This window comes from Symphodus melops, assembly GCF_947650265.1.
Source record: "Symphodus melops genome assembly, chromosome: 12".
NCBI classification, from domain to species: domain Eukaryota; kingdom Metazoa; phylum Chordata; class Actinopteri; order Labriformes; family Labridae; genus Symphodus; species Symphodus melops.
In genome coordinates, this window is record NC_136702.1 from 9,027,137 (window position 1) to 9,170,966 (window position 143,830).

Sequence of the window (143,830 nt, forward strand, 5' to 3'; positions counted from 1 at the left end):
CAATGCCCCATTGAATAGCTTCCTGAGCGCTTGGACATATTCATCACCTCGCTGGGTTTAGTTCATGTGGCTTTGATTGATGTAATCTGAGCTTCAATCTGGCTATATTGTTTGAACTTTTCATGTTTCCTTGTATTGTTTTTAAGGGATTGCTACTCTTTTTGTTTTTCATTCAAAGTGCACTTAAATCAAATTGAACCGACAAAGAAAATTAACCCTAGTTAAGGAAGGGTAAAGATCATTTATTGACTGATCTGTGAAAAAAACAACATCTGATTAATTTATTGATCATCAGTATTGTTTTTAAAAAAGACATGTTTGATTATCATGAGATTGATTAGTGAAGTTTTTTTTTTTAATCTTAGAAATCAGAGGGAACAGTTCAAAGTAGTTCCAGTAGTGTACCCAAGTGACACTGAGGCCATACACTCAAAGATAATATCTTAAAACAGTACTGTATGATTCATCCAAACCCGCTGATTATGAAACATCATGACGGGTTATCACAGCAAAGTACTTGGAATGCGTGAGCGCGGCAAAAAGCGTTGATTTGATGACGTCACTCATTGACTAAGATAAATGGTGGGAACCCGGCTTACCCCCGTATCAGATAGGAAGTAAGTTTCCACGACCCTATCGTTACACAAGAGGAATGTCTGAACTAAATGGGAAGGTAAACATGACTATGTAATTGTCTGCCAATCATCAGTTGCCATGCTCACAAACAAATCAACCGAATACAGTGCACTCAATTTGCTTGACAATCAAATTGAAGCAGTGCGGTGGGCTTTTGTAAATAGATATACTTTACATGTCGGTGACACATTTAGGTTTAATCAAAGGCTGTTCACACATCTGGACTGCTTCTTTGTACAGGCAGGTTTGTACTGTACTCATCGTACTGTGTTTGTACGTGAAACTACTATGCTACTGCTGCACACTCCCCATTGTTATTTAAATGCAGAGGAGCCACTTTAGTGAGTCTTAACCTAATTATGAGCTACTGAGCCTCTTTAAGACATCATTCATCTGATTGGCTTGACTACAGTGGATCAAAGCTTTTTTAATCTCCAGCATGAAAACGCTCTGAGGTTGAGGATTTCAAACAGAATCATTTGCCCCGTCATTAGCGCGGCTCTCAAAACTTCATAACGGCTCTTCACTGGGCAAAGTTTACTGATAGAGTATTGATTGATGTGTTCAGGAAAGGCTTATTCAGACGTTAGCGGTGCATGCGTCTAAATGATGCGCAAGCTCATGCAACCTATTGCATTGAGAGGGGACAGAATAAAGACGAACTATTTGGCATTGCAGGTGTGACTGGTTGTGACCTCAGAACGTGACAGCAGTGGTAGATGTGGTTAGTGAATATTTGTGTGTGTGTGTGTGTGTGTGTGTCCTCAGGGTGACTTCACCTGGAACAGCGTGTCGGGACGCAGCGTTGGCCTGAAGCCCGTCCCCCTGCAAAGCCTTTCAGAGTTGGAGAGGGTCCGCCTTCAGGAAGTGGCCTTCAGGCGATTGCTTCGCGATCGCGTTCTGGGCTGCCACATCAGCATCCCTAAATGTATTAAAACACACACACACACACACACACACACACACACACACACACACGCACGCAGACGCACAAAGTCAATGCCTCTACCTTCCTTTAAACTCAGTTGATATTCAGTTAAAGGCAAACACTTAACACAACTTGTCTTATAACACACAGGCAGAAAAACACTTTTTGAAAATGTGTAAAATTCATTAGTCAGTGATTACAATCAACATTGCTGCTCAATGGATTTCATGTCGAGAGCTAATCTGCCTTAAACAAACTATAATTAGTTTTGTAATCCCTGATTTGCGTACTCAATTAAAGGAGTTCTTTTTCCTGTTTTGTAGTCATTGCATATAAACTAGAGTTCTTTAATAAACCTCTCCTTTTCAGACGGCCACAAGCACAAGAAGTCACTGAGGAGGAAGTTGGATTCATTATCCAAGGAAAAGAGTAAAGACAAAGGTAATGTTCAATTTACTGTTTCAGGTTTTGCCAATTTTCTTGCACTTGAGAAGCTGTTGGACATCTGTATAGACTCAGTGAAGCATCCATTCTCAGCTGTTTCTACCCGTGGAGCGCTGATCTTAATCTGCAGCGCAAAGGACAGAAGTCTCAGAGGGAGCCGTGATCTTCCACTGCTGCCTGCAAAAAACAATCTGGCAGGAAAGTGATGTTCTCTGTCAGAGAGGCAGTCGAGGGAAATAACAAAAACAATCTTAAGTGGAGGCTCATTCATTACAGCCTGTCCTCCGGCGTGGCCAGCCCTCTCTTTCCTCTTTTCTGTCTGTCTGTTTACAGAAGCACTTCAGAAAGTATGTGTTCCCTGACTCTGAATATTGAGCGAGAGCTGCAGAGTGCTGTGCACACTCAATATTGGCATTTATTTTAAAGTTCAAGTTTGAATGGAGAGAATGAATTTGAGACAATATCAGGAGGGCAGAATATATAACTCGACATACAAATCTTATTCAATATCTCCCATTTGACTTGGAGCCAACACGATGAACTTTAAGTCTCCCTGTCTCACCCTTCCCCCCCCCCCTCCCCTCATACAGAGCCTTCGCCCCGGGCGTTTGGCATACCGCTGTCTCAGGTCATATCCAACGACCGCACACACAAGCGGAGGCACGACCCCCCACGGGAGGAGCACAGCGACCCTACCGAATTGATGCTATCCTTCCTCCAACTCACCTCCAGCTTAAGACGAGCCAACAAGGAGCTCTCCAGCAGCAACTCCTCCCTCAGCTCCACTTCTGAGACTCCTAATGAATCACCTCTGCCCAGGACGCCAGACACAGCCCCGCGGACACGCAGGAGGGTAGGCACATCTGTCGATAAACCTTACATGCTGTAAAGCGACGGGAAATTTCTGATTACAATACCACACTAGATTTCTCTGGGAGTCTGTGACCTTTTTGGATATTAACTCAGTGGGTGGATGGCGCAGCCATTAAAGGACTTTACAGCCTTTCATAACCAACAACACTCACCGCACAGTTGTCGCACATCTGCTTGACAGGGAGGAGTATCGGTGGATTGCATCACAGACCTTGATGATAACCAGTCTCGCCTGTTGGAGGCCCTCCAGCTCTCCTTGCCAGCAGAGGCGACCGACACTAGAAAGAAGCGCCATGAGAAAAAGCTCAGCCTTAACCCTATTTACAAACAGGTGCCCAGGGTGGTGGATCTCTGCTGCCAACATCTGGAAAAGCATGGTACACATCATCTCAGCTCAAATATAACAACTAGAAAACATAGCATCTTGTGATTCAGTTACAGTTTAGTTTTAACCACATGACTCGTCCAATTTAAATATCTCTAAGGATGAACATATGATGCGATGTTTGAACTAAGAGACCATCTTCCTCATTTCTCAGCTCTACAAACGGTTGGAATTTTCCGTGTCGGGAGCTCAAAGAAGAGAGTACGACAGGTACAGTGTCTGCTGCTTAGATAATCAAAGCTTTAATACTTTGAACTATAAGCAACATCTTGTGATTTTAATCATCTTTTTTTTTTTTTTTCACCCAGCTCCGTGAGGAGTTTGACCAGGGATGGGAGGTAGAGTTGGGCGTGGAGCACAGTGTCCACGATGTGGCCGCATTGCTAAAAGTATTCCTCCGAGACATGCCTGACCCCCTGCTAACAAGAGACCTGTACACGGCCTTCATCAACACATTGTGTAAGTTCCCGATACACATACATACACACAAGTAAAACAACACGTCTTCATGAGTTGGTAAAGTTGTTTGTTGTTGTTGTTTATTGACATCAATGGGGGGGGTGGCCTTTGTCCTACAGTGCTGGATGATTCAGACCAAGAGAGCGCCATCCAGCTGCTGATATTTCTGCTTCCTCCCTGTAACAGCGACACGCTGCAGCGCCTCTTCTGCTTGTTGTCCACTGTGGCTGCACATGCCGAAGACAGCCTGAACCATAAGGGACATGAGGTAAAGAAACGGTACATCCCCTGTTTTTGTAGCCTGAGATGAGATGAGAACCATACAGAAATACAATTAGCAAAAAAAAGGAAAAAAAAGTGTAAATATTCTGGTTGAAAAAGAAGTCTGTCACTCTGTCGTTCTGTCCGCAAGTACGATCAATATGCCGAAGGAATGAGCAACTGTCAACGAGTTATGCTCAAATAAACTGTTTGCAGTTTAAATGAGATTGTGATTAAGCCTGATAGTCATCAGAGGGCAGTAAGACAGATGTGTGCGACATCTGCAGCGTTTAATTTGTGGAACGGTGCTCGGCCAAAGTGCAGCACGTTAGGCATGATGACCCTTTGTGGACATCTTGATTAAATATGCAAATTCACCTCAAATCACCCAGCTGCACAGTTACCACACAAAACAGCGTGCCGCTACATATCACGTGTCCTGTTGTACATTGATTTAGTTTGCCGTGGACAACAAAGAGTAAATGAAAAGTGCCACATCAGTGCATACAGGACATCCACAGACAGAGGCAACAGAACACCGGCCATTTTGGATGGGAATGTGTGGACGTTTAAATTTCTGATCAATCATCACCACCTTCTCTTAAAGCAAAGCTTCTCTAAGCACATGCTTTATAAAGTCTGTGTGACCTTGATCCTATCCCAAGTTTTTGAAATGTTCTAACATAAATCTGAACTGCCTTTTGTTGTACTCTTAATCTTTTAGTGTGGAATTGACTTATGACTACTAATCCAGTGATGGAGATGACCTGTTTCTCACAGATGTAAATCCAATTTATTCTTGGCTTCTGTCCATAGTATACATAATGTAAGGGTGAACAAGAGGTCTGCTTATAGGTATAGGTTTGAAAACTTTGTATTTTAATGCAGAGGTAGAATTTGTGTAGTTTTGCTATCATCGTACTTGTGTTGCATGGCATACATGGTACGTGAAGTGGAAGAACTGTTCACTTTAACGTTGTCTACACTGACATGTTTATGTTCAATAGACTCTCCAGATAAGTAAACTCTTTGTTTTTGTTTAGATCACGGGAAACAAGATGACATCACTCAATTTAGCAACCATCTTCGGACCCAACCTTTTACACAAACAGAAAAATGCAGACAAAGAGTTTGCGGTCCAGAGTTTTGCCCGTGCAGAGGAGAGCTCGGCCATCATCAGCGTGGTCCAAAGAATGATCAGTTCATATGATACACTGTTTATGGTAAGAAAGCTATAGTTTGTCAAAAGAAGAAGACATTTAAAGAGTTTCTCTTTGGAGGAAACTTCTTAATCTTCGCATAGTAGAGCCGGCTAATAAAATGTAAAACATTAATTCCTGTTGCTCTCTCTTGAACTTTGTGAAATGAAGCTTCATGAGTACTTTAAGTAGTGCTTGGCAAATGAGAATCCAAATTTAAGAGGTTATTATGTCATTCCAGCTTTTTTATAGACACAGTGATTAAGAGTAAGGGTAAGATTGTGATCTACATTATGGTTTTGGCTTTTCAACAAAAACTCAAGTGTCGATGTTTTTCATTATTTGAAAATAATCCGTTAAAGAAACCACAGGGCAAAAGAGAGAAAAAAAACTGCCAGACATTTTGACCTGCATCATCAATCCTGCTTTTCTACGCTGCGGTTTATTATTCTGGCGCTTCATGAGACAGCGACCTGCTGATCCATTTGTATAATGCAATGTAAATGAAAAGCCTTGTAGTAAAGGAGTGATTCACCCATTAAAAGGGACATTCACCAATTGAAATGGAGAAGCTAATGTGTTTAGTGAGTATTTGGTAAAAACAAACAATTCATTTTGAACACTTGTTTGGATTGGACCCAGGTGCCTACTGACCTGCAGAATGAGGTGCTGATGAGTTTGCTGGAAACGGATCCTGATGTTGTGGATTATTTACTGAGGAAGAGGACCTCCCACAACTTGTGAGTTTCCAGCCTTCTTAACAAAGCCAAATGTATTACACCTAATGATACCACCCTGGATGTATTTAATGCATTTGAGAGGAATCATAAAGCCGTCTTGTTTCTGCAGAGGGCAAGACCTGCTCAGAGCAGAAGAATCCTTCACACTGTCTGACAGATGCTCATCCCGCGACTCCGTCAAAGCATCGAGTGGAGAGGTGTCTCCCTATGACAACAACTCCCCTGTGCTGTCAGATCGACTGCCTGGTAAACACCTGGAGGAGAGCAGTCCACGCTCACAGAGAATCGACAGACATTCAGCGCAGTTCAAACTCAGCGGCCGCTCTCAAGACGGCTCTGGCAGCATCTCTCCTACACTTTCAACAGACAAAGGTAATAATATACTGAAGTATTGTAAAATGGGAGTCAAAGGAATAGGTTAAATCTGAAGGTTGAATTATGCTTATTTCACGTTCTTTATGACCTTTAGAGAGAGAGATTGAAGCCATTGTCACATCCGTATGATAATGCAGGAGCCAGCAGCCTGTTAGCTTGGCTAAGCATGAACAATTGAAATCGGCAGTTAGCCTGACTCTGTCCAAGGGGCAACAACAATTTTATATTGCATATCTTTCATACACATATGGTTATATATTTGCACAATACACATACATTTAAAAAAAAAAAAGTTGGAATTTTATATACTTTATTAATCCACGAGGGGCAAATTGTGGTTCGCATGCTGTGATGCTGCTCACACACACAGGCCTGAATCACACACATGCACAAAGGCTATGCATTGACGGAGAGATGTCAGAGCGCAGCGGACCCACTGGAAGCACCCCCTTAGCTGTTGGGGGGTTTGGTGCCTTTGCTGAAGGGCACCTCGGCAGTGCTTGAGAAGTGATCTGGCACCTCTCCAGCCACCAGACCAACTTCCATTTTTTGGTGAACCGGCAGTGGCTCAGTCCATAGTTAGTGGCTGCTGGCTATAGCTTTATATTGAGTGTTCAAACATGAGCGTGGGATTGATCTTTTCATCAACCTCCCAGCAAGATCAAGCGAATTCCCCCAAAAATGTTTTTCATGGATTTGTGTCAGAAATGTTGTCAAAGATGTGAAAAACGTTGTTCGCTTTCGCAAACAGCTCTTTCAGCTTAACTGTTAAAACACATGAAGAAGCTTTCTGAAAGGATTATGTCGGATGTTTCATTGACAGAATGATCAATTCAACCAAAGCAAGTAATCCTCTTCATCTTTTGTTTCCTTTTAGAGGCTTCATCTGAGAATTTCTGGGACACCTGGCATGAGCTGTTCAGCAAAGAGTTTAGCGGCCGTCACATGACTGGTAATAGATTTCTCTGAACATGTTGGTACAGATGGTCCTGAGATATGTAATGAGTGCTGGATGTTAATGAATGGTTTCTCCCAGGCTCCCTTGGAGACATGTCGGAATGTGAGTCGTACGGTTCATCAGAGGGGCCGAGCTGTCACCAGGGTAACAACAAGCCTGACAGACCACCACAAACCTCATTGGGCCTGCTGGAAGGGAGGCCACACCTCCCAGTGACTCACAGCAGCAGTGGTCTTCATGACAAGAGAGGACAGGGACAACAGCAATCATCATTACATCAGGGTTTGAGTGGCCAATCAGCGGCCATCGGCTCAGACAGTTTAGCAGAAAGGACAGGACACCCTGAATGCCCGTTGTTAAAGGGGAGGAAGGATGCTTTGACTGCTTTTCACTGCATGGGACAGCTGAGGGAGACCCATATTTTTCACTCCACGCCCTGCCTTTTCACGTGTAAGCAAGATCCCCAACCCCGACAGGAGTCCAGGCAAAGCCAGGCCCTAAAGAGCGACACAGAAAATGGCCCCAGTGCATCAAATGGCCCAACAGATAGGTGGCATATATGGCAGATACTATCAAAAGAAAACGCAGAAGCTCTGCCTGAGACGTTGGTGTGAGGCACACTTTGACTGTGTCTAACTACGACTAAGAAAACCTCTTGAACTCTGTTGTCTCTGTTAATAGGCTTTCTCTCGGACTGAATTGAACAACTAAAGGCCAACTGTTGTGTTGTTTTGTCTTTAACTTTCTATCAAATATATACATAAGGATGGTTTGATGAAATATAAGAACATTTTTAATGTGCTGTAGTCATGAATGATACAAAAACACACACTTCAATATAGCATTGAATGAAGTATACTTTGGATTAATGCATGTTTTTGATGCTGAATGTTAAATGTAGACTCCCTTTTCCGTGTAGTGACTTTATTGTAAAAGCAGCTAAAATATTAATAAATACTCCAATTCCTGTATTATTTTCCTAATGCAGCCATCTCTGTGAATACTGCCACGCGTGTGTTTTCCAGATGATAGGACTCGAGGACATGCTCTGATTACTATATATACAGTATAGTCATTCATTGAAGAAGGCTGGTTTTAGGTGAATGAACTGTTTGAACAGTCATATTAAAAACCTATTTTCCTGCCAATACACACCTGGATTATTTGTGTTTAACACATAAGAATGATGTTTAAAGAGTCTTAATTAAAGTGTTATTCTGTACATTTTTAAATATAATCTGAAAAAAGGCAACTGCACCAAAATGACAGTAGGAAGCCCCCTCAGTGGCCCCATCTGTCAGCACTTACTCATATATGATTGAACAATGCTTGTCTAGAGCCCTTAATATGGGGTAAAGACCTTTTTTCAACATAACTGCAAACATTTTTTTTGATGGTGGTGTCAGGTTATATATACAGTATCATAATGGGAATGAACGCTGTTTGGAGAGGCCTCCTGTAAATATTGGCATAGGGCCCCAACAGACTCCAGAATCACCAAAGCAGGGGTCAAAAGCACTTATTCTCTTTGCTTTGCCGTCTGGTTTTAAGAGGCTAAATGGACCAACAACTAATTTACAGCAAAGATAGGAACTGTGATATGTTTATTACCAAAAATCAATCAAGCATCAGATGCTTATCTTCTGTATCTCCTTATTCTCTATTGGTTAAAATTCCATACAAATTCATTTAGATTTTTTTTTACATTTTCACATAATTTATTGTGTGTAATTCTTGCACACATAACATTGTTGGTTGAAATATACTATATCTTCGATTTATATCTTTTTTATTAATTTCCCACAGCTTAAAAAAAAAAAAAGTAACGGAAAATTCAGTACAAGAATTAACATTTTCTGGGTCCAGGTTACAATTTTAACTTAACTGCTTCCTGTTCATCATGGACAGCATGGAATCATAATCCAAGTGTTACCTAATAATGGAGGGCAACACAGAATTTACTGACTTACATTACTTAGAAAGTCGTTTTAGTACTCTGATTCTTTAATACAACTAAACAGTTACCTGAACTGACCACAAGAGGGAAGCATAAGACCAGGGAAGATGTTTCTGCTTCCCCTCTTCCTCAAAACAGACCTGTATGCTGTGGACCAAGAGTGACTTCAAACATCTCATTACTCAAAGAACAGCTATTAGCCATGCTTCGTTTCTTTCTTTATGTTCTTAATGGTCTGATTTTACACTCAATTGATTGCCAACGCTTGAAGAGTACGAGTTCTTTTATCAGCAGTTGCCTAATTTTACTTTAAGTGAAAAAAAGACATTTAGGCTTACATTGACCACTAAATAAAGGGAAATAATGTCATTACAAAATGTTATAACAGTATATGCCAGATATCTCTACTGTTTAAATGAGTGAAACTCATTACATGTAGTTGATACAAATATTGGAAAGTATTTTTGAGGATAAGAAACAATGATTTGTTACCTTCAGGGAAATAGTTCAAATTTGTCTTGTATTGATTACAGTTCAACTCCTCTTCATGGTAATAAGCTCCTCCCTTGTTAATAAAATTCAGTGGATCTGCTCAACTGAGATTTTGTGGCCAAACTGTCTGACTATATCTTCCTCCACAGCTGTGAGAGCCAAGCTGCCTTTGGCCGTCATGCATTCCCATTCTGACCAGACCAGAGAGACAGAACAGGATGTCTGGGTGTGTTTTTCAGAGAATTACCTTTGTCCATGCTTTTGTGTCTGCAGTCTGCCTTAAAACAATCCTAATCTACTTTCTAAACACTAACAGGCCGTGCATTGGAGGGAAAAAAACATATTTTTCTTTGTAGGTAACCATCTGCCTAAAGCAGGCAGTCGAGATCAAATATTTAATTTCACATCTTATCTCTGCAGCACTGATGGATGTAAGTTGATCCTCTGGCTGAGAGCTGCAACTGTTCCCAGCAGGGGGTCCATCCTGTCTGAGTCTGTACGCTCACTGGCATCAGGAGCAGCTGCGGGGAGGACAGAGGAAGGTCACTCCCAAAATGAGTCTGAGTGTCCAGAAATCAGAGAGCCCCAGTCCTGGTGTCTCAAGGTCGAGATTGATATAGGAATCCCTGCAGAGGAAGAAATAGAGCTCAGTGGAGCTCATTAAGGTGTCCATTATGGCACCAAATACAATGCTAGAAAGCCCTTAGTTCATTTTCTGCCATTTAGAACACCATCTGTGGACTACTTAATGTGTCGCTGTATAGACTGCTATCACCTTAAGGATGTACTCCTCTTGAGTGTTTTGCTATTCTGTTTAATTTCAAGTTAGAAATTTGACATACCTTTAAGTCAAATACTGCACAATTTTCACGTCAATTTTTAGAGGATGCATTTACGTCAAGCAAAAGCTGAAGGATGATGCTACTTGATGTTCCAATTTACCACACCACTTTTCCTCAGTTGTTTATGAAAAGGCTTTTGGTAAGAAGGCAGAGTAAAGCATTAATATTTCATGACAATACTGAATAACACAATGGACATCATTTCAATAAGGGAAAATGTGTAATGAAATAGTCAGCATCCCGCAAATGAATCCAAGATGAACACAAAACCAAATCTTTCAATCAGAGTAATTTATAGGAATCACAGATGTGACGGGCTAAATTTATTTTAAGAATTAGTTTATTTTTTTCCACGAGTCATTGCCCCTGCCCTCCCTTCAAAGCAGGGAGGTTTGTGATGCTGAGCTGTCTTGTTTTATTTCTTTAATTTTTCATGAAAGAACAAGCCTTCGTGTACTTACGCCTGTTTGGTTAGATTACAAGTATACTGAGAGACACTTTCCCCACTCTGCTTTTGGAAGAACAGCAGAGTCCTAAACATCTGCTCTGCCTTCTGCCCCATTTGGAATAAACTTCACAAATATTTCTCCTTTTGAAACAACGCCCATGTTACTTCCAGGAAAGGGTTAATAAAACGTGGAAAATGCATTCATTTTGATGTCCATATGTAAATAACACACGGTACACGTATGTGCTTTGAATCCACTTTGTTAGTGGGCACTTGTGGTTATGCCGTCACAACCACCATGTTTTCCTCTTCTTCCTCTTTGATCCCACATGATACAGCACAGCAGTTCGTTTGGGATGCAGGCTGTGTATCAGGTGGGGTGTGGGGATCAAGTTGGGTCAACCTTAGTGTGTCAGTTTTTTGGCAGGCCAGGCGAGGCAGTAAAGGATTTTCTGTTTAAACTGTGTCAGCAGCACACTTCAAGACGACCACCAGAAGGCAGTTTGCAACAGGCTGGTGTGTTCAGGTTTCAATCTTGCGCAACAAACAGAGAATTATGTGGCTGAAACAATGATGACTCTCATGTATTTCAAGATTAGAGGATCCAGATGTTTTCCTCAAAAGGGCGATTGTAACAGTAATGTTTTATGGGACAGCTATGAACCAACATTGTGTGTGACTGAACTGTATGTTTTGTTTGCCTTTTTTATGAACTGATCTACAGAAAGCTACCAATTAATTTAACAAGTTAATCAGTCGTCACTTTTCGGGGTTTTCTTTTTTTCTGTAGTCTCAAAGCATGAGGATGCCATTCTAAAATATTTCCATGTTTCAACTGATACAACACAGCACTTTTATGTGAAAATAGTTGAATAGTGAGATAAAAGGGTGGTGGCTAATAACACCAATGCCTGAGCAGCTCTCTGTTGCATTATGTTGATAGATTTTGTAGCAAAAAATAAGTTATCTTCACCAGAAAATATTCACGTTGTTCCGGTTCTTGGAGGGAAATTGACAGTTCTCGGCACGCTGCGGGCTAAATTCCATGTAATTCCCACATGTGCTCTGATTGCAAGAGAGGCTGCTGCTTGGAAACTGTAAAGACACATAGCGTTAAATCAAACCTCAAACATATAATCAGCCTTTTTTTCAGTATCAAACACAGTGCCAGCAGTTGATAATTAAGCAGAGGCTCGACCTGGGTAATTATGAAGCAGTGACTTCAAAAATGAGCAAAAGTGGAGAGGTTACAAACCACAAACATGGCTGAGTTTCCATGTGAGAAGGAAGATTTCTCGTAGCTCTTTTCGTGTCACACAAAGGTGTTGAGATGCAGTAGAGATTATCTATGAACAACTCCCCCATGTGTCCTCCAATGCCCTGTTTGCAGATTTCTCCTCCAAGCTATCTTAGTTTTGTATTCTTTTCCCCCCTTATTTCTCTAGATAAAATTTAAGAAAGGAGGTCTCATGTATTCTTTGTTCTCCTGGGTTTTTTTTTTTTATCCCTTTGCTTACCCAATACAATGTATAAAACAGACATACAGTGCACTGATATGATGTTTGCTTGATAATGTATTTTTGCAACTTCCCCAAGCATCCCAGCAACCACAAAGTGCTATATCAAATATAAACCCCAGCAACAACGGAGCAAAGCTTCCAACAACTGAGGAACACACAGAAACCAAGCAACAACCAGTCAAAAACCGCAGTTCCTGGAGTGGCCACTTGAGGCAGGCTTAAAAAGGGAGTCAGTCTCCATTAGTCCCTCCATTAACAAGCCAACCTTTAGAGAAATACATTTCATTACATCCCGATACTGTGCATATAAGAGGGTTTTGGGAGGCCCTGGTTTAATGGGATTCTATTACTAGTTTAAATTGAATGATTAAAACCATTATTTAATTTTAAGCACTAAATTAGTTTTCATCTGAGTGTGAATTTTGAAGTGTTGTGACCTTCTCAGATGTGTCTGAAGATTGCTTTTTTGTCTTTTTGTTCCCTCAAGGCAAAAGAACCGTTGTGTCTTTTGTGTCATCCCAGCAGCTCATTTGATGTGATCTTCGAAGCCTAAAATGTTCCATTGTTTTGTCACTCTATCCAGGGACAGCTTCAGTTTTGATCAAATCATATGTCATGTACAAAGTAAAGATGCAACAAAGCTGTTTGTGTCTGCCTTGATCACTCTCAAGGATGGTTAATATTGTTTCCTTTGAAAAGAAATACTTGTCTCAAATGTTTTGAGACTTGGGCCCATTTGGAAGATAATATAATGCCGTAGATAAATGTGTCAAAAACACTACATTCATCCTTGCTGATTAGAAGTCTGCTAAGCTTGATGTTTGGGGTTTGCTTTGTTGGACATTTTGCTGCAGTCATCAAACTCCATATTCTTAAATGAATCATGCGCTGAAGGTGTAATCATCCCACTTTTCCAGGTGTGCAAAAAGTCCCTCTAATTCACAACCATTTCCCCCTCCTCCTGTTCTATAGGCAGAGTGGAGCATCTCAAAAGCTGAAAAAAATCCAGAATGCAGCCTGTGGGTAGATGCCTCGATCTATACCTTGAATATTTTAAACCATATGAGGGCTCAAGCTGCAACCTAATCTACCCCTAATTTAGAATAATTGGACAGAGCATTTCAATCAATGCTGCTCTATCTTAATAGACACGTTCATTGTTATTCTTGGGGCTTGACCACCTTGACAGGCAGTCAATTTAGGTTTCCCTTCAGTCTTTCAAGCCAGACCAGGCCAACTCTAGTGATAGACTGAACTCAATATAAAAGATGTTGGTATGCAGCGCCAACTACTTTTCCTCAACCTCAATCTTCAGAAAAATTCAATCCAATTTGTCTCAAGCGTAAAAGAGTTTGAACTCAAGGTGTGAATTTTAACCCAGCAAACTCTCATATTTTCCACTTTCAAACAGGAAGGTTGGAAATTAAGAGTGAAGTTGCAATTCAGGAGAAGGCAGCAAGTCACACCTAAGTCAACTTTGGAGGCTCTCAGTGAATACATTAAGTGGTAAATATATCAACCCCATCAGCTCTTCTAGCTCATGCTTTCGGTCAGATACATCGTCTCAATGAGGACTTTTCTTTCAGAACTCAGATGCTGTCTATCATCATCAAAACCCTTAATCATTTTACCTTTATCTATTCTCGAGAAATCATTGAGGGCAAGCCCTCATTGATCTTGAGAGTACAATAAAAAAACAAACACGAAAGACAAAATAACAAAGCATATACATAGAATAGAAAAGATATATCAAATCCCCATCATCATTCCCATTGTCATCTTTTTCAACCTGATCATCATCGTCATCACCATTATCACGATCATCATTATTGTCATAATCAAATAAAGCATCATAATCACCATTGTTATTGTCATCATCATCTTCATCAGCGTCATTGACATCTTCATCATCATTATTTTTGTAATCATCAGCATCAACAAATAATCATCGTCATCTCATTAACTGTTCTCTTCATGAAGTTTCTTGTTCTTTAGGTGATGGTTGCTGTAAACCTATCCTGCTGGTTTCTAAGCTCACCTGTGCACCTCGAGCAGCTTTCTCATGGATCAGATGACATAACCTAAGACTTCAGATAGTGTCAGGCATGTCGGAAAATGAACACCAGAAAAAGCATGTGGTAGCAGTTGAGGTTTGTTTGAAGTGTTTCTTGATGTTTGTGAATATAAGGTATGTCTAATTTAAGGGGACAGGGGTCCTGTGGTGGGGGGCTACAGCAGGTGTTTATTCAGTTTTATTGGTAAAATCAGGATGTATGAGTTTTCTCAAGACACTCCGCACATGAAGCAGAAGATAATTATGCACATCCGTCACTGCTCTATTTTTTGTGTTTGTGTCAGAGAAGCTTTAACTTGAGCTCCTGTATGAGTTGTAATTATTCTATCCCTAATCCAGGAAGTATTGTAAAGTCCTGGGTTTCTGGTTCTGCCCCCCCCCCCCTTGAGTGGTTTTGATTTCAAAATCCCTTCAGCCAACTTTTTCAGCTCTGTGTTTAGTGTGTGCCTGAAAACCTAAAATGCTGAAGAATCAAATGAAGGTGTGAATGATCGCATTCTGTTATGACTCATGCAATTTTGTCTAAAGCAGTGACTATCACAGACTTGCATCACCTTTTCTGACACCTAAACATTAAGGAATGTAAATGTTCAGTTATTGTATAATTAGGTTGTTGAAATGATGAAATTCTTAAAGTATGTTTTTCTGGTATCCTTGACATTTTTTTTTCACTTGGGAATGATGTTCCCTTCGATTCCTCAAATATGATCTCATTATTGCAAGTGTGGAATTGTGTTGTCAGACTGACTCATCTATCTCACAGGATGAATTCTCATTAGGGTGGAGGAAACCATTTCTCGCTTGCTTAATAGCACGTATTCTTTTTTTATTATTATTTGCTTCTCCCTCTGCTTGCTGCTTGGGCCTAATTGTTTTTCTTTTGATAACTCAACACAGCTGCCTGTTGTCGTGAAAATGATGAATTATCTGATGCTGACTTTCAACATATCAGATTTTTTTTCTCCTCACCTGTACCAAACACAACAAGCTAGAAAGTAGTTATTAATGGTTGTACATGAAAAGTGAGATTCCCCAACTGCTTGACTGTTTTTTTTTTTCTGGAAACGAATGTACACAATGAGAATCTTCTTCATTTATTAAATTTAATACCAGCTTGCGCAAGGGTTATGTACTCTTCTTAGGCGCTTTCCATGCTCCTGTGTGAACCTGCAGGCCAAATGAGAAGCAGAGTTTATGTCAGAGAAGTATGTGTTCATACATACACACCCGACTAAGGGGAGTGTACGTGCAGACAGAAACACCTTCCACCTCCTGTCTCCTGTCTGTTTTACCTCAGGGGAAGTACCAGCCGCCTAACAGTCAAACTCTGTATTAGCCTGGTGTTTATTCACAGAGAGGAGACAGATACCAGCCGCAGCCATGGGGAAGCAGGTAAGATCTGAAAAAGAAACATTTAGTTGAATTACGTTCAGGGAGTTTCATTAATGCACAGTACTAAATGTGTTTTTTGTTGCACAAAACTCGAATCTTTAGAAACTTTGGAAAAATGTTTATTTTGAATCAGTGAAAGCAAAAGGCCGACGTTCTGCGTATATTAGCTCTCTCTCGTAAAAAAATTCACACCTTTGAGGGTTATCTGTAATGATTGGATCAACAAAGTGCAGCCTGCAGTCATTATCAGAGACACGCATGAATGCACAACCAGAGTTGCACAAGGCGAAGACATGCATTTCATACGCAAAAGAGGGTGTTGGATGCGTTGTCTAGCAACAAGTTCCTTCTTGTTTGCACACGAATCACATCTGCTGACAGTTGAAAACACTGATATCATGAAACAACAGCTGGAAGATTATTGAACTGGCTAAAACATTTCCTGTGCATGGGAACGTGGTTTTCCTACTTTTTTTTTTGTTGTACCAGATTTTCTGTTTTGTATTTATATATTTTACAAGAAAGCTTGTAAGCTTTTTAACTGCCTTTTTCTCCTCCACCTTGCTTATGTTTTGGTGAGAACAAACAAAACCAATGCTGTGTCGTTCTGAGAGAGAACAGTCTGAGAGAGAACAGGGCGTGTACTGTGCCAAGTATTTGTGGATTGGGAGCTCTGGTGAATTGATTTTGGTTTTCAGTTCTGTCCTTTATTCCAGCATCTGGTTCTGTTAATTCCTCTAACCCACCACATACAGTATTAAGACTAAAAGTATTTCTTTCTTCTTGGTATATAATCTTCCCTGTTTTGGTATTGATTTACATGAATTAAAACATCCATTGTATAGTGGAGGTGAGTTAGTGTCAATGTGTTTCCTTGATTTCAATTTGTGGGGAAATGTCCCATCTATATTTAAAAGTCATTCTCTCTGTTTTTACATACAGACTCTTTTCCTCTGAATGATAAACACAACTGTCTCCATCAGGAGAGCAGTGCCAGCTCCATCAGCAGCTGTGAGTTCTCTGGGCCCGCTTGTTGTGACAGGGCGAGAGCTGATGCTGCTTCACTCTCACTGTCACAGTCAATAACTACGGATTGAAATTGGGTGCTTGCATGACTCTGTGTGTGTGTGTGTGTGTGTGTGTGTGTGTGTGTGTGTGTGTGTGTGTGTGTGTGTGTTTCTTTTATCAGTAATATCTCTGCAGGAAAAAGACCGAGTTTAATCCATTTTAAACTCCAGAGATTGTGTGTCAGAGGTGAAGACTGAGGAATGTGTCCTGCACCATCTTAATGGAATGCTTTGTTGACACGTAGATCAAGTGAGAATATTTTGTAAGGCCGCACCGAGCCAAGCTTCACAGCGGACCCAAAAAACGAACCAGTTCGACTGCCTTTTAACCTTTAGAGCATCTGCAGCACAGCTGGCCTCTCAAATCTATGTGCCTTATAAACTCTTGCTTATCAGTGAAGCGCTTAAAGTGACAACACTGTCATAGGTGCTTTCTGAAAACATCCTTCGGCCCGGATGCAGCCGACCCAGATCCCGACAGCTGGGGCTTCTGCCTTTGGCTCTGACTGTGTCTCCTTGGACACACGAACACAGCACACCACAACAGATGTTCAGACCTCCTCCAGCATTTCTGGGTGTAGGAGGTCTGAGCGTGTAGCGACTCAGTTTCTCCGACTGCAGGATGAAAAACAGTGTAGGAGTTAAAATAAAGCGAATTGTGTCCTATATAGCTGCTAGTGCTACTTATAAGAGCAGATTGTATGTATTTAGGGGCGAAGAAGAGTTAGCGTCTATAAGGTTGATAGCTTAAAAAAATCTCTCTCTTATCAGTTAAACTGTGTTGCTGAAGGGGGATACTTGATAAAGATGTGACACCACTTTTCTACAGTAGATCTCTCAGAAGCTGGAAGCAATTACAGACCTTTCTGAGCAGCAAAGAATGCAGCAGGCGTTCACCGCACCCTTTCAGAGGGAGACTTTTTTTTTTTTTTTTTAAAGAAAAAAAATAAAAAGCGGAGACTTTCAGCTCTGTGGTGTGTGGACTAAACATAACACATGACATGCTACTTTCCCCAAACTCCTTCACTGTTACGTTTTAATAAGAAAAAGGCAGACATTACTGAATTCATGCGCTGCTGTTTTTGACCACAGTGTATAGCTTTATTGACTTGGTGAAGGGTGTTTTCTTTGGCATTCACCATCTTTTGGTTGAATTTTTCACAAAATGACTTTACCCAATGTAGTGGCAGACCCAGAGAGTGAATCATTAACACATCAAATGTAATGTATAATGATACATACAGATAAATTCAAAATAAATAGGCTACATTTAAGGTGTTGCTCAAACTAAGTCATTCTCTTCGTCTACATTTTAAAGGTTAAACACTATAGGCTTCTTCTACGAGACCTTTACACTAATTTCACAATTACACTAGCTCTCATTGTAGCTTTTATTTGTTTGCAACGATAAATAGGAGAGCAAGACAATGTTGAGAATTGATTCTGTTGTTGGCGAAATGAACAACGTACCAATAAAGCTGGAGCATGCTCAGAAGAAAAAATCAATTCCAGGTCAATGATCACAGCAGTCCTATATGTTCATCACTGTGAACGAATGTAAATATTGGCTGATGTGACATGTGGAGCACATACATTATACTCTTTAATTTCCTACCCAGCATCCCTAGCTTTTTACAAAAAAAAAGAGCTGACTTTTGAAGAATGGTGACTTAACTTTACACATCCACTGAAAGCCAAGGATAAATCTGAGAAAGTGTTAATTGGCTTTCTGCTAACGCGTTCATTTATTCGGTCGATGTTTACATTGATTGTGTGTTGCTTAGTTATGGGCGGCCTTGCCTTGGGGATGGAGGCAATTAAAATGTTGAACCTTTGCCATGATGAGGGCAGACTCCACTTTCATCTTCCTGTTTATTGGCAAAATGAGGAGTCGCTGTCCTCGTTAGAGAAAACACTCATCGCTACTTAGATCAGTGTTTGCACTCAAAAAGACAATCTTGATGCCAGAGTGTGTGCTAACTCAATTAACAGTGTGCCCCCAAACTTTAATTATAGTCGTTTTCTGAGGGTTTAATGGCCGACATAACGTGACAAATATGTTTTTTTGGCGTTCCTTTGTAGCTGTGTGGGTGTTGAGCTGATGAGTGCTGTTAAATGAGCAGCAAAAACAACATTTATTGTGTGGATGTATGGAGCTGTGTATTTAACGCAGTGGTGCAGCTGAGCCCCGGAGACTGATCCCATCTGTTCGGGGCCTGGTTGCATTGTCGGAAACTCATCAAAATCGGGGTCCCCCAAGGTTTATGCACCCCGCCTTTGCCCCATCCATTTGCAACATCTTTGTCTTTTAGCTGAGAGGGTGGGGGAGCCAGGGGCAAGAGCTCAACCTCAGAGAGGGGAAAAAAAGGGGAGTGGGGAGGAGGGGGGTTGATGGGCCAGAGCGTTAATGGAGACAGTATCCATGAAATGACCTAGTGGAAGTGACGCTTCCTGGCCACGTTTTACGCCTGCTTGAGCATACAGCCTGGGCTGGGGCTGGGACTGGGCGTGTGATGAGGAAGGGAGTGTGGGACGAGACTAGCCGTGATGCTACTGTGTGTTTTTGTTTAGTCTCTCATCCATGTGCTACTGAAAAGCACTTCTAAGCCATCAGTGGGAGTTGCACCTGCCTTTTAAAGGATCACCCTGGATGAAAGCATGTAAGTCTGGCTAACTTTTACTGCAGAATCTCATTTAAAATGTATTGATGATATTGTTTGTGGTGAGCAATTAAGTTGACAGTATGGAAAACGTAGCCCTTGTCCAGTTAGACATTGTCCTCCTTGACATAATGTCGATTTGGCATCTTGATCACACATAGATATCTTTGTTTTGAGTCCAATGTGTTAATACTATGAAGCATAAACATAACAACATGATGATTTGGATTCCACATATGTGCTCCAAAAAAGTCAATGACATGTTATCTTAAAACGTATCCAGTTTATTTTAATTGTCCATTAAAGTTTGTCTAATATCAGATTTCAGAGCCTATGAGCCTTTGTTCAACTTTTCTGCTTCTTCAGGAAAGCTTTGCTGCCCCTTGTCAGGTCTTTTTCCAATTAATACATCCTGATGTGCCAACCAGCACCCAGAGGAGTGCCTCAGGCAGCAAACGGCCTTATTTAGTGGGGATGAATATTCATTTGTTTTGAATAATAATTCAGACAGTGCTGTTATTTATTGATAAGGGAATAGAGTATATTGCATCCATTTTTTTCCTCAAGTCATTTCGACAAGGATTACACATCAAGTCAACATCTTTACAGCCACTTATACAAATATATAAACACAAAAATAAAATTGTTATAGTGAGCTGCCCAAACTCTGAACTGGGTGGACTTGTGGCTTTGAGTCCTAATTTATAAATAACTATGACTGAACAGTTAGTTTCTCTTTTGTCATCGTTAATACCTCATAAAATTGTAGATGTCAAATATATGGTTTGAAACAATGTGTTTTGATTCGAGGAGATGTAATTGCTACTGATGTGACAGAATACAAAAGTATGCATAGTTTTTGCCCATTTTCCGGGCTAAAACGCAACAGAAGACTTTGTGTCTTAGCCAGGAACAAGGGTCAGGTTTGGTTTCCATTGGTTGAGGTGGGAACTGCTGCTAAAACCACAGCCCAGACAAGCTTTCTTTCTTTTTTTATTGGAATGGTTAAAACAGAAACAGACATTTTTCCACTTAATGTTTAGCAACAGTTCAGAGAGGGTGAGTGACTTTAGATTGACCCTCGTGTGACAAATCCTTTTTACTTCTTAGTGAATCCTGGCTTCAGAAATCACTTTGACTCCTCTCTAGGTAAATTCAAAACGTTTAATAGATATATTATTGCTTATTTTGAGAAAACAAAGCAGTGTCGCCCTTATTTCACAGACAATTTATATATTGCCATGTGTGGCCTTGGGCAGTGGGAAGAGATGTTGCTGCAGTCTGGATTACCTGTAGAGTCGGAGTGATGTGACAATTATGTGGCATTGCTGTGTGTCTGGCTGGCTTCATGCTTTACATAGAAAGCATATGTGCTGTTTACAAATGCATTAGTCTGTGTGTAATGTGTGCAAAATGAGTGATGCAGACGGAGGCATCACAGTGGAAGTCGTGCTTAATTCAGCCATTGTTTCACCTCGCTTGTCAGCCTCTAAGCGTTTAGTTGTGGTCACTGGGATTCAAGTGAACCGTCGAAGGTATTTTTTTTCCACACTTACACTGTCTTCGCACATTTCCTCCCCTTACAAAACGACAGCAGACTTCACATTGGCATGTGATGTTTGGAGGAACTGGAGAGTGACAGGCAGCAGTAAGCTTGACTGAGAAACAAACAAGCTGTGAAGAGAGAGCTGAAGGTTTGCCAGTGAAAAGATTAGAGTGGCATTTGGCTCCAGTGCTGAGATGCATCGTTGCTCTAGCCACACCGCCATGGCAACACAAGCTTTATGCCTTCCACCCATTCAACCCCCTAGTGAGTGTCCAGACTGTACCAAAGAGTCATTTAAAGATCTTGTGATTCTCCTTGACCCTTTTATTCAACGCAGCATAAATTACATGAATTAGTTGAATTCAGCAGTGTTAAATAGACATTTGCTATGTCAACTTTGATTACTCACTCATTTCCATGGCTTTATTTCCTTTTGAATGACATGTAAATGAGGGAAAGTCTATTATCAATGTGCACATAACCTCAGCTGAGCATCTCTGCAGGCCCATCCATCCCAGTGCTCCCATTTGTCATGCAAGACACCTCTGTTCCCCGGTGGCCAATCAGAAGTGCCTCCCCAGCGGCTAAAAGCACCCCCTCTCACCACCTCATCATCAGTTGTGATTGACAGCCTCCCACAGCAAGGAGGGGGGTTATTTACCTCCTTATGTTCTCATGGGACTAAGTTAATGATCCCAGCCAACAAAATAATACAAAGAGGGGAAAAAAGCCTGAGAAGTCGGCGCCTGGTTGAACCATTTGGAGCAGTTTGGGCTTCCTTTAGAGAGGATTAGAGTCGAAGAGGCTGTGTGAGGAGAATTTCAGAGATAGTGGGGAGACAGACGAAGCAGCAGAGCCCCGACTGAAAGTAGGAGCTAAAGGGAGGCTTCTGAGGAAAGCCGGTGTTTATAGAGAAATCTCTTCCTGGGCTTTATTTCTGTATTCATCTGCCACCAGGACTATGGACTCTATGGTTGACTGACTAACAGACTGCGAGGTAAGGAATCATGTGGCTTTCCAATGGGTGACTCTTTTCGACTTCAGTGAGGCTTTGAGAAAGTTTTGCTGCGCTAAAATAAACATGCTTTGCAGTATTGTGTACAGTTTTGGATTGAAATGGGGAAATACTGAGCAACACTCTTGAGCAGACTAAAAGAAAGATCAGAGTAAAAACTAATTGTGATTAAGCAAGTGAGCATTATTTTCAATGGATGTTTGGCCTGATGTGCATGTGTTTCCTCACTGTGTATTGTACAATACTGTGGTCATCTTAATATTACCATTTGATCTGATTTAATTAACCAAATGTGTAAGTGTTAATGTTCATTAGACTCTTTTTTTTTTTTTTTTTTGGCCAATCAATCTTATTCATGGTATTATATACAGAACTATGTCTATCTAAAAGTATTCCAACCAATCCAAGAATACTGTCAGTGAAGGATCTGAAAACATTGGGCTTTAATTCCACATGTGAACGCTTGGTAAGCTATTCATTACAAGAAGTAATTAACAGTTTAATTAACAGTCAGCCATTTGGCCATTTTGCTATTTACAACTCATGCAAGCATTGTAGCCTACTAGAGATCCTGAAACCAGTATTTTAAACCTTGAAAAGGTGCTCGTAATAATAAAACAATATCAATACATGTTTCATTACCATTGCAACAAAAATAGAAGTTGGCATCCAATGGTGGGTAATTTCTTATTTTCATTGACCAAAAATTGTATGCAAACTTGTAAAAATGTGCATAATTACACATATAATGTTAATCCCTCTTCTCTCTGTTTGTAAGAGAAGTAAACACAACTTTTGTGCCATAATGAAACGCTTAAAGTACTCAAGGGAATAGTCAGCATATGCCAGCTTTCAAACTCTGTTAAAAATACAACTAAGGGGTCTGCACTTCTTTTTTTAAAGCTTTGGTACTTTTGGATACTGTCCGGGACACAGTAGAAGAGATTGATGTGTTTTAAGACACAAGGTATCAAAAAGTGTCAAAGCATTGAAATTTCTGACAGTTTCACATTGTACTCTCAACAAGTATTGATGACCGGCAGTTTTGTAGAAGGTTCATAATAATTGACTATTTTTCTGTGTGGGGAGTTGAGTGCTAGATGTAGATCATCTGTTTTTGACAGCAGGTGTGAAGCTGAATTTAGAGTTTAGAGCCACAGTCAAACAGAGTTAGTTAACATTGCGTTCATACTGAAGATTTGACAACAAAGAGGTGTACCGGCTAATGTTGCATTTTTATGCCACTTACTACTTACTGTGCTATGTAGAGCAAAGCACTGTGTAACTCTCCATTAAGTCATTAGTTAAAATGAATTTTACACAGCACTTATTCTCACAGTTGTGTGTAGAGCCTGGCAAATGTCAATCCCTCTGTTTTGCCACTCCCACATACAGTACTGTAGTCTAAACAAAGGGCTTGAGCAGCAAATAGGGCAGATTTTGGTTCACACTTTGAAATTTTAATGAGGATTTATATTCACTCAGACTTTAAGATGCTACTCAAGTAGAATCATTGATATTAAACATGCATGCATTTATAATCGTCAAGCTACATTTCTAAAATGCTTTAACATACCTTGAACTCACTAAGTTGTTTTTATTGCTCTCACATTCCCTTTTCACACTTCTTTTGGACCCTGCAGCCTCAACTGAAACTCAAGAAGTCCTAGCGGGCGCTTTTAGTTTCTATACTAACAGTTCATGCCTTATGTGCTGCGGTTCCACCACACAACCTAAACATTTGCTTTACACTGAGATACATATCAGAAACACTCAACTGGTGCCGCTGACAAGGTCGTCCGGGGTAACGGCTTCTAACTGAATACCTCCAACCTCGTGGTTTGACAGTCAACATGGTTTCGTATCCCGAGCTGAGAAACTGATCAAGCTTTATAAGCTTAGAGTGACTGTTTGGATACCAGTCTAGTCAGCCAACATATGTTTATGTTAGAGACATTTTCAGCATCGCCAAAGAGAGGTGAACAGATGCCAACAACTTTCAACACTATCGAAGTCAACTGTCCCAACCACAGCACATTCCTGTGTGTTTCCAATTCAGTGTGTTCACATGGAAAAACAAACGGGTGCTTCAGAAATAAGGATGCAGGGCAACTTCCCGGCTTTATGATGTTTGTTTGATCACCATCTGTGCCTGTCATGAAGTCAACTGAGAGCAGAATGAACACTGTAATAGATATCTGTATATTGATGTTCGTTATTTATATCATGTTTAATAGTAAGGCTATTTATTTATTCATGTTATTATCACTGGGTCACTGATGTGCACAAACAGTATTAGCATGTCACTGTCCCTTCCGTTCAATATTGATTGCTGTGTTTGCTTATGCACTATTTCATTCAGCTGCACTGAGTTGTATTGAATGATCTGTATTGAATGTCAAGCTTGAATCACATTTCAAGCTGCAATAAGCCAGACTAGGGTTTCGATTAATTCATCACAGTTAGAAATGTGAATGGCATTACTTGTAAATGTCATCCTATAAAATGTGCAAAAATCAGAAAAGAGTGTGATGAAAGCACTCTGAGATTTTCTTCCTGTTGTGCAGTTCAGCTATGTGGATAATGTTTGAGGATGACACAAAAAGCTTTGTTGGAAGTTATGGCAGCACTCCATGCTCTGATAGCCCTGAGTGATAGAGCAAACCAGCACAAGTCCTTCCCCTTGCATGTGATTGGGCAATGCAACAATTTGCAGCCAACTAAGTCTATGTGGGATAGGTAGAGTCCTCTGTGAGAGCAGAGAAAAGGGTGGAAAGTTTCGATCCTCCTACTGGTTTTCAATAGGCTTAGAGGACAGGGTTAGAGGGTCAGAAACTCACAGAGAGCAACAGAGACAAGTCAGCCCTCTCAAAGTTCTGGATCAGCTTTGGCAGAGCCCATAGATCAACACTGACTGACTTTAAAGGCAAATCTTCCTCCTCTTGCCTGTTTATGGATGTAATCATGTGGCCGGTAAGTCAGAAGGTCATTCCTAACTTGGTATGTATTTTGTGTTATTGCGCCTCTGTGTTTTCTACCAAAACATTGAGTCATATTTTTTTTTTCCAAGCCTGCAGGCAGGAATCTGTGTTGGTTGGCCTTGTTGCGCTCACAGATGCCTTCGTGTTTTGATCCGTGGATAATACCAGAGTTAGAACGAGAGTTGGGATGACTAAGTTAGAGGCCGAGGGGAATTTAGTGATTAAGAAGTGTCAAAGACAGCTGGAGTAGTCAAAGTAGATTTCACATCAGCTATTCAGTGTGCGCTGAAACGTCTACCAATTCTCTCTATAAAACAACTTTTACTGCAACAACCAGTGTGTTCTGTGCAACATTATTTATGTAGGCTGTCTTCACTTTACCTTTTCTTAGTGTCATCTTTCCCCAGACATCATAAAAGTTTTTTATTACCTTGACTCAAACAGAGGGAGCCACTGTAGCCCAGAGGGAGATAAACCCAGCCTTTCATCCATAATCTGGTAGCCCCGTGACCTACAAAATACCATTTACTCCACTGATAAGATAAAGGATACACACTTTTCTCCCTGGCCAAATCTGTATATGCTCAGGCAATACATCTAGCCACAGTTTGTGACAGGTTTGCATACACACAGGAAGCTAATGAAGGGTAAAACTGGGACATTTCAGTTGAGCCCGGGGTTTGTCTTATTAATTAGTAACTTAGCCTGTTCCTGTGAGGAGGAATGTGAGACATCTTCCCTTTGATCACCGGTGTGACAAATAGATATCCCGCTGTCACCATGGCAACACATATGGAAGTCTTTAGAAAAACATCACGTTGGTTTTATGTTTGAGAGCGTATTAAAGTTTGCCATAGTTCAACAATCAGGAAAAAAAGATGTTGGCGATGAAATCATTGAATCTATAGGATTTCCTCATCAGTTGGCATAACATTAAAATAAATATAAATTAAATCAAAATAATACAATTCTAACAGGAATGTCAGAATCAAATCATGGAACAGTATCAACAAATAAAAAATATATCAGCACAATGAAGTAGCCGAGATGTGTTCATAATAACATTTTAACCAGATATGTTCATATTAAGTGCATTTATTTAAATAAATTGAGGAATGCATACATAGTTGTCGATAGCCTATTTGAACCCACCCAATTAAATTCAACATCCACATTTTTTTGCAATAATAACAGTTTAACGCGTCACCTTTTAATTAAAGAATTGAGCGCCTGTATTTTATCCACTGTATTTTATAGATGATCCACTAGATGTCGCTCTTTGACTGTTCTAGTACGACGCTACGATACAATGTTGTATGACGTTTAAAAACTTCTTGAGTACACGAGGTGAAACTGATAAAGAAGCGAAGGACCGGTTGTTTATTGTAAAGCAATCCACTTGAGTACTTCGTCGTTATAGTTTTGAGGTCAGAGCAATTATTCTTTCTATGTGAACCTCTGAGCAGCAGCAGCAGCAGCAGCAGCAGGCTTCATGCCTGGAAAGTCACAAGTTCCTGTGGTTGTGGAAAGGATACGGTGTTTTCCCGCGGATGCCACCTGCCAAGCCGCGCGCGCTGGAAGGAAACGAGAGTTTGGTGCAACGTCTGATGTTAAACACGATGACCTTTGAAGCCCCGACAGTAAGTTAAATGAAAAGAAAGACAAGAAAAGTCGGGAAGTAGCTGACATCAAGACCTTTCTCCCAGTTCTCAGTCTGTAAAATACGTATTAAACAAAAAAACATTACATTTATCGATTTTTAGGGCTGTTTCCTCATTATGAAACATCCTGTTCACTCTGGAAGGAAGCTCGAGCCACTTAATGGAAAGTCATATTTTAATGTTAGCGTCAAAGTGCACTGCAAAAAAGTATAACTTTTCATAGTAACACTGTGTGTCTGACAGATGAGATATAAATTTAGTAGCCTAAATGTTTGGGTTGGTAATTAACTTTCCCTCCACTATCAGTTAACGAAAAAAAAGCAATAATGGATGGTGGGAAGGGCTAGGCCTCGTGCAGCTAATCTCAGTAATGTGTGCAGCTGCAGGTCAGGTAGATTTGTCAGTGTAATCAGCTGGCTCGTGCTGCTCCAGCTGTAAATCACATTAGGCCTGAGTGGGCCGCTGCTGAGCAGGCTGCTTTAGGGAGCAGCAACAGGCCACGCATTGGTCACAGCCACGCTGTGGAGACAGGATTACAGATAAATATGTTAGGTGTGTGCCCCAGGAAACAAGACAAGAGCAATCACACTCTCTCAGGGGCTGCATACACGGGGAAAGAGACATCATTTAAGGTGATAAAGACCATAACAAAAAGGATTAGGACAGTGCTTGAGCAGATAATTGTCTTCCTATTTGAGACACTGTAATTGTTTCATCTGTTAATGACCCATTACTCCCGAAGCAAATAACACTCACTGTTAAGTTGTTGTCTAAGTTCATCATTTGACAAAGATACACACCACCAAGTTCGTCTCTCTCCCCATTATATCTATGCGTACTCAACTCTGCAATCATAAGTGTGCAACTAAAAAAAGTGTAATTAAAAGTAAAAGCATTTGTTCACTTGGAGACAATGTATGCAGGTTTTCTCTGAAAGCCGTGGGCCTTTTTAAAGAGTAATTTATAAAACAGTAGTTTTATTTTTATATTTTTTAAGAGACCAGAATTTCTTGTATGATGTCTCTCTACTTTTTGATTCATGTAACTATGAAGTTAAAGGTTTCATTAATGGGGTGATTTATGAATCTCTCTGGTCATCATATTTAATGCTTTTTGAGTTTGCCTTAATGTAGAAGTGGCAGTGATTGATCTGCTGTGGATTTTTTTAATCTATTGTCTTTTTGGCCTATAAGATGTATGAAGTGATGAAAATAATTGGTCGATGGCCTCCCAGATCCAAAGAAGCTCTTGTTAGAATGTCATTTATTGATCACATCCTCAAGATATTTGTTGTTATAGAACCCACACATATTCAAGTTGATGAAGAGTTCTGCTTTTTCCCCTGGAAAATGACTCAACTGGATTAATCTACTGTCAGATTATGTGGGGAAAATAATTCAATCTTTGATAACCAATGGCTTCATGTTGTAGCTGTGGCCTTCTTACGCAGGTTAAGAATAAGACAAAGTTTCTCATTCTTTTTTTTGTGTGCGATCTCCAGTTCCTGGAAGTCCTCCTGCTAATCTCATGACAGTAAATTCCATCCCAGCTGCAGAGAGGCTCTTATTGACGGAAACCTGGGGAATTCTGTCACATTCCCATGTGCATTTCTCGAGCTGTTGTAGCCCACACCCATCACTTTGTCTGAACTTCAGCTCGTCCTAAATATTTACGGTGTGTGTCTTCGTCTTGGAGAGGATATCGCTGCTCCAGGGACTCCTGTGAATGACAGGAGAATTGAAAAGGAGCCCAGCGGGGGGTGGGGTGGGGGGTGTTTCTGGAGGTAGAGGCACATGGTAAGCAGATGGTACCTCGGTGTTTCCATTCGACGGCCAACTGGGACAAACGCACATGTAGCAGGTGATGTTGTGTCAGTGTCTGTCTTCATTTGAAGTTCTGTCTGAGAGGATGCTAAGTGTCTTTCAGTGTTTGCTGTCAGGAAGTGAAATGGGTCTTTTTTTAAGATGGAGATAAATTTGGGTTTTGGGGGTTTTTTTAGTCGTGTGTTACATACCACAAGCTTCTGTGATGTAACTTGTTTTTCCCACGTCACCTTATTATTTTTTTTTCATGCTAAGGTAATGGCAGACCTCTGTCTCACATTGCAGATGAGTTGAGTCCTGCAGCTTCTCAGGCAACCTCTTTGCTCTCCCTTCTCCTTTTCTCTTTGATTCCCTTTAGTGGCTTAGCTATAAGAGAAGATCCAATCCGAAGCTTTGAGTGGAGAGATGGCCACACAACGAAACCTGAACCTGATCCGTGCTTTGAATTTCTGAATGGACAGGGCCGGGAGGACACTAACCTTCCTGTAAGGGCATAGGCTGGGGCTCTGCACAATTCCCTTTGCCTCCGCTTCTTTTCTCTTTCTCTCTCTCTCTCTCTCTCTCTCTCTCTCTCTCTCTCTCTCTCTCTCTCTTTCTCTCTTGCTCCCACATACACACTCTTTTCACTCCCTTCTCCCAGTTACTGGCCAGCGCTCCAGCTGTAGGTGGAGCTGGCTTTCCTGGAATTGTCGGGCAACTTTTCCTGTTGTGCTTGCTACCTCTTGCTCAATCCTTTGCCTAATGACAGCTCTGCTTCGTGATTACTGGGGCTGTAAGGACTTGTGCCATCTGGATGCTTGTCTCTCTAGCAATGCCTGGGTGTAGGGCTGGCTGCTGTATTTGTTGTCTTGAAAATGTTTTTTCAGAATTTAGATGAGAAGTTTTTTTCCCCTTCAGCAGAAATGTCTCGGCAGTGCAAAGTGGGGCGAAATCCATCGGTGGGTAAAGTAAACTGTGCATGAATGGGAGAGCTTTCAGGAGTGGGTGATGTTCTCCGGGCTGTAGCGGCACTTTGTGTTGGCTCTCTGCCTCGGTGTTGTTTTACACACTTTGTGTAACTTGGGCCAAGGAGGGATGACATCAGCGGATCATTGCATTGTGTGTTTTTCGTAAAAAGATCTTTCTTTTTGTATTGAATAATCAAACCTGTTTGACAGGACTTGTGCTTGTACGTTAACCGCTGGATTGTAGCCGTTAGCTGCGTTAGAATGATCCAATGTTATGTCATGTGTTACAGTAGAAACATTAAGTACAAATACTTTGAAGTAATTTATTCGTTTTTTCGTTAAATTGGTTTTGCGCCACTTATAAATGTTTGAGTCACAGAATTATCGACGAACGTAGTTTAGAAGTGGAAAAAGTGTTTACAGTGAAGAGTCTAAAATTGGTCACGTGATCATATGTTAATGAGTGTTCAAATACCAACTTCAGAAGTTTTTTTTTTTTTCAAACCTTCAAAGTAAAGAATGTCATCTTTGATCCTCTTGTTGTACTTTTTCAGACACCTGCGTTTGCCATTTGTTTGTAAAGAAGACAAATATTTAAAAAAAGACTCAAAGGTTCCACAGATGCATCACAGTCTCATTGGACAGGCGCAACAATCGCCTCTTGTCTCGTACAGTGTGGCGGGACATCTGAGTGTCAGTGACCATTTGGACAGAATAGAAAAGAACAGGTCTGTAGCTCAGAGGTAATTGCTGTATCCTCAGAACTTCAAAAGAGCTACTTGTGGCCCCGACTGTCTCTGATAATGAGCGTTTGCCTTCTTCAAACATAATGAGTGGAGGTAGGGAGTTTGCATAGAGAGACGCTGTGAGCACAGTGTGTCCACTCGCAGCTGGGGTGTCTGACTGGTCGGGGGAACAAAGGCTTAGTGTCTGTGATAGTGTGGAGCCCCCAGCCATCAGCAAGCAGGCCAATAGACTTCTGCTTGGCTGAGCTGTCAGTCCTCGGCGGCCCCGCTGGCCCGCGGACTACAGTGCAGAGCGGAACACATGGGGACAGGCTAGACTAGTCCGTGCCAAATTAAAATGAGCCGCTGCTGCATTCTCTGAGTTGTAAGTGCAGCTGAAGAAAACTTACAAAAGTCTGATACATGTCCAACGTGACACAGGCTTTAGTTTGATCACCCTCCAATGAGATGTTTGCCTTGTCTACATAATCAGATATTTCCTAAAAAATATTTACATATAAGAATAATATTCAGTGTGCAATGAAAAATCAAAACTCAAGATGACGATGAATAATGTTGCTTTTATTATCATAAATTCTTGATTATGCATTCTTTTTGTCAAATCCCGAGCAATAGGAGCTGCCATGTATGATTTATTTTTCAATATGAATTCATCTCCTCCTCATCCTTTGCAGTATGACTTAAACTTTATGAATTTTTTGAAATGAGTAAATAACTTGTGCTGGTACATTAATCTAAAGTGTAGGCTCTGAATAGCTTGTTATGTCTGAGCTGAAGTCCAAATCCAAATCTGAATGTACTCACAGTTGACATGCTAAAGGAGAGTTAAGTTTGGTTTTTCTGCTTGAAAAATAAGTTTACAATATCCGTTTGAGGTGTTTTTGTTTTTTTTCTTGTCATAGTAGTCTCCATTCTTAAATCATTTCTGTGTTTTCTTTACAGATAGCTGATCAGCTTCCCTGGATTTCGCAGTCGACCCTGCTTTGTTTTGCCTGAAGATGGAAACATTGGAGTCGGAGTTGACCTGCCCAATCTGTCTGGAGCTCTTCGAGGACCCGTTGCTCTTGCCCTGCGCTCACAGCCTTTGTTTCAACTGTGCCCATCGTATCCTGGTCTCGCACTGCACCCCCACCGAGCCAATTCAGTCCATCAGCGCCTTCCAGTGCCCGACTTGTCGCCATGTCATCACTCTCAACCAGAGGGGCCTAGAGGGACTCAGACGCAACGTTACACTACAGAACATCATCGACCGCTACCAGAAGGCTTCCCTGAGTGGACCTAACTCTCCTAACGAGACCCGGCGTGAGCGAGCCGCCCCCGACAGCAGAGCCATGACATCTCCCACGGACCGCGTGGAGTGTCAGTTCTGCGAGCAGGACCCTCCACATGACGCGGTGAAGACGTGCGTCACCTGCGAGGTGTCGTACTGCGACGAGTGTCTGAAAGCCACCCACCCCAACAAGAAGCCTTTCACAGGCCACCGTCTAATCGAGCCGCTGCTGGACTCCCATCTGAGAGGACTCATGTGTCTGGAGCACGAGGAGGAGAAGGTCAACATGTACTGTGTGACAGACGAACAGTTGATCTGCGCTTTGTGTAAGCTGGTTGGCCGCCACCGGGACCACCAAGTGTCCGCCCTCAGTGACCGGTATGACAAACTGAAGGTAAGAAAGGATGTGTAGCAGTGAGAGGGGAATGCTCAGAGGTTTATGATGCCCTGCACAAAAGTCTCCCAACTCATTTTAGCCCACTTTGTTGCTTTCTGCATCTGGTCACCCCTTTTCTCAGGATAACAGGGAAACACCGCTAGTTTACAAAGTAGTACCGAGTAACATTTGTATTAAACACAAGTGAGCTATGTGAGTGGCTTTATTTCAGTTCTAGAGAGTAGTGCTCAGATACCAGGCATGCAACAATTCTCAATAAAATATTGAACTGTTTGGTTTCGCAATTACGTTTCAATACTGACTTGTGATTTTCGTTTTTTTAATGCGTTGGCGTTTAACTAGTTTCCGTGCATTGTATTTCTCTCTAAATTGCCTCTGCCTGTGTTTGTCTGTGATTCAGCGTGCAGGGGTGAGGAAACCCTGACGAATGAGTTAATAGCCAATCACCACACATCAAAGTTTGGTACCGCTAACAACAACATTACTTTTAGCGTTACTAGCAGTGAGGAGCAGCGACGGCGTCTTGGAAAACGTTTCGCCTTCACTGTTGAGTGGGTTGACTGTAATGTTGCATCTCTACCAGATACTGAGATTAACCAAGATTTATCAAGACCACTGATGGAAAGTCGGGATGTTCAGTTTTGACTTTTAACGACATCAGTTTGGACAGCTACGGTTACCTTTATTAAAAACCACAAACCTTTAAATACCATTGTTTTAGTAATGCTGATCGTTTTAAAAAAGAGCAATAACAACTGTCTCTCTCAGGGCAACAACAACAACATGTTTATATATCTAAACAACTATTTGGATCTGTTGTAGTTCATCTCTTTAAATCAGGAGAGATAAAGTTATACGTTTAAGTGGATTTGATACTGAATGCTACCAAACTCATTAATAATAATAATAATAACAACAACAACGCATCCGACTTTTATAGTGCTTTTATAAATACTCAAAGATCTTATCAAAGTTTAGTGTCAGATAAAATAAATAAATAAATATTTAAACGCTGCTGTGTGTTATGGCAACTTACAGCTTAAAGCTCTTTTGTTGTCTGTTGTTGTAAGTGTAACGCCCGTGATAAGAAATGTGAAACACTGAACCCTACAAAACGACTTCCCTTCACAGGTTTGATTGTTATATTGTACTTGTCCGTTGATATGTAACACATTCTCTGAGAAAAACAAACAAACATGTGGTGATGCTAAGAGCCTGATGGATGTGGCAAAACCCTTTATGTCGTGTCAGTCGTCGCCGAGGTGCCAGATCTGCAGTAGAAAATATTCCTGGGCAAAGACACGGTTTACGTATTATTGTTATTACTATTTCTAACAATTATCAAAGCCAGAGAAATTTCTAATTTTATACTTGTAATGGGATGTGTCTAGGTGGCCGCCATGATAGACACGAAATGTTGATCGTTGTCAAGAAAACCCCTGATGTTTTGTCAAAGGCCGCTGCATAAGCTAGCGCTAGCTGCTACTGCAAGCTGCCGTTCTGTCGCTGTATGCGCTGCTGTGATGATTGATTCAACACGAAGTTCGTTTTTACTCCCATGATTCACCGCAAGCCTCGACACTATCTTTTGTTATTGTTTTGACTGAGAGCCCCTTAGAGGCGGAATTTTACATTTACTGTACTTTTAGAGGTTTACTTTCGTAGTGTAAGCTAAGCTATTGACTTTCATCTGTTTCTGAGATGGATTAAAACAAAAATTTCAGGCCTTACTGCTTCCTCCGAAACCAAACAAATGTGTGTAAATAGAGTCTCTCTCTTGGCCAGTCTTAAAATGTATTGCTGCCCATGCCAGAGACTTCTTCCACAGTTCTCGGAGCGAGAGGAGCTGCTCCATGAATCAGTGTGAATCTGCCTCAGTCAGTGTACGGCCAATATAGTTGTTTTTCCAGCAACCTCATTGGATCTCTTTTTTTTTTTTTGTCCTTTTCAAGGCAAAGTTCTCGGTTCTTCCCTAAGTGTACCCTAACAATAGCACCGCATCCACTGCATGAAATAGAAATGAGGCTCTGCTTTGTTTCCACTCTCTCTGTGTCCATGCATGACTCACAAAAGGGGTGAGTGGCGGGTCGGGGTGGGGGTGTAACTGCATCACAAGTAACACTTGAAACCCTTTTGTGCCCGCTCCTCTCGTTCACAATGCTCGGTCACAGCATTTTTGCTGAAGAAGGGTCAGGGGAACGGTCTTAACCTGTCTGCCTTTGTTTAACCGTGCTGTCGTTGTGCAGAAATCTCCTGGCCGCTTTCTCTGTGCGGGGCGTGATCGTTCACACCAGGAGGCCGACCAGGTGATCAGAATCATTTCTTTTTAAAACTACACATCCAGGGTGGGGTTGATTTGATGCCCTTTAGTGTCGCTTTTCACAGGATTGATCCTTTAAAAAGCAACAGAATGAGACACTGTGCTTACATGCAGACACAGTACTGTAGCCTTTGATGGAACACAGTTTTTTTTTAGTATTCAGTGTAGTTAATTGTTCTTCCCTTTAAATAAACACATCCTCATGACAGTAATATGACTAAAGAGTGTTTGACTAGAGATGAATACAGCCCTTGATCCTTTATCTTCCTTAAGCCAGACTAACAATGATCTGTTTTCTCGGCTGCATTACATCCTCAGCTGCCTCATGTCATTTAACAACGGGGCTGCTTTCTACTAACTCGTGTATTTATTTGTTGTCCTATCTCGTTGACCACACATTACACGCACTGAGCTGCATTGTTAGAAGACTCATAGGAAGCAGCAATTCCCATCTCAGAGAGGGATTGTTTTCTTCTCGTGGCACGCAGCACAGGACCCAGGTGGCATGCAGCTGAGCTTGTTCAGAGTCGCTGTATTTCCCAAACATGTGTTTACAGTGCCTGACAATTCACAGACATCCCTACACAAAGGAATATTTTGACATTGTAAAGATGCAAGTCTGTGTGTGTGTGTTTGTGTGTATATGTGCACGGAAGCAGAGCGCAGGACTTTTTCAGGCTGGTTTCAGCATTACCAGGCACAGTATGTAACATGATCCAGGTCCGGAATCAAGTCTGCTGTTCTTCATTGCTCATCAGATTTCTATCCAGTGGTATGTTTGCAGTTTATCCCAGCATGCAGTGGGCTAAAGGGAAACAAGGATGAGGATTTAGAGTAAGCAGCTTCCTTCACTGAATCACCAAAACACGGCCCCGAAATACAGACAGTAACAGCAAAGTAGACAGAAGATTACCTTACAAGAAAACGATTCAAAATACGGATTGGTCTTCATGGTGAATACACAATGAAATGATTGGCCTTTCCTTTGTTACAAGAAATCATACAGAGACCCTGTGACCTGCTCCTTGTCTTGCAGGAAGAGCACATGATATCGCCCTTCAGATGTTTCCTAAATGATGGAGAACTTCTTACTTGCTCGATGTCTTTATATAACGACACGTTACAGAAACACAGCATGCTGTAGTTTGAACTACAGAGCATACAAAAGACACTCTTAAGAAGATGGCTTTCTGAGTTTGCTGCCTGCTGACCTGCCTTGATGAACACATCACACATCATACGAATGTGAATGCTATGAATTCTAAATAATATTTAGCGTCTCAAAGCTGCTGAAATAGACGAAACTATGAAACAGGCTCCACAGTGTTTCTTTAGGCAGCCGCTTTGGAAACAGGTTTGGAACCTGCCTCCACTCCCACCTCGACTGACAACTCTTTAAACACTCTTCTCTCCCAGCCAACATTTTGACTTGTCATAGCAGGAAAAACACAGGTGTTAGTATAAACATGGGCTTTATGGAGGCTTTGCTTTATAGACGAAGCCCAGTCAGACATAACAGTGAGTCAGCACACTGAGTGTTGAGTTTTATTTGTACGCTAGAATCATCAGTTAGTTACGTGTTTCTTACTCAATGAAACGGTGAGATTCATCGATGTAATGTTTGCAGAATGAAGTTAGAATCCCAGACAAAGGATCAAATCTGAAATGTTGACAAAGGACAAAACTCCAGAGTCCAGACTGTGACCCGTTAGGACTGCGACAGGAAGGAAGAGAGACTGGCCGAAGCAAAGGTGTGGAACCAGAAGCTTTCACGTCTAAAAAAAGGAAACTGCTTTTTTTCCCTCTTTTCCTCTCATCAGCTTTAAATCTAGGAAAGAGACTTCCATGAGGGAGAGAGAGAGAGAGAGAGAGAGAGAGAGCGCTGTCTTAACAAACACACAGAGGGTGTTAATGTTTTCAGAGAGTCATATTTTAGGAGAAATCCAAAAGACCAAAAATATTCTCAGAGACAAGGTTTTTGCGTTTGCTGTGGCTCTCCCTGACGTGGCTTTATGCGATTCTTCAGACTTTATAAGTGAAAAGCTTTGAGCTCATCTCCATTCAACTTCTGTTTGATATAATATGTAATCTCTCTCGCGTCCACTTCGAAAGTTTAAAACTCGGCTCCTCACCTGTACCTGCAGCTCAGTATCTGAAAAGGCTTTCTCCCACATAAATGAATCATTGTTGCCAGAGTGGTCGAATAAAGCGTCTGCTATTTTCGGTGCGCATGTGACGTAACCACCTTATAAAATCGCAATGTGAAACATCTTAAAACGATCTGGAAGAAGTCGAGCCGCTCTTTTGATGCAAGACTTTTATCTTTATGGACTCTTTGTTCTCTGTTTGTTTTCGTCTTTGGATTATTTTCAGAATGTTGTTTTTCATAAAGAAAAAAAAAATCCTCAAAGATGTAAGCACTTAAACTTTTGAAATATGTGCAGTTTAATAACAAATCCAGATGAAAGCCATTTTGACTTTGACACAAAATCAAACGTGTGCGTCTCCGACATCAGTTCATTAGCGCCCATATTTAGACAAATTGTTCGAGTTTCAATTTAGGTGTGACTGCACTTTTGTTTCTTTTTAAATTGATCTCACGCTCGCACGTAATTACACATAAATCATTTTAACGCAGAATAAAAGGTTAAATCAGAAGATATTCTCGACTGTGATGTTTCAGTCATCTTCCTACCCAATTACAGCGAGAGATTAAGTTTGAAACATAAGCCTTTGATCTGAGTCAGTGATTAACACAGCCGGGGTTTAGTCGTCCAAATCGCTGGCAGATGCTCTGCCAAGCTCCGCGGCCTCAGCAGGCATGATGGGATCTCTGGCTCACAGGGAGCACCCGGGGGGCGGGGGGGGGGTTGGGAGGGGGGGCGCGGCGGCTCTGCACAGATCAGAGCCCAAATGTGGACGGTCGTTTTCAGAGACTCCTCTCCTGTGCCCACCGCACGGGAGCCAGATATGTCACTGTGTTCCAGTTCACCTGAATCTCCTCCAGGGGTTACTCGGCTGTTTAAAGTGTGTTTGTGTGTTTGCGTGTGTGTGTTTGTGTGTGTGTGTGGGGGGGTGGGCTTAGTATGTAATGGTATACTCAATTTCATTTTTTCCCCCTCTTTGTAGCAAGCCTTGGATTCCAACCTCAGCAGTCTAATCAAGAGGACCAGTGAGTTGGAAAGTCTGATGGGCAAACTTATCCAAACCTGCCAGCATGTGGAGGTGAGCTTGTTTATCTGTCTGCGTTCAGGTGCAGGCTGCTCGCTGCCGTGGCTCTTCATGAGCAACAACTCATTGAATTATTAACGCAGTGATAAATGACTGAATCTGAGCGCGGCTTTTCATCACGTCAACAAGATTAAGTACTCATTAGTCTATAGATCGATCATTCCTGGAATGTCGATGCACTTCACTGCAAAGTTAGAGCAAAGGCAAAATATGCGTTCATGAGCTCGGGAAAAAGCAACGTAAAATGCAGACGTCGTGTGTCCTCACTTCATGATCTCACAAAGTTACCAATCCTTGTGTAGCACACATTTTCAAGAGATCGCAAATGATCTGGTTTCAGTCAATTCAAATGTGCTCCAGACACTGATAGCATAAACTGTATTTCACTCGACATGGTCCAACACACACTGGATGACACCCTGTGTTTACTGCTGCCGTTGTTCAGGTATTTTGAACAATAAAACTTTGGCATTCAAACCTTTTCTACAATCAAATCAAACCCCATCCTCGCTCAGCACAGTATTGCATTGATGTTATGATACTAATTGCAAAAGTTTGAAGTTATATTTGCAATCAACTAAATTATTTATATATATATTGACACCTATGGCACCTGAGCACAGTGCAGGTGGCTTTTCCTATTTTCCACTTGACTCAGTTGTAATTTTTACCTTGCCCAGAGATCAAGTGATTGTTTTGTTCAAGTTATTTTCTCAGGCCATTTTTGCCTTCACTGGACAGAGCAGCTGAAGAGAGACGTGAGTAGGGGAGAGTGGAGAATGACATGCAGCAAAGTGCCCATGTGTCCGCGGTGACAGGGACTGCTGCCTCTGTACATTGGCCGTGCGTCACAACCGCTCGGCTATTCAATGCCCCTCATGCCCAGGCCTGTGTTTGTTTTTAGATGAGGTGTGTTCAGACGCGACACTGGCAAGATCCCATCCTGAGGACACAGAAAACATCTTCACCTTAGACTGTGTGGTGCACAGCCTGAAGTCACGCCTTGCCATTAAAAGCAATGACAGCTTCCACTTTGATTGGTTTGTGTGTTGCCCAAAACACAATTACTGGATGTACAATCAAGCAACTTCTTGTGGTCTGCGCCTTTGATTGTGCCTCAGGCAACTAGAAAAACATTGTTGCACAAATCACTTAGTGCCATGCATTTAAGCCTGTGTGCTTTGTGCCTTTAAAATAGAGTTTTTAGTCCGTGCGTGGTTACAATATTACCATGCAAAATATCCTGATATAACACACCCTACTCCACTGACTGCTTCTGTGTCCGACATGAGAAGACAGATTCATCCCCTGAGGTCGTTTTCCTGCCACATGGGTTTTGCATATTATGAATCATGCTGTAAATAAATTACAAAACCTCCTCCCCCTGATTGACTTCCTCTTATCTCCTTCTCCTGTCCTGTCTAGGTTAATGCATCACGACAAGAAAACAAGCTGCTGGAGGAGTGCGACCTGCTGATTAATATCATACAGCAGAGAAGACAGATCATAGCTACCAAGATAAAGGAGGGGAAGGTACTGTTTATCACCTTCTGTGTCGCGATAACCTTTTGTTTGTATGTTGATCACCTTGTGCGTGTTGATAACCTCGCCTCCCGGCGCAGCTGACAAGCCAGCTTACATCTCTACACCTGAGCATGCTGCTCCTGTTAAGAGTGCAGCTGTAACAAGTCAGTGCTGCCGGGTAAAAAGCTTGTTTCTTGAAAATGTTGTCTTTGTAAGGGGATCAGAGGAGGCACTCTCAAAGAAGAGAACAGCCACTTGGAGAAAGAGACTCTGGTAAAAGCAGAAGCACTGACATGTCCTTGCTCTTTCTGTGCAAATATTCTTCGGGGGAAAAAAAAAAATCTATATGCAGTACTGAAAAGTAATGAACTTTAACTGAAGCAATTCCCAGTTTTTCTGTAGGTCAATGAAGTCACAGCATCTAAACGCCTCTTCTCCACAGTCACGTTCCCCTTTCTCGCCAAGTTTGTGTCTCGGCGTGTCTATCATGCAATGTGTGATTCGCCAAGCAACGATTATTTTCAGTAATTAGCATTATTCAATTTGCTTGTCAATCTTGATGTTATGATTAGGAAGCCGCAGCACAGCGATGCAAAACAAAAATAATGATTCCCTTTAATTGCATTAGAATCTAAAATGACAAGCTGTTTTGAATTCTTGAGGAAATTAAAAATATTTGTTAAACTACGCCGCTCATGACTGAGACGCTCATTAAAATCCTGGCATCTTGAATAGCTTCTCTTCCTTCTCGCCTTAGCTAGATTCCGTCAGAGAGGCCGAGGCAGGTGTCGCCATGTTCAGTGTCAGACTAAGATCACATCCTAGATATACGGGGGGGCCAGGGCCTTTACTCCGTTACCTCTGGCCTCACATCAGGTTCTGCTTTCAGCCAATACACCAGTGAGCCTCAGAACATGGATTAGATGGTCATGTTACTGAGGCAGTAATGTGATAGATGTTTCATTAACACACCTTTCATGCCAGTACAGTCTCTTAAACAGGTTGAACCTCATGTTTAGTGTTTATTACACAGCGAAAAATGGTTATAGTCACAGCTGGAAATGACATTTTCTTCAGTTGGACTTCTTGTAACTGGCAATTTAGATCTACCATCTGGTTGTATGGAGCCTCATACAGTAGGCAGAACTCCTCTTTGCTATTTCCCCAGCTTTTCATCTATCAACATATCCCTTTATTTCTCTGTGTAGTCTGTGAGGCTAAGGAAGCTAGCTCAACAGATCGGCAGCTGCAAGCAGTGCATCGAGAGGTCGTCGTCCCTCATAACCCAGGCCGACCAAACTCTTAAAGAGACGGATCACACTCGATTCCTCCAGACAGCGAAGAACATATGTGAAAGGTAATTTGGGCAGAAAAAAACCAAAATATATATAAATATAAAATGATGCATCTGATAACGCTCTTTACTTATTACAGAGTTTCTATGGCAACAGCATCCTCCCAAATCCTGTTACCAGAAATTAACCTGAACGACACCTTCGATACTTTTGCTTTGGACTTCTCAAGGGAGAAGAAGATGCTTGAAACGTTGGATTACCTCACAGGTGAGTGAGAGGTTGCTTCTAGTGCTCACCCAGTTTTACCGGCCATATAAAGTCAGGTAACACTGCAATGTTTGGGCAGTTGTATTCTCACATCTCTTACTTCTAAGAAGTAATCATTTTTGGATGATATGTTTGTCTCCTTTCGGCACATTTTAGATTAGATAGAACACTTTATATCTTCTGTGGCTTGAAACAGGGATTTATATTTCAACTAGCCAGTGACAGGAAAACTCAAAAATGTCACAAATGTTTCACCACAGTGGAGCTTTATTTTCCCCTGAATGAAACCGGTTTGATTGTTTATTCTCAGCGCCTGTTGTGCAGCGTGAATTAAACCCTGCATGGGAGCTGTAGCTCTAATAGCTGGAGGAGCTGCTACCCGGCTTAATTACACTAATCAGAACAAAGACACAGACGATGGTCTTTTTCCACCATCTCTCTTTCTCTTTTTTGCCGTCTTTACAGCATATTGCAAATTGTAGTTTATTTTGTTGTTTTCTTGTGCAGAAAAAAACCCCATCCACTCAGCTTTTCATTACCGGCTCTGAACAACATTTTTCCTTTTGTTTTCCAATTGCAGCACCAAATCCACCAGTAATCCGCGAGGAATTATGTACAGCTTCGTATGACACAATCACAGTCCACTGGACGACAGATGATGAATTCTCGGTTGTATCATATGAACTCCAGTATGCCATCTTCACCAGCCACTCCAATGTTGTCAGTAAGTCTGAATGCGGCTCTCTGGCTGCAAATTGTTTGTGGTGGGAGACATGACAATGACAGGGGGATTTTAGAGGGATTTTCCTGAAGGACTTACAATTGTTTGGGGCTGTGTTACAATATCTAAACATAAAATTGTATTGTAGCAGCAGAAGAGGAGGGCTTTGTCCCCGCTCTTATGGGTAATGCCAAGTTACCAAAATACACTGTAATTTTTGCAGCGTCTAGGAGCGGATAAGGGGGAAAAAAATAACAGCATAGTCAGACTGGATTTACATCCAGATAGACATTGGGAGCTCGATAATGTCTTTGGGTTGGAATGAGCTGGAGACTGCTGGAATTGATTGCGCTAACAAGGTCACAACATGCTCAATCAGGCAATTTATTGTTATCTGCCTCGGTGCCGGAACACATTAGGATGAGTGGTAATGCAGCTGTATTTGGGGAGTCAAAACTAGAAGCTGTATGTCTCACTTCTTGGTTTCAGACACCGAATAGTTCAAATACTTAATGTGAATATTTAATGTAAATCAGTTTTTTTCTATTTGTTATTGACTGTGTGTTTTGGCTGCAGGTTTGTGTAACTCTGCTGATAGCTGGATGATTGTACCAAACATCAAACAAAATCACTACACTGTGCACGGCCTCCAGTGTGGCACCAAGTATATTTTTATAGTGAAAGCCATAAACCAGGCTGGAAACCGCAGCAGTGAACCAGGGAAGCTCAAGACCAACAGTAAGTCAAATTAAGCAGCTGTACATGTACATAGAATTTGGTCATTCTTGAGAATTGTGATGCATTTCTAAAAAAAAAAAAAACCCTGTACTTTTGTTTAAGGTCAACCCTTTAAGTTGGACCCAAAGTCCGCTCACAGAAAGCTGAGGGTGTCACATGACAACCTGACCGTGGAGAGGGACGAAACATCATCCAAGAAGAGCCACAGCCAGGACCGCTTCTCCAGCCACAGCAGCTACGGTGTCACAGGAAACGTCTACATCGACAGCGGACGCCATTACTGGGAAGCTCTGATAGGAGGAAGCACATGGTAAAAAAAACACTGACCTTTCTGTAGCCATGCTGGTGGTGTGATTGTTAGGAAGCTGTTGTTTGTCTGCCATTCAGACCACTACTTAGATCAGAAACTGAGACGTGTGAATAAATGTTTTTAGTTCAGTTGAGTTCATACAACAGGATGCAGCTTTTTGTGACGAAGCCTCATGTTAGTTTGTAACATCAAATGGGCTTTTTCACTTCACTAAATGTTGCACAGACATTTATGATACCAAGGGGATTCATCCGAATAACTTTGGAAATCCTTTAATTTTTGCTGCAGAGCCAACCTTGAAGTTGACATTTTTAGATTTTAGATATAGGATTTATGAACACTCACTTCCTTTTTTTATTTGGCATGCAGGTTTGCAGTTGGAATCGCATACAAATCTGCACCAAAACACGAGTGGGTCGGCAAAAACCCCGGCTCCTGGGTCCTGTCTCGATGCAACAACTCTTGGGTTGTGCGTCACAACTGTAAGGAGATGCCCATCGAGCCGTCTCCCCACCTGAGGAGACTCGGGATATTGCTGGACTATGACTCCGGATCTCTGTCTTTCTATGACGCCGTCGGCTCCCAGCACTTGTACACGTTCGACATCGCCTTTGCTCAGCCTGTGTGCCCCGTGTTTAATGTGTGGAACAGGTGTTTGACAGTCCTCACTGGACTGCCAATCCCAGATCACTTAGAGGGGACCGACTACAACGACTGAAGAAACCTGTCCTGCCACAGTTTCTCTGCGTATCCAAAAAGAGACCTGACGGCCCGCCACCTCATTGTGATGCCTACGTACTGTTGACAAAATAAAAACAGTAACCAAACGAGATGCACTTAATATCCCAGGATAACATTCCTTGTCAAGCCTTTTGTTGAAATTAATTTTAATTATTTAAGAAAATAATTTTGAAGCATCTGAAGATGTTTGTTTTTGCTTTGCACATTTATGTACATTGAGCTGCTGGGTGGTTTTAGGGATTTGCTTACATTTTTAAATTTCATGGAAATGTTTTCAAATAGGTTCCAGATTCTGTTATTTCTAATAACACACATTTCACTTCCTGTGTTCATGAGGTTGATAATAAACCTCCAAGTGACAAGCAATAACTTTGACTGTAATTTTTTGCAATGTTGAATGATAGACTATTTTTCATGAACTATTTTTAAAGTCAACGCTCCTTCAGAAGTTGTCACTATAAAATGTATGCTAAGCCACTTAGACCATGTGCCATTATGCAACCTTTCCTTGTCTTAGTTTTGTATGGAGAATAAAACACTTCAGATAGATTACAGTAGTTTAAAAGCAGCTTCACTTGTAATGTGAAATCAGTCAAATCAGCCATTTTTAAATATTTATTCTGTGTTCATGTGCCATTACAGACCTGCATAACCTTTTTAATCATTGTAGCAGTTTCACAAGAGCTCCTCATAGCAATTTCCACATTTTAGTTTCATCTGACAAAATAAAAGTGACATCCTCTTATTATTTGTGCAATGTGTCCTCATTTTTCAGACAGGCTGCATTACAGAAATCTGTTGGTATAATTTAATATGCACTTCTTGTTTACACTCATTTATACTTGATGTCTAATTAAAGCTTGAACAAGCCCTCACAACACCCCAGTGAAAAGAAAACATGACCTCCATAGAAAAAGAAGTGTCAGTGTGGCTTTACAGGACAGAGTCTGACCCACTCAGAGCCAAAATACAACTTGTGACAAGATTAGCTCTGGCATCTCTTTTTGTTCGGGAGTAACGTGGCTTGAATTCTGCAGCATCTCCTCTCAACTAAAGTAGACAGGAAAAAAAGAAGAAAAAATCTGAACTCCGTGTGACCTCCCCCACGAGACACCCTGAAGGAAAAGCTGCAATAGGTGAACTCTACCTCCTCTATGTTCTGCCGCAAGGTCCCTTTTTTTTGTTTGTAGGATTTTGTGTTTGTTTTCCAGGACTAATGGAAGCTGTTTTTAAAGGTAAAAATGTGATCCTGTATAATCAAGTAATAAAATATATTGCTTACATAGGGCTATTAGTTAATAGGCTGACAAAATGTCACTTAAAAAGACAGTTATACTGCCAACCAAGATTAATTTTATGTTTTTCCTGAGACAAAGTGCCATTTATAATGAGTGTTTAGTGATTTATATAAACAGTGACTCAGCATGGAAACAAATAACCCTCAAAGAACTGTAAAGATACTTTCCCTCTGCCTTACTTTTTTTTTTTTTTAGCACGATTTAAAACTGGCTACAAATCGAAAATCACAACAAACATCACAATCATCTTCTTCACGTCTTGACAGTTCTAATGCTGGAACTTTCGGAAGAGGAATTTCTTTTTAGACAAAATGAAAAAGAAAAGAACATCATCTTGAAGTATTAAAATATGCCCCTGGGCTCCACCTGCTGGATTTATATTTCTGTGATAAATGATTATGTTCTGAGGCCAAATCAGCCCAACCCACAAATTCCATTTATCAGGTTGGTCTATTTGTCCTGGGGTGTTTTCTTTATAATTTCATTAGCACAAGCACAGCTGTCATCCTGTTTATTTCTTAAGCACATTAACTTCACACAAACACAGATTAAATTAACATTAGTTAATTAGTTTAAACTGATAAGCGATGAGTATTAAAGTCAGGTACTAATGTTGAAAGTTGTATAAAGATGGTAAAACATCTTGCAAATTTTGATTCAGCATTTGATTTGACTTCATTTCTGCATTTGGATTCTTAAAAGATTAGGTTTGTTTGCTAAACACATTTTTCAATAGTGATTTAATTGTAATATATTATAAGCAATTTGCTCAGATGCCAAAAGACACATGCAGAGAAACTGCTTCTGGCTTATATTCAAGCCAGGATTACTATAATAAACATTTCTAATAGTTTAACTTCGGGTAAATGCTTGTTACTTCAGGGATAAGTTTCAACCCTGCTCTGAGCTGGACCAGCCTCTCCAACAAGCCCCGCCCACACTCCCGGAACAGGAAGTACCTGCGTGTTGCTTGCTGCTGCTGACGTTGGTGCTGTACACAGTGACGATGGCGTTCACCGAGCAGTCACTCCTGGACCTTACAGATAAAGAAACCCGGGAGAAACTGTCGCTATGGGATCGCCGAACAGGTGCCATGGCCCCCCTCACGGAGAAACAAATGGACTCAGTCCTGGAGATCCGAGCGGCGGCTGAAACCATCTCTATCCCGTCAGAGGTGATCATATTATCCGGAGAAAGCTAGCTGGCTAACAGGGTTGCTAACTTACTTTCTTAACGTCAGTAATGTCACATGAAGTCTTTGTTTGACCTCCCTTATATGTAAATATGCTATTTAAGTGAATACTACTTTAAAAGGTTACACTGCAGGTTAAGTAGCTGGCTTGCACGATGTCACGTCGTGTCAAGTCGTCCAGCTAGCTTCATTTGAAAGCTTGTTTGTGCTTCTAAAGCATCAATAAAGTGTTGGTTCTTTTTTTTTTCTTTTCTTTTTTTCAGTTGCCCATTGAGGACTTGTGCAGCCTGTCCTCTCGGTCCTTGCACTCCTCCTTCACAGCGACAGTGCCCGAGTCCACAGAGGACGTCCTGCTCAAGGGTTTCCAGACGCTCGACATGGAGGATGACAGGATAGAAACTGCACAGCAGGTGACTTGAGTTTGACACAAGGACACACAGTCAGCCCCTCTCATGGATGTAACACACTGCTCTTCTGTCTTGCAGTTCTTCGCCTGGTTTGCCAAGTTACAGGCAAACATGGACCAGGAGGAGAGCGAAACACACAGGTGCATTAGTGTTTTTGTGTCATGATTCTGAGTGAATATTGACTTTATGCATATTTAGAGGGAGCCTGGGTAAGAGTGAGGCAGATTGGAAGTACAAATAAGAAAATGACAGACTTTAGCCAGACTTTATGACAACATGCTGCACATTATGTTACTCACACAGCTGAACCGAAATGAAAATCTGCACTTTCTTATCCATGCATTATAAACTGTCTATTGATCACTTCCTGCTGGGATCAATTGTGACAAAGAGTGCACTCACATGAGGCGATCTGTGACTTCTGTTCGATTGCTCTGATCCTGTACGCTTCCTTTGCCCTGGCACTAAGAGGTGCTCATCGGTACGGTACAGTTCACGCACGAACACCAGCACGTGTGTACACAACATTGACAACCTTAGTTATGGAGAGATCCCAGAGTGTTATGGCTGTATCTGACTGTCTGTGTGGTTCTTCAATAGAATCTGACAGCACATCTATTTTTTTTTTCCTGACGTTGTTGCTTTTTGAGTCATTTTAGTCGGATTCAGCCATAATACTCCTTGATTTCTTCCATAATGGAAGTCTGTCAACATTGTGTACCCACACGCATGAACTGTACCGTGAAGGTGAAGCACACCTCTTCAAAGCGTGCCAGGGCAAAGGAAGTGCACAGACCAGGGCAACTGAACTTGAGGGTTGAAGCGTGCTTGGGCACGGTGCGTAGTGTGAGTGCTCCCTGAGAGGAAGAGTCGGTCATAACTCAACTCTCAGCAGGAGCTCCTGCAGTCACATGCTTCAGTGTCATCAAGCAACACACTGAACCCCAAATTGCTCATGCTCCTTAGCCATTAGCTTATGAATGGAATAATAATAGTACTGTAGGGCAGTTGGACAGCTTACTCTGCAGCCTCTGCCATCAGTGTGTGATCCTAGTGTGGGTTCATGTGACATGTAGTTCAAAATCTCTCTTGAGTCTTCTGAAGAGTAGAAAAGAACGATTCGATTTCATGTCCAATTACCAAGCCCATTTGCCATATATTGCTTTTGTGTTGCAATTTAAATGAATAGATTTCAACCACGTTTGCAATCCTCACCTGTTTCACAAACATGCTTAGTCAAAGACGCAGAAAGTAATCCCAAGTAAACGAAGCAGTGAAAAGTTTCCAGAGTTATACTGGAACTCATAATCCGGCTTCTTAGCCTACAAAAATCATCCTCTGCTGTGCAGATAATACGTCTGACCTCTGCCCTCAGGAAAACCAGAGATGATCTGTACTGCTACCAGGAACAATGCGATGCGATTCTGAAGGATTGCTGCGCTGCTCTGGAGCACTTGGACTCTCTTCAGAAGCAGTACCTGTTCGTGTCCAATAAGACCAGCAACCTGCATGAAGCCTGTGAAAAGCTCCTGAAAGAGCAGGTAGGCTGCCCTGCTGTTGTGTCCAGCAGCACTCATAATAACGTGGACGTCTGTGCGGTAGCATGGAGAGCTGCTGGAGAGCTACTTCCCGAGTAATGCCGAGGTGCTCTTGAGCAAGGCACCGAACCTCCTTCCTCCTCTGATGCGCTCCCTGAGTAGCAGCCCCACTCTGACATCTCTCCACTACTGCAGGTCCACAGGTCCTGTTTGTACACGTGTGTGAGAAGCACGTCTCTTAATCAGTGCACAATACAAATCTACCATCTGGCTATATGGAGCCTCATACAGTAGGCTCTTAATCAGTGTACAATTCTGAGTGTAAAACCAGAATTCCCCCAGGGATTAATAAAGTGTATTTAAAAAATATTCTATTAACCTGAGCCACATGATCAACAGATTAGTAAGAGAGACAAGTTGGAATGTTTTTTTTTTTTTGTTACATTTGTTTTATCTGTTCTTGAGTGCAGACGGAGCATATTGCATTACACCCCAAAGCACAGACTCCTGAATTATCTGTCACATCTGTACGGTCTAAACTTTTGGGCTGCTTTGATTTGTGCAAAAACAAATATGGCAACACGTCTCACAGCACAATATCTAGTTCAGAACACCATGACATAGATAAAAGCTTGTGTGAATAGAAAGTTCCTCGCAGGCATTATGCAAATCAAAGACAATCCCCCGGCTCCTCGCTCTTTCTGTTCTATGTTTAATATCTTATTTACACAACAGTTTCCAGCCCCTCTCCTCTCACAGATCACAGCCCGTGTTCACACACATGCATGGAGCTCGGGGTTATTGGAGGGAAGCTGGACTGAACTGGATCTGACCGTGTATATGAAATGAAACTACCATGGCTTCGTGTGTCAACTGTGGTTCGTTGTTGTTCTCTTCTTGCAGTCGGAGCTGGTTGACCTGGCAGAAAGCATCCATCAGAAACTTTCCTATTTTAACGAGTTAGAAAACATAAACACGGTAGGCTGGGTTTTATTTCCTCTTCTAACTCTGAATCAATTCTCTGATGCATTATACATCTGTCGCACTCATTCCATCCGAAGGTGTTATTCCAAACGAGCGGCAGTAATGTCCCAGATTAAAATCGTTCTCCGACGCTTTTAGATGTCGGCTTCATTTCCAAAGTATTCATCTGTAGAATCAGGTTTAATAGAAAGTACTCGGGACATTTCGACTCGACTCTGAATAGTTTTCAAAATAGAATCTGAAAAATCTGGCTTTCGAGATTTTCTTTGGTCTGGTTTCAAAGTCAAAACTCATCTCTGGGAGTGGTTACTTTTAAATGAAAGAACGTTTCTAACTTTAAAGGCAGAGAGCTGAAGGGTTTTAATTGTAAGTATTTTAAGCTTCCTATTTGTCTTTGCAGAGACTGAACTCGCCAACCTTGTCTGTAAATAGCGAAGGCTTCATACCGATGCTTTCAAAACTGGACGACTGCATTGAATATGTGTCTTCTCACGTAAGTATTTTGTAATCCTGTTAAAGTGAAGCCCCGTGTGCAGATCCTGTCTCATTAGTGTCACTTAAATAAACATTGCATCATGTTTATAAGCTGTGATTGTGTATCACAGCGTTCCATCGAATGGTTGCGTTTGAATGCCTGCTGTCCTTTTAAAGGTCAAATATTAAAACCGCTTGAAATGAGCGTCAGATGTCTGTGAAGTTTCTTGTTAGATTCTTGTTGGTGATCGCTGATCACTGCTCAGAACAGGCCTTGTGCCTGTAGCTTTTAAATGCAGGTGAGCTGTCGAATGATGCATTCAGGTGCTGCTTCAAGACTCCGACTTGGGGAAGTCGTTCCTCCGACTTCAGTTTGTTCACGTGATTTCAATTAAAAAAAAAAAAAAGCACAACATAGCGTTAATGCAACAAAGAAGTTCAATGAAATGTAACTTAAAAGTCGATTTTTCAGTACGTGAATTAATAAAAAGTATGTTAACGTCAACTAAACCACCCAGGAGGACGTCAAGTCAGAGATTCAGACCCCTCGTTCTGGTCCTAGTTTCCGAGTTCATGTTCCGACTTGAGCAGGCGTTCATGTGCGTTTTTCAACTCGGAAATTCGTTTTTCCCATAGTCACCGACACCACATGAATGCACCATTCAACCCAACCCCTCTCTGGAAGGGGGGCGTGGCTTGGGCTGTCTGTAGGTTATAGTAAGAAGACATTATTCTGTAAAGTGGAGCAGGTGAAAGACGGAGAGGATGGTTGTTGTTCAGCTAGGGAAACATATTAGTGTTCGAAAAACATGTTTGAGTATATTTTGTGAAAAGTGACCTTTAAGGTTTATTTTTGAGGGGGGGGGGCTGATGTCCTTGTCTCAAATATCTTACACCTGCTCGCATTTCAAACTGTAACCTTTGTGTCTCTCTTGTTGTCTGCAGCCTAATTTCAAGGACTATCCAGTTTATTTAGCCAAGTTCAAACAATGTCTTTCTAAAGCTATGCACTTCATGAAGCTCTACATTGTAAACACGATGCAGAATCTCACCAGCCAGTTGACAAAAAGGGTAAGAAAAAAAGTCCTCTCTTCTTTATTGAAGCAGTTACTTTAAGTGCCCGGTCCAATAAGTATGACTCAGCGTTTTTTTCCCCCCTCCCGCGTCTTTAGGATCCAATGGGCTTGACCAACGCAGACAACGCCTTTACACTCTTCTATGTTAAGTTTCGAGCAGCTTCGCCTAAAGTTAGAGTGAGTATTAAATTGAGTTCGCCTCTGACTTGACGCTTTGTTTTTTGGTGATTCGGTCCGATGACATTGTTCCTTTTCCTCTCCTGTCAGTCACTGATTGAGCAGATTGAACAGCGAGCTGAGAAGATTCCAGAGTGAGTTGAAACATTCCTCCAGAACCAAACGGTGCCCGCACACCTCAACGCTCTTTATTCCCCTCAATCAATCCTCTCCTCGTTTTTCTGTGGCCAGGTACCATCAGCTCCTCGATGAAGTGCATCAGTGCTACCTGGATCAGAGAGAGCAGCTCCTCGGCCCCAGCATCACGTCCACCATTACTGACCTGACCAACCAAAACATTAAAGACCACTGTGCCCTGGTACGATCTTTTAAAGTGCAACTTTCCTTTTTTAGATATTCTTAAGCTGACATTTTCAGCTTGAACCTTCCACAGTGTAGTCCCTGTGGGATTTGTTTCGCGTGGGTTTGGAGCAGACTGCACACTGATAAATGAGTGTAACCTGAGGGTGTGTGCTGCAGGCATGTCAGGCACATTTTCTTTTTTTTCTTTTTTTTTTTAAATATCCTGTTCTCAAGTGAATCTCTGTGCAAAGCTTGTGTGAATCGTCTGACGTGTTCCTCTAGTGTATAAAAATGTAACTGACCTAAAGGTTGACAGTGTTTCGAGTAAGAAAATCTTCATCTAATTTGATACTTGAGAATGTACTGATCTATTTTGGGAGAGACTTTGTTTTTGATGCTTCAGTGGTATTTAAAAAAAAAAAAAAAAAAACTTTGCTAATTGGCTTGATGGGGATACTCTAATGAAAGGTCAAGTGTCAAAAAAGCTGCATCCCCCCTCCCCCCATCTGATCTTTTTCTTTTAGTAAAGGTTATGCATCTTGTTAATGATTGCTGTAATGAGCGCCCTGCATCATTTATGTGGGGAGGATGTTTGCTTGTTTTAAAACTGGAGCTGAAGTGAAGCACTAACATGCAATGCTGAAGCGATCATGGTGTGTGTGTGTGTGTTTGTGTGTGTGCGCAGGTTCGTAGCGGCTGTGCCTTTATGGTTCACGTGTGCCAGGACGAACACCAACTCTACAACGAGTTCTTCTCTAAACCTTCACCCAAGCTCGAGTGAGTAGCACACACACCACGCATGCAGGCAGCAGAAGCTTGTTTCCAAATGCACAGCAGACCATTTTAGCTTGATGTGGTATTTAAGCAGAAGGACAATTGGAAAAAAAGCTTTTCATTGAACTACCTTTTGTTGTAGAAACGCGAAGCAGATCTCAAAGCTGGAAACAAACAGAAGTTTGTAATTTCAGACTACAAAGCATTCAAACGGTGTTTTAATCTCTGACAGCGAGCTGTTGGAGAAGTTGTGTCTGTCCCTGTACGATGTCCTCCGGCCTCTCATCATCCACATCATCCACCTGGAGACGCTGTCGGAGCTCTGCAGTATCCTCAAGAATGAGATGCTGGAAGATCACGTACACAATAACGGTAAGTGACTGCGGCTGCTCCGCTCAAAGCTTCTCATTGGCTCATATATGGATTTACTCTGATACAGATGTTCTGGAGTTTGGAGCTTGACTTCACTTTCGGTCTGGAACCCCTAAAAAAAACACACAGACAACTATAGCTACAGATTGAATGTACAGATTTGAGTCCTCTTCAGACTCCGTTCCTGTAAAAGTGCCGCAACTAAACTCAGCCGTCATCACCTCTTTGTACATTCATATTGATTCGGCAGTGGTGTTACATAATCTCGTCCCAGTCTGTGAATTCCCGTTGCGTTTCGGCATTGGGGAAGGACGTTGTAGTAAGCGCTCCACATACACACACACACACACACACACACACAGTCAGACATGCTCAAACACACACTGCTGCTCCCCCCCCCCCCCCCCCCGCTGCCTTTGCTGGTACCACGTCGGCCCTTTTATCGCCTCCGTTACTCGCTCAGAGGGAGGAACACTTTACTTTACACCATTACGCCTCCACTACATTCATTATTGAGGGCTAAACAACACAGCGGTGTAAATATCGTGCCTTGAAACGGCAGTCTGAACAGCGCTATCTTTACACTCAGGGAAAAGTCAGTGAAGTTCAGCTTCTGGACTTTTAAACCTGTCGTCTGTTTTTTTTTTTTGTTTTTGTTTTTTTTGTTGAAGTTTCTGAACAATAACAGGAGGAGTTTTTATGAGATTTAAGGTCAACTGAAGTAGGGAGACATCCAAAAACACAATCCTATGCAGACATATTTTAATAACTTTTGGGAAATGCAGCTCAATGTGTGTTTTTAGAAGCCAGTGTTGGACCAGAAGGCCAACGTTTGGGTTTGTTTTGTTTCGGGTCCCCCCCCCCACTATTAACTGACCTCTGCGCCCTTTTTGTGCAGCGACTCAGCTGGGGGCCTTTGATGCCTTAGTGAAGCAGATGCTGGAGGATGTCCAGGAGAGGCTCGTCTACAGGACTCACATTTACATCCAGACTGATATCACCGGCTACAATCCAGCTCCGGGGGATCTGGCCTATCCCGAGAAACTAGAGATGATGGAAGTAAGTGTTGTGTGCTGAGTCGACAGACAGGATGGTACTGGATGTACTTTTTTAGCATTTAAAAAAAACAAAAAAACAACTCCCACTAATCACGGTCCCTCAGTACAGCTTCAAGAACTTTATAACAACTTGGAAATAATTATGGCTGCAAAAAAATTACAAACTTCCATACCAGCCAACGGTCGCCCGAGCTTTAGATGATTTCAAAACTATTTGTGGTAACATAACAAGTATAACTGTCTGCGATTGAAACCTGAATTGTTTGTAAAATTGAGCCTTGTGAGGTCCGGTGAGTGTCAACAACTAATGCTGTGAAGTCAAGAACTCAAAGGACTCTCAGCATTCAAAACTTCTTCTCTGGACACGGAAAACACGTATAACGCTTGATGTATATTTGCAAAGGGACGAGTAAGTGATGCCACACACTTCAGCATTTATCGCCAAAGCTCATTTGCATTTTTTTATTTTTTTATCACCAACTCTGCCTTTAAGTTGAATTGTATAGCTTTAAATGTTTCTCCTAAAACTAATAAATGGCTGCTTACTTATCTCTGTCTATCACGTCTCTGCAATTGGAAATCATTTCAGACCTCGAAGTCTTTAAAGAGCTCGCATTCATCAGCACACCTTTGCCCTCCTCAAGTATAAATATGGATGAAAAAGGGAAATGTGGATTGATGAATATTCATACAGTCCTCACCTCTCGGCTCTCATTTACCTGTATAAAATATTATCTGTATCAGGTCATTGAAAAGCAAATATAAAACATGTGAATGTAAAGGCGTGAGGTGAATGCATTCGGCTGTGCCTCCACATCTCTGCAGGTAGACAGGCTTCACGTTGTATTCAGGAGGAAGAACAGGCGATTCTTTGTGACGCTGCCGTTGGTACAAAATCGGTGAAAAAACAGCGAGAAAGCCAAGGCTGCTGACAGCTTCTCTGGCTGCTGATATGTCTTGTGGGATGTAAAAAAAAACAAAAAAAAACGGATCTTTTAGTGAGGTTAAAATCTTGATAAAACTTTATTCCCCCCACCATGAAATCTCCTGGACTTGTTTTTGTTAGTTCACATTAATCTCATTTGAAAACCCTCTTTAAATATATAAATGTGTGTGTGTGTGTATAAATATATATATAAAAATATTAAATGTAGTCTTTCCGTTCCTTCAACAGAAAATCGCTCAGAGCCTGAAAGAGGAGCAGATGAAGCAGATGTCGCAGGAGGCCATGTTTTCCGATGTGCAGCTTGAGGATCCCGATGGTCGAAGGAACAGTAGCGCTGGTGCGTGTTTCCACAAAGTCACACTCAGTTCATGCTGTTTTTTTTTTAAATTTATTTTTTAAATGTAAGCCTTTTTTCATTTGCCTCATACTGTAGCTTCTTCTTTTTTTTTTTCTCTCCCTGTATCTGAAAAACACTGAATGTAGAAGCGTCCGGCCTGCAGACTTCGATCTCTCCGGCTGATCTGCACGGCATGTGGTACCCTACCGTCAGACGGACTCTGGTTTGTCTGTCCAAACTCTACAGATGTATAGATGTGAGTTTCCTCCACTTATTTAGCTCATTTATACTCTCTTCTTAAAAAAAAAAAAAAAAGATGTCACGATGTGTGGTGTATAGTTTTCCATCTTTTGAATATCTATATCTCATGTGCTTTGGTCTTTTTCCAGAGAGCAGTCTTCCAAGGTTTATCTCAAGAAGCCTTATCTGCCTGCATCCAGTCCCTGCTCAAAGCCTCAGATATCATCCTTAAAAACAAGGTTGGCACACATGCTTGAGACTGGAGTTTTGTTCTCAGTTGTCGCAGAACTTCTCTGACTTATTGTTATCAAAGCGGCTGGAAATGTGCCTCTCTCTTCTGACACAGTAAACAAGATTAGCTCCCCTCGTAGATAATATGTGATCTGTTATTGAAATTCCTCGCGGCTGCAGGATCCTTAACTAAAGCAGCTGGGATGTCGTCGCGAGTTTATTTTAATGAGCGCTTTATTATGCTCTACAGAGTGCTCAGCAGACCATCCTTTATTTATGGGCTTCTCTCACCTTCAAATTTGTCGTCTATCTGTGCTAACTGGCCCGTTTCAGTCCGACACTTCAAATGAAGGGCGGCAGCGTCGATCTCAGAGGGCGTGTTCTCGCACCCTGTGTTGTTGATGTCTTGTTCCAATGTTATTCTGTCTGCAGCTCCTTCTTTTGTTGTCACAGTAATGCGTCTTTTTCCCCGCCATGGTTAATCAGCAGTTATTAATTAGCCATGTTCCCTTATCTTCTCTCAAGCTGCTGTGTTATGCTCTGTGAAGCTTGGAGAGTCAGCAGATGCCCTTTTGTGCCGGGCTGCCTGCAGTGTGGATTTAACAGTGTGCTATCACTTTCCGCAGACGCAAATAGACGGGCAACTTTTCCTGATCAAGCACCTGCTGATAATGCGCGAACAGATTGCCCCATTTCACACCGATTTCGCCATCAAGGAAATCTCACTGGACCTGAAGAAAACGCGAGGTAAGATAATTAAAGGTGGAGGGAACATTGGTGTTCGGCTCCATAAAGCCGGTCATTACATTCTCATGCTCATTAAGCAACTTGTGCCTATCACATGCACCAGTGGCAACAATTAATGTGGAAATTACAGTGTAATCCGACACCATAATGTACGTTAACTGATGGCTCACAGGGCTGACTTGCTCTTCCTATCACCCTCATCGCAGTCAAGGTCATATTAAATTTGTAGCACTAGGGGGCACTGTAATTCTACACCAGCCCAGATTTAATCTCTGCTTTGTGTTTATAGACGCTGCCTTCAAAATTCTGAACCCCAAGCTTGTTCCCAATTTCTTCCGACTTAACAGCCACAACGCCATACTTGAATTCCTTTTGGAGGTAGTGTTTTTATTCCCTTCCTTCCTTCTAATTTTTTTTTTTTTTTTTTTTTTTTTTTTTTTTTTTTTTTTATCAAACACGCAACACACTTGATGCACTTTGATAGCAACCTGCCTGTGGGGAAATGCCACTTGATAGTGCTCAGTCTTTTGTCTCTGTGGCCCTCAGGGGACTCCAGAGATAAAGGAGCACTACATTGACTCGAAGAAGGACGTGGACCGACACCTGAAGTTCAGCTGTGAGCAGTTCATCCAGCAGCAGACTCAGATCTTCGTGGGGAACCTTGAGGAGTTTCTCACCAAGGTAACTGTTCCAGCGAGGGATGACTTCGCCTCAGGGCAGCTACAGATCCACCTGACCTTCAAATTTTCACCATTTACCTCCTTTTTAAAAACAACCCAAATCAATCCTTTTCAGACTTTTTTTTTTTTTTCTCCTAGACATCAAGTGTTAGCGTCTGTGTGCCTGTGCTGCGATCTCTCACTGTTGTGTTTTTGTGTGTTTGGAGAAATCTTTTAGTGCCCTTGTTGTGCACACATAATTAGTTTCCAGTCTTGTTTTCTGTCTTACTCACTGAGTTTTCTAGTATAATTTCAGTGAATACTGCTCATTGTCTAATTTAAGTTTGCTAAATTGGCAGCACAGCTTTTTGGGCTTATTTTCCACCCTTGAAGTCAAGTCCTTTTTTTAATCTGTGATGTTTTGTTTTGACTCTGTGCACTCAGGTTGCGGCTCTTAAAACGATGGCTATCCAAGGTGGTCCCACATACAGCCTGTCTCAGCAACCTTGGGCACAACCAGGTAAGATTTGTCTCGGGGTGGGGGGGGGGAAGCCACCAGCATCCTGCTGTGATTCATCATAACTTGTATCGCAAAAGCTAGAGGGCATGTCAATGTTTTTGTCTTCTTTTTTTTTTTCTGACCTCCTTTTTTTTTTTTTTCCTCTTCCCCTTTCAGCGAAGATCAACGATATAGTGATGGCTACCTACCGGGTGATGAAGAGCAAGCTGCCAAGCACTTTACAAAGCATGTCCTTGTACTTAGCCAACAGAGACACAGAGTTCATCCTTTTCAAGCCAGTCCGGGTGGGTGGCAGGAGCGCTCGGGTGTTGCATGTATCGCATGAGTCAATTTCTTTTCAAGTCATTGTTTAAGCTCAAAGAATCCTTCATGCGGCGTTTACGCGGCAGGAATATAATGTGCTGGAGCTCTGAGGTCCAGTCATAATTAAAGAAACTAATCTGTATCAGAGGTTATTCACATGTATCACCAAAGAGTTGAAGGCAGAGAAAGAAAGGCATGCTTGTTTCCATCTCCTCATAGATGGATGATTTATTGTGTAGCGATGTGGGCAGACTTGAGCTTGTAAACAAACCTCGCACTGCATCAGAAATCATTGACTTCACATTTATTCATTTGCCCGGGTTGTAAAAAAGCCTGTCAATCAATTTACGAGAGACAAAAAAAAAATAACAATCCCATATTTGAGTCCTTCTCCCCAGCTTTAAATTATCAGCGGGATTGAACTTCTAATAGAGAAATCTTTGTGCTGCCTGTGTACTCCTCATCAAGGTGCCAGGTTGGGCTGAATGAGGGAGAAACAAAATACTCTGGTTGACATGGTAACAAGATTGCAGGGGGACATAGGCCAGATGGAAATGTAGTATTAATTTCCCTCCAGCTCCCAGTAATAGGATGGCTTTTCTTTCTCTCTCTCTCTCTATCTCTCTCTCTCTTTCGCTCTCTCCCTCAGAATAACATCCAGCAGGTATTCCAAAGACTGCACGCCTTGCTTCAGGAGGAATACAACGGAGAAGACCTTCAAATCATTGCCTGTCCATCTCTGGAGCAGGTACAGTACTGTCGGATTAGCACAGCCCCCAGCAACCTGACATAATTTTAATAATGCAACATCCAAAACTGCTGAGAGCCACTTCAGTGGAGAAGCGGCAGATAACGAGTGCCAGCTAAGTCACAGTGAGCACTCATCGTTTTTTTTTTTTTTATTTATTCTTTTTTTTTTTTCCGCCTCTCTCTTTCAGATTAACCTGCTGCTGTCTGTGAATAAGTAATGTGCGAGTTTGGTGCACATGTGACACTGGTGTACATCTTTTGGGTAGCAATTGGATGTTGCAACTGCAGCCTTTAACTGGGAGCTGTGAGCACAAGTAGGCGAGATGACCAGAGATCTGCACTTGAGCTGCAGGACGGACTGGAATCGCTGAAGCGACGGCGTTTTAAGAAAAAAAAAGAAGAAAAAAAACCCCTCCCGCACAAGGCCAAAGACTGTTTGACAGAGGCTCAAGTAGCTACTGGTGTGCCGAGGTCCAGGTATTCATCTTGAAGTCCATAACAAACTGGGAAGTGGAGGGTGTTATTTTGGGTACTGAGCTCAATTTGTTTGAGGTGATGTTTGGTGAGGGTTCTTTTTCATGTAGGAGAAAAATTCATTGGACAAGGCTGGAGTCGTGCTTTGCTTTTAACACCAAATAGGTTTGAATTAAAAGAATTTGCCCACTTTGTGGGGATGAGGAGTGTGAATAATATGAAGAGTGTTCACACAAGGACACTTTGGGCGCGCAGATAGAGGCACTAAAGGGTTGTTCATCAGCCAGGTAGCTAATGGCCAGTAAAAGGTGGGCTTGCATTCAGAGGCCTGCTTTCGATTCCCTCGATGGGTTTGAAGGAAAACAACAGGGAAGATGCTGCAAAAATATTTTATCCCTCTTTTTTTTAAATAAACGTAACAAACTGTAACATTTAGAAGAACTCCACAGTGGCTTGATGTTCTACAGGATGCTCATGTCCAACAGGTTTTCCTCTCTGCTCCACCTAATGATTCTTCCACGTTTCTTTTGAATGTTTTTGCTATTCCGATGCAAATATGTAAAATACTACAATGAAATCTTATGTTTTCTACCTTTTTTTATACATAAGTTGATGAAACCGTACATACTTTTACTCTGGCAAAAATAATGGATGGTTGACCTTGACGGTTTTTGCAGTGTACTAGATGATTTATGGGTATGTTTTCTCAGAGTAACAGGACACTGTAATATTTTGCTCTAATGTGTCTAGTGTAAATTGACGTGTACAGTTCTACTATTTATGAGCATTCTGATTAAAAAAAAAAAAAAAAAAATGTTAATGAAGTCGTTTGGTTTTTATTTCTAGAGGCTCTGTTTGTCATTGCATTCAGATATTCGGGACACTTCAGTTCGAGTCACTTCACACAAATGAGAAACTGCCATTCAAGGACATCATTGGCTTTAGGGGGTCTTTTTGGCAGACTGTTGCTGCTTCATTGGCAGCCGCTGTCTTTCCATCTGTGAGATGAGGCTTTGCTGGGGCTTGACCTTCCGTGGACTGACAGCCTTTTGATAGGTGATGAGGGACTGGATGTTCTGGAGCAAGACATTGATCTCTGCACTCTTCTTGCTGCAGAGACCTCTGAAGCATGTCGGGCCCCGCCAGCGTTAGACCTTTCTGCCTTGATTTTGCTGCGACAGTGAGGAAATATAAAGCGAAGCAGAATCAATGATTTGGCCTGAGATTGGGTCTGCTCTTTACATGTCTTCTATTTCTGCCTTTGGTCACAAATGGATATTGTACCAACTCTTACTTTTGCCATGAACAGTGTTCACTAGAGGTGAAACTGATGCAGATTTGATGCAGTAGCTGGATTAAGAGCTCAATGTTGGGCAGAGAGACTGGTAGGATAGGTCTCTATGATGATGCCTCTTGCACATACAGTTGCAACATTTCTTAAAATCTGTAACTTTGTCCCTTAGAGTCATACTCAGCCTAAAAAGAGAAGCAGCTTGAGAACAAAAAGCCCCTCTGAGGTTTTAAAGTGAAAAGTCAGATTTCTTCCTGCTGCTGATTCAGTTAATAAAATAAAAGTGCTTCTACATGAACAAGAGATTATAAAAAACGATTTTGAGGAAAAAAATAATTAATGGCAACCACTGAAGTATGCTTTAAAATCAAATATCAAGGATGATTAAATAACCAAATGCATAGAAAAAACCCCAATGTGATAGGAACAGTTTCCCTTTCTTGGAGATAAAAACGGCCTCATTCTGAGGCTTCAGAGGTTTATAATGAAGACAAACACACCAGACTGAAAAGGCTAATATGCAACTAAAACAAAATGAGCAAGGCTTCCTGCTTGATAGTTTTTAAAAGTGGTTAAGATGTAATGATAAAGAAAAAATAAAGAAAATACACTTGACCATGTTTTTCATTCAAACTAATTTGTGTCTGTAGTTTGTCTACAAACGGCCCAATTTCAAGAAAAGTCCAAAAAATTTGTAATAACTGGTTGATAATGTAAAACAATGCTGAGCCCAAAATGTTGCAACTTTTTGCACAAAATGTCACAAGTTCTTACATTATTAGGACAAACATATTTTGCCTGTCCCATGATGTAATAGCTGACCCAAAATGTAACAACTAAAGTAACATTTGGGGTCGCTGTTACATTTTGGGTAGTTGTTACATTTCGGGCTCTAATGGATTTAAAAAGCTTGATCAAATAAAGAATCTAAGCAGTGTAAGTACAGGAGCAGAGTAATTTCTTCTCAAGAAACTTTGTAGACATGTTTTGGGGAGCTCTGAAACCCATTGAACCTCGTTGGAAAGGAGCAGAATATGTGACCTTTAAAGGCTACATGTCCTCTTCCATCAGGATGAATCAGAATAGCTATGATAACTTTCTGTAGTTGTTTGTTTTTGTTTTTTGTTAACCAGCAGTGATGTTATCTTTTGACATACAGTATTTGTTCAAATTGATCCAAGAAGGAGTTTCTGTGACCTAAACATGAGATTTCTTTATTGTCATTCCAGTTTGAACTTTACAGTGCAGAACAACATTTTGTTGCATTGGCTCGTAGAGCAGAATGAAAACAGCAGCAAGCATTGACACAAGGTAAGTAGTATTTACAAAATAAGGTACAGATATAAATATATATATAATTAAAAGCTACATGTATGTTATTATACAGATATATAAATTGCATATTTTTATGTATGTTTTTTTTTTTTTTTTTTTAAACAGTTCAGTGTGATAATCCGTTCGTTGGGGTTTGAGGGGGAATGAAGGGATATATTAACATCTGAAATACCCAATCTCCACAGTTAGGAGAAAATATATTTGAGTTTCATAATTTCTCTTTTAGGGAATGAAACCTTATTTGCGGTTGAAAATGTAGGTTGGCAGATTTTTTTGTGTCCTGTATTGCAGTCCAAGTTGTGAGGGCATGCAAAGAAAAGTAAATGTAATCTTCCTGAGTTGGGCCGATCTGTCCGTGTTGGATGGAGTATGTGTAACCTGCTTTAGGGCTCTGACGATCTTAGCCCTTTTCAAATTTCAAACCTTTCAACCTGCGGTGTATCATGGAAAACGAAGCAACAGAGATTCAATGGCATATAAATTTAATTAGAAAAACCATTTAATGGTGGAAGCCAATAATGGACCCAGAGCGCTTCTGACCTTTGATCTTTCTGCCTCGCTGGGCCCCCCATCAGTCACGCTTTCTTCAGCGATAACTGCTGCACCCTTCAGCGAAATCTCTGATAACTTCCATGACTTCTCACAGCAGAAAAGCTGACACAAAGAACGAAAGAAGGGGAGAGAACTCGTATATGAAGCAACACTTCGAAACTCAACTCTTCTGTTTTGAGACATTTTTCTTATAATATTTTTAACATTTATGAATATTTTCAGCCAAACTAATCTACTTTGGAAGCTGTCAACTGCTCATTCCATCAAATAACCATGGATAATTATTTAAAGTTAACAATTGAATACATACTTTCACATTGAATTATTTTGTTGAAAATGACTTTGTACGTTTCTACTTTTAAAAGTCTGCGGTTGAATAAATGGGCTTTCATTATGAACTCATAAATTCATGAAATTTTAGAGACCAGCATTCATTCTTTGAATAATAAGTTACCTCAATGAGTCATACTTTTATTAAACTGTCTTACATGAATCATAAAATCAGGTTAAATAGAGACTAAAAAAAATAAATAATCAAAATTCAATATCCAGGCAATCACCGATACCTTCCTTTCAAGCGTATTGCTTTTCTAATTACTAAAAACACTTACTAATCATGTGAAAGAAAAAGGTTCAGTCGACAGCAATGCCAGCAATTCTCTATAGTCAGAGGTTATAATCCACTGAAATGCCCATGACGACATGGCTTGCATATGTTGGGCAATCTTCAGGTTCACCATCTTAATTTCTGCAAATTAGCATGCTAACATTTCAAAAGCAGCACACACAGAAGGTCATTAGTTTTATGTGTGTTTTGTCATGAAAACTGGAAAATTGAACCTGCTGATGGCATTGGAGTGAGGCCATAAACTCTACAAAATCAATGCATCTTTACTTCCATGCCCCACCAATATTACAGTAAAAAAAAAACATTCCTCTATTAACCAGTCGGTGTTGACAACATATTTCACCCAGAAAAAACATATTAGTCACATGAAGGCATCATGAAGGGAAAGTCAGGACATCACGGCCATCAGTAGACTTCATCCTCTGGAGACAATTAATGTCCATGGACGTCATCCAGGAGTTGTTGAGGCATTCCAGTTTGGACCAAACTTACTCTGCGTTCCCCTGAGCCGTTAATGTCCCCAAAAATACAACATCAAGGTTTCCAGAATGACCTACATAAAAATGACTACCTTGAAATGTCACCTCCTAAATCCAGATTGTCTTTATTGTAAAATAGTAACATGCAATAAAGTTAGTGACATTTCAAGATTCTCATTAAGTATTCAGCCGTGGTTAAATGTCATTTGTAGATGTTAGCTAGCTTATAATTTAGCTTTAATGGGTCGTTCCATTTCAACTCCAGGCTGTACACACTAAAAGGGAATGTTACGATCTATTCAGCAAACAGCTAGAAAAAGGGAAGGAAATCACACTTTATTTTAGTTCACACAGTTTCCATTTAACACAAGCGTAGCGCCATATCAACAGCAGTGACACGGGCACGCTCACTCTCTCACCTCTTTTGGGTCACCGCTGTTGGCTATCTGATCATTGGTCACTGGGGGTTGCTTTCGCTGCTGGCAGTGCTCAAAGCAAATGTTCCACACGTCATGCAGTCACAGCTCTGATGAGCGCTCATGATCCACATGAGGTTGGGATCTGAAAATGTTGTCGGAGAAAAACTAAGAAGGAAAACAGATATGTCGAAAAAAGACAAATGCGTAGCAGGACAAATCCAGTTAATGAGGAAGTCAAAGTCTCTTTCTATCTTTTAGAAACAGCAGCAGTGACAGGCGAGTTTAGTTACAAGACAAACACAGACTAATTGCATATTCTATCAGTGGATTCATATTATTTATTGAAAAAGAGGAACAGGAGCAGCAGCTTAAGAAGGAGGGGGTTCCTATATACCTTGTCCAGATTAGTTAAAGACTCTTCCGTTTCTCCTTGGCAGACTGCGGGAGTTCAGGGACTTTCCTTGCTGTGTGAATCCAACACTTCATTATCTGGGGATATCTCCAACTCAGACTTCATGTTTTTAGGAACGCTCTGAGCGGGAAGGAGAGAAAAAAAACAAAGAGCCTTCATAATTTATTAAATTCTTTGAGGCCTTTAACTTGTGCTTCATGAATAAATCAAACCCGTGTCCCTGGATACCATGTCATATCATCTCTCACAAGATAAAAACCCACTCTGTGACAAGGATAGACAAAGACAAGGCTATGAAAAGCTAAATTCAGAACAGCTTTTGTGGTTGTCAAATTATCAATATAACGCATACAAAGACTCGTGTATGTTAATCGCATCTGTTCACCATTTGTCTGAGGTCCCTAGTCAAAGTGCATTTTCAAATGTTAGTTTAATGACACAAAAATACATTCCAACGACTGCAGACAGATCCTTTTCTACTCCAAGTGCCACAGCATGGCTTTCACTTTGTCAAGGACATCATGACTGCAGATGAGTGACAGGGGATTTTACATCCACGAAAAAAAACCTTGTGAGCTTCTCCTTGTTAACCATCTTCTGGGTACAGTATGTACTCCACTGTTGTAGCACACTCATCCGCTCAAATTTTCTGAAGAAACTTTTAATGTTTCCTTGACTGAGTATTGTTAGTCTGCAAATGCACAAAATATTTTGTCAGCTCACAGTTTAAAGTTACTGAACCATTATTGCCCTCGTGTTTCTGTCTCCCATCAGTCTTTGGACTGTGTGGATTCTGTTTACAACTTTGCTGTCAAAGGTGTAGATTGTCGTATATATTTACGTGAGCCTACATTGGAACCAGCTGTTCATTAAGAGTTCAATGAGCCTCAACATGAAGCGCAATCCAACTGAAAACAACTCTCTGTATGTACAACCTACTGATATTAAGCATACTAAAAAAAAATTTTTGGATAGGACTTTTGTTGACGTTTCTGTTCTTACCTGTTTGCACTCAAGTCAAGGGTCTGCAGTTAGATTTCTTCTCAGCTGAAGTGACTAGCTGTAGCGAAGAGTGTTTGGACCTCCTGCTTGGTGGTATCCTTGACTCATTGTGAAACAGAGTGAATGGACTGACTACTCAAAATGCTTTTACACTGCAGCTGAAGACACTAAGGGTTAAGTGTCTTGCCCAAGGACACATCAGACCTCTGACTACTGCAGCTGGGGCACGAACCCTCGACCTTCCAGTTGAGACATACGATTCCACCAAGTGAGCCCAGCCGATGAGTAGAGAAATGTCAGACTAACAAATGAATACCTCCAATAACGGATAAGAATGGTAAAATAGGGGTCGCCGGTGGTGCAGCGGCAGTGCGCGCGATCTCATGTATTGAGGCTCTGTCCTCGCGCGGGCGGCCTGTGTTCGCGTCCGGCCTATGGCCCATTCCCTGCGTGTCTCTCCCCACTCTCTCTCCCTGATTTCCGACTCTGTCCACTTTCCTCCCTCTATAATAAAGGCATAAAGGCCAAAAATAAATCTTAAAAAAAAAAAGAATGTTAAAATAAACACATCATGCTAGGCCTAAAAAGAAAAAAATAATAATAATGGTAGACACTTCGGTAGAATCCGCCTCCTCTTTTATTTGATCTCTTCTTTTCTGTAGTTCTTTTCATCACTGCCATTTTTGTCAAACTTGTCTCATTTTGAATATCCAGGTTTTTTTTTTCAAATATGCTATCATATGCTTTACTTCTTTGGAAAAAAACGTCTGAATTATCAAACTGACTTTGTAGACTTTGTGTCTGGGGAGTAACGTGTATAATTTAGCTGGAGTCATAAAGAAAATGTAAATTTTACTTTAAGAAAAAGACAAATAGGGAAAGAAAAAAAAATCCACATCTCTGCAGTGTGTTTCTTGAGCTAAATAATTAAAAGGTCTCAGACTCGCTAATTAGCATTCCTCCAGTGGGCCTTATATAGAAACTAGATAATAGAAATTAATCATAACACAAGCCTGCACTTCACTTTGACACCAAACTACTTTTAGAAGATAAAAAATAATGTTGGCATCAGCTCCTAGTCAATGAAAAATGCTTTGATGGGAAGATCAGGCTCATCTCTGTGCTTCATGCGGAGCACACACATACACAAAAACACACACAAACTGTAGGTAGCTTTTAACAGAACATGAATGTGGTGATAGAAAACACTGTGATGTAGACAAGGATGTATCTGTTTTATTTAGGAAAAGGATGCTACTAACATAGTTTATTAATCACAAGTATCCTGGGGTTTTCTTTTGATGAGGTGTGTATCACAAAATCATAAGCAGTGCAGCTTTTGTCATACGTGATCCCTCTATGTCTGTCAGCTTTTACTTCTGCTGGTTTGTCTCCTGAATAACGGCAGTGATTCAGAAACTGTGGCTTCGAAGTTATGCGTGCAATATGAAAAGAAGATGCAATAAATGGAGAGGAATAGCAGCCATTAAAAAGTGCTTTAAGCTTCAGAATAAATAAGAGTAAACTTGACTCTAGAAGGCCTTTTCCATAATGCATGCTCTGGTTGAGTTATACTGTCTGTGTGTTATCTTCTATTCTAAATAAATTAGACATAATAAACAGAATCCAAACATCCCCCCAAAGAAGAACTATTTGATCTCATGACATTTCGCTGAAGCGAGTGAAAACATTAATACAAATCAAGATAGCATTATGTTTGGAATGGAGTACATGTGGCTTATTTATGTTCATAGACAGAGACATACCATGCAAGGAAAACATGAAGAAGAAAATGCAGTTGTAATCATTAGCTGGATTTCATATTTTGAAGAAACAGGATGGGAAAAGTAGTTTCATCAGAGCAAACGGGCCTACTGTATGATGCTTTGGAGATGTTTGAGTCCAGATGTTGTATTTTGATTGATCAGTGTGTCTGTTTGATACCTTTCTTGGTTGTAGATTTTTGATCCAGCAGAAGTTGCCCTTGACAACCAGCAAAACCAAAAACAAATTTCTGATTGGCGACACCGCCTCCATAGTGAAGTTATCACCCTCCTCAAGCCACACACCTGACCATAATAAAACACCTTTATGGGCAAGCAATGGACACATTTGTCCTTGGCTAGAACTGTAATAGCCTTTGGCCTGCTTTGTTGCGTTAGCAGGCTAATGTTAGCAATCTTAATCTCATGCATGTCCTTTTACGTCCAGACCCTCTGAATCTATCTCTGTGACTTGGGTTTTTTAACTTGTACTAACATCTAGACACTTTACTCTCTGCTGTTCCTTGAATCTAACTTTAACTTTGTACTAACACTCGTGACACTTATTCGTCTTTGACGCTTTATTCTTTGGTTCTTTGATTGGTTAAATGTTTTAGCATAGTTGCACTGTCGTTCATTTGCTGCTCTGTGTGCCCTTGAATTGCCCCCCGCGGACAAATAACGTTTTTTTAATTGAATTGAATTGTAAATTGACACGGAATGATCATGATTTAAAAATGATTATGTGACATTCAAATAAGCAGTGAATATGAAATTATTTTTTTCTCTAGTCCTTGACTGAAACAGCTTTTATATGCATTTGCATATGTTACACTCTGAGAAGAGGAGAAATAGTCACAAGAGTGATTCAGGTGTGCTTCCTCATCAAGAGTGTTAAGTAAAATAAGGAAAACAGCGCAAATTCTCATGGTATGCGGGCAGAGACAAAACCAATCGATCCCAGATAGTCTCACTCAGAACACAGTGGATCACAGATCTATCTGAATTTTAACAATAAATAAAGTAAATCAAGTAAATCATATCTATTTAACATTCTTTTAACACTTCTAACTGTCTTTTAACATTAAACAGATATTTAAGTGTTTAAATGTATCTATACATGTTATCAATCTACAGATCATTTAATCTATTAGGGCATTGCTTTTTAACCTGTCACACACTGCATATGCATGGACTCGCACTTCTCATTCATTGTAGACAGTCATGACCCAGACAGACATTTACAGAGGATATACTTGATCTCCTTTAAGAGAGATATATACTTGGATTTCACAATTTTTTTTGTATTTCATTGGTGTCTTTTGTTTTATATTTTTTTGTGAAAACAATCCATTTTGTGATGAGTCTTTTACAGCAGATCTTTTGTAAGCGAGATATCTGCAGAAATAAATGTGCTCCACTTGATCCATTTCATATATTTCCTATAAGGCTCAAGCTCTTTACAGTCTGATAGTAACAGTGAATGATTATTAGCAGCAGATTATGAGGTTGTAAACTGTAACATAGATATCAATAAAATCATCTTCTGCCAGGTCTCTCTTTGTTAAGACGGACCTTTATCCTTTCCAAGGACTTCTCCTTTTCCATTTTTCTGCTAAGTCACTGTGTGTACTCTGGGCAATGAAACTGTAATGTTGCTCAGATTTGCAGAATGGTGGGACATGCAGGTTCAGATCTGGGCGAGCAGAGAGTAAATCTGTGAGTCCTTCATCTGGATATAGTGTATCTCTCCAGAACGTCTTGCCCTGGCGTGTCATGGTTCTCTTGATAAATGAGCTGCATTAAAAAAAAAAGAGTCGCTTTTTAAAAAGCTATTATTTTTTGAGCATGCATTGCAAATCATTAATCACTTCTGCAATTTGCTGCAAACAGTTAGACATCCAGGCTTCTATTTAGTATGCATTATGGAGACACTAGTAGATCAGTACATGTACATCCACAGTGCATTTATCATTACCAAACTTAACCTGCATCTCCCAGTGAAGCCAAGGAGATGTAGCAGCAGTCTTGTGTGTGTATGCACACTGATCTGTGGGCCTTGGGCAAAGATTAGAGGCAAGAAAGGAGGGTTACACACATGTGGGTCAAAATACAATCACTTCCACTGCAACCTCAAGGTTCCTGATTCATTGAAGCAGTGATCTCCAACAGGCATCAGATTCAGCCTCCAGACACCCCACAAACATTAGCAAAACTCACAATCTGACCTTTAGCAGAAGAGCAGCAGGTTAATCAAAAAGAAGCCATCTGGTCAAAGTGTTTAACCCTAGAGGTCTGTAAGCATACATGCACAAAAAATATGGATTAACATTAAAAATACATTTATACATGGGTTAATATAAATTAATAGAGTTGTTGGAAGTTAGGAAAATACACTTAATTGCTTTCAGATAGAGTAATATGATACAAGTAGTACACACACAAAAAATCAGTCAGTTTTATATTAAGTGCAGCCAGCAGCTAGTTGCCTTATCTTAGCTTGGCAGATAGACTCCAAAGAGGCTAGCCTGTATTCGAATGGGGCAAAATGTACCTATAATGGCCTTAAAGATGCACTGATCAGGGCACGCTTCATGTACATAAACTGTAGTCCTCATTGCAGCGGCCATGGCTTTAAATCTGACTTTTGCTCTATGTCATCCCCTACTCTCTCCCCCAAAAATGTAATGTCTGTCTTCAGATGTCCTGTCCAATAAAGCTAAACTACTTAAAAGAAAAAGTTGGTCTCATTTGAGAAACCTATAAAGACAAATTTAAAAAGCAGCATTGTAGCAGCATGTATCATAAATTATGTGTGTTCCTATTCTTGCTATTTATTTTTTAATTATAGACTGTATGGTCTCAGTGTCATAACCCATTGGTTTCTGAGGAGCCGATACAAACAATGGTGCTTATCATATTGTAAATGTGATCTTAACCTAACTTTTGATCAATCCTGAGGAGGAGCTGAGACATAGCCTCTATACAAACAGCCAAAGCGCATCCACCTTCAGTCAGTACATAATGCGAATGTATAAATAACTCTGAGGCTTGATAAAATCAAAACGGGTGAGTTATAAAAAAAAAGAAAAAAATGTATCCCTACACCAATAAAGAGCTATTAATGCTAAATGTATTTCTGAACCAGGCAGTCAGCATGTTTATTTATGCATAGAAAATAAGCACATTTAAAATGAGACCTAATTGGGGTTCCTTTTCTTTTGCAGCCAGCCTCAAGTGGACAAAAAAGGAACTGCAGTTTTCTGCACTCCCAATTTAGCTTCAGATTTCGATGTTGCTTGGTTTTAATGCTAAGCTAAGTTGCAAACAAGTGGCTGTGACTTCAAAAGCACTGTGCAGATGCTAGAGTGGTTATTATGTAGACATATTCAAGAAATTGAACAAACATTTTCCAAAATGTGGAACTATTTATTTTAGTAGATTAAATAATTTAGTAAGACTTTTTTTTAAATGATGAATTAACAAATGTTATGGATTAAGGATTAACATATTTCTTTGGTATTGTACCGTGTGCACTGGCCTTTATTTGTTAAACATGCCTTTGATGTTGGGCACTACGTCCTTGAACTCAAGGATTATGCAAGTGAAGTCAGCTGCCTCTGCAGAGGATATTATAATGGCTGCTTTCCCAGAGGGATAACTTTGTCTATTAAGGATCATTAACACTGTACAAACCGTTTATCAAAGAGACAAATGCGCACCCTCTCATTAAATCCCATGACCTAGTCCTTGATCTTGCACTTGCACGGCTTAAAAGGATTCAAAACATTACCCATTCCATCAGGACACAAGGTGAGAAAACATTTCCCACTTTTGTAGAACTTCTTAATTGCTTCTTTCAGCTATTGCACAAAATAATTGTCATTCCCGACATGTCTGGTGAATGCACTGGTGATTAAACACTGTAAACACTGGTTTAGGAGAGGCTACAGCTACAGGAATGCCTTTATGAAAACACAGCTGCAAACACACCTTTGGCTCACCAGCAGTCTCCCTGCACAGTAAACATGTCAGTAGTATATTTTGATGTCTATCTCAGGGATGTTGGTATCATCATTGATGTTTGGAATCTCTGTTTTTTTATATATATATCTTTTACAGCTTTTAGAGCCTTTTCTTTGATCTCAATGTAGCATGAACAGGCAAAGGAGAATATCTGTTTGCTAAAGAGAAAGATGAGGACCTTCAATCCTACAGATCAAGCTTAAAAGTAGTGCTGGAAAAACCTTTTCAAGATGTATTCTTTAAGTTCTCTCTCGATTTGCAAATGCTCAGGCTTCATCAGACATTGTAAAAGTTATTACTTGCAGACGCTGCCATTTTTTTGTTGAAAAGGTAAAGAATGAGAATAAAATTCATATAATATTTCCTGCTACAGCACATAGAGCAACACAGTACAATAAAGGCAGATTTAGTACAGATACACATGGACAGTAAATCCTCAGTAGTCTTTCACACAACCTTAACATAGAAAACAAATGCAGACGGGTCAGTGCCTGCACGTTACTCACCTCTGTCTTACCGTCTTCAGAGCAGCTTCCCCTCAACTCTTCACTCATGACAGGTACATGAGAGTTTGCATCAATCTTTCCACTCAACTCCCTCTCTGTCGACGTTCGTTAAGCTTGCTCAAAGCTAAAGAACAGAGTCAAAGAAATTTTCAACATTGCAAATTTTCTTTATTTCCATTTTTTTAACTAACAGTACTCTTCCCTCTTTAATCTTTTCTTAAATTTTGATCATTTTGTCTGAACTGTAATTTCATTCCTTTTCAATATATGACATATATGCTGGCAATACTCACACTAAACAAGATTCACAACCTATGTAACCTACAGTGAAGGAAAAAAAAAACAGATTCACTATCACCTCTCCACCTCTGATTTTATAGCTTCCCCACACTGATATTACTTTTGGAAAATGAAAAAGGCCATCACTGTCATTTCCAGGTACCTTGAGCAATATAGAGATACAAGACTGGCTCCACAGTACCTTTCAAACATGAAGAGTTTGTTTTTGCTTCGCCTTGTCTGCTTGAAGACGAAGGTGGACATACAAAACTAATCTCATGTTATATCTTTTACCTTTGTAGTGACAATAAGCAACATTGCACAAAGCTGCTGTTAAATGAATGGAGTCAAAACTAAGTAAAATGTTTGCATCTGAATTGTAGCAAAGAAAAGAGAAAAAAACTAGAGAAAAAAAAAGTAAAACAAAGATCACATACAGGAGGGTCTGTAACCGATTAGACTTTAGCTCAAAATTATACTTCCCCTTTATCACTTACAAAAATGCACTTTGTTACTTTCTAGCAGCAGATATGTTGCCACAATAACGTTTCCTCTCCCTGATTATACTGTATGTTAGTTGTGCTTTCATCATTGAGCAGATCTCCTCTGTAAAAATGGGTCCACACTCTCTTCCTGCAACTATAGGGGAAATTCAATTTCCTTTTGATCTGCTACAGAGAGGAATAATTGGGAATTTGACAGATGTCTAAGTCATGAGCAGCAAGTAGGGGCAGGAACAAGTGACCCCTTCACACCTAAGCTGATGACAAGGCTTACCTTGACAGCTGATAGAGAGCCTCTGCTCCACCTTCCACAATCTGTCTGGGTCTGAGTTTCACCAAAGTTATGCGTCTTCCTTCCAGCATGTGTAACATTACCTTAGGGAACTCTGAGGTGAGTCTAGACTGCTCAGAAGAACAGGGGCTGGACACGTAGTAGACTTATGAAAGAAATGTTACCAGACTACTGTAATCATGAGAGACATTTACTAACTGGCTCAATATAACCCATTTTCGTCTGTTTACAGCAGAGAAACCTCAAAACAAGGTAACATCCGATTACGCTTGTTGCTGTCAGCAAACTGTCAACTGTAAACCTTTAGCAGTCATTAAGCTACAGCAAAAATGTGAAGCCTTTTCAAATATTCTCTGTATCACTAAGCAAACACACCCTTTTTTAGCTTTCCTTATCCATTCATCAGCTCTTAAGACAAACTTCAGTGTTTAAAGCCATCTTTTGACTTTAAATGTCACCGGCAATAGCCTAACTCAATTCTACAGCAATTCAGTGCTATAAAAGTAGTGTAGCCTACTACTGCTATGTATTTAGGGCTATGTGTTCAAAACAAGACAAACTATTTGGCTAAAGGTAGCAAATGAGCTACAGTTAAAGCTAAACAGGGATATTTTAGTCTTTATTTTAGCCCCATGGAAACTGATTGCCTGTACTAACTGTTAACTATAAGAAAACCAGATGAATACAAAAATTAAGCTAATGCTAGTTAATTAGCAATTAGTTAGTTGTTGGTAAGTAAAGAGCTGATGTCACAAAGTGCTTAACAATAAAAGACTAAAACCGATGAAATAAAAAGATAGTATCATTTGATAAAAAGATGGTTACATAAAGTATATTTTCCAATATTTTCATAGTGCTTTAACAGAGCAAAGGAATGTACAAAGCTAAAGATTAATAAAATCATCGTCAGCGGTCAGACTAAACAAAGACAGTTGTAGGGAAAAAAAACAATAACAAAATGCAAACAAAAATTCTACATAAAGAAAATGCAAATAAAAGTGACAACAGGCAGAACAGATTAGATCTGAAATGAAGTTCAAACAACTAGATAAATAAATACAAGAATACAAGCATTGAATACAAAAAAATTATTAAGACAATGAAATAACATCACAGGAAATAAATCAAAAACAGCTGAATAAGAATTTGATGAATAAGTAAGTGAATAGTAGACGTAGTAGTTTTAGTACAATTATATACAGTATATTACAAAAAAAATCCTACTGAGGTCTTTCTCTAATGATACTGTGGATCACAAATAAACCATCCTCAGTGTTTGTTTTATTTGCTATTTACTGAAGTATCTTGACTCATTCAAGTAGCCTTTATGGGCAGAATATTGTAGAGAGATGGCGTGGTTGTGAACAGATGCCGTACATTTTCTTTCCCAACTCACTTTTCTTAATCGGTTGTTCTTCTTTTGGAAGCGTGCCAGCACATAGTTTCCCAAGGTCATTTGTTACTAGCGAAGCACAGATAACTTGAGCATTCAAAAGAAAAGCTGGAGAAGTTGTCAGGTATAGGATATTAACAATGGCATCTTTGTGGTCGTCACATGTCTAGTGCTTCCTTCAGGCTCTCCGGGTTGTCACAAAGCTGACGGTGGGAGAAGTCACCTTTTTTCAGGACTCTCAGGAGATGCGGAGGCAGTGTCTCTCTGGTAGTATTGTGACTCACTCATCTTTTAAAGAAACGTGATATGTCAAGTGAAATAAAATCTCTAGAGGACAGTCGCTGAATAATGCACGGTTCCATTTGTATCACTTTTGTTCAAGTACAGATGCCCGGCAATAGTTTTTTTATATAGTTCATCTACATCAAAATTGTCATATATCTGCACATAAATCTTTTTTGCTGATGCCAATTCACTGCTTCATGATGCTTCTCAACTTCATGTGTTGAGAGAGGTGTGCAGGTTTTTTTAGCAATCAACATGTATACTTTTATATCTATATTTAAACTTGGTTGACCTTGGTTTTTAAACAATATAATGTACCTTGTTTTTCTGAAAGAAACAATGACACACTATCTTTACTAAAGCCCATAAAATGATCTCACTGGGATAACAGACAATGCACTTCAATATCATCCTTTCATTGAGGGTGATGCATCAAGGGAAGTAATTACAGTCACTACTGACAGATTCATGACTAATACTAACCTTACGTACCTTAGTCTATAAAAGACAGATTTCTCTGTGCTGCATTCTATCTTTTATCGCTGATGCAGCATCAAAGTAGAAGAAGTCCTTTGTGTTTACATACGGCCTAAGGTTTTAGAGAGACTCGTTTCATGCAGGATTTGAATGTATACATAAACAGGTAAGCTGGTGAAATTCCATGTTTCATATTTTCTTTATACATGATTTGTATTCATTGCTGCTGATAAGTAAATCAAATAATCCTTCACCCACGTTTTACTCTAAATCTCAAGGCTAAGATGCTGTGCTAATTATTTCCACTCTTATTTTCAGTCTAGTGCAGGCATAATAACCTTTCCGAGCCTTTTGAGGATATTATCAACAATGTGGACCCTGGCTCTCATTCTTTGTTTGGGAAATATTTTCATCGCAGGCGAGGCTACTGCTCAGCATTCAGAGCCATCCCCTGTAATCCCACTCTCAGAAACAACCTCCCCTGCTCTTTTAATACTGGAAAAACAGAAATCCAACAGCTCAATTCATCCACCCCAAGTAGCAGGACCCAAAACACCTCACCCTCCTATGTGCCTGGAGTCGGCTGGAATCAGAGATGCCTTCAAATATGTCAATACCTTGGTGTCTCTTGTTGTTTTTGTGGTCGGCATCGTGGGGAATTCAGCCTTACTGAGAATCATCTACGTAAACAAATGCATGAGAAGCGGACCAAACATTCTCATCGCCAGTCTTGCTTTGGGCGATCTGCTCCACATTGTGATAGACATTCCAATCAATGCGTACAGGGTGAGTTACTCACCTCATGCGGTGCAATTACAAAGAGAAAACAATGGTGCAGCTTTTCCTGCTTTTTGATCCATTTAAAAAAAACTTCAATCTCACCTTGAATTGATTCTTAGTGTGTGTGTGTGTGTGTGTGTGTGTGTTTACGCTGAAATTGGTCTCTGTTGTTGTTTCAGCTCATGGCAGAAGATTGGCCTTTTGGGTTGTTATTGTGCAAACTTGTTCCCTTCATACAGAAAACCTCTGTTGGAATTACAGTGTTGAGCTTATGCGCTTTAAGTGTTGACAGGTAAGGAGATAAGCAGCCCCTTTCTCAGCCTTACAAGAAAACAACCTTGCCTTGGTGACTATCTGTATTTCATCAAGCAGCATGGTTATGTTTAGCATTAGCCCTTGAAATGTTCCTACACTGAAAAACGTTTATCTTCGTTACGCACAAAAAGTCCCCCAAGCCTTAATATTTCCCAATTGATTTGGCAGATACCGAGCTGTAGTGTCCTGGAATCGAATCAAAGGCATTGGGGTCTCACTGTGGACAGCAATCGAAATAACTCTGATATGGGTTGTTTCTATTCTGCTGGCGGTGCCTGAAGCTGCCGGCTTCGATATGATAACAATGGACTTTAAAGACAAGCATCTAAGAATATGTTTGCTACATCCCATGCAAACCACACCATTCATGCAGGTAGGGAAATGAACTCCAGCTAATGCAACAGGACAAAACAAACCAATTAACATGTGTTTGAAAGTATTGCCATTTGTTCAGAGTAGATGAGACACATTGCTTCAAATATGATGTCTCCTAACATATAGCCAAAACATGCTTGTAGATGCCGGTGTAAACCCACGTTCCACATTTATGTGAAATATTGTGTTATGGATGCTGTTTTGCTGCAACCACCGTCTGACTGTGGGCCTCTGTCATGTTTCATCAACAGTTTTATAAATCAGTTAAAGACTGGTGGCTCTTTGGCTTCTACTTCTGCATGCCCCTGGCTTGGACCGCCGTCTTCTACGCTCTCATGACCAGGAAAATGCTGAAAAACACTGAGAATACGCTCAGCGATCACACCAAACAGGTTAACACTTTTAGGCACATTTTAACACTTTGTTTTTGCACGTTAGAGTATAACATCAACTTCAATATTGACCATTTCTTTCCCTTTTTGCAGAGACGAGAAGTTGCTAAAACCGTCTTCTGCCTTGTGACTGTGTTTGCACTTTGCTGGTTTCCTTTATATTTAAGCAGAATATTGAAATTAACTATATATGATCAGAAAGACCCTAATAGGTGTCAGCTACTAAGGTGAGCATGAAAAAATTCAGCTTTTGTTTGTGGTTTTTTTCAGGTTTGTGTTGTTGCCTGATTATAATGTTTATCCTCTTTTTTCAGTGCGTTTCTTGTCCTGGACTATTTTGGACTAAATATGGCATCCCTCAACTCCTGCATCAACCCTATTGCATTGTACATAGTCAGCAAAAGATTTAAGCGATGTTTCAAGGTAAGATGTACCAATCATGCAGTTTTTGTTGTTTCCACATATGTAGGGCACTATGCAATTTAAAGCCAGTTGGGGTCGAAAACACTGTGATCCACATTGAGTGAGCTATCAAATGTGTCATCAAGGACATATGGAGTCATGTCTGTTAAGTGGGCAGACTGGAGCAAGCAATGACCTGAGGGGGTAATAAGTGAAAATGGTCTGGAAAAACATCGTCGGGGAGAAAAAAAGAAAAGAAAACAGACGCTTGGCATTCTACCAGACAGTTTGTCACTGAATCAGAGTGATGTGTGTTGAGGGAGAAGAAAAAAAATGTAGCTTCAAGGCAATTTCCAAGGGAAATTTCATTTTAAAAGCCTTTATTGTATAAGGAGCTCAGAAGGACATATCTAAAACATACTTTGATTTGATTTGGCTGTCATCACACCAGAGTGCTTTGATTTGATTTGGCTTTTTTGCACACCAGACCGCATGTAGAGCTACTTTTCTTCTGCTATACATTTGCATTTCACATTTATATCTTTTCATTTGACTTTTTTTTTCACTATTTAAACAAAAATTAAGGCCATGATTTCAACAAATGTCATTAAAAACAGCTATAATACAGAACTGCTTTCTGTTGTGCCATCACTCAATTAGAAATTCTGCATTAAAGCGACATGGCTTTTTACTCATTATTCAAACACATGCAAATAGCTGTCTGCGCACATTACTCCACACATAAATAAACCACATAATGTGGCATGTTCAATGTGTGTTGTTCCCTAACCAAACTTTCCTTTCTGTGTGTGCATGTGCATGCGTGGTCCTTCAGGCGTGTCTGTGCAGTCCGTGTTTCTCTCTCCAAGCTGTTACCCATGACGAGGCGCAGTCTGTTTTGAAGTCCAGAATGCAGGATCAAGCCTCAGACCAGAGCTGCAACATCAAAGCTCCCAAGCAGGCTTCTACACCTCCACCTGAGCAGGAGAACGCCTTACTGTGTTAGCTAAACTCATGTGGAACCGTGAAAATCAGTGCTAAGGTCGCAACTATTTCTTTATCAAATATATATACGGCTATCAAAGCAGCTAGCGAGGCAGCAGAAAAACCTTGACATGCCTTCCTAATGATATAAAATACCTTGTGAATAACATGTCCTTTGTACTGCTGTCGTCAGCTGAACATCTGCTTTGGCATGAGCAACCTGGAGTCATACTGTTCAGACTATTTGCCCTCGGGGGCTTGACTCACTCCCAAACATTACATCAGATACCTCGTACCTATCCTGTATCATGCATCACAGTTCTCAAATCACTGTTTTGGGCACGATGTTAACCTGGCACCCATCAACACAAATCTTGTCACGGCTTACCGCCTGCATGTGTATCATTTTGATTCTGCTCCTGGATTCTGGCACCTTTGGAAACCCAGCAAATGGGAATTTAAAATTATTACGGTGGGTTTTAAGGGGGTACAGTTTATTATTAGCACATAAATGCATGTCTTTATCTCTGTTGAGTTTCCCCCGTTCACTGCCGCCTTAGACTTTTCAGCATTTCTTTCTTCTTGAACCTTGAGAAACATATCAAATCAGTGCCACAAGTAGATTCTGTCGCCGGCGCTGAATGACTGATTGATGGTGGCCTATTTTTAATGCATTGTTAAATGTGTAATGCATGGAGACACTTTATAAAAGACCTGAGAGTGGGGAAGAAGGAAAACGAAGATGACAGAATGAGGTCAGGAGGAGAGAGGGGATGGGAAAGGGAGGGGGGGTGCAGAGATGAGCACCTGATAGGTCTTCCTGTCACAGGACAAGGCAAGCACAAATAGAAGCGCTGTTCTTCTCACTAATGCTGTATCAGTCTGCAAAACTGTCTTGATGCTGCGCTGGAATGCCTATTAAAAGTTTAACTTGTCTATGCGAGGAGCGTAACCCTCAACTGTTTGTTCAGGAGTTTGTTTGAATAGAATTGTGTGAATACTTGTGATGCTTGAGATGCTTCTGTAGGGAAAAAAAAGTGTAATAATGACATGACTGAAGCGTTTTTTTTCCCTCTGCAAAGTACAGCAGACTGCTTCAATAAAATTCTCATTTTATACTACTTTTCATCCTTTTCAAGCACATTATAATAAATTGGTTCATGGAAATGCTTTATGCAAATCTTACATAATGGAAACCATAGACTTTTGACACTAATTCCTTTATTTTGAACTGAAGGAATCTGTTTTCTTTTTTTTTTAAACAGTAAAGCTTTGGAATTTAAAAAATGAGAGCGTTTAAAAAGGGAGAGGGAACTAAGACAAAATGAAAGGTCGTTCAACATTTTTCACATCAATGGAAATAAGTTAAAGTTATAACTCCACAACAGGTCACCTTTTCAACCTTCATGCAACACAAAGTAAGTACAGCTCCTGCACTAGAAGCTGGTTTTCTCTCCTGTCGCAGGAATAACTTCTTGTAGATGTGTTGCATGCTTGTCTTACAGTTTCTGACACACACTAGTTAACGTTTTGACCACTCAGAGCAGAATTCCATCAGCAGCAAGATGTTTGAAGGATTCCTTGCATTTACTTCACATTTCAAATCTCCGAACAGCATTTGAGCCTGACGAGATCTGAAGATTGACTTGTTTATTTTATAACTGAGAAATTCTGCTTAAAAAAAAGACAACAAATTTCACTTTGTGACTTCACAATATCTGCATCCCTTTAAAGTTCAGCCTTTATTTTAGATTGAACTTTTGGAGGGATGGCCTTAAGTAACTCTTTGCTATGATTCAGAATCCTTGCTTGGATCTACAGTATACAGTTTTGAATTGGTCTGGCTCTGCAGCAGGGATGACTCTGTTTAATTGAGTTGGTGAAATGTGATTGGTTTGTGCCTATTACATCTTCTGCTCCTTTGACCCGAAAACTCCATCTCTATGTCCTTGGCCCTGTTTTTTATTCCTTGGCAATATTAAGTATTGCTCTGAGGTTTTTTTTCCACTAGGAAAAGCCCCCCCCCCCCCTGCACACATCCCATGCAAATGTGTGTAGTCACTTTCTGACATTAGGCGACACTTCCACTTCTTGGAAACTTCTTCTTAGGCTGAAAATCTTGTCCCTGCAGTCATTTTTTATATATTTCTTCCGCTCTTATGATCTTCTGCAATCTGGAGTTACTGCATCCCAATAGTTTTAAATCCATTTCCAGACACAATCCTCTTACTTAATTCAAGAGCAAGATCTTTAGATAATGTGATTGCGACTTAACCATGCACTTCGATAACAAGAAAACACACTTAAGTATGAATAAGACGGATTCCTTTGAGATATTCAAAACAGTGAAAAAGGAACACACTCTAATAGTAATATAACTTCAGATGCACAACCGCAAAAAAGACAAGAAAACAGAAAAGTCAGCACAATCAATGTCCTTTAAAGTTTGTATTGTCCGGGTAGAGCAGCTGTGTATAGCTCAACAATGGATGGCCTTCATCAGCTTTGACGCTGAAAAGTGTCCGTTGCTGATCGACACATTGAGTGTGTTGACTTTCCTGTTTACTTGTGGTTCTTTTGGTATATTCACACATAATATGTCACTTTTTGAATTCTGATCTGGTAAACCTGGTTTTCATTGTGCAGATATAAGTTTTCTTTAAAACTTTCCCACACAACTAATCTATTTTTCTGTAAATTAAAAGTTGTATTCAGGACTACTAATTATCAGTATTCGCCACGGTTTATTGAAGTTTCTCACCGTAGTCAATAGGCCCTGTGTAAAGATGAACTTTAATGTTGGCATTCTTAGTTAGACCTTCATGGCTTTATATTACAATGGCAACCTTAATTTATATCATGACTCTTTCATATTGCTGTCATCGTTAGAGTACTCTTTTACTTACTGCTCCTAGTACTGTACATCAAATAGAGACCACAAGTAGATGCTGGTTCCACATCACATCAAACCAGCAGGCAGCAATCTTTATGTACCTAATTGATTATCCTCGCTCTCTCTGATGTATAAACAGAAGCTTAAAAAAACAGCAACAGTCCAACGAGAATCAGTTTGAAGGTTTGTTAATACGACCAGGTTATTAAGAATCCATTTAGTTCTTAATATACATATATCCCAGTATTTAAAATTGTGTAACACTTTAAGGTCAAGCTATTTTTAAGTTGAGCCTTGGGGAAACATTTGAGCCATCTGACTCAAAGTGTGTGTGTGTGTGTGTTTTTGATTAGCCATGCCAAAAATATGTTTGAGGAGAACAGAGAAGGTAACACGCGTGCTTCCCAGCCCACATGGTTGTATTGCATGCAGAGCTACACACTTGTACACTCTGTGTACTGACATGAGAGAGCCTGGGTCTCCCAGGCTTTGACTGTTGGACACGATATTAGAGTTCAATATGCTCTATAATACTCAAGCCAATTTGTAACATTTTTTATTCAGTGCAACTTTTATTTGTGCTCATATATATGGATGTACATATGTTGGATGCTTCATTTTCTTTTTAATTTCTTATTCCTTTTCTGTGGCGCTTTAGAGGATTTTCTTATAGATTTTCTTCAAAAATATGACTTCACATACTGCAGCGGCACGCTTCATTTGACGCATCTGTCAAATACTAATTTGTGTCAAATGCTGTCAAAATGCTCAAGTCCCCATTGTAAATTCAAATGCCAACAAATGCTACTTTGCTATCACGTCCCCAGCAGTAAGAAATCACAACTGTCAGATGACACTGACACAATCATGCCCCAGTATCCACAAAAGGGTGACGTCAGTGTCGGCATCAGCGAACAAGCGGGTGTCTGCAGACCTTCTTTAGTAATCTGTGTACACACAGGGCTCACATCGGGCTCCCCACGGTGCTGCCCAGGCTCCCCAGACTGTGGATTTAATTAAACACTGTGAAATTAATTAATCAGTGGGGTGGCAGGTAGAAGGACTTCTCACTGGAACGGCTCACACAACCAAGACAAGCATTTCATGTGCACTGACAGTTATTAATTTGCTGTGTGTTTTATTATAGTGCTTCTTTATAGAGATGCTGGAAATTCTGGGAGATTAAAAGGCTTGGCGTACGAAAAGAGCCATGCAAATTATCAAAATAACAGCTCCGGAGAATCAAAGTGTGAACCTGTGTTTGATCTGTTCTATCAATTAATTAAAAAACTCACTTCTGTATAATAATATGGTGCAAATTAGATGGAAATGAGATAAAATATTCATTTAGTTATCTGGGGAATCTGCCTGGAGGGCTTTTTAGTCTTCAGTCTGGCTCAAAATGCTGTCCATATGGCAATTATGTACAGTAGTGTTGCAGGAGGATTGGTCTGATGCCTACTGGCAGAGAGGAGCCTGCCTGTGACAAACTGCTGCTAGGATCTGATGTGAGTTGAGGGAGATAATGAGGCTGTTGTAAGCCTTAAGTATAGAGCCTGGCCCCGGGGTGGCATATCTAAAGGCTCAGGCTCCCTCATTGTTGCACGTGCAGCTATGAATTAAAACACACATTGACTTTTTTTCCTTATAAACTTTGTCAGAACTTCCCACAACTCTTTGGACAACTTCTGCTTTCATGTGGCAAGCCTCTTGACATTGCTTTGTGGAGGAGCTACATTTCCTTTTTCATGTTTTTTTTTTGTAGATGTGAGGTCTTTATTCGATTCTGCTTTGAGCTATCTATAGCTCTTTTTAAGAACCTCACTGGAGGATGTGTACAATCTGGGGTACATCCTAAGGTGACTGAAGCTTTGAGAAGCGACACATTTTGATGTCGATTTTTTTTTTTATAAATATATATATAGATCCCATCGGCTCAGCTTTCCAATTATGTTTCCCTGACAGGGTTAAAAAAAATGAGGTATGTTGTTTGTTGTACAGTGTCCTCTGAGAGAGCCCATGCCTGCTGTGTTATAAAGACAACTGGCCACCTCTTATGAGGAACTCTTGACATCCACTGCCTCCATCACACTGACTGTCATATATATAGCTTTTTCCTGGAGGAAAACAATGGTGCAAACTCCAGCTCTGTGTCTAACTCAGACCTGCACCACACTACAGGTTTCCTTTTTGAGTCTAGCAAGGACACCATGCAACCAAGTGCAATATACAGAAGAAAAAAAATCCCTGCAGTGTGAGCAGAGTAATTGAGTCCCCCGGGGGAATTGTTATAATGTTTCATGGAATGCAGGTACCTGTAGGCCTGTGGACCATATTTACAGCTATAACTCGGTGAAATAAACAAGACACGCTCCCTAATACAATACCAGCAGGCATATAATTAACAGCCATTTGGGGTTTGCATACTAAATAGGAGGGTGAGAAAAGAGAGAGAGAGTGGTGCAGCCACTCCAGCCAATAGCGAGGAGACTTCAGCCCGACCTGCAAATGGCAGGCAGAGTTAGACTACTGGGCAGAGCTGCAAGTGGTCACTCAACCATGGGATTAAAAAGCATTTAAGCCTTGTACTAGAGGCCCCCCTCCCTCTGTTATTTCTGACCATTCAGGAGAAAAGAAAAGACAAATTTTCGCTCCCTGCATGTGTTGTTATTGCCGGTGCAAAACTGCAGGGTTACAGGTTTTTCACAACGCCAGCATCCATAAACGTATTGGAGTGCTTTCTAGCAGAAAAACATAATGAGCTAAACCTAAAAGGGTTTCTGTGTTCTGGTTAAGGTGCAAAATGGCCTGTCACTCCTGTTTATTTCATTCATGTCTGGATGTAATGGAAAACATGCAATCAAATGTAGGACAGCGTTTGCTAGAGTGGTTCACTTCACACTTGTGTTCACACTTCTAATGCCTCCTGGGCAACACCAGGCAAATTTATGACAGGTGGTATTGATGTATTTATAGGGATGGGGTAGTGAGCGCATAGGCTTCATTAGCACAAATCCATGCCACTAGATAAATCAACTCCTAAGGTTACCTGAATGTATTGTGCCGGACTGGAGAAAAGGTCTTTGATTTGGTGGTAACCAGAGCACCGCAGCACCCTGCCTGACTGTGCTTGTTTTGATGGGCGATGATGAAAGAGCAGGTGGATGCGAGAAAGCTGCTGCAGACTCCTCCGCTGTGGTTTTTTTCCTATTAGCACAGGAGTGGAGGTTTGCAGTCTGGCCGCTGGGCGCCGCGGGTCAGTGCTCACAAAGCTCTGTTTGTTCCTCGGCCTGCAGGGCTCCCAGGGTAAGCCCGGCTCCAGAGGGGAGACAAACAAAAAGGCACCACTGTCTCACACACACCGAATGTGCTCTCCAACACATTCGTCTTTTCTCCTCAATGGGGTACATTTCTCTTCTTTAGGAGAGGAATGGCAAAAGGAAACAAGTTTTTTAGAAACAGGGCCTCGGGATAACAAAACTGCTGTTGTTGTGAGCTATGTGTTTTTTCCTCAGTTTAAATGCCATTTTGAGTTGTTGCTTGTGGTGATGTGTTTTTTCCCCCCATTTTTTTTTTTTTTGCTTTGTGTTTTTTCATCTTCTTTTGTCGAGCTCAGACTCGGAGCTCTTTGTCTTGCGCTGCTGTATCAACACATTCTGAGTGAAGCCAACGAAGCCGCCGCCAGCAACAGGCAAATAACACATCATATTTAAATTTCAGCGGCTTACTTTGGAGATTATATATAGACCTGTTTGTGTGCAGCTTGTGCAAGAAAGAAACAAAAAGTTCTCAAAAATTAATGAATAATTTCAAGGTGTCCCTTAGGTCCAAGTCTGCGAGCGATTTCTCAAGATGAAATAATGTGCAGGATTCTCGCACAGCTGCTGTCACGTCAGACGTTCACTGTTGTGCTGCAATCTGCAGTCCAAGTATAACTCCATTATTGAGGGGCCTTTAAAATGGGAGCCGTGTGACACACAGCAGGATGATTTAGTTTAATGACCATGGCAGTGACAGTGCTGTGATGGAAATTGGACTCCCCCTGCAAATTTACATCACTTGAGGGTACTCGGGGTTCTTTTAGCGGCTGCACTCGGGAGCACGAGCCATCAGGAGGTCCTGGATATGTCATGCTTGTCACCTTCCTTTAAGTGCATCTGCAGACGTGGGAGAGGGATTAATATTATATAGCCTACGGAAGCACAGAGGCCGTCTTATCAGCGCTGCAGATGTGATAAGCACCTCTACCCCCATGAAAACCAGGAAAGATCTCCAAGCAAAGAGACAAGCATCTCTTTGTGTTGTATCCTCACACTACTGCAGAGTTTCAATGCGGCTTTAGTGGCAGATATGGTGCAATTTCACATCTGTTGTAATTTGATGTTGCCCGGATCACCCTCTGTGAAATCGGTTTGATCGCAACATGGCTCCTTTCAATTATTTAGAAAGTTGGCATATGGCTGTGGCGATAGTAATCTGTTTTCTTTTGATTTTGAGGTGTTTGGAAAAGCTTACAACACAAGCCTTAATAACAGATGTGATAGAAAAAGAAAATTCAGTCTCTGTGATCATGTTCGTTGGTATCCTAGCATCGACACATCTCTATCTTTTTTTTTTTTTTTTTTTTTTTTTAGAGGAAAACATATTTATTTAATAAAAATGTCACTTTCATGGAAATATTTTCCATCGCTGCCATGACACTCATCTCGCATTAGTCCACATCAATGCAGATGTCAGTGTGCACAAATTGCAATGCCCTCAAAGTGATTCTGAGCTGTGAATGGAAGTTATGGCAACCATTGCTGTCACTTCAGTTTTATCAGAAAAGCACCCAGTGGAACCATGGAAACAAGATGTGACACAAAAAACATCCACATCAAAGCCAGTATATACTGTAATTAGAATTTATTGAAGCCTTCTCAGCAAGGAAAGGTACATGATCTGCTGAGCCTTTGGATTCAGTCCCATACCTTCCATTAAACATAGTACAGCGCATTAAGCTGTGGTATTACATGATGCAGAAATGAATGTGATGTCTGTTGCTGTAAATAGAAATAGGGCATTTGTGTATTTCCCATATTTAAAGGACAGTATTTCTCCGAAGAGAACACATATGTTCATATGCAAACACCTGTTTACTGTTATATTCTGGATTATCATACATTATGATGTGCATTACATGCTTACAGGCAGAGCGTTCTGCCCGTATTTACAGTGAGGAAATACATATCTGGACAGAAGCTAAAAGTTTAGAGACCTTGAGGGTCTTTTGAAAAAAAAAAGGAGAAAGAAAGGAGATGTTTTTCTCACGAGTGTTGCGTGTTTTCTTACACAATACCTAGCATGCGTGCGACCCACCAGCGACAGGGCATAATGACTCGGCAGGCCACCTGGCACCCTCTGAAGTTGTACGGCCAAGGCCAGTAGCCACGCAGAGGCTCGCAGACCCTCTGACAGTGAGTGTAGCTGCGTTGGCATTCTGAGCAGCAGATCCCCTGGTGGTCAAGCATGGTGTCAAAGGTCACGGCGGCTTCCTCCCTGGCCCCACCGCTGCTGCGCTGCAGTTTTTGAAGCAGTGTTCATTAAAAAAAAAGAAAAAAGGAGACATCTTTTTCTTAATTCATGCTCATTTGCAATTCAAATGTTTTCAAAAACTTCTCATCCTCCCAAACATGAAACTGCAGCTTTCTCTCTTAGGCAGCATGAATTTTAATAACCGGTGGGAATTTTACGCTTTAGTTCGTAAGTTCATCAACTTGGAGTGGCAGCTGTTACCCCCCTGACCTGTCGTTGTAGCCACTAATATGACAACTACTCAGCAGTGTAGCATCCAGGTTAGCACTTTTCCCCACCATCTATTTCTGTGAGCTTTTAGCACGGCTGTTATCTTAAGGATCAGAAAGTCGTCTATACAAGTGTTGACAAAACAGTGGAACTTCACCTCAATTCATAATGTTCCTTTAAGGCTTGCTGCAGGGCTCAGTGTGTGCCTCTTGATAGTTAATTCCCAGCTCTGGAGCCTTGTTTATTATAAACAATGTTGTTGATGAAGCTGGTACCCACGTGATAGGGGTTTTCGGGATTGTACCCCGACCCTGCAGTAGACTGCACCCCCTCCTCTTCTTCCTCCTTCACGACTCTGGAGATGTCATCGTCTTTGTGACTCACAGGGTCCCTCTCCTCAGCAGCTGCCTCCATGTTAAACTGCTGCTTGGCTCCCCGTGTGTCTCTCTTTCTCCTCTCCCCATCTGTTACAGCAGAGCCACAGGAGGCAGGAGTATTGGGTCAACATCCACAAGATGCCATACATGTCCTCAGAGCTCAATCCTACATAGCTGGGGCTGTCTCGGATGTCCTGAATAATTCAATTAGCAGCCGTGATTTTCAAGCAGTCGTGCATATATAAGCGTCATTCTTTTTTTTTTTTTCACTACAAGACCGGAGACTTTAAACTCTAAATGTAGTTTGTGTTCAAGATGTTCAAGTGTCTCACCAACTTTGCAAACAAGTTCAGCTGTTTAAAAAAGCGCGTCAGCAGATAAGAAGGGAAATGACTGCCAAAATTTAAAAGAACTTTGAAAGAATACACAAAAGTGTGAATGCGCTCTGATAACAGTTTAGTTTCAGGACTCCTTGAAGTCATACGTGGAGTATTTTCATACGTTTAAGAAAAGGAAAAGCAGAAGGAACCTTTGGGAGAGATCGGTTGGAGCCAGTAGATGGGAAGTTCCCCACAAAGACCCAGAATTTTGTTGCTCAGAAAGCTGGTGTCCTTCAACGGCTGCTCGGCAGCAACCCATATGAGGAACTCCTCATCAAACCTCACTGGCATGATTTCATCTGTCTGTGGAGAGAAATAAAATAATGCCCTTGAAATACTAAAGCTAGAAAAAGATGACAATGTTAAAAGCAAGCAGAATATCTTTCTTTTTCTCATTCCAATTTGCTACGAGTAGTGTATATATATATATACCAGGTCAAACATCAACGCCTCTTTGTTGTCGGCTCCCATGTGTGGAAGGCTGGCTTTGATTTGGGATTTTATATAGCACTTGTCTCCTCCAAAGAAGCGGATTCCGGTTATTCCCTGCAACAACCCAAAAGAAAATAAATCACAGAAACGCCATGTTTACACTCACGGCTTTGCTACTTTTCGCTAAGCACACAGAAAAGTCTCGGCTCAACTACCTCAGGAAAAGGAGATAAAGAAAAAGAAGAACAAACTCCCTCACAATTTGAAAGTCGTGAATCTCCACAGCTTCCTCAGCTCGGATCCCAGATTTATCTCGCTCCAGGTTGTTGTCAGAATCGATTTCCACGGGTCCCTCTCTCAACTCGCCGTTGATGTTCATACTGTAACGGACGTTATAAACCTGGCAGGAGAGTGGGATGTTAACTGATGAGTGAAGTTATGGAAATCTCCTTGTGGAAAACATTATCAAAATGAACCTAATTTATTTCCCTTAATATGTCTGTTTTTCTTCTCCTGCAGAATTCCTGCAAGACATGAGAACGACTTGAAAACCTTGACGGTAATGATTGTCCTACTTTTGAGCTCATGGACGCAAACAAAGATTGCACTTTTACATAAACTAACATTACAACTAGTGTGTATCTATTATAGGCAGGATTAAAGAAGCAATTTTAGTATTAGAATTGTTTTTCTGATAATGACGAACACATTTGTTTGTCAGGGATTACCATTAAACACTATAGTGATGGCATTAAGAAAATACACTGCGTGCACTTTGAATCAAAGGTTTGTCATCAAAGGATTTTATTATCTACTTTGCAGCCTCCCGGTGTTCACTTTTTTGTATATATCTGTCATTGAAGAGGGCACAGTAATAACTACAGCATAATCCTCAGACGCCACTTACATTTTTATCGCTGACTTTCCACAGGTAGAGAGCAGCCATGGATGCACACAACATAAACACTGCAGCGACAACAAGAGCAACCGTTCCACATCTCAGGAGGCGACTGACTGTAGCAGAGGTTGATGTGCTGGACGTGCTGTGTTCCTTCAAAAAGGTCAGGAGGAAGTAAAAAAGTAAGAACTCTCACATGCTGGTAACAATCTAGGACAGCTGATTAAACTCCACGGAAAAAACTTTCAAGTTGGCTGGGTTTATATCATTTTCTTCACATGTCATGGATGTCAATTATGTTTCCAATCAAAAAACTTATGAAGTCTGTCTTACCGGAGGCGTGCAGTGTTCAAAACAACCTGATCCATGAGTGGTATTTTGGATTTTTTCCATAGTCCCCTTCATGTTGTCCTCTAAAACTCCTCCGCCTATACTGATGTCTCTCTGTGGAGAATCAGGATATCCACCGGGAGGCTTTTTCTGACGTTTGAGTGTGAATGACGTGAAGCTGATATAAATTCTTTGAGCTAAATTCTTCATCTGAATGTTACCTGTATGTTTCAGGTTGTTTAAAGCGTGGCAGCCATCCTCTGGTACCAAGCTAAAACTGAACTCCTTAAGCAGGTCTGACCTGGTGACGTGTGTTGGAGGAAGTGATGTAATAGTCATAAGTAAGGTTGTCAGTTAGTCTTTTGAGGGAGCGTAGCACAGTAAAGGCTTTAATGGAATGTTTTTACACCTTACACTTAACCACATACATCCTATGCTTAGATGTTGACCACAATATGAATGAATGGACTAATTCAGATTTATTCTGCCTTTGTGCTGCATTCAGGTGTCAGTGGAAAAGGTGATATTGTCATGGTAGTGAAACTTGTATGCAGTAGTCCCTCTAACAGTTCTATACACAAACAAGCACATTCATTTTTGCTGAAAGGCAGATTTTTGACACTACGTCTCTTTCAGAACTTGAAAAAAGAAGTAACATAGTATGAAAATAGGTGAAAACATGCAGTGCTGCAGTTGCTTAGAAACCAATTGAAGCTCTTTTTTTTGGATGATTGGTAAGCTGGGAGGCAATCAGAAAAGGTGAGGGGATTCTTTGACCTTTGAAAAACATGTAATTATCAGAGTATTTGATTAGCGCTGCATTATTTGAGGCTGCAGTTACCACACTGTATTCCACTGAGGAGAATGTGGCATCGGTTTATAAATTAATACGTGATTATTTGAGAACTATGTTTTCTTTATTGTGGCCGATAAGCCTTTAAGGCAAATGAAATGTATTCAGCTGGCTAATTGAGGTTATTCTGTGTGCTTTCTGATTACTTCCACAGGACAGTATATACTCACTGAGTCGTGTCGTGCAGATAGCTCCTTTTAAGCCTGTTGTTAAACAGTAAAACAGCAGAGGGTTTTTAAAATGTTTATTTGTGCAACAATGTGACAAAATCTACCACAAATATGGTAATCTTCCATACTGATTGTTTTCCACAGCAGGACGGCCCTTTCCAGGCCTAATGTCCATAGGTCATGCCCTTTAAATAGTAACACATGCTCCTGAAAAGTCATAATAAAATTCTTTACACGGAATCATTATGAAAAATATATTATTAATATACAAAACTTTACATATTACACATGATACAATGAACAGTCTTATATGAGCCCAAAGACACAACATACTACAAAACACTGCAACGATCCCACATAGTAGAGTCATTAAACATGAGAGTACTGTACAGTATAAAGACAGAATCCCTTTGTTTGAGGAGCTTTACGAGTTTGTGAACTCTGGGATGGATATCTCATCCGTTTCCTGTATTCTAGCTGGCGTCGAAGGACCAACGAGAATATAATCAAACTCCTGGTGTTGGACTTTTTCATACACACTCTGTAGCCCGTTGGTTTTGGGTAAGTGAGCCGGGTAGTAGTTTTCCCTCCTGCTGTCCCTGGGGAGTGATGCAGTCTTGGAGAAAGTTGACAGATGTGGTCCACAAGCCATACTTGTGTTAGGCCTGGTGGCTGAGGGACTCCAGCATCGATCCGAGTGTCCCAACACTTTGCACTCGCTTGTGCATGCCCAGAGACCTGCAGAACAGAACGTTATTAGAAAATTAAACTCATCATGTTTCCGCTTTATAAGAAAATGCACTGTTCTAAACGGCTAAAGTATTTGACTTTACTGAAATTAAGATACAATCCAATTTGTCCAATTTTTTACATTTTTATTCATGATTTTTTTTTTTTCAACACTTACTGTTCATTGGCGGCGACTCCTTTTTGTGCACATCTCCACTTATATCCGAATCGCTGTCATTGAAGTCACTGTCCCCCTTTCCGCTGTCCTTGCCGCTGATGTGGGGATCTCTGGCTGAGATAGTGGTGAATGAATTACCCTTCCATATCGTTATCGGCCTCACCGTCTCTTTCCCGTATCCTGGAAGTGTAGAATAACCCTGAAAGAATTAACAAAAGAACATCCAATGTGAATTTTATTCAGGGTGCAACAACAAAAAAAGTGGGTCAAACTTGCAGTTTCTATTAAAAAGAACAACTTTACCTTTAATTTTCCGTCCATGGTTCTGCTGTTGGACTCAAAGATGCCTGCTGTCGGCCTGCCATCCTCACAGCTTGCCTCTGTTGTGTTGCTGCTGGCCAATGGAGGTTTCTCTGGAAATGGATGGGCATCAAACACTTTTCCTTTGTGGCTGGCAATCAATGAATCAATGTGACCGCTCTCCACTTTCTCCACATTTGGTGCGTCTTCTTTTTCATCATACCCCCCCTCCCTGGTTTCCTTTTTCCGGCGGCTGCAAATGGTTGTGATGAGAATGATGGCCAGCAGGAGGAGGGAGCAGCTCCCCGCCAGGACGATGATGATGGCTATGGACATGTCCCATTCAAAGAACTCCTCGTTGCCATTTTGAGCCAAGGAAGGCATGCTGGGTAAGGCTCCTTCTATGAAACTGAAGTGTATAATGGCCGTGGAGGTAAGCGCCGGGGATCCATTGTCGCTGACCGCCACTGTGACTTTGACATTATCTGTGAGATCATACGTCAGCTGCCGGCTCACGTGCACCTTCCCTGTGTCTTTGTTGACAGAGAAACCCAGGTGTCCCCCCTCTGTGATCTTATAGGACAGCTGTGCGTTGACGCCCTCGTCAGCATCTGTGGCCCTTATCTGTGTCACCACATAACCTGCAGGTGCATCTTTGGGCAGGAAAACCTCGGCAGATCCTTTGTAGAGGGGAGGCTGAATGATAGAAGGCTGGTTGTCATTCTGATCGACTATTCTGAGTCTGATGACAGCTGTGCTCTGCAGCTGTGGTGACCCCCCATCGCTCGCTTGGACGTGTATGTCTAGCAGTTTCATCACTTCATAATTAAAGCTTCTCAGAGCATATATAGAGCCTGAAACCGAATTCAGAGACACAAATGTGTTCACTGGAGACCCCATTATAACCCCATCCACCAGCCTGTATGTAATTTTACCATTATTGCCTAAATCTGCATCCTTGGCTTCTACAGTGGTTATATAAGCTCCTGGGGGGTTATTTTCCACTACAGAAACTTCATAAACAGATTTAGTAAAAAGAGGGGCGTTGTCATTCTCATCACTGACTCTTATGGAAAACTGGGTGATCTTTCTCAGTGGAGGTGACCCGAAATCCTCAGCCATGACTGTCAGGTTGTACTCACTAATTCTCTCCCTGTCTAAGGCTGCAGCTGTGACTATCATGTAGCTGTCCTCGTAAGCTTGCCTTAGTTTGAAGTGGTCGTGTCCGTATAGAGTGCAGTGAACCTGACTGTTCACACCCGCGTCTCTGTCCAGGGTGCTGATTAGAGCCACCAGACTGTCCTTGTCTGCTGCCTCGCTGATGTGCGCAACGCCTGTCGTAATGGAGGTCATGGGGGTGATGCTGATTTCTGGGGCATTGTCATTAACGTCCGACACGTGAATTATGATTTTACAAACGGAGGGGGTCGGGTTTGGTCCCAGATCCGTCGCCTGCACGTCTAGCTCGTAGGTGCTTTTGTCCTCGAAATCCACCGGGCTCTTGAGCGTCAAGCGCCCTGATTTATTATCCACTTGGAAAAGTTCTCGGATCTCATGAGAAACCTGTTTCCCAAACCCGTACACCACCTCTCCGTTGGAACCCTCGTCTGCATCCACTGCGTTTAAGTCTAGGATCACAGTGCCAACCTGTGCGTCCTCGGGCAAGCTGACAGAGAAACTATTCTGGTCAAAAACGGGACTATTGTCGTTAAAGTCCGTCACTCTGATAGTTATCTTTGTTGACCCCGATCTGAACGGGTTCCCTCCGTCTGTTGCCACCAGCTCCACCGTGTATAATGACTGAGCCTCTCTGTCTAGCTCCTTCATTAGCACCAATTCCGCATATTTAACCCCATCCGCTCTCAGGAGCACATCAATGGTGAAGTGACTGTTGACAGAAATTTGGTAGCTTTGGATGTAGTTTGAGCCCACATCAGCGTCCACAGCCGGATCTAAAGGAACACGGGACCCCACAGCTGCATTCTCCGAGATTTCCACTATAGATTCCCTGTTTGGAAACTCCGGAGAGTTGTCATTTATGTCCTTTACCTCCACCTGTACGTGGATCAGTTTGTAACGATCTTTGGAGAAATTAACCACGTCAAAAGTGATGAGACACTGAAGAGTGTGTCTGCACATTCTCTCCCTGTCAATGCGCTCCCCGACTGAGAGCTGCCCGTCGCTTTCTCTCACCCTGATGAATGAGTCGTTGAATTGTTTCATCATCCTGAAATTGGTCTTGGAGGAGTGAGACAAACTCAAGGACATGTCCTTGGCAAGGTTTCCGATGACTGTGCCCGGCGCGTCCTCCTCATTGGTCTGGTATCGAACAGTATTTCCATCGGACCGAGCCGGTGATGCAAATAAAAACTGATAAAATGAGAATATAAAAATCCATCGGTGCCAATAAGTGATTAAGCCGCCTCGTATCATCTTTGTTTCCTTTCGAGGCAGCCTCATTGTGCGCCGAACAGACCGCTTTCACCTCTGGAGTGAGCTCTCCATACAGCTCGCGCGCGCTTAAGAACTGAACTGCGCTGGAAGTGAAAGTTACTCCTGCTCGCGCACAGGCAGACAGTCAGACACGCTTGTTGCCTCGCCTTCAACACAGCTCAAAATTCTGCAGTGGCGGGGTTTATACAGCTCCTCATGCTAATGAGACGAAGTGTGACCAATCCCTCGCTTTAGAATTAAAAATACCCTCTTATGCAGGAGGGGGAAAAAAGCTAAGCCTGTTTTGAGAGTGAAGCAAGTTGAAAAATAAAGAAGGGGAAAAAAAGAGGGCAGAAAGATATGCCATTGCTTGAAGATAGTTCCTGCACTCTTTATCGCTTTATTACAGCCATTACAGTGATGGTTGTATTCAGCAAAGCCTTTTTTCCGTGTTCCTTTTCTTTTGATGTGCAGTCTATTGTTTGGAGTAGGTGTGCGTAAGTGCGCGCGCGTACATGCACTGACGAGGCAAGCTCTGTTGTTTAATTTTGGTAAGCTGTGCAAGGTTTTGTAGAGGGTGCAGCTCATTACAACAGCTTCATTATCTGTTGACACATTCAGCGTGAAGGCATCAACAGTCTGTCTGAGGGAGGAAGTGGTGGCTGATCGATTAGTTGATACAGCTTTTCTTTACCTGGTTATCTTTTATGCACTAAAGAACTGCCATCTGTAAGTCCTTCTTTTGTCACCTCTATGTACAAACACGACATTTAAAAAAACAACACTTTCAAAAATCTCTTCAGAAAAAAAAGAAGAATCTGTATATTTCCCCATGCACATCCCATTTATCCTTGCAGATCTCATTTCCTGTTTAATAGGAGATACATGTGTAGGCTAATTATTCATGTTTATCTCCTGGGTTTTGATTCCAACCCTCGCTCTAAAATCACAACCAAATGCTACAGCTGTTGTGATTTCCAAATCAAACAAGATTCAAATAATTTTCAGTAAAGTCATAAAAAAGCATCCGAGCCTTACTTTAGCATCTTACCAGGAACTGGCACATGCAAAAAACATGTCTCAGTGTTGGACATCAAAAAGGCTACTCTACGATATGAATCACTTTTGTGTGAGACTTTTTAGGGCTTAGCTCATTAGTTCTACTTGAGAAAGATCCTAATGCTATTGCATGAAATTATACTTAACATTCTTGTGAAATGACATGATATGATTCTTTAATCATTACATGCCCTATATCTGGTACAGCAATGACAAAAGGGAGTCTAAATATTGAAGAGTAAGTCATGAAAATAGGCTAGAAATACATGTGATCACTCACCCTACTACCAGTGGAGAACATGTATTTATATGTGATATTAAATGCGTTTAATTTGTTATGATATTCTGCCACCAAGGAGCTATCATAATGAACCGTCACCGTTTCTGTGTTTTAATATTTCTGCATTCAGCACTATTGGATGCTGTGAATGGAAATCAATCTGTTTTTCACATAATCAACTCTGCATGCACACATGAAGACTAAGTGTAAATTAGCCAAACATCATTATGATGAGCAACCTAAGCTCTTGTGCCAATTTGCCTGAATAGGACCAAATCCCTGCAGTCGGTTAACAAAATACTGTAGAAAACCTTTCGTGAAGGTCAGAGGTTGTGTTTTGTGAATTATTATGATTTTGTTTTGGGAAAAATATGTTTAACCAATAGTTGTTAATGAGGTTTAAGTTTTCCACATACTCTGTCCAGGTGTCCTCGTAACTATTTATTGAACACTGCATGTGTTTTTTTTCAGTGCTAAAACAATAACCCACAAAATTATGTCCACAGTTTTATGGCTTGTTGGGGAAATATCCGATTGCTATTTTTAGTTGTTTTTGTGCAGGATTGGCAATGGAATACTTCATCCATGTAACTGCCACATTGTTGAGTTGCCAATCTAAACTAAATTTGCGGAGTAAAAATGAAAATGCATCTGTAAGCTATATGTCTTTTTTTTCTTTAAAGATGTTTGTTGAGCCTCCAGTGGAGCATGGAGATTTGATTGGATGATATGTTCTTTATTTTTGCTCATCAGGAACATGGTTGTTAAGAAACTAAGAGTGTACCCAACAGCTATGAAGGTCTCTTCTTGAGTCTTCAGCTCAATCTCTGTCTCTGACTATTAACATAAAACCTTTTCATCTTTACATCTCAAGAGGGCAGTGAGGTTACAGATGAAAACATTGCACATAGTTTGCTCAGGACTGTTTATTAGTCTGCCACAGAGTCCAGAGTGTGCTGCTGCTGAAGAACAAGCAATGATGTTAAACAATAATGCTAACAATAGCTACAGTATAATGATCCGATAAGCCCTCAGAGACACGTTGAAAGGGAACGGTTGCAGTGAACAACAATATGTGTGCATGTGTATGTGGGCATTTTTATGGTGAGCTTCCAAACAAATAGAGAAACAACTGTGACAGATTTGTTTCTTAAGGCATTAGTCATCATATTTAGGAATTAACAATGTTTATTGATGCTTTGGAGTAAGAATAATTATTAACATTTCTCTGAGGACAAAACTGATTTTTCTAATTCCCCAATTAGATTCACAACAATGCTGCCAACATTTCTTGAAGCACAATCTAAAATGTAATTTGTAAAATTAGCCACGAAATAGAACTACAGAAATGGACTTTGAGACCATGATCCAAGCAAATTTCCATAAATTGAATTGTTGTTCTTTCAGGCTTAAAATGCATGAAATATGTTGCTTCCCTCTTCTGTCTCATCCTCAACTGAATATCCTGGTTTAATGCAAAGCAACACTCTGAATTTGCAGCAATAAGCAATGTCTGAAACAAAATGAAATAAAAATGTTCCCCCCTCCCACTGGGATTTTTTTTTTTTTACAGTTGGTGCAGTCGGTCTTCGCTGAACTGAGAAGTCAGAGGTTGAATCCCCAACTTAACCCCAATCTGCTCCCACTGCTTCATCAGCGTGTGAATGTGTTCGAATGAGATTAGTGACTTCTGATGGACGCTTTGCACAGCAGTCTCTGCCATCAGTGTGTGAATGGGTAGGTGCAACCTGATGTGTAAAAAGCACCTAGAGTAGTCTAGAAAAGTCAATTTGTTATTACCATTAAAGCAATGCACCCGGAGCAAACTGTTTGCTAGCATCTGGTAGCATTGACTGTATACATTGACTATGTCTTTGCACCTTCCGTTGTTCCAAAATGAAGCCAAAATCCCACCCCTGGACTGTCGCTGATATACTTTGCTTCTGGAGTCAGAGTCAAGAGTGTGCACAGTAGTGATCAGCTGGTGGAGCCGAGGTATCAAAGGTCCCATATTATGCCCTTTTTGGGGTTCATATATCTATTTTACGTGCTTACTAAAGTACATTCACAATCACTAATGTTCTAAAAAAGTGTCTGTTTTCATGTACTGTCGCTCCATGCAGGCTCTCCCATCTGCCTGTATTTCTTATGCACAGAATCCCCCACAAAGAAAAAAATAGGGTCCCCACATTTGTCTGATCTAATTGGTTGGCCGATCTGCTCTCTTGTAATTGGTCAGTCATTCAGCTTTGCTCTTTGATATTTCCCACCCCTTTTACCATATTGGGAATACAGTCAGTACAAGGGGGGTTTATGCTTGCTACAAGGAGCCAATGAGCTTGGATCAGTGATATCTTTGTCTTGTGATGCCACAACACACATTTTCAACCAGAGGGGTGAGGGACCAAGTGTTTCATGATGCTATTCCTACTGCTAACAGGAGGAGGTAGGAGAAGGTGTGTTTCCATGGACTTTTAATTTTTGCAAATAGATGTGCCTGAACATGCTCAAGACACCTGGAAAACACACTAAAGCGCATATAAAACCAGAAAAAGCAGAAAATGGGACCTTTAATGTCCCGCCTCGTCCGCAAACTCGACCGAATTTCCCCTCGTGGGATTAATAAAGTGTAAATTATTATAAATTATAATTATAAAACTAAAACATTTAACAATTAGCATTCTTTCAGAAAGTTAAAGATTAGCCAGGTCAATGAAATCCCCAGCAGAATGGATTTGTGTGTCAATTTTAAGCAGATACTCTTATATGCTTTTGGAAAGTTCAACAACACTTGTGTTTAAGTGTTTGTTACAAGTATTTTAGCTGTTCCTCCTGATCCAGTTCACACAGCACCAGAGTTGCATTCGTCAACAGAGCTGTGAGGCAGTACGCTCGTATTAACACCTACTGGATTAAAATGTTTTAGCGTCACTTTTGGGGAGCTATCATGTCTTCTATTATATTTAAACAGTTCATGGTTGATTATCACTAAAGTAATTTCTTGAAGTGTTTACGTTTCCAGTTAATATCATGGCTGTTTTTACCCTCATAAGAATAATGAAGCGGAAAAACAATGTTTTCTTACAACTGCTGCTGTCAGAATGTTACTGCTGGAGTGGCACAATAGCAGTATAATGTACTTTTAATGCAGCAAAGGAAAAGTGGAAACCATTGAGGGTGGTTCATTAAACAGTTTGATAAACAGTTGTTTCTTCTTTCCGCTCAATTTGAAGCCACATGTTACGTAGGCTGATTTTTCCCTTTAATGAGAACAGAGGTGATCATAGATTCAGTGTGGGCGATTCTCTTTGGATTACATTAAAGCAGGTCAAATGGCTGTGCTGATAGATGGATTATCGCACTACAATGCAGCATTAATTTGAACTGGGACACGGAGGAGTTTATGTGAATTTATGAGAAGTAAATGGTTGTTTATGGTTGAAGAAGGTTATTCAGCAGATGGTTGTTTTTTCTTTGTGGTGAGCAAATTTCACGTTTTTTTCAAGCTTCATTTGCATATTACAATTAATTGTATTAAATGCTTTTCTTTTCTTTTTTTTTTCAGGATTCTCCACTCGTTATGACCTTCCAGCAATTCAGGCTACATGAATATCCTAGTTTCAGATAAGCAGTGCTCTACATTCTAAAAGGGATAATAACACAGAGTGCAGAATAATAATTTTAAAAAAATTCTACTACATGAGCTCAAGGTCACTTCCACCGAAGGACTTTATCCTGCATCCCAGACTCTGTTTCCGAGCTACGCTTTATATTAATATTTGATTTTTATGTCTTTGTAGCAATTTATATGGCTGTTTTTCATCCACGATGAAAGCAACCAACTGTCAGATTCATCAGATAAAACAAAATCTACGTGATGCTGATGGAAATTCTTGATAGCGCTTTTATGATTAATGTTAAATAATGGTATTGCGTGTAACCGCTTCCATGAAAGTTACTAGCAAATTATTCACAGCCTCAAACAGATTCACCAAGCGAGTGGAGGAAGCGAGCGGCAAACAGAAAAAAAAAGAAGATGAGAAGAAGAAGAAACAGTTGCAGGGAAAGATATTTCAAATTTACTGTTGGCCCACAGACACAATTCCATATTTAATGGGATTGTAAATGCATTCAGTTTCAAGGGATGCCTTTGCATTTTAAGTTCTCTAATCACTCTGGTCCATAATGTGCCTGAAGAAATGCCATGATAGTCTGCATTAGTGGAAGGCACTTAGACTCACATTCTTTTACCAAGATTAGAAATCAGAGGCAAATTATACTGTGGTGGAGCTCAGCTACACCGAGAATTGCTCTGGTGGGAGGGCGCTCACTTTAAAGAACTCCATATCCTCTTCCTTTGAGAAGCCAGACTCTCCCTCGCCATTGCTCCGTCTCTTTCTTTCCTTCTTGCTCTCTCTTCATCTCACTCTCTTCATCTCTCTCTCTCTCTCTCTCTCTCTCTCTGTCTCTCTCTCTCTCTCTCTATCCATCTCGTTGTGTTTCCTGTTGCTTAGTTCGCCCATGTTCAACTTGACATTCAAATATGACATTTGAGTTACATTTGGGTTGAAGAAGTTCATCTGACACATTAGCATCAGGCTGTTAGCGCACATTCACAGCTATATGCAGAGTCTGTAATGAATTGTTATGTTACAGATCAATCAAGTGAATACTCTGGAGGACTTGTCAAAGGAATAGGTTGACATATTTACGTTCTTGTTGATTGTAAGACAAGAAGATGGATATCACTGTGAATGTTGCATGATAATTATGAGGTAGTCTATTAGCCTAGCTTAGTTAGACTGGAAATATGAAAAACAGAACCTAGCTCTGTCCAAAGGGAGCAGATTTACTAAGTAGCCAACTGGCCAGTTAATATGTTGATTAGTGACCTTTTGCGCTGCTGGACAAATTCTGTAACCACTGGATGAAGATAAACCATAAATGTGTAGTAAGCTAAGCCAAGCAGTGGCTCATTATAGCTCCATGTGCATGCAGGTAAATTAATCTTTTCATCTTGTTCTTGGCAAGCATGCCAGTAGTGTCTACAGTGAGTAGCCACCCCTGAAATCTGATGGGCACCCAGGATGCCACCCAATTTTCCTAAGCTATAATTGGCTTTCATCTCAGTCAGAGGTGGGGCTGTAGTTCTTCTTCTTTCTTTTTTTTTAACTTGAGGTTATTAACATAATTTGTTTGTCTTGTTTTTTGAAACTTGACTCGGTCAACATTTGTGTTCTTTTGTTGACCTTACATATAGTAAGCATCCTTAATTAAATGTAAATGCAATCTATGTACATTTGTTTAGTAATCCTTTTTATTGTCATCTGATCTACAGTTCTCTAATATTTGTAATGGATGCCAGCTGGTGAACATGTTTATGTGGATTCAGAAGGGGTTTACTTTTTGGATTACATCCTGAAGCTCATTCATTTAATTAAAAAAATCTGAAATGAACTTCAATATATTTCTTTGATCAGTGTAATTACCCTAAATCTTTCTCAAGCTTGCTGTTATGTGTGAGAACTCACAAACTTAATTCTTCTCTTACAGTTAATTAAAGATATCTTATTGCATTTTACAAAGTGACTTTCAGTTCCATTTTCACATTTAATTACATCTAAAGTGAAGTTGCATGCTGTAACCTCAGTGTCAGGTTTTACTGGTTTTACACTGAATACAACTATAATAGTAATCTATAGGGAAAACAAGATGTGGGGATATATATCAATGAATTGTAAAGTAATTATTAGTCAACAATCTGTCGAAAACAGGGGAAACTAACTGAGTAGTATCCAAGGAACTTGTGAGAGACTGAGTAAGCAACAACCTGATATGTGAGTCATCAACACGTATTCCCTAAATGACTCTGATTGAATGACTGTATGACAGAGAGAAGTAATTTTACAAATATTATTATCATTTATATTAATCATGCTAATCAGGGACTACTCTGTACAATTTGTTCTGTATTTTTCTTCTGGAGCCACAAACAGATGGATACATGATTTAATTGTGAATGAATGAGAAGTTACTTGTTTGTTCCATTAGAATAACAATAAAGAATGACACCGTTTTCAGAACTCATCGTTAAAGCATCATTACAGAGTTCTTGAGGAAATTCTCATCAACAGTTCATTAATTATCAGGTTGTTCAAATCTATTCTCCATCTGTTATTTTGTATCTACACGTATTTTCTATGCACTTCACTACAAGCTGCTACCACAAACCAGAATAAGACCTACATTTTTTGACATAATAAAGTTTCGATTTGAAAATGACTTGAAAGTAACTCTAAAAGTCAAACCTCTAAAAGATTGGTACGTCAACTATTTCTGCAAAGCTTTAAAAAACACAAACCTCAACAAGAAGTTTTTGACATAGAAGAGCTGCCCCGTCTGTCTAACGTTTTAATGTGTCCGTTTACACATTTGAGGGACTGTAATTGTTCTTACGTTTACACATCCTTTGAAAAAAACAAAACCTTTTACGTGTGATTTGTGATGTGAAACCCTTCTTCTCCAGGGAAACCAAGCTTTATTTTATAGTGCCAATCTCTTGTGTAATGATTGGTAAGCAAAGTGTGTTTCCCACAACGTCAGACAATCCCTTTAAAGTTTAGTGATCAAGGCCTTTCAGGAGAAAAGCACCAATTTCTGCGTGTGAATGTATTGTTTTGTTTCAGCGTTGCTGCTAAGGATTTCTTTCACCTCAGAGATAACGTGCTAACGAGGTCACACTCCCCCCCTATTTCGCCACGTCCTTTGTATTCCATTGGTATCTACATATGTTGACCCCGGTCCGTATAATTGCCCCATTGTACTGCCACAAGTGACACACTTCACATGGGCTTTAACCTTCACATGAAAGAGATGTTTACACGTACTCTGCAGCAGGGGTATTCAAGTCAACACTTTTTTTAACACGAGTCTTTGAAGTCAACTCTTCTCTCCAAGGGGATAGATTAGGACATTAAAAATCTGTGGTATATAAGAGAGAGAGAAAAAAAAGCCTGGCTGAGTTTTGTAGACCCAGATATAGGCACTATGGATCGACTAAGCTTATTATGGGCTGTTGAAATGCATTCTTCAAAAACATTGCTTTTAAATACAGCCTGTGAAATCTCAGATGGCCACAGTTCCCAACGGCAACATCAGATCTTTTTGTTCTGAAGATGCTCTCCGCTGATTAATTCAAACATCAAAATAAAACTGTGGTGTTTTTCATATGCGAGAGCAAAGCCTCCGATGTCACATGGGGCTTTCAAACCCCATCGGAAGTCTTACTGGCAGAGAGAAGCCAGTGTTATGTTTTATTGATTCTTCTCCTAGAGTTTGGAGACAATCAGGCAGATGAGTTTCTCATTCCTCTCGTAATGTTTGGACTGAGCGCTGCATCCCATGTTCAAGGTGTCTCTCCAGACGTGTCCCACAGCAGATATAAACAAAGTTATTAGATGAGCAAGACGAGATTCAGAAGGAAATTCAGTGCTGGGAGCTATCCAGGAGCCCTCTGACAGTACGTTCTGGCAATTCAAACTGTCATGCTTCATTGTTCTTTGGGGGAAGAAGGGTGTTGTTTGACTTTGAATGTTACCACAGAGCTTATGCACTCACCAGCGGAGAGTCTCGTTTTGCATTAGTGTGCATGTAAATGAGAATTTATGTTTTGAAAAGAGGCAGTACGCTGGCAGTTTTGCATATTGAAGGCAGATCAACTTAAATATGTAGAGTAAGTGCAAAGCATTGTAGAAATTTAGGTCATCTTTCTTAGGCAGTGAGATTTCCTCCCTTTGTGTGTGCTTTAAGAGGAGGTGGTGGTGGTATGAATGTGAATGTGTTTGTGTGTGTGCACAAATGGGGGTTGGGGGGTCATATCTGTAATACAGCAGGACCATCATGTCTCTTACAATGCAGATGGAGGAGGTTGCAGATTGAGCGTTTAGTGTTTTCCTGCCACGAGCGTTAATATGGCTGTTGCTGCTTCTGCTGCGAGCAACACGTCATTCGAGGCATGTGCTTCACACGCCTGGATGAGGTATAATTATGTAAATTGCATTCAAAGGAATCAGCAGTAGCTCATGTGGAATGGATGTGTCAACAAGGTGTCCACATTCAGCGGCAGAATTTTGCTAATTAAACATGACACTGGTTCTCTCTCGACACATGGGCAAAGTGAAACTCAGCGGTGTATATTGTATTCGTGGATGAAATATAATCTTCTTGGAGCAAAAAGAAAGCTTTCAAGTGTAAACAAATTTGCCCTCCGGTTCACTGCAGGACCATTAAACTTTGTACATGTTGTTGACATGTGTGTAATGGAAGTGCCTAAACTTCACACAGCCTGTCCACACAGCTGCCGCCTCCCTTATGCCCCGCTACACAAAAAGGGATGATTTATTATTCTTTGTCTGGCCGGCAAAATGCTTGAAAATGCTATTTGACAGAAAGCATAGATAAACGACTGTGCCTGAATGTCTGCAAAGCACCGTACCTGAAAGGCAAAGATTAATTCAATCCATCAGGAAACATAAACACATTTTCCCCTTTTGTCTGAGATCTGTGCAGATGATTCTTTATCTGTTGTGAACTTAGCGACCTGGCAGAGCGAGACAGAGGGGAATAAACAGGTCAAATTCTCCTTAGCTTTTCTTGCAGTCAAGGCGCATGATTTGGCTGAAGAACCGAGACAATTAATGAAGGAGGAACAAAATGCTTAGAGAGCTTGTGAATGACACTTGAGCGGTGGAAACGGGCAGGAAAAAAAAAAGAGTTTTGAAGTTTTTCCTTTACTCCCTCCTCCTCTTGCATTTGCCCGAGATGAATTGGCTTTTCAGATTTAAGAAAGTGCACGGCTGAAATACAAAGAGAGGCTCATCTATCAGCCCCCTGAATAGTGAGAGAAAATCCTGTGCTTGTGTGGAGGGAAAGAGGGTGAGGGAGAGGGCGGGGGTGGTGGGGGTGTTGTTGGTCTCTGATTAGACCCTGGGCCAGTAGAGCAAACATCAACCCTCTCTTCTTCTTCTTCTGCTTCAAATCCTTTGAACCACTTGAGACCATTTCTTCACTGTGAGCCCTTCCTTTTAAAGACTTTCTTTATCAAAAGTGGCCGGCATAATGTGTCACTGAACGCTCATTTCTGTTTTGCTTGTTTATTATATGAAATTCAAACTCGACAAAAGCATTCTTTGGGCATTAGTAATGTGAAGAAGAAAAACAACAACCACCAGTGTGCGCTTCTATCACTCAGATGAAAACTGTCCACGCTCGAGTGTGTGTGAGTGAGTGAAGCTGCAGAGGGAAGAAAAACATTAAGAAAGATAGTATGTGGAGGGATATGTCACTCAGTCAGAAAAAAAAATAAAGGGAAAAAAAGTGATAAAATTTAAAATGCCTGCCAACACAAGAAAAGAGCATAACCAATTACACACAGCGCGGCATTATAGAAAGCTTTTATAATGTTTCCAGGGCGTCAAGATCTTAATTTTTGATGCCGCTTTATGTGCATGAGTGTTCAAAAAATATATAAAAAAATTGGCCCTCCCCAGTTTTCTGAAGTGATAAGAGGTAAACACCGAAAACCAATAACTGTCAGCTCAACATTAAATCAAACTGACAAGCCTCTTAAAAGGTAGAGCCATGAAAAATTAACTGCAGGATTTTTGAGTAGACTCAAAATGTGGAGTTTTTTTTCTCTATCTAGCAGCTGTGATCCACATTTTTCCACACTTTTGAGCTTGAACAAACACTTAGGATGTCAAAGCTTCAAAGGAAATTTAAAAACGTCTAATTTCAGAGCAGAAATTAGGACAATTGCTTCTTTTTTTCTCGTCTCCTGTTCTATTTTGCTCATGGCAGCAAGTCAAATGAGGTAATCTTGAAACGTACTGACTCAGGATGAAATGGTCACCTTGACTTCCCGTTACGCAGCCTCTGAACATCCCGCCTCGGCACGTCTGATTCTTGTGACCTCTGAGAGGAGACTTTAAGGATTTTCTGGGCTCAGTCAGTCTCAGCTGTGTCCTGGGTTCAGGAAAACTGAGAGAGAATCAAGCAAAAACCCCGACAGAGTACGAGTGACATTAAATCCTTAATAGTTATTGGTGAGATATTAAGGGATTACAGCATCATGGGATACCGAGACCAACCGGAAAACTATCTGTCAAATATCCTCCCTCAGATTACCATGTTACATGCTGATGTGTCTCGAAGCGCTACGGTGTGTACCATAAATCTCATCAAAATGTGCGGATATGGCAGTTCTGGGGATGCGGACTCAAAATTACAGAGGGGAAAACTTCATTGCCCTGACACATGTAGGTCTTGAGTCACTTGGCTTTGCACGGTATCCAGAGAGAGTAATCACACAGAGATTGAGCAAAGGTACGGCAAAACTTAAACATGTCAGCCAATTTTTAGATGTGTGAAGCAACAGAGTGCTTCGGCAGCGCTGGCGGCTCATGGCCTTGGGCCTTTGGCTGTCTGAATCTGAAATTCACAGTTGAGAGCACACACCCGGAGATGGAGCTGTAGAAATCCTTGATGCCCCGCACAATGAGGCCATTTCGGAGCAGATCACGGTAGTCTCTTGCTGGTGTTGAGCGAAGGGGAAAAGCATTTTGACAGGCCAATGAAGAATTTATTTGAAGTGTCTTTTGGTGTTGAGAAGATTTTTGTGCTCTTCGAAAAGCTACAAGGGAAACATTTGAGGGCATGCAGATAGGACTTTATACAACCATTCTTCCTGTCTTGTTAGAGTGTTTTATCAACACATACACCGACTTGTATTGAAGATGATCAGGACTTTATCCACCAAATCTCAAGGGATCTTGTTTTTGCATGTCTGGATTGTCAGTTTGATTTAACACATCACATCTGACAGTTTATCCAAATTGCCTAAGCAAGCTGCACAGATTCCATGGTATCTAGCTGTGCACAGCAGTTTGTATGAAAACATGCGACCAAGAGGGAGAGAGAGAGACGCAGAACATGAGGGAGAATCATAGAAAGTGATTTAGGCTGACAAGAGAGTCCTCTGCATGATTTTTGTGGTGACAGGCTGTGACAGTGCTCAGAGTCTTCAGGTAGGGAAAAAAAGAGGAGAAATGTTCTTCCATCTTTTTTTTTTGCAAGGCCTACTTTTTGCCAAACATAATCTCAGAGTATTGTGTAAGACTTCAAACGGTTGGCTGACACAAATTATAGAATATTACATACATTTTCTTACAAAATTAATAAAGCTGAAAATTGTGTCTTCCAATTAGGAAGTTATGCAAAAAAGCCTCTTTTTTTCTTCCAACTGTCAGAGAGACTCAGTCACAAACCTTGTTTTTATAGATCGACCAAAACAATTTAATTCATGAAATCCTTAACAAAGTAGACACTGTAGTCTCAGGAAAAATATAGTTGTATTCTAATAACAGCACATAACAAAATTAGCAGGAGACATGTTTTCACATCTGGCTTTTTTTTTTTTTTTTTACTATAATCAAGACATTTTGGAACAATTTTGCCAAGTTTTTTGAAAATCCAACCCTTGAACTTGTATTATTCACATACCCATCTCAAGAGGACAAACACTTTATTCATGACTGAATACCACGATTGGTACAAAATAAGTTGTTTTTATTTCAGATACTACAGGGTCAAGAGCTTCAGTAAAATGAAAAGTACAGTGAAGAAGCCTGGATTAGGATGAAAAAAAGTTCTTTAGAAATCAATTTTTGAAGGACACCCAGTGCATGAAGGAAAAGACAGAGTGTGGTACTAAATACATTGAATTGCTTAATAGAGCCTTCATACAGCCCTGGTCACACTGCAATTCTAGACAACACATACAAAGGAAACCAAAGACACAGAAAGCGTTTAGGAACATTATGGTTACAGCCAAGTGTCACAACTTAGCTCAACAGTATGCAACAAAAGAGGGAGAACATGACTTCCACATATGGTAGAAATACTAAAGATGCTACACAAAATACCAAAAACAAACAAACAACAAAAGACAGCTAAATCCCAAAGACAACCGAATATTACAACATGACACATATCCCCAATGCAATCAATAATGACAGCCCGACACAATCTTCTCAATGCCTCAACATAGCTAAATACACAAAACAACCAAATATGAAATCACAAGCAAAATAGACAATAAATGACAACATGAAACAGTAACAACACAGTTAATGATCAGAACACAGGCACTGACACAAAAATAAATACATCAACACACCCAACGTACCACAACAAAACCAATGACCACAACTCAACACAACTGAATACGACATGAGGTCTCAACCAGGTACCACAACTCAAGACAAGGGAACTTTATCAGACCTCAAAGGACATAATCATTGGATAGCTTGTGTGCTATTTCTTAGAGGTTTAGGAAACCATTGATGCCAATGAGCGGGTGAGCTGATGAAATGGGTTATGAGCTTTACTCAAAAGTAATTCTCCGGCTTCTTATCGAACGATCCTTTTCTCCGATGACGACTCTGATTCGCTATGTTAAAAATGATATTGAAAACTGGTTGTGTGGACTTAAAGTGCCTCACTCTGATGCTACTTGGAGGTTGCCGCCAGAGTGCAACAAACGATTTGAATGCTTGCAATATACCATATACCTTTCCCTACCCTATTCCACTGACAGTGATAAAATTGTGATCTAACTCTAACAGTGAAATGTTGATTGACAACAGACCCTGATTGCAAAGCTAAATAATATGATTAAAGTTCGACCTCACCTTTTAAATGTCCAGTCTGCATCTATCCCATTTACAGATAAACCCAAGGCTTATGTGAATCCCAGTATCATAACATACCATATAAGACAATATCATATTGTACCGTAACATATAGTACCATGACATACCATACAATGCCATACCATATAAGGCCATTACATATAAGGCCTTACCATGCCATAATATACCACATAATCCCATGCCACACATGCCATACAATACCCTACATACCATACAATACCCTACATACCATACCATACCATACCATACCATACCATACCATACCATAGTCACTTTTAAGTTACAAATGGTGGCTGTTTCTGTCACTTGCATCGTTTTTAATGCTTTAAGACTATGTGCCTTGAGGAAAGACAGACTGCAGACCTGTGGCTTCCTGGCTGGGTTGAATTATCTGTGAAACAGTACGTACAAGCCAGAAGGCATGAGAAACAATTTACTTTTTATGCTGTACTCCCATCTTACTGTCACTGCCTTTTATTTCCACTCAAGCGCAGATTATTAGCTGCTAGATTGTGTTTTAGCACTGGGGGCTTAAATATTTGAAGACAGGGTTCTTCTGTTGGGTTTCCAGGTGGCAGACTGCGGTTGAGCTGGGGGGTTCTTTTAGGTGTGGCGCCTGGCATTTACGGAAGAGAGGTGTTTGGTGGTAAATTTGGGTCAAGTTGAAAGAGTGTTATTATGGTTAAATACCTTCTGTCAGTCTCGGTCTTTTCTGATTTTTTATGCACTTTATCTTGTACAACCTGCATCTTTATCCTTCTTTAAAAAAACAACAACAATAAAACAGCTTTAAAATGTATTTAAATCATGGCTCTTCTGTGTTGGTTGGCTCAGTTGTCTAAAGTTTAAGTCTTCATTTTGTAGTAACAGTCTAGTTTTAAGTTGCATGCTGGCTTGGTCCTCATCCTTGTCTCCACGCCGTCTTGCACACACAGGCACAGACACACACAGGTTAATTAGGCACAGGTGTGTGCTTCACTGACCTGCTGAATTGCTTGTGGCTGTTTCTGTAGCTCAGCCTGTGCCCTGCTGTCTATACAGCACTAACCAGAGACACAAGCTCCCAGCAAAGATATGGACAGCCAATAAAATCACTCAAATTATTCCAGAAATGCAATCCAAATCCTCCACTACTGCTTCTGAGAATTACTGGTGCTCTAAAATATGCCCTTTTTATTCTTTGTTATTTCATGCATACCGTTTTTGATGCACATGTGGTCATAAAATGTACACTGTGTGTTGCATCCAAAAGAAACCAGAGTTACAAGTTCTATCATGCATGAATTCCATTTCTAGTCTAAAACACTGGATAATTGAAACAGTTTGAATTCATAATATATGGAAGTCGATAGCTGTTATCGTCGGTGCTTTGCATGTCAGTCCCATTGATTGTCATGTTATGGCCATTCAACCCCACTGGGCACTCTTGGTCTGTTGGTCTGTTAACATGAGGAGTACAAGGAGGATTTGACAAGTCACACTAAGCAGTGTGTTCTCAAAGCTGCACAATGTGAAGTAGTCAGTTTAAATATTAAACTACAATTCCGGCTGTACTCAAAACATTAAACCAGATCTCCCTCTGTTCACTTTCTGTGTGTGTTCTTGAATATATTCATATGGGCCGGCTGTCTGCTGATAGTGGGTGCATTAAAAATCTAAAGTTTATAAATGATAAATTGAAGAGTAGAGAGCTGTTCAGATTTTCCTTTTATAGGGTGAACAGAATCGGCTCTCACTCCGGTTATTGTTCCCCTTCCTTGAACTAATATCTTCAGGGCTCAGCTTATACGGTCAAGGACAAAACAGTCTGGGATAGTCTTTCTTCGACTTGAATTAAATATTTATTCTATTTTGTGAGAAGGGTCATTTCAATTTTGCTCCTTCAGGCTCCTCTAGTCGTTTGGTTGCATAACTTACAATAGAATCTCTCACAATAGTACATTTCCTCCTCCTGAAGCACAGAAATGTACTCTGCTGTTACCTGAGTTTCGACATGAAAGTTGGAGAATTCTTGGAGAATGACTGACCTCTTGCTCTCCGTCCAGGCTCTTCTCTGGACGTTATGCTATAGTAACACCTATAACTCATACCCCAAAGGAACACAGGAGACCTTGCATTGCAAATTCATCCCTGGTATGCCAAAGAGATGCTTGTTGGAAAAAAAAAATGTTTTGATGCTGCTGGCTGCGATGCATTTCACATTTCTGCTGCTCTGGTACGACGACAGCTCACATTTCGAATGTAAACATGTCCAACATTTAAAACAGATTTCAGAAAACAAATCATGAATATACCTACATTTCCAGATTTGTTAAACAAGTGTGTTTTTGGCTGAAGACTCAACATACTAATTAGCCCCTAGGAGATCCATCCAGCAGTTTGTGATTTTTTTCCTGATTTTTAATCAGTCTAATTTCTCTCTCCAGCACACAGACACGTTCAGCGCCACACACACAAAGCCTCTGTTTGCATAATGTGCTCACTCTCTGCTCCGCTGAGACTAAGCACTATTTGTGCATCCCTATGTATCTACCACTGTGTGTGTGTGTGTGTGTGTGTGTGTGTGTGTTTGTTTGTGAGTGTGAGTCTGTGTGTGCAAGCATGAGATTGTTCAAGTTCATTTGTATGTGTTTTGGGAATGAGGGCTCAACCCCCAAACCCTCCTCCAGCCCCCCACCCCCCTCTTTTAGTCTTCTGCCCTGGCTGTGGCTCGACCATGATTGCTCTGACAATTCAACAGGGGGAAAAAAGGAAAACACCTTCTGCCAGACTGTTTTTTTCCTGTTCTGTTATGGAAATGAGATTTTCCATCTCACTTCATCTTCAGTACTTAAATACCTCTTTGCTGAGAATAGGACTGTCTAGCTTGTTAACACATTTTCCCCATTTTAGGTGCTCTGTTGTTCTGAAAAGCTGAGTTGAATTTAAGCTTCTGTATGTTTACAAAGGCCTTACATTTTCTACTAATTGCGTGAAATGTGAACACTCCTATCAGGAGCATGTCTATTTCTCACTGTTTCATAGTGAGTATACGTGTGTTGAATATTCAATTTGAATTTACCAACATGTTTGTATTATTGTGATCTTCACTGATACGCTACTTTTAGCTAGATGGAAATGCATTAATATTTTCACACCTTAAAGCACACGTGTAACTGTAGCACTCATAAAGCCATTTAATTTATAGTGTACTCTTAACTAGATCAATGAAAAATACAATGAAAGGTACAAAAATCATCACATGGGAAAAATATATGAATTAAAGAAAGGTCAAAAATATACATATGTGTTCTTTGTGCCATATTCCATTGGTTCCAACTGTAAGATGAAAACCAAGCAAGACTTGAGCCTCTCTCAAAAACTGTAAAACCTTGAATCCTTGAATTCAAGGCTTCGTCTGTGGCCATATTGGATTTCTGGGGTCAGAAGAAACTCAGAAAAGAGGGTGCAGTGGTGAGGAACAATTTGGAAAACATTGTATTATCAACACAGTCTATGACTTATGTATTAGCTTGCAAATGAGCAAGGTGACCATCTTTTATTTATGTGTGTATCTCTGTTTTTTAGTTCGCCTGATTTGAGAAGCATTTCGCTCCCATGTATGCTGAGAGTATATTATGGAAGTGACAATAAATTAAATCTTGAATCTCTTGAATCTTTTCAACCACATTATAAAGTTTTCCATTTGTAGTATTGAAATTGTATTCATGATATCAAAAATGCTAAGTGAACTTGTGAAATGTAAAAGCAACACAAACCAGGCCGCTCAGAATAGCATATCTTTAAATCACAGCCAATTACAGCCCCCATAAAAACACTTCTGATGCCAATGGCTTCCAAAAATAATCAACAAGCCAGGTTTAGTGAGCAGCAGTGACAGCTTCTTGGTTATGTTAACGTAGTAATAAAAAAGCATTATTTTCATGACAGAGAAAGGCCTTAAGTAGAAACTTCTTTATACCATACATACTGTAATTTTATCTCTATTGGCTTTACCAAAGTCAGGGGCATGTGGCCCTGACTTGAGCAGAAAGAATGACTGAAGTGTCATTTGCGCACAAACACAGAAAAATAATAATTTCATTATCCTTTCTAACATCACCAATCATGCCTGCGTTATAACATGAGAAAAGAGCAACAGAAACACAGTCTTAGCTTAATTCAGCTAATGGTTATTAGTTCATGGTGTTTTCGTTGAAGATATTGTGCAATATGGGTAACGTGCATTACAGTACATGTTGTTTGTGGTTCCCCAAAGAGACAAAAAAGTGTATCATATGAAATCACACATACGGTACCTCATCCTATCTTATCGTGTTGGGATTTGACGTGTGTTTCGTAATGTATCGTACAATTTATTGCAAATTATTGAAGAGGAAAATCTCTCAAAGGCAGACACGCCTTTCAGTGACTGAAATAGCTGAAGTGACACATCGCAGGCAGCTAGCAGCCTCCTGTCCCTCAAAGCAATCACACCCCTGATTAATAACATTTAGGCTTAACATAATTAGATAGGTGAGTCATACTGTAGGAAAATTAAACCCCTGTAAATGTGTCATGAATGACAGCAACATGTTTGTACCAGGCTGTAAATATGTTGAAGTCTGCTTTAAAGTTGGGCATGTTTTATGTTTTTAGTTGAAGAGGACTGTCTTACTTTTGGAGCCAGCATCAAGTGGACGCTTGAAGAACTGCAGTGTGCGACACTTCCATGTTGGGAACTTATTCAGCCATGATGGAGGTTTAACTCTCATAAATCTGCAGGGCCATCAAACAAGCAGCATCATTCACCTGCCTCCCCTTTCTAGATCTATAGAGATCCATAGTTGGTGGCCATGTTATCAGGTAGGTGCCACCATTGACAGTTTTGTAGAGTTATTTTCGTGTCCTTGAACAGAACAAGATCCTGTCCTGGGACTCTTCTAAACCTAGTCTGCCAACTCTACATGTCTGTTTTTGGAAGGCTTTTAACTAAGGAACATGAACCTCTCTCAGGGTTCAAACTAAGGTCCTGCTTCAAACAGCCATCTATTGAACATGAAATGCAGTGAAAACCCAATTAGCTAAAACAAAAAAAAAGCCTTAAGAGTATGATAAGTATTTGTGCATGCAGATGCCATGGACTTACATTATGAAATTAATTTAACACTGAAAGAATCAATTAAATTAATCTACCCTTAAAAGCAAATAAGCAGACGGAAACATCGCTCCAGAGCAGCTGAGAGAATTTCATAATCTCTGATAATTAATAACAGGCCCACATAAAACCCCTCATTTAGTTTTGCTCTGGAGAATGTAGAATCTCTTCAAAAGTACACCAACACTATTCTTTATCAGGCCTTGTTCTGTGAAAGCACAGAGCCCAGATTCATTTAAACCAGAGCTTACAGTATTCTATTCATAGAGCCCTTTAGAAATAGCAGGCATTCATAATGGAGCCGGGATCTGATTAACCTCCACGCTTGCCGCCACAATGGCAGGCTACCCTGAGACTCAGCCCCGTAATGGAGTCCGCTATCACCAAGCACACTCTAAACATTCTTCGCACCGTAGGACTCGACGACCAGATTGGAATCCCTTAACTCCCCTCTGCACTCGGTGCACAGTAGGGAAACAAAACATCCCCTAAGCTGATGCCCCTCTGCATTAATCTATCTCTCTGCGCCACTCATGCACTTTTGCGCACACACACACACACACACACACACACACACACACACACACAAGCACAAACACACTTACTTAACACCATGGGCATCCTCTTCAGTGCCTTAATGCAATTTTGCATTCCTAATTGTAAAGACTTATGAGTAAAGACAGGAGAAAAGGGCTGTGCTGCCTCTATTCTGCATCTTAAACCCCTTTAATAAGGAGAAACGTCTATCTACTAATCTGTACTTTCTTTACTTACTGTAGGTATGCATATTGTGTATGTCATACATTTTTAGAGTGTTAGTTGTAACAGTCCCTGGAGTATGCCACTCATCTCTCTAATTAGGCTAAACAAAACCTATTATAGCTTTACTTAAAATCAAAATGTCCAAAGCAGGGCTCCATGATTTTAATCAAAATGTTCTCCAATTAGTCAAGGACTATATTCAGTAGATTAGATCTCATGTGATATCAGAAAGAAACACATATTATTGTGATAGCCCTGTACTATACTATATTTGTCAGGCTTAGAAAAAGTCTAAATTTATTTATCTTCTTTTGGAAGTTGTTTTGAGATATCTGAAAGTATGAATTATATTATATATTCTATCTGAAAACAAAATAACAGCTTTCATAATAATAAGTTGGTTATAGGCCCTACTGTGTTGAATTTGAGCTGGTTTTCATAGGTTTCTTTACATAGTGTCATGAGACATGGACCCTTCCTTGTCTTACTTATCTTCACAGTCTTTGACTCTATAAAGCATCGCAGGACTGAAGCGTTTCCAATGTGTTTCTCCCACCTCAATGTTGCCATCTCCTGGTGCAACAGGATTAAGCAAGCTGTGCATACAGGCCTTGCTGTTGCAAATAGAGAGACTATGTGCCAAATATGTCAGAGGGAGTGATTACACCCCTCAGTGGCCAGTTGGCCCAACAGTCCGCCCCCAGTGGCCGGCCCTGTGGGGGCTGTCAAGGCCGGGCAGACTGGAGCTTGGTAAGGAGCCAGTCCCACGTTTAACAGCCAGCTCCTGCCCGGCCCAAGTGTCGCCTGCACCTGCCAATGGCAAGCAGTTCTCAGCCATCAGATAATGTCTGAGAGGAAATTGCTTCAAGGAGGCAACATTCGAGGATGGTAATATGGAGATGTGAAATATATTCAAGGAGTACGAGGAGAGGAACCTGGTCCTTGAAAAGGCACACATTGCACAGACACACACACGCACATGGAGGAACATATATATACTAACACACATTTTATACATGTGCACACAAGCAAGAAGGCTGTACCTAATCTTCCCTGCTTTGAATGCTATTACTGTCTAAGAGGGAATCAGATTCATTCACAGCCTGGACTACCACATTCTTATTTAGCTCACCTGATTTAGTAACAGCTTACAATCCAAAGGGATACGGATTGCAAGTGTGCACGTCCTCCACACAAACACACTAAAACAAAGGGATTTCCAGGGCTTGTATTATCAACAATGACCGGTTCAGCGGTGATGTGGAAAATGAAAATCAAAGTGAAAGTTGTATAGGGATATGTCAAGTCAAATATGAGCCCGCAATCATCACACACGCAATATCACTGGAGGTTAATGTGCAGGCCTGCTGATCTTTTGGAGCCTGCATCCACGTAGCTTAAGGCAGTGGAATTCAATATGAAGCATGAAATGTGATGTAGTAGTGATAATTGGCCTGAAACCCATGGTGGATCCTTTACGAAAAGAAAGTGTAAAGCTTGCAACAAGGCCACACTTCACACTGAGAAGAGAGAAGCGGATTTCCTGTATTATTTTCTTTTCAATGGCTATAGTTTCTGCTCAAAAAAGATCAGGACTTCATTTTCCTTAAAACAGATGTTGTTGTTTTTTAAATAGATTTATTGTTCATAAACTCAAGCACCTGTTTCTGTATGAAACATATTGTGTCAATAAAGCATGCTCTCGGGATTGTATCTATTCTCTGCAAGTCATTTGGTGCCAACATATCACAGTCTCAACCTGTAGATGGCACCCTCATCCCTGGTTTTAATCCGAACCTGAAGGGTCGACTCCCCATTTTGGAATATCTGGCTCCAATTCCAAACCCTGTTTTGCTTTGTTGGCCATTCAGATTCTATTGCAGCTATTCTCTCAACTGCACCAAGAGAGGGCTATTCCCTTCACTCTTCCCTTGACTCATCATGACAAATGTATTTGTGTGCACTGTTAGCTTACCTGTTTGTTCATATGGTCAAAGCTTTTTAAAAAAATGCTTTATGCAAAATGAAGTACGGCTAGCAACTGTTGTTCCAATGGTTTTCAGGCAGCAAGCATTAGTTACACAGTGGGGAATGGTTGGAGTTGAGTGGGGGGAGAGGAACCTCAGCCAAACATGGTTTGTCTCTGAATACTAATGCCTCTTTTGATCTGCCTTGGCTTTTAGGAGATTTAAACAACAAAATCTGTCTCTCCAAATTTCTTAATAGACTCAGCCTTTTGTGGCCAACATGAAAAAATCCTAGAAACATGTTTACACGGCATCCATATTAATGTTCTGGATTCGTTTAAAACATGTAGGGTCTACTGAGATCTTATTATAGGGAAGCACTGTATTCATGCTACACCCTAAAGACTAATTAATCTATCATGAAATAGTAAGGCTTTTTTATGATTTTCTTATGTTATGCATGTATTTACATAATGGATCTTTGTTGAACAAATATATCTTTTAAGTTGCCCCTCACATGTCCTGATTTTTATATGTAAAAGAGATTCCATCCCTCCCCGAATGATGTGAATGCATTAGTTACAGAGCTGAAGATAGAAACTAAGTGGCAGACAAAAAAACAATTAGACCTAATAACATCAAGGCTGCAAGGACCTTTGTGATTTACGCAGCCCTAAAAGCTATTTAGGTGCATATTGTGACAGAATGCTAAGTGTGATTAGGGACAGTATGTTAAACATTTGGCCAGTTGTAATCAGTTGGAGAGCTGTGAGGATGAGCTGTGGTTGGGGGGGTTATCTGCGCCTGTAGCGCCACAGGAGGTGCCAAAAGCAACAGAGACCACTAGCCAGTCTGAGTATTTGGCACCTCCACAGCTGCTGCAGCTCACATGCTTCCATCCTCTCGTCTCACCAAAGGGCCAATACCAAGCAAAGGATAATCTTGTTTTATCTGCCTTTCAGACAGCCCAAATGGCCCAGATTAAACCCACCACATGACCCCCACGGCCGGGGCACTGACATGTATACCCCCAGTTTACTGGAGCACCTAAGGTTAAAGTGAGATGAGGAAACTGATAAGGGAAATGGCCTGGATCAGCTTCAAGCAAAAAAAAAAAACCTCTGTGCCTATCTTAATTTAATAAACTCTGAATCACGAATACAAGTCTATCTCTCTTCAAGGTTGGATTGTTCACAAAGAAACCCTTTAGATATTTAGTTAGCATGGCTGAGAATGCCTATTGTAAGAAACATCCATCATGGCAAAAAAAAACAAAAAAACACCTTAATTCTTCTCAAAACATTATGAGCAATGCAATAAAAAGAGCAAATTATTTTCATTTTTGAAGACTCATTTGCATATTTGTGTATAACTGTATTGAAATCTGGAAATCTGTCAGCTACATCTTTTTGCCTTCAAAATGACTGACAGAGTGCCCCCCCCCCCCCCCCCACACACACACACACACACACACCCTTCACAGTGTGTGACACTTTAAATTAGGTCACAGAGCAAACATGAACTCAATAAATTGTTCCATCTATTAAAACTGCACGTGCAGAAGTGCATTTGAATGGGGTCAGCAGGATCCCAACACATTTGAATGCCTCATTTTTTTTCAAACACAATAATCTCAACATCCACAGAAAACAAAGATGGGAAGTCATCAGGAGGAATGGCTGAGAAAGTCATGAAAAATACAATGATAGAAACATACAGGTTTACCTCGGGGGTGTGGGGGTAGCAAGTAAAAAAAAAAAAATACTACAGATGAGCATAGGCATGATTATGAGGTCAATTTTGGGGAGGCAGAATCATTTTATTGATAGGAGTGAAGAAAAAAAACCTTCTACTGATCCAAACTGGAATGACTGTGGATAATTGGAACTTTTTGACATTTGAATCAAACTCTGTCACAGCTGTCGATGGTGTAACTTGTAACATGTCAGTGTCTGTTTTTGTCCTGAAGTCCAGTCAGAACAACCACAGGTATTAAAACTGTTGAGTGTTTTCATTCTCTTCCCTCTTTTAATTTGAACCATTGCAGCCTATGTGTGCTTAATGTGTCTATGCGCACACTTAATGGTCTTTGGCAGTACCTTAGTTTCTCTCTCTCTCTCTCTCTCTCTCTCTCTCTCTCTCTCTCTCTCTCTCTCTCTCTCTCTCTCTCTCTCTCTCTCTCTCTCTCTCTCTCTGTGGGTATGGTTGTGTATATTAGTTCAAGTATAATGACTGTACAGTAAATGATAACTAAAATGTATAAATTAAACTCCGATTTAATTTACTGAAAGTCAAAACTCTTTTTATGATATGTCAAAAAAAATCCCAACATTGAAACAGAGTCTACAAAATAATTCAAACATACCAAAAATCTGATTTTTTATGACACATATTTTAGCATTTTCCCTTACCTTATTGTATTTTTCTGACAACTGGGAACCTTGGAACTTCGTGTAAGAAAAAAATCGGGGGTGGGTGTGTGTGTGTGTGTGTATGTGTGTGTGTGTGGGGGGGGGCTTTTCTAGCGCTCCGTGTCATGCAAGGTGTTATCCAAAAGGTAGGCCTTTGACACATTTGTTCCCTGAGGCATCTGTCAGGATTATTGCTCCTAGTGTCACCAAATGCTCCTCCTGCCTCCTACCTGGTGGCCTGTGAGCTGCAGAAGACACCATCTGTAAAAAAAAATGTCTAAGGCTTTAGATCAGTGTAATTTCTGATCATCTTTGTTTCTCCTGTGATGTTTACTGCCAAGGCGAGATTAACAATATTCTTACCATTAATTAAAATCACCTTGGTGAGAGAAACAGATGGCCAAAGCCATTAATCTGCTGTAATGCTCTTACTGTCACCACACACGTCTTAATCAAGCCGTGATCTGCATTAATCACCTGACTTAAGTGACAAACAAGTATCACTCCTGTGTTAGCGCGGCTTTGTTTGTGGTCAGACCTCGGCTGACCTTGTAGCAACAAATCGATTGTGAAAAAAGAAAAACACCCTCTACAGATGTGAGAAGGTCATGATTTATATTGAGGAAGTTCACTCAAACACCACAAAGTTTCAAGAACCTCACAAGTTCACATTTGATCATTACGCCAGTGTGTTCATTGTAAAATACCGGCATCAGCTGCTCAATTGTTGCCTTAAACCTGTTGCAAGACAAAGTGGTAAGTGCGTGAGACATTTGATAAGATTAAAGTGTAATCCTCTTAGTGGCAAACAACTAATTTGGCTAATAATTCAGCATTACCGCCTGAATCCTCATAGCCATAAAGCCATGGATTTTTACACTCAGCCAGCATGGGACTGCTGTGAAGGAGACTTTGTGTGTCTGGTAATGGTCGAAAAGTATCTTACGTTTGACACCCCCCCCACCCCCACCCACCCACCCACCCACCCACCCACACACCTCCTGTGGCTCAGTGTTCCCGAGTTCAATGTGATCTTGTTTTTCATAAAAGTTGACAATAATGAGAAATAGTGAGTGAATAAAAAAATTGCCAAGAGTCTAGTAGATTAGGAGAAGAAAAAAAAACATGTCATTTTTACACTCGATTCATCATCATCACATTTCTCATTCAATGTTAAGTTACACAAAAATGATTGCACTGCCAAGATTAATAAGTAAAGCATGCTTTTTTGTCCCTGCTTTAAACATACAGGCAGGAATAACACTCACTTTAATGATTTGTGGCATAGCAAGAGGGGAAAACACTTGTTAGCGTTATGCCTTGTGGGTTTTAAAACAAACTCATCTCCTTGTGCAGTAATTTGACTCAACAGAAGCTTGTTCCAAACCCAGTATGTAAATACTGCAGATTTTAAAAGCACACATTACGAATCCGCCTCCTTTGCTGGTTAAGCGTTTTAACAGTTTGTTTTTGTTCATACTGTCTTGAATCTATTACAAAAATAGAAAAATGATGTGAAATTTATGTGACCAAAAACGAAAAATAAAGATTGTCCAATCTGAATCCTAGATTCCCATTGTGAGGCTACTGGGTTAGGCTTGTCGGGTGCCAGAGGATGATTCACAGGTAAACTCTACTGGAGGACCTTAAGCATAAGAGTGATGATTTTCTTTTTGTTCATGTCACTATATCTATGGCAACATGTCTCGGACACTCATAAAATCAAGATATTTTCCATGTGTTTTCCACATTTGAATGATCCGAAATATGTTGCACATGGGGAAAATTGGACATTACATGTTCCAAAACCACATTTCCAATTGGCTAGCACATTTGATTTCATTTTATTTGTTCTGCTCATCTTGTTCAAAGTTTTCCAATAACAAAAGAAAACAATTCACAATGTTGACACATGTCATGTCTGCAAAAGAAGCATGGAGCATAAAAAAGTAGTGTTGCCTTCTTCTTCCTCACATCAGAAGTGAACAATAGCAAAGATGGTCAAACCTTTATTACAATAACATAAAAAGAAAATCAAAAGCAAATTCAGACGTCCCTATTTCCGTTTAAAAAAAAAACTACCCTCCAGTTACACATCGTCTAATAATTGATTTGTGATACATTTTCTTAAACTGCATTTTATTCCAGCTGACATGCAATTTGTCCTGAAAAGAATATCCCAGTTTGACTCCAACCAGAGGATTACACATTTGCTTTCAAGTTGTCTTGGTGGTACTGATGCATACGATTCAGTTTCCCCCTACGTTCCTCATCCTTTGAGAGCAACACAAACAACTTTGGCAGATTTTCTGCTAATACTCTGCTCTTTACATAACTGTGAGTGTCTGTAATTCTACTTCATCTGTCACTTTCAATAATTTTACTGTAAAATATTGCCACAAAATAAGGTGGAGATAGATCTTTATTTATTTACACAATCGAGAAATGAACGATGGTACGGTAGCAAAGAGCAAGGATAGACTCAAAAAGAGCACAATAAAAATATAAAGTCAAAATTGCAGAGGAGCCAAAAACAGAGTTGCAGTTGTCACAGTGAAGTCTGAACAATCAGTTATATATAGAAATGAATACTGTCTTGCATACAGTACACATAAGATTGAACATTGTTATTGTTCCAAATGAGTTCCATACATTATTGTATCAGACAACACTTTAATATTGTGTACAATACTGTTAAATGTTTTCCTGACGTGTGCAGCTGACACATTTTTGCAGGTTTCTGGCTACATGGTTTTACTAATACCTTTTTAACATTGTATATACTGTACATATGATATATATTTATTTTATGTCTGCTTAATCCTGCTTTTCGTCTGTCCTGCATGGTTCATGTATTTTACACCTAAGGCCACTTACCTGCTCGTTACCATACTGTAATGTTATTCTATTTAAAGGTTTTAGCAATTTCTCATTGTATCTGTGTTGCTTGCACCCTTATTATTTGATTTTGTTGTTCCGAGGCAGCCTATTCTAAATGTAGCCAGGGACTACAGATGGAACTAGCCTATTGGCCAATTCTGGCATATTTTCTCAAATGTTGATTGAAATTTTCTGTCCCTGCAAAATTAAAACATGAAAAATCAATAAGAAATGTGTTCTGCATAGACAAACCTGAAAATAATACTGAGGCCTCTATTAGGATTTACAACAGCAAACGAGACCATCGACCTGATGATGAATTATTTCTGTTTTGTTATTAATAATGCCTGTTACTGTGGGGTAGGTATCTGATGAAAGAAGATGACAAAAGAGCCGGTCTTTTTTACATTTATACTGACAAAGAGTCACAGTGACTGATACATTTAGCAGTTCAAAAAGGATGATTCATTTTAACATGTACAAGTAAATTTCAGAAAATGACAGCATATAGGACAAACAACATAAAAAGTGCTGCATGGTCAACAGGGGACGCCAAAATCAACCCTAACCAATAATCCCTCACAGGAGGTTTAATAAACAACATTGGTTCCATTTGTGGTCAAATATGTTGCTGCACATGTTACATTCAGGTGGTTTTAATGTAAGGAGAGGATGGGTTAGCCTGATGAAACTGGCTAACCCAATCTTGTATTAATCATTAACTTGTTAATTGTGTGGCTGACGAGACTGCTTGTGAGATCTTAAACACCCGTTTCTGGGAGAATTAAGTATCCATCTGAGGGAAGTTTAGTGCATGGAAATCTCATAGGCCATGTTCAAAGCCTTCATTGTCATGCTGGTTGTTCTTCTTTTTTTGAGGTTTAAAGCTGGAAAATGATCTTTAAAAAGAGATGATCTTTTAGGCAAAACGTTTGATAGTTGTTTTACGCTCCAACTCTCACCTATGCTCATGAGCCTTGGGTGGTGAATGAGAGGATGAGATTGCAGACACAAAGGCCATAAAGTGACTTGGTTCACCCTTAAAGATATCTTTATAGATAGATAGAGACGACTGCTCCCTCGCATCAAAAGGGGTCAGTTGAGGCTGTTTGGGCATCTGATCGGGATGCCTCTGGGCACCTGCTTTTAAAGGTTTTCTGGGCAGGTTTAACTTTTAAGAGGCCCTGGGATAGACCCAGAAAACACTGGAGAGACTATATATTTCATCTGGCTTGGGAACACTTCATGACCCCTGAAGAGGAGATGCTAAGTTTTGAAGTGGCAACAGCTGGTCATCCTCGCTTAGTGTATCTTGTTTCTACTGTCACCAAGCCCTAGCGAATCTTACAGAAATGACATGTATGGATGAACAGTTAGTATAAAAACCAAAATAGGAATTGGATAAATGTAGCATACGGCTGCTAACCACCTCCTGCTAAAACAGTGTCTAGATAACCAAGATAACCTCCCTGTTTTGTGTGTCTGTTCCTTGCGTGAGTTTTAACACCTCCCTATATGTGCTCTCTTGGGGGCTCAGACAGATTGAATCTAAACTTTTGTGGCGTGTCGAGAGCCCTTTGAAGTCACAGAGACGCCTTTTAATCAGCAAAAGCTAATCACCCATATGGTTGACAAAGGTCTGGTTGACTCATGCTCTTTTTTCGTCACTATGGGAGCTGTTGCTGGCGTGTGTTTGTGTGTACGTGCCTGATGTGGGAGGAGAAATCATTCAGTGGAGTTTATTCTCCTGACTTTACTATTCTTGTTACATCCACTGCTTTTATTTAAAAACTATTGTTTGAAAAGGGTAAATTAAGTGCATTTGATTGTTTATTACAATCTTGATTATACAGGGAGGTTTATCCTCTCACACTGGGCTGCAATAAAATTCTTTGTGTTATTAACATAGTGGGTGTCCGAAACACAACATTAATCACATGACTCTTGTCTGGCATTGTGTTTTTTGTTTTTTTTTACCACATTACATTGAAATTCCTCCTCTGCGATTTGAACAGATGAGACAGGGTCCCCGGCTGCACAACAGAACGAGCGGGTTCTGCTGTTTCTTTATTATGCAGATTGTGTATTGGCAGTTTTTAAATAGATAGATGTGATTGAAGGGAAAAAGTGCTAAAACAATAAATATTTATGGACAATAGAACAGGTTTTATTAATCCGAAATGTCAGGGTAAGGACTGGGTAATTAAAGGTATATATGAATAACAAAAGCAATCACCAGGCTTATAAATCCACTATTATTAGACGCTTTTCCAATCTCTTATTCTTACAGCTTTCATCCGATGATGCAAGATAATTATGAACATTAGTTAAAACATGTTATAGAAGAAGCATCAGTATATTGTGTAAGTGTATTCTTTAATATGCTATTTATACTTGCACTCCAAAATGAGTGGTTTACCTCATTAACCTGATGCTCAAACAACCAAGGTGATAACTTTAAAGAATGACACATTATGTATTCCACAAACCAGGAAATATTTAAAATAGTTTTAACTCCAACTGTAACATACAAATTCTGCAAACACATTAATGCATGAAAAGTATTTTGAAAGTAATCATTCTGCCTATTGTTTTTTTTAAACACACAAGTACTGCTACATTTGCTGCTCCTCTTTTGACCTGTAAGAACAATTTTGAATACATGACTTTTACAACTGAATATTTTTACATCTTGATGCTTTAACAGAAAGTTGAAAGTAAAACAGAAACTTGTTGAAGCAGAAGAAGCCTACAGCAAAACAAAAGTAGGAGACACCACTAGTCCTCGTAAAAGTTTCTTATGTTGGATGATTTGTTAACTTTTCAGCAAATATATACGTGACATTTAGGTTTGTCTTCGTCTTTTCACTCCCCAGCCTTCTACACTGAAAACACACGTGCATTCCCTCAGGCTTTCAGCATGTAGACTTCTGCATATTTTTGTTTGCACGTCATTTAATTGTCTTACTAAATCACTCCGATAAGTGATCAAGGTAATTCATTACCATGGACAGATTTGTTTTAAGTAAACTGTTATCCACCGGATTTAAGTTCCACGATAAGTTCATCTATTAAACCATTTGCACCCACAAACAGACAACAGTTTGCTGCGAGCCAAACGTTGCCCTGTTGGTTGACCACTAGGAAGCCTTTCATTGGTCGATGGGGGCAGCCTATTTGCATAGAGAGGGGCTTAAAGTCTCACAGCAAAGTGAGTTTGACACAGTTGTGATCCGACCTGACACTGCAGGAGACGTGTATTGACTACATCATTTATGACATTTTTGTGCATTATTTTTTAACCCCTCAAAATGGGATGTCGCAGGATTTCAGGAGTTGCACTGTGCATTGTGTTTGTTTTATTTTGCACAGCTCAGTGTACGACTACAAGGTATTTCACATTTGAAGAGGATGCACCAGGGACGGAGATAGGAAACTTGTCCCAAGATTTAAAGATTGATCCAGCTGATGACCCTGACACTTCGTTTCGCTTCATGCAAGAAAACAACTCCTCTCTGATTCAAATGAGGGAGATTGACGGACTCCTGAGTGTTGCAGAAATCATCGATCGGGAGCAGCTTTGCCCCAGGTCTCCGCGTTGTTTCATCACCTTCGACATTGTGGCCTTCTCGAAAGAAAAGTTCCAACTCATCCACGTGGAGATCGAGGTAAAAGACATCAACGACCACTCTCCTCATTTCGCGCGTAATCAGACAAGTCTGGAGATTTTGGAGAATGTCCCTCTTGGATCAAGATTCCCCCTACCGATTGCTCTGGACCAGGATGTGGGTGAAAATTACATCCAGAGTTTCAACATCTCCCCTAGTAGTCATTTTGCCATTGAAGTGCGCGATAGGGAGGATGGAGTGAAGTTTGCCGAGCTCGTGCTTGTGCGCGAGCTGGACAGGGAGGTGGAGGACTCCTACACGATCGAAGTTACTGCAACTGACGGAGGAGTGCTTGCAAAGTCTGGGTCAATGCTTGTTTACATCAAAGTGTTGGACTTTAATGACAACAGCCCCACGTTTGAGCACAGCTCACTGAAAGTGGAGCTGAATGAAGACTCTCCAGTGGGTCACCGAGTTCTCAAAGTGCACGCATTTGACCCGGATGAAGGAGAAAACGGTGAGGTAATTTACGCATTTGCTGACGGTGTATCTCAAGAAGTGGCACGTGTTTTCTACATAGACTCTTACTCCGGTGATGTGACCTTGAAGACTCTTGTTGATTTTGAGAAAAGAAGGTCATACGAGCTGAGCATCAAAGCTTCAGATATGGGCGCTAACTCTGTGTCATCCAGCTGTAAAGTTGTGATCGATATCGTCGATGTGAATGACAATGCGCCTGAAATAAGCATCAAACCCATGACTTCCAGCAGTGATGGAGTCGCCTACATCACAGAGGCTGCAGCTCCGGACAGTTTTGTTGCTCTGATCAGCACCTCGGACAGAGACTCTGGCTCCAACGGGTACGTGCGCGTCAGCCTGCTCGGGCACGAGCATTTTACCCTCCAACAAGCATATGGAGACTCTTTTATGATCATCACGAGCACTATTTTAGACAGAGAGAAGATTCCAGAGTATAACCTGACTGTGGTAGCAGAAGATGTGGGAAGCCCGCCCTTCAAAACTGTCAGACAGTACACCATCCGGGTAACAGATGAGAATGACAACCCTCCTCTCTTCAGTAAGTCTCTTTATGAAGTCTCAGTCCTGGAGAATAATATTCCAGGTTCATATGTAACCACTGTTGTTGCACGAGATCCAGATGTGGGAAAGAATGCCAAAGTCTCTTACACGCTGATAGACTCAGAGGTGCAAGGTGGAGCCATGTTGTCCACTTATGTTTCAGTGGACTCTCTCTCAGGGTCTCTGTACACTTTGAGGTCGTTAGATTTTGAGACTCTTCAGCAGATTGAGCTGGTCATCCAAGCTGAGGACAGAGGTTCCCCCGCCCTTTCAAGCACAACAACAATCAGGATCAAAGTGGTGGATCTGAACGACAACTTTCCATACTTCATCTTTCCTGTCCTTGTGAATGATTCTGCCGATATCCCGCTCCCTTTCAACGCACCTGCTGGCTTTCTGGCCCTAAAAGTCTCTGCAGAAGATGAGGATGAGGGAATGAACGGCAAGCTCTGCTACCAAATTGTCCAAGGTGACCCAAAGCTTTTCACAATGAACAAAGACACGGGAGAAATTGCTCTAAAACAACGGCTGACAGCTGAAATTGGAGACGTGCTGGAAATTAAAATCACTGTGAGTGACAATGCCAGGTCCCCACTCTCTAGCAGTGCCACTATTCACTTTGTCGTCTCGGAGACAGAGACCTCTGAAGACCAAGTTGTCATTGTGCTGAGGTCAAGTGATGAAGAAGGCCCCAGCTTGGATGGCTCGATAATTGTTATCATTATGCTCAGCGGGGGGTGTGCATTGTTGCTGATTGCAATAGTGGTTGTTGTTGTCACATGCAAACTCAGCCGAGGAGGAAGAAACCAGGGATCCAAGAGAGAAGTGTGCCACAGCTTGTTTGACAGAAGGCCCTTACCCATGCTGGGTCTGACAGAACCCAACATTTACACCGGTCAGAGAGGCTTCTTTCACGAGCGAACCTCTTCTTCTCTGGATGAATCCTGCATGTACGAGGAGAGGAGTGGGGACTCAGAGACAAAGGTGAGGCAGCTACTCAAGTATGATTTTCATCTTTTATTTCATATGCATATCATGTTTTCCCAGAGTGACGCCTTGATCTTCGTGCCAGAAATGGAAACTAAGCTCTTTTGCTGTCATTTTGTTTGTTCTCTTTAGATGTTCCTGCCCTCCAAGCATTTTCAGGCGGCTTCTGTGTGGCAAGGTGACAAATACTGTTTGCAAGTGAGGTAAGACAACTAAACAGAATTTATTTCCTCAGATAGGGCCTGCTTTATTCACAGTCAAATCTTGCTGAGGGTACTTAACATGCATGCTGCATACATGTTGTTGCTTGTGGCATTCCTGTGGAATGAGGTTAGATGGGGTGGATAGAGGAAGGACTAGTATGTGGAAAAAAAACATCAATAATCAAGCTAATGTGGTGCACTGGTGGCTCATACTGTATCTGTTGATTGTATTTGCAGCAGCATTGGCAACACGGACCAGCTGAGCGTGAAGGACAGTGGCAAAGGGGACAGTGACTTTAACGACAGTGACTCTGATATCAGCGGAGATGGAGGCCGGAAGAACTTCAGCACTTTCCAGCCAAGGCTAAAAAGTGAGTTTTATGCTTTAAGTTTGACATCTAAATTAACCATAAATATTCACCAGGATGACATAAATGATAAATGATGTTAAAGCAATATCAGCATCCGCAATTTCTCATCCTTATTTTTCCAATCTCTTTCACTTTACTTCAGGTTTATCCAGCGCATCTAATAGCTTGTCTGGGGATTGCCAAGGCACCTACAGTGCAGTACAACCGCAGAGCTTCAGAGCCTCCAGAGACAATGCATACACAATTGGATTCTCCGCGGTGCCCGTCTTCAGCAGTCCTCATGGATATCCCCTCTCTTGGAAGGACTCCGGCTATGGCACCAATCGCCCCAAATCAAGGAGCAGCATGCAGAGCTTCTCCAGGACAGGAACTCTTCCTTCTTACTTCCCTCCTCAGCAGCATCACTGTGAGGCGGCTGTCGAAGGACCTGAAGTTCAGAGGGAGAGTCCAAGTTTTGTAACAGTTGCTACAGCATTAGAGGTTGCAACTATATTTTAAAAAGTGTTTCAATAAGATGTACTAGAAGATGTAAAAATGTGTAAATCTTGCTTCGGATTACAGGGGTGTACATATTTGATTTTGTGATTCTAAAATATAAAATGTTTATTCATGTCCCTTTATTTCATTTACTTGTATTCTATGATGCACAAAATATTCTTTTTCTAATAAAAGTACTTTGAAATCATGAAAAATGCGTTATTATTCAACCTTTTTCTGTAATGCAATGATCTGACTAAATTAATGCAATCAGACAGTATGTCAATTTAATTGAATATTATTGGATTTTTCTTAAAGATAAAATATCATTCCCCATGGCAGTTAAAAACTCCAGGCTGAATTTGTAAACATGCAGAACTCTTACCCCCAGTTTGAATCTACATGATCAAGACTCCAGTCAGTGATGATCAGATGTAAAATCTCAAGCTGCTTCATTACCTGGGAGACTAGCTTTGAAGACTCCTGGTAGCTCGCTGGAGTTTTCGTGCATGCAAATGAGAGGAGAAGAGCTGGTAGTCAAGTGGAAAATAAAGTATAAACCATTATTTCTACAAAATCATGCTGGCTGCTGTCACACCTGCCTCGACTCCTCTAAATAATTTACATCACTGTACACAGAGCTACACTGTTGTTTGACAAATTCCTGACTGTCATTAGTGTCTATGAGGCAGCTCTTGTTTATAAAATTTCCCTTGCCAAGAGAAATAGGACAGAATATGCACAGGATGAGATGAAGTTTTCTCTTCCCCTGAACACAGTTGCATAGCTTTAACAGTCACATTTACTGAACTGGTGTCTATTATTAAGTTTTAGTCAACAATCCTATGTAGGGCAAGTGCACACTGTCTCTGGCCCAAAATATCGATCGATGAAACATTGACGAGTAACTCCATAGCAAACATCAACAAAAAACATCCTCTTGAATAGTTAACTGTTAAGCTGAAAAATATAGAGCAGCATTAATTTCTTACTTTAATCCCCCAGAATGCAGCAGAAATGTGATTATATGAAAGTGAATTTAATCTTACATATGCAAAAAACAAAACAAACACATCATGATAGAGGGTATGTGTTTCATAAAAGGTTTCAACTATACAGGCCTGATATTACTACTTATTCTTTTTCGTCCTTATTTTAGAATATGCTCTGAAGTTTAGTGTGAGAAAGGCCAATCCGAAAATATACCAATTCAAAATACCTGCTCATATTCATCTGCCCCTGCATGTGTTTTCCACAATATTCAGTCCTCATTATTTTTAAGGTCAATTTAAATGAGCTGCTGATGAATGAAAGCAAATGAGACAAGACACAAGGGTTACTTACAAACTACATAATAGCTATCTGAGGGCCAGTCCTGAAGAGAAAATAAATAGTTTCCAAAACTGCTGCCAAGGAAGAGCTATCAGTGGAAAGTGATGGCAGACTGAGACATTATTTCTTTATTTCTTTCTGTTCATCTGCAGCAAAAGGGGTCTGAGAGCAGTGCTCATTTGCATAAGCATAAATACCTGCTTCTTTGGCTTTTGATAGCTGTGATAAAAGCTGGAATAGAGTGGATTAGATGCCTTTTTACATAACTGTAAAGCACTAAAACGAGTTCTCACACGTTGCAACAATATGCGTCATGAATAGAGAAAAAAACTATATTCTCTATTTGATGAGTTCGGATAACTTTAAAAAAAAAAAAAAATGTAATACCTCTATTCTGCAATGTCAGTCCAGTTTGGAAATGACAAAGGTAATAACTTTATTTTAGGCAGAGTCCATGGAGGATTCAAGGCCGTGCAGTGCAAAAGGCAAGCAATAAAAAGGAAGGTCATATTTGTGCCCCTGGTGATGTGCATTGGTCTGACAGATAGCCAATTGTACACAGAGGGAGAATGCATTTATCAATCAATACAATATGAATCCCTTCATTGGGGATTTATATGCTCCTTGTAGGTCAAATACTTGTGCACTGACCTGGCAATTTGTGCCTCAAAATACTGTATGTTCATCTGCAGAGTTTGGTTAGAAATGTTTGTCAATTGGCTGGCTGGCTTGCTCTGTTTTCACTCAAATCCAAATGGACTTCACATTAATGTCCTGCAGCAGCGCTCAAAGCACATTTCGAATCTCCCCAGGTAATAGAAAATGAGTGTTTTAGAGCCACTTTTTAGCTCATCAGTAGTCCACTGACAAATGTGTCAGATTTACACACGTCACTTTCTAGCCTCCGCATCTGCTGGTGTTTGGTTTATTTTTGATAAATGGCTGGGTGTATGACTGTGATTATGTTGTTATGGCCTCTTAGCATCTCGTCTTTAAGACACAAGTCCCCCAGTCTACCCAGTGTGTTAGAAATGGAGCCTTTTTCAATCGATGTCATTTGGTGCTTAAGGCCTGTCCCACAATGCAATGTTTTTTGTACTCGCACCTCATCTTCATCTTTGTCTCAACTGCCAAGTGTGGTTATTGACTTTTGGATGCTTTGAATTGTGGGGCTGGTGTGTGAAAAAATAAACACCATTTGTTCTGCACTTGACAGTTTGTCTAGAAGGAGAAGCAGTGTCTGTGTTCATTTACCATTAAGATGTTGTCTGCTTCATTTACAATATGTTCTGTCCAGGCAAGTTCACTCCCACATCAATGTCTGATATTCAAGGAATGTAAAAAAAAAAAACAACCCAAAAACCCGAGACATTTGGGAGGCAAAAGCTAATATTTCTACTAAATTATGGGATGTTATCATTTGGGTCCCTGTCATTCCTTTGTAATTACTGTCAATCTGTGATTTCTTTTGTCTTGAGCAGCCTTAGTGCAGGCCTATGAATATATTGTGGAAGAAAACATACAAACACACTCACAGGCAGGAACCTTGTTTATTTTTCATGCTCGATGAGAGATAATTTTAAGGACCAGCCATTTTGGGAAATAGGCTTATTTGCTTTCCTGCTATAGACAGATAAGTGATATAACCCTCATATTTTTTACATTAAATATAAACCAGTAGAACTAGCAGCTTGTTAGCTTATGTATACATGTTTGGTTGTTGGTTCTTCAAGTTGAAAACAAATAATAATAATAATCTAACCAAAGTAAAGTGCCGTGAGAAGGGGGATACAGATTTTACTTTTTAGCTCAATTTAGCAAGGCTAGCTGTCTCCCGCTGTTTCAATCTTTCTACTAGTTTTAGCTAACTTTCTGTTGGCACTGATTTGAAAAGGGAAAAGGTTATTGAAGTTTAATCTCATTTGTTGGCAAGAAAGTGAACAGGCCTAAGCTTATTTCACCGAATGTCAAATTATTTATTTTCCCTAAAATAAACCCAACAAGGACACGTTATCTCATGCTCACTCAAATTATTTGACACATTCTTGAGTCCTAAACAAGAGAACAATATTTTTCTCACTCCTGCCAAATTATGCCATATGTCTCTGATTGTATGGGCTGTTCAAGTGGGAGCCTGGGCCACGAATATGACAACAACCACAAAGCTGCCCACTGTATCAGACATGTCAAAGAGCAGCACACAGTGAGTCAGCTGCAGTGCTGCTTATCCTGCATCTTCTCACTTGGAATTTAATTAATCCCAGTTATGAATGTGTAAGTCAGTATGTCATAGTTGTTTCTGAATTGATTCTGTCTTAAATCCTGGTAACTAAAGACATGCTGTATACATTTTTTAAGACCATAAGTAGTATAGACACTTAATTTCTTAAATATTGTTTTAACACCTCAAAATGTATTACGTGATATGACCTATAGGCTACTTTGGATTGAAATGTAAAACTTATGATTGAAAGACTTAACATGTGCCATTCCACTCAGTTCTTAATCTGGGAGTCATTTGAGCACTGAACAGTTATTTAAAACACAAATGCAAGCCGCATAAAACACACACGTCATCTTTTTGTATTCTCTAAATAGTAAGCCTCGAAGCATATAGTACGACTATGATCTAAGTGAGAAAATGAACGATGAGATGCTGTGTGACACTATCGCTAGACATCTGTGCTAAGTAATATGAACTGAGCGATTTGATGTATGCACTGCTCTCTCTGTATCTCAGCTGCATGCAGATAATGGAGAGGGAGAGAAGTAGTTAGACAAGATCAGAAGTCATTTCAAATGATATTTTGACATATGATACGATGCATAAGTCATCTGACCCATCAATCGTTACTGTTTTTTTTTTTGCACAGATATCATATAAGTATCTCTTATATATGTTATGTTTAGAGTCCCAGAAAAAGGCAAACGGTCATTTATTGTATGGAATAGATTCTACAGATGGTATAAAGATATTTTGTACTGAATATTTCTCATGTTGAGGACATAAAGTTACACAGACCGTGACTTACTACTTAAGAACGTATGACTTCCTAATTGATCAGTACAAACTACATGTCTGTTTAACTTCATTTTTTACACCACTAGGGGGAAACACGCAACCCCAAAAAATGCCTGGCAACTCGGACATCATTTACGCTTATATGGGCCACTGTTATAAACACACCAACCTGGTTTGAATGTGATAAGAACAATGTTATTTAACTATATAAAACCGTGGATATAAAAATTATTTCTATTGTGATTGCTTTATTAGAAACAATATCTCCCTTCTAAGGCTGCGAGGTATAATTCATGAGCGACTGCAGCTGCATGCTATTACAAAATGTCAGTTTTTGATGGAGAGTCAGAGAAAGCCTGTGCTCAACCATAACATCATGTAATGTGTCAGTACTTCACTCTCTCGCTGCTATTTCAGATGTGTTCTGACATTGTACGGATAGTACTCACACAGTTCAAGTTCAACAAAATGGTTCTGTTTACATACTTCATTCAATGCTGATGTGTTTTTTTTCTATGTTTCAGTTCAGGGCAAAATCATCTGGATGTACAAGGACATGTTGCATTCAAAGTCTGCTTAAAAAAAACAAAAAAAAAAACGAAAGTAGTACACCCATCGAGTGTTCATTTTCAGCTGAAACATGAGTCATTCAATGCCATGAATCCCATACTAACCCACATACACGTACACAGTTGGAAACAAAACTGAGATTCTAGTTTTGCCTTCTCTGTAAATCATAGAAACGCTGGCGATATCTAATTCAAATGTAGAGCTTATTCATAATATTATGTTGTACAACGAAAGCTCAATTTCGATTAGGTTTATTATCAGGTGGAGCTGTATGAACGCATCTTTACAAATAAATATCACTGTATGCATAACTGAAATAAATATTTTAACGACAGTGATAGAAGAGCAAGGCAACAAAAATCATAATAAATATAAATGAGCCTTCTCTCTTTTCAGCTCGTTTATTATATGGCAGCTTCACAAACCACTTTTTTAAAAAAAAGAGCTCAATCTCATCAGGCTGACAACCATAGGAGTATTAATCTATCTCTTCACAGCATAAATACACACATGGAGTGATAGCCGCCTGGTTGACCTCTGTCTTAAACAGTAATGGCAGTGCCTGCAGTTCTCTATCTGCAGAGTGTGTCAGCTCCCACATAGAGCTTTGGTCCTGAGCTGATGATGATAAATCTGTGCCAGTTGTTCACCAGTTGATTGTGGTTTACTGCTGAGCTGAGAGAGTGTCTCATTGTGTCAATGTGGGATGTCATGGAGACAGCTGCCAAAGGAAATGCAGCCTTTATGCTGGTATATGGGAGTGAAAATTAGGGGGAGAGAGAGAGAGAGAGAGAGAGAGAGAGAGAGAGAGAGAGAGAGAGAGAGAGAGAGAAAGAGAGAGAGAAAGAGAGAGAGAGAGAATATTGTGTTGCATCAATCAGGCTAAATGACTTGCTTATATAATTAGCTAACAATGTTTTGTTTCTCTGCTTCCCTGAAGTTATTAGCAGTTCACAGTTAACCTTGAAGTAATTGGAAAGGCTCTGCTGATGTTTCCTGATCTGTATGGGACTGACAGTTTATTTTTCTTCTCTGGATGGCTTCCCTCCTCTTTCATGTTGCTACAGTATTTATGAATTAGTTTCCTGTCATTTTACAGTACAGCCTAATACTAATTGGTGCTGAGATATATGGGTTATTCACATCCCACTAGGTGGCATGCTGCCTTCCTTCCTCTCCGGCATTAACATGACGGAGAATTGTCAAAACTAATAACATGGTGTTTCTCTGGTAATACAGCCGCACAAATTACACCTTCCCTTGAAAACGGTATAATCTCCAACATAAATTCAAACCCCAACTCTGCAGCCACTGCGTCTTCAACTAGTCCCTGACATTTTAATTTGATGCTTCATCTGCAATTAGACATGCACTGCATGGCCATTGGCTTATTTTTATTTAGAGGGAATCAAACATTCACTTTGGACTCCTTTTAATTTGGAAGAAGAGACTGACTCAGACTCAGAGCAGTGTGTTTTTTCCCCCTCCGATCTTATGAAGTATTAATAAGTTGGACAGTGTTTCACTGAAAAATGAATTTAGCTGTCATGACTTTGATGACTAGCGCATCAGTGGCATGCTATAGGACACATTCAGGAGACAGCCGGTCCGGCTGTCACTGGAAAGACAGAATTTGTTGTCACTACCAGGATGATGTGCGAAGAGTCTTCTCCTCCTGGTTCAAATCTGTGAGAAGAAAAACATCCAAAGACAGAAAAAAAAGCAATCTGTTAGGAAACATCTTGGCATGTTTGCGTCGTCGCTGCTTTGCTCAGTTTTGTCTCTTTTCCATTTCACACAGCGAAAACGTTATGTCCTTTTTAATTTTCTGATAGTCCCTTGCCTCTGTCGGCCATTTTTTCTGGATAGATATCTGCCCGAGAAGTTAATTTAAATGACTTTTTGAGGATGGTGATTGATCCATTGCATACTAAATAACTCTCCCGGCCTGAGATAAAGTGCCAGTGCACAAAGAATAAGGAAAAGTCATGAGCTCTCCTAAATCACTCCGCTATTGTTACTATCTATCATCACTGTCTCCATCTCATTACGTAAGCACTGTTCGTTCTCTGACTTTCACCTTCATCATGTGATTCCACACAGAATACAGATATGTAGTCAACATCACAAATCTCATAATGAATTCATTGGACCGTTTTTATTTGACTCTTTATTACCATGGATTTTTAAAGGCATTTCAAGGGCTTCTGACTCAAATACCTATAATATATAAAAACAAAAAGAAGGCTTTGTTTTTTTGTTTACTTTGGGATTGTCAGGGATGGCAGAGGCTGAGGCAGGTGTGCTTCTGTTTTCTGAGGAAGATCACAGCCTGGGTCATATTAGAAATGTTTACTCCACCTGTCAAAGGATAAGTTGTAAATTTGAGCACACAGGAAATGAAAGATGTAGTGGCGTGCTGAGTACAGACACCAAAGTAATGTCACCTTGAGTGAGCGTTTCCCTTGTCTGGACTGGCAGGTGATATCAGAGGATAAACTCCATTTTGACCTTGTGTTCACTCATCACAACAAAAAACACAAGAAATGAACAGGGGAGAAAAAAAAAAAAGAAGAAGAAAAAAAAAACAACCATCACATTTCAAATATTTTTGCTTCAGTCAGCTGAAATCACCCAGCACGAATACAGATAACTGGGCTTCCTTCCGTCTGCAGCAATGGATGGCTAGGTTTGATGTTAACGCTGTTATTAAAAATGCAAAAAAAAACAACAACTGCTAAACATATCTTCATTAACATTCAGTGCCATGGAGGTGTGATTGATTCCATCATCAACCAAGTCATTTTCGTGGCCAGCATAGGAACATCAAACACTATGACCTCCATTATTTCCCCTTTGAAATTGCATTCACTTTACTCGCCTCTCTGGCTCTCCAATACCTTGAATCATTTCTCTCGGGAGGTGTTTTTTTCTAACCTGCTGCTTCTCTGCCGGTCCTAAGAGCAGTGTAACCAGCAATTCTCTCACACTGTATGTGGGACACTTGAGCTAAGAGTGAGACGAGGCCGTCTCGCACAACCTTCATGAGGCTGCACGCTGGATTCAGCTCAGTGAAATTTAGAAAAAGGACCCCAAAAATAAAGTGGCAAGCGTGTTATATTTATCTTGAGATTACATTGATCTATTTTGGCACAATTTAAATGCAATTTCAATACAGCCCAAAGAGATGGGAAAAAACAATATTTAACATTCATGCGCCTTTCTTAAGTCTCCAAAATAAAAACAATTATTGAGTGTAATGTGAGAATATTAATATCACTCTAGTGTTTAGGTTAGATGTTATGAACTGAAGCCAGGAGGTAATTAGCTTAGCATAAAGAGTGGAGAAAGTGGAAACAGTTATCGTAGATTTGTTTACAGGTCAAAATATTGTTTTTTGCAGTATTGTTATTTTGTCACTTTGCAATCGCCTGGCGAAGAGTGACAAGATAATTGAAAGTTGTGCTTTCCCATTAAGATGACTGTGACATTGTTGTGTTTTCTTAAACCACACGATTAATCTTTACAAAAATGTGTGTTTGCGGGTTACATGTAATTCATGTCACTTTGGGCTTTAATCACTTTCTTCTTGGTGAGTGTGCTATACAAGCTGAAGTCCATTTACCATTCACCATACAGCTTCTATGGACAGTAATTTTACATTTATTTTCAACCTTTGAAGTCTCCACCTGCTGGTCATTTGATAGAATACAGTACAAGTACATATTAATTGGCTTCCTTTTGGAAAGCACTTATTTTTATAAACTTGAGTACTGCGTATGAGGCCATGTTTATTATGATCTTTTTTTCAGCATGTTTCAAGGGAGATTTCAAGTCAATATAAATACAGTTCGAATAATTTTCACCTCAGGCCTACTTATTAGCATCTTCCAGAGCGATCAACTGCCTGTCTTTAACAGCAAATTCAGTATATTTGTTACTTGTCTCTGTTCAAAGATGGCCTCTGATGTCAGGTCTTTCCCCAGCCATCTGCTGAGTCCTGGTTGATCACCTCTGACCCCATCTGAGTCAATGCTGCTGTCGCTTTTGGTCTAGTGTTCACAGAAGAATGAAGTATTTTTTTTTCTCAGGTTCGTTCAATGTCTTGACCAGGATTCCTGCCATTTAATCAGCTGCCACATGGGATGTCATACTCTACTCCATCTCTTCACAGCAGGGGGAGGGGGGGGGGGGGGGGGGGCAGCAAAGATCTTAAGGTGTTGAGTGGTTTGTGGTAAGTGCTGACTCCTTCTGGCTCGAAGACTTTGACTGGATGTTCCGACATTACAATAGGCTTGTCAGAGAGGGAATAAAATGCCTTCAGCTCAGCTGGCAACCCTCATTGAAAGCAAGGACCAAAATATTCACTCTTAAAAATATCCGACGATGTTCCTATGATCATCAAAGACCCTCAGTAATTATGCATGTGCGTTAATGCAGCAAATTGTAACTGCAGCCTCTGAAGCCACATGCTCGGTTCCACTGAAGTTTAACAAGTTACGACATGAGGTCATTACCGGGATGAATAATCAATGGATTTCTGGGAGGCTGATTCTTCATGACGCTTGCAATACTGTGCTATTTGAGTCCAGCTCAGGCTATTTACAATTACCTGACTAATTTGTAACACAAATTCAGATTCTTTAATAAAACCTACTTGATTAAATGGAAAAGAGTATTGATTGGCTGAAATATTTACAACGCACGTATGTCTGCTCGCTGTAACAATATTGCAGCCATCTCTCATTAGCAACTTTTCAAGAGGGATGCACAAATACCTGACTGTAGTTAACTGCATTTCTGAGATAGGTAAATATTTGTCTTTTTTTGTGAGTAATGCACAACCCCATCATCCATCACAAGTCATACTTCGATACTAATATTATCAAATCATGTTTAACATTCATTGTCAGTGTAGGAACTCAAAGGAAGGGCTGTAAATGTTTCACAGGTTATAGTGTTTGTGTTCCTGTTTCTCATAATTCTATTCATGATTCCATTTTCTTATGTATGATGTGAACAGAATGTGAATTCTCTTCCAGAAAGTAGCTGTTATTTTTACAATCCTAATGTGTTCTGTGTTCGGATCAGAGCAGCACATTACATGCTTGTTTTCCAGACTGATTGATGAGCGGGTAATTTGAGAGTTTTTAGGTGCATATTTGCATAAACCCTTTTGAAAAGGCACATTCTCAACAGGCAGTCACACTCCTAGCTCCTTCCCCCACAAATGCAGATTAGGTTGAGAATTTATTAAACCCATCATACCGACCACCAACTGAAACTCCACTGGATGCTATAAGGAATTCAGAATGCTTTCAAGTTGGACTTTGAGTTTGAAAATTTGGCAGAAGGTTGACCTAGCTCTTGGAACCCGAGAGAGTTTTGGGAAAAAAAAAAAAAATCAAATGCAAAAAACATCAACTCCTTAACCCGTACGTTCTGGAGAGAAAAGCTCAACTCTGGAGTTTTAATGCACAATTGAAATGTTCGCAGAATTGGCACGTTGACCCTTGAGGATTTGCATTCACATGCAAATCCACAGCTGGTGTGTTGCAAAGGAAAGTAATTTATTCAACATGTATCATGATAACAAGGCTTGCGAGACGTGTGAGGCAGCTTTTGTTGCATCCACAAGCACACCGGCAGCTCTATCTGTAAAGGTGTTTGTGGAGGAGTGGAAGACCCACCTGACAAGTGTCAACCTACAGACATAGAGGAGTAATGGCCACTCGTGAAAGTCCAAGGTAAAGAAACCATTGACTAGTAATACCTGTTTTCTGTAGCTATATTCATTGTTACTGTAGCGCAAGGATTTTTCCTTGACATATTGCAGGTGACACAAAATGTCCAAAATATCAGTGCAGCTTTGATGTAAAAACAAATGATATAAATTAGACCAGATAAGGATGAATAAATAAAAAAAATATGTGGCTAATTATATCCAACAGCTGCTCATCTACAAACCAAGTGCATACACTATTTTGCTTTAAACATATTTACTTTATTACTATTTAGTTTTTGCATACAAAATGCATGTACTGTATATTATAACAGCACAAGATCTTTAAAATCTTGTCATCCATTTCTTTGTGTGATTGTATCTGTACTCAGCACAATAGTTATTGCTGATCCGAAAGAATGTGTCTCAATGAAATTTGCTGTCTTAACAAAAAGAAAAACCCAATATATTCATTTAAAGCTTTTTTTTCAGCATTTATTGCAGTCCAGTGTTATTTTGAACAAATGATTCTCCAACAGATGTAGACTTCAGTGTGGTTTGACCAACAATGGGGGAGGTGATTGGAGCTTCTCGTTGTGGTGTCGATTAAACGCTGCATCATGTTGGTTTTGCTGTTTCTGTAGTTAGTTTATTTGTTTATTTGAGCAGTTGTAATTCTGCTCCCTGTCTCCTTGCAATATTTGCACACAGTTTTTGTCTTTGGTCTGTTATCTTCTCACCTCTTTCATTTTCTGTCTTGGGGAAGCCAAAATGTTTCCACAGGTCCAATTTAAAGGATGGTGGTGCATCCTCGACTTCAACCACAACTGCCTCTTCTCTACAGCTGCTGACGCTCACCATATTATTGCGATTCATTTTTCAGAGTACTGATGTGAACCTAGACACCTTTGAATTGATTTATCCTGATTATACGATTAATCTTTACATCCCTACCCATGTGCATATGTCACCCGGTGTGGCCGTGTCAGCATCTTCTCTGGACCCACAATATCTTTGTTACTTTGCCCAGTGTATAATCACTTCCTCAATCTCACACACAGACGGGACTGTGAACTTTGACCTTTGTTATTAAAGTCTGTATGCACCCAAGAAAGTCAACATCTTTGTTTCTGTAAACAAGGTAGGACTCAAATTATATTTATTTCATTATAAGTACTCTTATTTAACAAATGCAAAATTAGAAACACAAAAAATGACTAAATGAAAGAGTATAGTGGATACACGTGTTTACAAAACAAACCCCAGATATGTGATATGAGTTATCTTTAATATGCAGCAATGGAAGATGCCTCTGTGTGCCAACATGCACGGAGTGCATGAAAAGAGAGGGTTTTTTAACCAGTGGAAATTATTTAAACGATTTTTCTTTGCAAGAGAAAATGGCCTCTGTAGAATACATTGTGTGTTGTCACTCATAGGCTCCTGGTGAAAAGAGTGGTACATGTTGCTATGTGGACCATCCAGGATAAATTATTTCTGAAAATGAGAGGGGGGTTTTTTATGTTTCTTTTCAATTACCAAAACAGCCAAAATTGAAATTCCATTTACCTCTATTGTTCTGGGCTGGGTGACAGAGTTTCAGTGGAGGATTTCTGAATAATACCCTGTGTGAAGTGACTGAAGTGACCCTTTAAATTGGCTACTCTGCTGGAGGAGTCATGACACAGGGATGACATTGGGAAAAAGGATCATTATAACAAGGTAGAAGACCCATGGATGTGGAACATGAGAACCAAAACAATATGTGTTTTTGGTTGTAGAATAATGTCTTTTATGGTTTTTGTAGGAATAGTTAATTAAGTGACTTTATTTATGTTTATTCAGAGAATCCAACAGTTTTCTGTTTGTTGTTTAACCGTTTTAGATTTTTCTCTGTGACTGATTAAGAAAATGTCTTTTAAAAACCCTGCCGCACCTGTTCCTCTATGTGTGAAAAGAACATGTTTACACAAAGTCCCATAGAGATATTCAGTCCAAACACAACTTGTTCTCTCATGCATTTACTCCGCTGAAAAATACAACAACTTGTGTTGATCACCATTCGCACTCTCCACCATCAGTATTCTGTTGTGCAGCTTGAGGTGTGGTGCGACCAACAACAGGGCGCAAAAACAGAATGATAAACAACTTAATCTCACCTCTAATCACGCCCGTGTGCGGAGTGGAAGGCGAGTCACTTGAAAGCGATGCCAAGATATTGTGCGTATTTCTCAATAAGCATGGATCACCATTTGTCATTTCAGCCTCTGTGGAATTACAACAGGTATGATTTCACTGCTGCAGAATAATGCGCTTTCAAGTAAAAATCAATTCGTCATGAAACAACTGATGTATTGGTGAGCCTTTTACTAGTAACAAAGCAGCAAAGACTGTGGTTCATTCCTATGCTGGAGCAATGGTCTCATTAGAGAAAGTTATCCATGACAAAGTTGTCAGCTTCCACAAAAACAAGGCAGATGAAGCCACACATTGAGATGTGGCCTATTTAATATGGATATGAGCCTCTCTCTCATTCAGAGTTCAGATCATATTAAATGGTACGACTGTGACAATGCAGACACAATTGTCAATAGCGGTCCTTTCCTGAGGTTTTAACATAGACTGAATGATAATTAGTTTCCCTTTGTTGTCCTTATCTCTTACCTGCAGAAATGGCCAATTTATGCAGACTGCACCCTGGCCTGGCAAAGTTGATGCTCCCCAGAGGAGGGAAGCAGCCATGTTTCAGACAATTGAAATGAACTCGGGGAGAACTCAAGGTTGATTTAGATCCTCAGCAACATGGAATTAAATGAGGAACCGGGTCGTGCTGATCTGGCCCAGGTGTTGACACAGCTTCCTCTCTGAGTCGCTCTCGTCCCTGCACCTGCATCGCCACGCAGCTCCTGAGATCTGGTCAAGAGAGAATAAAAATGCAAATGTCATATTGTTGAAATGCTGAGTGAACTAAATGTCAGTCCATCTTTTTCGATATGAGATTTGAGATTGATGTGGATAGGCTATTGGAGGAAAGTGTTATAAAGCTGCAGAAGGCAGGTTATACCAACAGCTGTGATATTTGAGCTGTGAAATAAGCCTTGTTTTTTTCACAAGCACAAGTAATTCTCTTATGTCCTTTGTGGAGATTATCCTGAAAACACCCACAGTCTGTCTATTTATTTTATCTATGGGGCTGGATTTCCTTAAAACAAATCATAAAAAAGGAACAAGAGAGAAAGCAAGTGGGACTGTTTTCAATTATTGATAAGAATTTTCTAGTTCTGAACATCCAAAAGGCTTCATTGATACTCATTGAACACACCTCTCTGAGGGGAGGGAACACAGTTAACCTTTAAGAAATGTGTCACCTTTAATTTTACATTTCTCATCCATCTAATCCACTTCTCACTTATAAAATGACCACTTGTCAAATGCCCACTGCTTCTACTACATCCCAGCCAAGCACATTTCATCGATCTATTCATAATCCCTAGTTCACATCCACATGTATTAGGAGCAACATCCAGCAGCAGCAGCAGCAGCAGCAGCACGTTTCCCCCCTCCGATGCTGCTGCCTCTGTGCGCGCACATCAGTAAATGAATCACGTAGCACTAGAACAGCCCTTCTTCATGCGATCTTACCAGACCTATTGGAGAAAACCCCCCCAAGGCAAGATCTGTCACTGTTCACTCATTTGCTGGAAGACGATCAGAAACTATGTTAAATGCACCAAGAAATACACTGGAGTCTGTTAGGAAGGCGTCGCGAGGATTCCGGTCAGATCTCACTGCGAAGGGAGCAGGTTTCAACAGTTGACGCGGAGAGAACTGAGCGCAGGAAAAGAAGCGATTAATTTTGATTATCTGAAATCTTCCACCCTTCTTCTTCTTTTTTTCTTCTTTTTTTTGTGTGCATTTTTTGGCAACGTTCACGGGGACAGTGCAGATGAGCATTGTCCGAATGAAGGATGCAAGAGCACGGGTCCAATTGGACTGGATTATGGGATTACTGGACTGATTATAGGACAATCATCGGGCAAAAGTCGCAGCCGTGTTATAGATGCTCTTGAATGACGGGAACACAAAAGGTTGGACAGGATTAACAGCTCTATATTCCGCTTTTATTCCACTTTGTGGCATGGGCACGCTGAGTGTGCTGCACGAGCAGAGCCCATATGCAACAGTGTGCCGCACAGGAGGAAAAGTAAATGCATTGTGAATGGTAACAGCGGACAATGCTGCATTTTGAACGGGCATGTCAGTATTTGCTGTAGCCTAGGTGTAGATGTCGCATGAGGGCAATGCGCTTTTGTGAGCTCCGGTCTAACCTTCACCAGAGAGATTCAAACGCTTTAACCTTGGATGCAGGAGGGAATATTAATACTTTATAGTCATCGATTATTCATTAAGTCTCGCCGTGAGGGAAAACAAAGCATTTTTAGTACACTATGTTGAATTTGATGTTTAATTCATGCACAAGGTGTCGTCGGGCGGTCATCTTTGTTTACAGAAAGAGTTCATCATAGCCGAACGGCATGTGAAATAGGTGAAAATACCGATTTTAAAAAGGCAACAAGGATCCACAAATCGATTTAATATCCAATTAGTGAGGGATCAGCGTCAACCTCGTGCTTGGTGTGGGTTTAGTCCTCTTGGTTTGCCGTAATCAACAGGTTGAAAGTCAACGAGGATTTTTTTTTTCAGTCTGCCATACCGCATATCCAGTTGAAGGGATGCGTCTCTCTGTACCCATTTTCTTACTGCTGTGGGTTAAAGCCCTCACATTGAAAAATCTCAATTATTCCGTCCCGGAGGAGCAAGGACCTGGCACTGTTATAGGTAATATAGCAAAAGATGCCGGATATGGGACTATGGAGAGAGGGAAGAAATCCAACTTCAGAGTGCTGGAGAATTCTGCACCACATCTGGTGGATGTTGACCCGGAGAGTGGACTTATCTTCACCAAACAAAGGATTGACAGGGAGACGTTATGCAGGCGCAACCCAAAGTGTCAGCTCTCCATGGAGGTTTTTGCCAATGACAAGGAAATATGTATGATCAAGATTGAAATACAGGACATAAATGACAACTCACCCAGCTTTCCGTCAGATCATGTTAATATTGATATTTCTGAAAATGCAGCTGCTGGGACTCGCTTCCCTCTTACTATTGCACATGACTCAGATTCTGGAGAAAATGGGATTAAGACCTACCAGGTCACAAGAGATGATTACAACACATTTTCTCTGGATTTAAAAGTGAGGGGTGATGGGACTATATATCCAGAGCTGGTGGTACAGAGACCCCTGGATAGGGAGGATCAGAGCCATCACACACTCCTTCTAACAGCCATTGATGGAGGGGAGTATCCAAGATCAGGCTCCATGCAAATCAACGTCAGAGTGACTGATTCAAATGACAACAGCCCAGTTTTTGAAAAATCCTCCTATGTGATTGAAATTGCGGAGAATTCACCTCAAGGTAAAGTACTCATAGATTTAAACGCCACCGATCAAGATGAGGGAAGCAATGGGCAAGTGATATATTCCTTTACTGGATATGCATCTGAGAGAATCCAGGATCTATTCTCTATTGACCCCAATACAGGCGTCATCAAGGTCCAGGGAGAAATTGACTTTGAAGAGAACCCAATCATAGAGTTTGATGTTCAGGCGAAAGATCTTGGGCCCAACCCGATACCAGGCCACTGTAAAATAACTGTAAAAGTGCTTGACAAAAATGACAACTCGCCGTTAATAACTTTTGTTTCTGTGCGGCAGGGAGCCATCAGTGAGGCAGCTTCTCCCGAATCTGTCATAGCACTTGTAAGAGTGACAGATAAAGACTCTGGCCGAAATGGTCAACTTCAGTGCAGGGTGCTGGGAAATGTTCCCTTCAGGCTGCAAGAAAGCAACGATAACTTCTACACTCTGCTCACGGACAGGCCTCTGGACAGGGAAATGAAGGATGAGTACAATGTTACAATAGTGGCCAGAGATAATGGGATCCCTTCTTTGAACTACACTAAGTCATTTACTGTGAAGATTTTGGATGAGAATGACAATGCACCACGATTTACAAAGACAGTGTACATGCTACAGGTGCCTGAGAACAACATACCAGGGGAGTATTTGGGTTCAGTTCTGGCCCACGACCCAGATGTGGGTCGAAATGGAACAGTTTCTTATTCCATTCTGCCATCACATATCGGAGATGTTTCAGTATACACGTACGTCTCTGTTAACCCAACCAATGGAGCCATATATGCCTCAAGGTCTTTTAATTACGAGCAAACGAAATCCTTTGAGTTTAAAGTTCTAGCTAAAGACGGAGGATCTCCACACATGGAAAGTACTTCCACAGTCAGGGTCAATGTCCTTGACGTAAACGACAATCTCCCAGT

At 40.5% G+C, this 143,830-nt stretch overlaps 8 protein-coding genes across 19 annotated transcripts in view; 6 read left to right on the forward strand and 2 right to left on the reverse strand.

The window, feature by feature from the left end:
* Positions 1–7,927, forward strand: part of LOC306833058 (rho GTPase-activating protein 6) — a 12,893-nt gene extending 4,966 nt beyond the window's left edge. For both annotated transcript variants that reach the window (XM_079358115.1, XM_079358114.1), the window contains 12 exons: positions 1,405–1,564; positions 1,934–2,005; positions 2,599–2,861; positions 3,063–3,258; positions 3,421–3,476; positions 3,575–3,725; positions 3,845–3,993; positions 5,030–5,209; positions 5,828–5,925; positions 6,035–6,297; positions 7,178–7,252; positions 7,337–7,927. In XM_079358115.1, coding sequence (XP_079214241.1) covers positions 1,405–1,564; positions 1,934–2,005; positions 2,599–2,861; positions 3,063–3,258; positions 3,421–3,476; positions 3,575–3,725; positions 3,845–3,993; positions 5,030–5,209; positions 5,828–5,925; positions 6,035–6,297; positions 7,178–7,252; positions 7,337–7,872 — 2,199 coding nt within the window. In that variant the 3' untranslated portion in view covers positions 7,873–7,927. The remainder of the gene's footprint in view (positions 1–1,404; positions 1,565–1,933; positions 2,006–2,598; positions 2,862–3,062; positions 3,259–3,420; positions 3,477–3,574; positions 3,726–3,844; positions 3,994–5,029; positions 5,210–5,827; positions 5,926–6,034; positions 6,298–7,177; positions 7,253–7,336) is intronic.
* Positions 7,928–15,937: 8,010 nt separating this feature from the next.
* mid1 (midline 1) lies at positions 15,938–43,988 on the forward strand. 9 transcript variants are annotated; one of them, XM_079357526.1, is made up of 11 exons: positions 15,938–15,983; positions 31,372–32,093; positions 34,343–34,402; positions 37,546–37,641; positions 39,073–39,180; positions 40,380–40,528; positions 40,606–40,733; positions 41,314–41,457; positions 42,031–42,192; positions 42,295–42,502; positions 42,872–43,988. In XM_079357526.1, the coding sequence occupies exons 2-11, from the start codon at positions 31,428–31,430 to the stop codon at positions 43,218–43,220; spliced, it is 2,070 nt and encodes a 689-aa protein (XP_079213652.1). In that variant the 5' UTR covers positions 15,938–15,983; positions 31,372–31,427; the 3' UTR covers positions 43,221–43,988. The 9 variants fall into 9 exon arrangements, with proteins under 9 accessions (XP_079213652.1, XP_079213653.1, XP_079213649.1 ...); XM_079357527.1 differs by lacking the exon at positions 15,938–15,983 and adding an exon at positions 19,689–19,710; XM_079357523.1 differs by lacking the exon at positions 15,938–15,983 and adding an exon at positions 21,980–22,253.
* Positions 43,989–45,456: 1,468 nt separating this feature from the next.
* On the forward strand, positions 45,457–58,950 carry cog3 (component of oligomeric golgi complex 3). Its single transcript, XM_079358074.1, has 23 exons — positions 45,457–45,715; positions 45,997–46,143; positions 46,219–46,280; positions 47,516–47,681; positions 48,582–48,656; positions 49,063–49,155; positions 50,082–50,207; positions 50,309–50,389; positions 50,480–50,523; positions 50,621–50,747; positions 51,417–51,508; positions 51,738–51,877; positions 52,776–52,936; positions 54,110–54,218; positions 54,365–54,474; positions 54,608–54,697; positions 55,316–55,436; positions 55,726–55,814; positions 55,983–56,117; positions 56,540–56,615; positions 56,772–56,899; positions 57,568–57,666; positions 57,857–58,950. The coding sequence occupies exons 1-23, from the start codon at positions 45,548–45,550 to the stop codon at positions 57,884–57,886; spliced, it is 2,469 nt and encodes an 822-aa protein (XP_079214200.1). The 5' UTR covers positions 45,457–45,547; the 3' UTR covers positions 57,887–58,950.
* A 15,203-nt stretch (positions 58,951–74,153) lies between these two features.
* On the forward strand, positions 74,154–77,054 carry ednrbb (endothelin receptor type Bb; the record flags this gene model as incomplete). The annotated part of the gene is made up of 7 exons (XM_079357897.1): positions 74,154–74,570; positions 74,744–74,856; positions 75,048–75,252; positions 75,506–75,646; positions 75,740–75,873; positions 75,961–76,069; positions 76,884–77,054. 7 exons carry the CDS (start codon positions 74,154–74,156, stop codon positions 77,052–77,054), a joined length of 1,290 nt encoding a protein of 429 aa, XP_079214023.1.
* An 8,107-nt stretch (positions 77,055–85,161) lies between these two features.
* Positions 85,162–88,427, reverse strand: cnmd (chondromodulin). The gene is made up of 8 exons (XM_079358126.1): positions 88,348–88,427; positions 88,130–88,240; positions 87,806–87,949; positions 87,158–87,298; positions 86,899–87,012; positions 86,616–86,769; positions 85,989–86,173; positions 85,162–85,483 (listed from the first exon to the last, which is right to left on the reverse strand). The coding sequence occupies exons 2-8, from the start codon at positions 88,199–88,201 to the stop codon at positions 85,253–85,255; spliced, it is 1,041 nt and encodes a 346-aa protein (XP_079214252.1). The 5' UTR covers positions 88,202–88,240; positions 88,348–88,427; the 3' UTR covers positions 85,162–85,252.
* Positions 88,428–89,209: 782 nt separating this feature from the next.
* On the reverse strand, positions 89,210–92,952 carry LOC306832523 (protocadherin 8). The gene is made up of 3 exons (XM_079357276.1): positions 90,360–92,952; positions 90,057–90,255; positions 89,210–89,887 (listed from the first exon to the last, which is right to left on the reverse strand). The coding sequence occupies exons 1-3, from the start codon at positions 92,814–92,816 to the stop codon at positions 89,574–89,576; spliced, it is 2,970 nt and encodes a 989-aa protein (XP_079213402.1). The 5' UTR covers positions 92,817–92,952; the 3' UTR covers positions 89,210–89,573.
* Positions 92,953–123,337: 30,385 nt separating this feature from the next.
* On the forward strand, positions 123,338–126,907 carry LOC306833140 (protocadherin 8). Of its 2 annotated transcripts, none has more exons than XM_079358230.1 (4): positions 123,338–125,727; positions 125,863–125,933; positions 126,171–126,304; positions 126,447–126,907. In XM_079358230.1, exons 1-4 carry the CDS (start codon positions 123,367–123,369, stop codon positions 126,800–126,802), a joined length of 2,922 nt encoding a protein of 973 aa, XP_079214356.1. In that variant the 5' UTR covers positions 123,338–123,366; the 3' UTR covers positions 126,803–126,907. The 2 variants fall into 2 exon arrangements, with proteins under 2 accessions (XP_079214356.1, XP_079214357.1); XM_079358231.1 differs by having other exon boundaries at positions 126,174–126,304.
* Positions 126,908–140,944: 14,037 nt separating this feature from the next.
* LOC306832339 (protocadherin-17-like) overlaps positions 140,945–143,830 on the forward strand; it is a 13,887-nt gene continuing 11,001 nt past the window's right edge. For both annotated transcript variants that reach the window (XM_079356941.1, XM_079356942.1), the window contains exon 1: positions 140,945–143,830. This exon is cut by the window's right edge. In XM_079356941.1, coding sequence (XP_079213067.1) covers positions 142,161–143,830 — 1,670 coding nt within the window. In that variant the 5' untranslated portion in view covers positions 140,945–142,160.

Bases quoted from the DNA above. Each gene is read 5' to 3' on its own strand.
- mid1 (XM_079357526.1), top strand. From the start codon at position 31,428: ATGGAAACATTGGAGTCGGAGTTGACCTGCCCAATCTGTCTGGAGCTC. The intron at 37,642-39,072 runs GTGAGCTTGTTT...TGTCCTGTCTAG, and splicing joins AAACCTGCCAGCATGTGGAG to GTTAATGCATCACGACAAGA. The intron at 42,193-42,294 runs GTAAGTCAAATT...CTTTTGTTTAAG, and splicing joins AGGGAAGCTCAAGACCAACA to GTCAACCCTTTAAGTTGGAC.
- cog3 (XM_079358074.1), top strand. From the start codon at position 45,548: ATGGCGTTCACCGAGCAGTCACTCCTGGACCTTACAGATAAAGAAACC. The intron at 51,878-52,775 runs GTAAGTGACTGC...CTTTTTGTGCAG, and splicing joins AGATCACGTACACAATAACG to CGACTCAGCTGGGGGCCTTT. The intron at 52,937-54,109 runs GTAAGTGTTGTG...TTCCTTCAACAG, and splicing joins AGAAACTAGAGATGATGGAA to AAAATCGCTCAGAGCCTGAA.
- cnmd (XM_079358126.1), bottom strand. From the start codon at position 88,201: ATGAAGGGGACTATGGAAAAAATCCAAAATACCACTCATGGATCAGGT. The intron at 87,013-87,157 runs GTGAGGGAGTTT...GGGTTGTTGCAG, and splicing joins AGATTCACGACTTTCAAATT to GGAATAACCGGAATCCGCTT. The intron at 86,770-86,898 runs GTATATATATAT...TTCTCTCCACAG, and splicing joins AGGCGTTGATGTTTGACCTG to ACAGATGAAATCATGCCAGT.
- LOC306832523 (XM_079357276.1), bottom strand. From the start codon at position 92,816: ATGAGGCTGCCTCGAAAGGAAACAAAGATGATACGAGGCGGCTTAATC. The intron at 90,256-90,359 runs GTAAAGTTGTTC...TAATTCTTTCAG, and splicing joins CCATGGACGGAAAATTAAAG to GGTTATTCTACACTTCCAGG. The intron at 89,888-90,056 runs GTAAGTGTTGAA...TCTGTTCTGCAG, and splicing joins GGAGTCGCCGCCAATGAACA to GTCTCTGGGCATGCACAAGC.
- LOC306833140 (XM_079358230.1), top strand. From the start codon at position 123,367: ATGGGATGTCGCAGGATTTCAGGAGTTGCACTGTGCATTGTGTTTGTT. The intron at 125,728-125,862 runs GTGAGGCAGCTA...TGTTCTCTTTAG, and splicing joins GTGGGGACTCAGAGACAAAG to ATGTTCCTGCCCTCCAAGCA. The intron at 125,934-126,170 runs GTAAGACAACTA...TTGTATTTGCAG, and splicing joins AAATACTGTTTGCAAGTGAG to CAGCATTGGCAACACGGACC.